The sequence below is a fragment of the Drosophila novamexicana genome, unplaced genomic scaffold (genome assembly GCF_003285875.2).
Source record: "Drosophila novamexicana strain 15010-1031.04,08,12 unplaced genomic scaffold, DnovRS2.1 tig00000858-arrow-arrow-pilon, whole genome shotgun sequence".
Taxonomy (NCBI): domain Eukaryota; kingdom Metazoa; phylum Arthropoda; class Insecta; order Diptera; family Drosophilidae; genus Drosophila; species Drosophila novamexicana.
This window is the reverse complement of record NW_020824829.1, coordinates 930,302-1,074,480: the sequence shown is the minus strand read 5'-3', so window position 1 is coordinate 1,074,480 and position 144,179 is coordinate 930,302. Positions and strand designations below refer to the sequence as shown.

Here is a 144,179-nt window from a genome sequence, read left to right as displayed (position 1 = left end):
TTCTCGGCTTCGAGCGCGTCTTAGCCCACTTACGGGCAAGTGCGTTTGCGGCTTAAGCCTTTTGATGTTGCGCCCGCTCGTACGCACCACCCCCCTCTGGCCCCTTCCCAAACCTACCCCTTGCCCTAAGGATGATCTGAGGGCTCAACGTATTGCATCTCATTTGAAAGTCGGGGCGCTCGACCTGGCCGGCTGGCTATATGTCATTGTAACATAAAAGTTCAATTTTAATTGCCGCGCTTGACGTGCTCAAGGTATTTGGCTTGGCATTTTTACGATCACTTTGGCAAATGTGCGCTTCAAAGCCATTTTCAGTCCAGCTTCAGCTCCAGCTGTGATCTGCAACTACAGTCACACAGATACACGGCAGATGCAGATACATTTGGGCTTTTGGGCTCCTCTGCTCAGCTCTTCGGCTGCAGCTTGGTTTTGGGCTGCGAGTGACTTTTGTCGGCCACTTTGTCCAGTCACTACTATTCCTGCGTCCTCCTCTCGCCTGCCCCGCCGCCTTTCTCCACCCCGTCCGCCCCGTGTTTACGTTGAGGCTCTGTGTCAAGTCGTTAAAAACGTCAGCGTTCCCGTCAGAGACTGTCTTTTGCTGCGTTTCGAGCATGGACTTTACATATGTTCATTTGTTTATATGACTGTCTGTGGGGCCGGGGCCGAGCCGGGGCCGGGAGCAGAGGGCGTGCCAGAGGGTCTCGTGTTGCAGATTGGCACTCAACTTAAGCGATTGCAAATCCGTAACTCATTCGCCTTCTTTTTAAATACTCGCAAACAAATTTTTATTTCTTTTTATTTTTGTTTTGTTTCTGTTTTTGGGTTTGGCTTTTTGTTTGTGTCCGAGACTGTGGCGTGGCTGTGGCTGTGGCTGTGACTGGGGATTTGTTGTGCAACCTTCACCGAAATTGTCGAATTGCATTGTCTGCCGTTGCATGCCCCGCATTTTCCCACACGCACACGCAACGATCGCAGCTGAGCTCGAGATGTTGCCACATTACACTTTCCAAAAAAATTGAAATTAAAAAGGATTGTATTGAAATAATATGATGTAAACTAAAAACTGAAAGACAACCAACAAAATTTAGTAAGAAATTGACGTGCATCTAGATTGGATAGTTCGATTAATGTAGAAAAAGAAAAAAAAACTGAGAAATTGAGTAAACCCAAATCGGAAATCAATTACTCATATTATTTTCCCATAAAATGGATAGAATATAAAATAATCCTTACGAAAAACAGAATCTATATTTATATATGGCTTTCACTTTCTCCGATTGGTTTGATCAATTAAAAAATTGGTCGAAATACTTACGCGCATGACTGTAGATACGAGCTGAGGCATCAATAATATTGAATTTATTTGAATTCTAAGCAATATATATTCAAGAATATATACGTCCAAAAGCTAGTCAATTGGCTACTATTGGCTGTAAAAAGTTTCGCACAGTGTCTGTCATGAATCTTCGCATCAATAACATAAATTAAAAACCCAGTAAAGGGGCAACTCCCAGCGGCATTGCTTTGTGCAAGCTGCTGACACATGGAACTCCCCCTCGCAGAAGAGCTCCCAGCTCCCAGCTCCTAACCGGCTGCGGCAGACTGTATGTCGTCTCCCACATGTGGAGGGGCTCTGCCGAGCAATTTGTTAGCCACGATGCGGAATTGCTAAACATTTCGGAGAGCTCCTCTCATTCGGTCTCTCTCTGTCTCTCTTTCTCCGAGTTGGAGGGCGTTCTTTATAATTTATTTAATGGCAACAAGCGCGCGGCCTGCTCGCCGCGGATTGCAGACTGGAGGCAGTGCATCATCAATATGTCTGAGTGTTGAGTAATTTGCTAAACATGCTCCCTAACCCCCCTCCCAACGCCTCCCCGCCCCGACTGACTATTGATGCGGCAGAGGGCAGTCGGACTGCCGATTGCAAGTTTTCGCAGATTTATGATGACGGTCGGCGTTTTTGTGTTTATCACTGGCATTGGTCATAAACATTTTTAAATGCAGCCGAATGCGTTTTTAAAGAGTGCATCCTAAATCAAAGATCTGTGGGCACCGACCCAACTGCCCAACTAGCCAAGAGGAGCGCAAGCCCAGCCAACTGTCAATTTCCGGCGAAAATTGCGTGCGGCTTTTGCAGATAACTAAATTAACGCAAATGCGAGTACAGAGGCGTTGACTTCGTCAGGAACAGGCCTTAATAGCAGGGGCAGTGTCAGAGGTCTCATAATTGCCGCGTATCGACATGCTGGCGGGGGCGTTGCGGGCTGCGGGCTGGAAATCGCGCGTTGCGCTCACCGGCAACAGGTGACAGCGCGTTTGCTGACAGGCCGGAGACAGGCCGACGACAGGAGACAAGGACATGCCGCGCACTAACAAACCATTAACACCCGAACCGCAAACGCAAACTGACAGATACGCAGCCTAAAGGCACAGGGAGAGGGTGGAGGGAGTGCTACCTGTTCGGGTAACGTCGCGGTTGGTCCTGTTTTATTCACAGCCGTGCTGCCAACTCAGCTGTTTTCTAGCTAAATGCGGGTATTCTCAGCAGCTGTCAGCCAGAAACAAGCTACTTTTATAACTCTGGGAAAGCAAGTTAATTCAGTTATTTTTATTTTTGCTGCAGTTCGTAACACTGACAGTTGCCTTGTCGCCCGATTAGAGGTAATTTCAGCTCACAAAGTAAATAAGCCTTTTTTGGCAATTTTCAACTTCGGATTTAACTTCTTTTTTGATGCGTAAGTTGGTAATCTGGGCAGCTTTCTTTTCGCTTGATTATATCACAATGAAAATTCAGCTATTTTTGGCTATTTGTAAAGTAAGATTCAGCTACCTTCTATCGGAAGTTGTCAACACTGTTCCACAGCAGAAGTTTTTTGTCGCATAATAGAGGCCATTAAAAATCGTGAGTGTTACGCTTTGACTCGGAACAGGATTCGAGCCTCGCAACTGCAACTGGACTCGAACCCCGAGCAGGTGGTGGTCTCAGTTAGCGGACGCTTTGTTTGTTTTATCCGGCAAATAGAGTTGTCAAACTGTGCCAATGATCGATTTGATACGGCAACTTAGTCAGCTCCTGCCAAGGATGCAACTGTAGCTGCAGTCCTGTCGCTGTGGTCCTCGCTCCGGCGTTGCCAATCGCTTTAGCAGCGCTTTTTAGGCTAAGCACACACAAACATAGACGCAGGGGCAGCCTCTTGGCCAGACAGCTGTTAGCTAAACTCTTGTAGGCGTTGCCAAAGTAGTCCCAAAAGGTGTTGCCAAATTATGCTAATTAAATTAGACACCTCAACGCCAAAGATTTGGCCGTGTCTTGTGCATCTCTCAGCTACAAATTTACATACCATAATCACAAATAATTATGCCGTCTGTCCGAGCTAATGTGTTAATTGGCCAAATGGCGCTTGGCTTCGGTTTATTGCGAATTGATTTTGAACGCCCACTAAAGACCACAAAATATTTCCATAAATTAAATATATAAATGTGAATATTAGCTTATAATTAATTAGTAAAGGCGGAAGATTTGAATATTTACAATAAAATATTGCATATTTAAATGGAAATCGATTTGTGCATACGAAACAGTTCGTCCTGTCTTAACTAGGCAACTGATATTAATGCACGAGCTTTCTTTTGGGGCAAAAGTGAGCGTAAAGCCTAGGTTTGGGAAAGCATAATCACAATGTGGGGAAAACGGGGTCGAGCTGCAGAAATTCGCTGCATCAAATCTGGTATCAACGTTTTATTTCATTTGTTGTATGGAATATAGATGCTATAATGTTTTTAATACAATTATATATGAACTAATTTCATGATCAGGCTCTGACTCTTTGCTTGTAGATTGTTCAATAGATGTTTCCAATTTAGCTTGAAACAATGATCAACATTTTAAGCTTGAAAGATATCATATCCACCAATCAATCAGTCAATCAGCTTACATATTGATATATTTCACTTACCGTTCCAAAATTAAATTGGTTGGATTGTTAGAATTCTGATTCCTGTGTAGTGCAAGATTAAAAAGATTTCACTCACCAAAAATAAAATGTTTTTGTTGGACACTCGTTGTTGGCTCTCGGCAACTTCAAAGCAATAGATGTAAGAACAATTACAGATTCTGAGAAAAATAAGCACAATTAAATGCAAAAATGGCGCAACAAATCAAAATCGAATTATATCAACTAAAGATAACATGCAGCTTAATTATTCACAGTCGAAAAAAATGAAGCACAGAAGAAAATAATAAAAAGTCGCTGTAATTTGTATTGGAAAAGTCGGCGGCACGAGTCTTTTAGGCCCTAAGCTTAACGGCAACCTGGCTTGATGCCACAATTATAGCTGAAATATGGGATCAATTGATGACTTAAGTCCAAGTCGGGCTTTGACATGTGCCGCCCGACGCACTGCACACTGGGCATAATTGAAAATCACGCTGGCCAATTGCCACTTGGGAAAAATCAACAAAAATGGAAATTGTGGCCAATCGATTGGCGAAGGGGGCCAGCCGCAGACGTGTCTGGAAATGCGTTTTTAATTAGAGAAGAACGAAAACACGAAGCGCGACTCCAAATGGCAGCCGTGTAACCTTTCGATAATTATTTATTTTCCCCATTTTCACATGGCATTTTCTGGCGATAATTTCGTGAACGGTGGCGGTGGAAATGCCTCTCAATGCAGAACTAAAATGCATTACGTAAATCCATTTACTATGGAAAATAAATCAAAACGGGAAAAGCGACAGAGATACAGTTCGCGGCGGAGGAGGAGGAAAATGAAAGAAAAGGCTTTGCGGTGAAAAACTGGCTCGCATGCGCGTATTTATTTTTATTATTTATGTATACTTCTGTATATGTATGTGGTTCCTCTATAGAGTAGTGCTCCCTGCTTTGCATCATCATCAACAGCCTCAGCATCGTGAGCATCAAAGGATTGATTGCGTTTCGTGATTATTTGGTTTTCTGGTGGTGAGTGGCCTTTGGGTCTTCGCTTCTTTTTTTTTTCTCTGGACATGCTAATATTTCAATGTCAAATTAGTTGTAATCAAAGTGTGATAAATATGTGAAACATGTGAGATATGTGGGGAATTTATGGATGTTGGCATGCATAATTGAGCATGTTATCGAAATGATTCACTGAGAATCCTCGAATTACATTCAAATGACTTATATGCATAAACTGATTACAAGACAAGAATATGCTACCTAAAAAAACATTCAAGTTTGTCTGGGTGAATTTAATTAGGAGTAGTTAGAAGCTGCTTTCAAAGCAATAAATGAAATTATGATTTCACCAAAAATAAATCAGATATCAATATAAATTTTTCCCTACAAAATAATGGTACGGGATTTGATCTAATTAGCATTATTATCCATCTATCTAATTAAATATAATAAGTATGATCTCAGGTCTAGGAATATAGACTCTTAATTCTTTGAAGCTACTCTCAAATCGAGCAAAGATTAAACAGAAAAGCAAAAATCGCATCATTTCTCATTCTGTTCATTTGGGCATTGATCCGTCAGTTGACTAGAAATTTAACTATGAAAAGTGTGAGCTCTGAGCTAAGAATAGAGTCTGTTGATTCTTTGAAGCTACTCTCAGATAGAAAAAAGATTAAATGGAAAAAATTTAATCACATACTTTCTCATTCTATTTCTTCTTTAAGCCTCACCATCAGTTTTCCGAAGATTTAACCCACTATGGTACTCAATATTTAATAATGAAATCAAACCCTTGATATAACACTTTTCGGATATTATCATAATATTAATTAAGCCTTGTCTGAATATCCTCTACGCTTCTCGCTGCTTCTCTTCTCTCTGGGCGTAACATGGTAGCCTCTATTAGAGCGCACTCGACAATCAATCTGAAGCAGATTGATTTGGTCTGGTGTCGGGCGGCAACCCTTTCATTAGGTAATACTAGCTGCAGGCGTTATAATTATAATCATTGACATCACACCTTGCACACACACAGATACACACGCAGGCACACAGAGAGCTCGAGCCGGCGCGGCGTCAGGTGCTAAACGAATTTTATGGCTTGACGCCACGAGTGAGAAACAAAGCCAAAGCAATTGGCGCATAACGCAAAGGAGTCGCCACGCCCACAGCTATCAGTGTGAGGTGCTAATCAAGGATCAGCGATGTCTATCATGGCCAGGAATTAGCAGGAATGCGTTAAACCCCAGCCCAAAGGCAATTAATGTGCATCATTTTCAAAAGAATCCGCCACATTTCAACGAGTGAATCTTCGTCTTTTATTTACGATCAGCTCGGTGCATGATCTGGCCAGGCCGTCGACGCGGGCCGTTAGAATTCACACTTCAACGGCAACGCCGCCACGACCGCCGCCGCCGGCGTTGGCAAACGGCGTGTGTGTCCTGTGTGCTCCGACAGTTTGCCGACAAAGCGCCGCAGCGCGGCAAAGAGCAAGAGGCAGAGCCAAAAGAAAAACCACAGATCATGCACATAATGGGCATCCTTTGTTTCGCCTCTGGCAGCGCCTCGCTGAAAGTCAAAAGTTGCTCCGCTTGTATCCTTGGGCCATGTTATCCTTTGCCGCGTCATGCGCGTGCCCGCCCGCATAACCGCACACACACACACACACACACCCATACACACACAAAGGCACACTCGATTGGCCAGTTTGAGCCTGCAATTAGTTAATTTCTACTTTTTGGCCAACTGGCTCTGGCTTTGTAGGCGTCTTCGGCTCACACGTTATTGATTCATTTTTAACCGTTCCGCAGGGGAGTGATATATTTGTACATATTACTCTTCTCACCTCGATCTGGGCAGCCAGCTGACCGGCAACTGTCCGGCTTGGCCTGGCCTGGCCTGGCAAGTAGCCGCCCCAATTAATCATCTTTCTCTCACACTCTCTGGGATTTCATCTCGGCTCGACGTCGCGGCTTTAACCGCGCCGCCCTTTTGTGGTAACATTTGCTGTGTAAACAGTTGCGGTTGAGTTTTAATTTAGTTTTCTTGTTTCAGACACTGTCTTTGGGCCCAACAGCTGTTGCCATGGCCTGCATTCCGGCCCAAAGGGGCTTTCGTTTAAGCTGACATATGGGCGTTAGTGGTAATTTTTCAGTGGAGTTTATTGGGAACATTTTGGGAATCATTAGTGCTGCATTTAGGGCATCTATATAGTTTTTAATGAGCCATTTTATATACCGAACGTTTTACCGACATATGACTTCTGGCAATTTATTTTACTTTATCCGTTCCTCCTTTGTGTGCTAGCAATCGCTTATCGTTCCATTAGTTTTTCATTCGTTTGCTTTACACTAGTTAAGCTTCGAGATCTATTCCAAATAGATCCTGAGATATTTATATATTTATAAATGTTCAATTATTAAATTCCATTAAAGTTATTTATTAACTTGAAACTGTAAGTCTTTAAACGCGCTTTGAAGCCAAACCCATTGCTATTCGTTACAGTTGTTAAATTTTAAAGTATGCCGCAACAAAAAATTAAATTCCAGAGTTTCTTGCGAGCCATCACTCAAGTCAATTCCTTCTTTTTTTGTGCCGCATGCTTCGTTTGCAAATGAATTTTCAACTTGAACTAGATACACTCGACAGCTAGGCAAATATTTCTTCTATCCTTCAGCCATCTGCCTTCTGTGTGGCAGCAGAAAAAAATTCATACAAAAAATGGCAATGATGGGCGGGAAAAAATGGAGAACGTTCGCAAAATATTTAACAAGTTAGATCCATGGCCTATACTACGCTTTATTTATTTCGAAAAATAATGTGAATTGAAAAGCGCGCACATGAGGCACAATCAATTCGAAAGGGAACAGGGGATAGGGGACAGGTCGGCAGGGAGGTGGGGTGCGCAATGAAAGTGTAAATATTAATAAGCGGCGGCCGACAAAGGCCGCGCAGACTTGAAGCCCCAGACAAAAGAGGCGACCGCACACTTGCCATTCGAAAGTTCAATAGCGAGATACAGATACAGATACCCAGCCACACAGTTGCAGATACAGATACATCAATGCCGCAGCCGCAGATACGAACAGTAGCAGTTTGAGTTGTCATAAGTTTTGAGCGATTGCCCCGCAGCGAAGCCACACACACAGCGTGGCGGAGGCCCAAACAATAGCAGCACAATTATTGCCAAATGGCACAGAGAGAGTGAGAGAGAGAGGGGGAGAGAGAGACGAACACCCACACTCAGGCGAATGTATCTCACAGATACATGCGACTGGCAAACACGTACGCTAAAGAAATATGCGCAACTTGACAACTTCTACGTTTGCACAGTGGCAACCACAATTTCAACTACAACTTTAACTTTTTGTTATTGCTGTTGTCATTGTTGTTGTTGTTGTTGTTGTTGTTGTTATGCTTTGGCCAAGGCCAACTGCGCTTTTGGCCAGCCGACAACACTGCGGCCGCATAATTTCCATGCGCGCACACGCGGCGTATGCGCAACATGGACAAAGTTCTTTGATTTCGACCGCCCCGACTGAGCCTCAAATTAACCAAAAGTCATGCACTAGGAAATTAACCAGGCTTTTCGCTCGTGCGAAAATCTTTTAGCCAGCTTCCCATCTGTACATTCACTCACACTTGAGGCCATCTTTTTCTCATGAATATTCATTATATTTTGTTGGTCTGCCTCTTGGCCTGTACCTAATTAACAGCTCAGCAACTACTCAGGCCAATTGTTGTGCATTTATTTCTGCTTTAGTAATTAAATGGACAACCATATGCCAAGTCTTGGAATAGTTAATAAGCAGCTGGCGCTGGAACTGGGTATATGGTATAAGAAAGTGTATATTAAATGGAGAGAAAAACAGATATGTCTAAGAAGGGTTTTTCACAAAAGGGGTTTTTCCTTGAATTTAACACAATTTTCATAGATAAACTCAAATGCTCTCCATTTTTTTTCAAAAACCCATTAGTCGTTTATCAGTACTTCCACATCAATTAAGCAAGTGTTTTCATTTGTGATTATCATCTTCACGCTTTCCATGCATGTCCTTTCAACGCAGCCAGTGTTGATGCAGGTCCTGCGTCACGCAGATGTCTGAGTGGCATAAGAGCTTGTGGTTGAAGGCCTTTGTTAAGGCGAACTTTTTTAATGTGCAATGCGAAAGAATGCAAAAAATGCAAGCTATCCCGCCCACGCCACAGTCTGGCCATAAGCAGGAGCCAACTGCACGTAGAACTTGATTGTTGACATTGGCCTTGTTGCCGTTCTCTGCGGAATGTGTTTATGTGTGTGTACAACACGGGCATTATTCGTAATATTTTCCATTGCTGCCACTGCATAATGTTCTTGGATTTCCGCTGGGAAAATTTATGAAAAACGGCAGGAGAAACCTTCAATTACACAGAGTTCTGCTTAGTGCTATGCAAAGTGAAAACTTTTACTTGCTTCTTCGCAGGTTGTCACCATAGATACACAACGCTTCTAAAATATGCATCAAAGTGATCTTAAAGAAGGACCTAAACAATTCAATGTGTATGATAATTTAAATGGTCCATAACAATACCTAGAATATAAAATAAAGACATTCTAATTATAATACCTTCTTGAGCTGTAGAGCTCTTTGCTAAGCAATTACATTTCTAAGGTACGAATATATTATCTTATGTATAGTTAAGATGTCTGTAACTCCTCTGAATGCTTGTTAAGAGTTGCTATTCAAAGTTACTCACGAAGCCAACAGGAAACATAAAATACCATCAAAAGTCCAGCATCAACAACAACAAACAGTTAAGTAAGTGCCTGGGAAAGTCTAGGAATGATATGTTGAATGAAAAAACTAGCTAGTCATGCAAAGTTCGCATAACTTCAAATCAAGCGCAAACACGGGTAATATAAATAATTATAATGGAGTCCAAAATCCACTTAGATCCACTTAGAAAACAGCTCTCTAAGCCAGGGATCAAATGGGGCGGCGCTACGTCCAATTGCAGCCATGCTAAGAGTACCCATTGGTTCTCTTTGGTGCAGCTGCTCTAACAAACGCACACATACGCACGCACATATACGCGGAGCGAGAGCAGAGAGCAGCGGCAAGAGCAAGTGTGGCACTGCTCGCACACGCAGCGGCTAACGATCGGCTGCGAGCGCTCTTGCTGTGAGCAGCTATGGCTGGCTCGCTCGCACCAGCCACCCTCGCAGCGTGGGCTAGCTGTATGTTGTTTTTATTCTTGAACGGAAAAAAACTTGTTTTTGTTTGTTGGTGGTGTTCTGCATGCATGAAGCAGCGCTGCCGTCGCCGTTGCCGTTGCTGTTGCCTGCGCGTCGTCTGAGAATCTCACAAATTCGTTTTAGTCTCGGCTGCTGACCGTTTCAAAATCAGTTTCGAGCTGTCAAGCAAACGAGCAGCATCAACAAACAGCAGCGTTGCGCATGCGCATGACACAAACAACAAGAGTAACCAAAACAAATACAAAACAAATTTGAGAAACTAAAGTGATATATAAGAAGAGACTTGTGCAAATTTAAAGTGTTGGTGAACGTGAAAAAGTAACAGAAAAACCAAACAGATATTTAACAAGCCAACTCGAACGGATTATATACATATACATATAGATAGATATGGCTGTATCGGCACTCAATATGACACCCTATTATGCTGGATATCCCTTTCAAGGTAAGCATACGACAGCGATCATCATTATGAACAACGCTCTATTACCAATTACCACAATTACGAGCACAAAACGTCGTAGAAAAATGTGCCCGATCATCATCATGATCATCATCGTGATCATATGGGGCAGCGCTTTCGCCGGCTCCAAACGAGAGATCATTACCCGCTCGTCGGCTCGTCCGCTGGTCCGCTCGTCCAACAATCATGATCAGCTTTTTGACTTATTGATTGTGATCACAACTTGCAGCCACAACCTTTTCCAGCCAGCCCGGCGACTCACTGTCCAGACTTTGCAGACTTTTTGGCGCGCTCAGCGTCTTGAATCTTGAGTCTTGACTCTTCCAGTCAACAGTCTCGAGTCTTGAGTCTGGAGTCTGGAGTCGGCGCCGCTGCTTTGATCTTGGCTCAGCGTCTGCTGTTGGGGCTCTTGTGTAGCACGTAGCAGCAACGTCAGCGCCCCAAAACAACAACAACAACAACAACAGTATTTAAGCTGGAGTCTTTGAGCATTTTGGGGCTGGCCTTTTATGCTCTGCAACGTACTGATATTAGCTGGCACAGCTGGACGTCTGTCTGTCTGTCTGTCTGACGATCTGTCTGTGTGTCTGTCGGGCTTATGGATTATTAGTTTGATTTGATTGCATGGGCCACAGCTGCACAGTGATCGGCATTTTCCATGCCTACTGCTCAGTTTTCTCTACCGAGTTGCAGCGTTTTTGGCCCACGCAAATTGGCAATTTGCGCTTCGTTATGTTTACATGCGATTGGCAACAAGACAAATGGCCAACGAATTGTCTTAGCCCTAGACAATAGATCGTGCGAACTGATCCTCGCACTGATCCTGCCGCGCACAATGCCCATGCTGCATAATTGGATTACTTACGTGCTCAATCGAGCACGCGAGAAGAAAAGTTAATTGAAGATCACTTGAGGATCACCTGAAGATCGTTCCAAATGCACTCAAACTGCCCACACGCAGCAAGATTTGTAGAACAATAAGCTTAGAGAAATTGGCAAAGAAGGATCAGGAGTCTACAGACTCGAGCTGAAAATTTATTTTGAACAACATTCGAAGATCACTTGAGCTAATCTCGTCATTTCTTTTTCTCGTTGCTCTTTACCAGGACAGGGACGCGTCAATCAGCTTGGCGGCGTCTTCATTAACGGTCGCCCTTTGCCCAATCACATACGCCGCCAAATTGTGGAAATGGCCGCCGCTGGCGTGCGTCCTTGCGTCATTTCGAGGCAGTTGCGCGTTTCACACGGATGCGTCTCCAAGATACTCAATCGCTTCCAGGAGACGGGCTCCATTCGCCCGGGCGTCATCGGCGGCAGCAAGCCGCGCGTGGCCACGCCTTACATTGAGGCCAGAATCGAGGAGCTGAAGCAGTCGCAGCCGGGCATCTTCAGCTGGGAAATACGCGCCAAGCTCATCGAAGCGGGCATCTGCGATAAACAGAATGCGCCCTCGGTCAGCTCCATTTCGCGTCTGTTGCGAGCCACTTCTGGCTCTGGATCGGGCCATGGCACTGGCTCCCACAGCATTGATGGTATTCTGGGTGGTGGCGCCTGCTCCGCGGGCAGCGAGGATGAGAGCGAGGACGACACCGAACCCAGCGTTCAGCTAAAGCGCAAGCAGCGCCGCTCGCGCACCACCTTCTCCAATGACCAGATCGATGCTCTGGAGCGCATCTTTGCGCGCACTCAGTATCCGGATGTGTACACCAGGGAGGAGCTGGCCCAGGGCACTGGTCTGACAGAGGCACGCGTCCAGGTCTGGTTCTCCAATCGGCGTGCGCGTCTGCGCAAGCAACTCAACACACAGCAGGTGCCCAGCTTTGGCAGCAGCTCCACAGCCGCCTCATATGGCTCGGCTCCTGCTTCCAACATGGGCATGGGTCTCTACAGCTCGCAGGCGTGGCCAGCAGCCAGTGGTGCTACTGCCTATGAAGCACATGCCGGTGGCTATGGTGGCTCCGTGGCATCCATGTCACCTGCCAGCACCAGCAGCGGCAGCAGCTCTGCCGCCCACAGCCCCGTGCAGAGCCAGCCCCAGGCGCAGACGCAAGCCCCCGTCGCCAGCAGCAGCTTCATGAACTCCGCCTATGGCATGGGCACAGCCAGCGCTGGTTACACCGCGTCGGCTAGTGCTTCCGCTGGCGCGTACTCCATGCCTACATCTGCCGCCAGCTCGGCTGAGCAGCTGCGCTCGCAGTTCGCCTCCGCTGCAGCCTCGGGCTCGCATCATCCCTCGTCCTGGGACAGCTACAACTTTGCCGGCTCCTTCTTTCCCAGCGCCAATGCCAACCACATGGGCGGCTATCATCAGTCGGTCGCTGCCGAGCCCAAGAACTCCATGATGCCAGCTGCTCCAGCCTATCCCTACTTTGGCTTCTAGGCCAGCCCAATGCCCAGCACTTGCTCCAGTTTCTCAGTTTTAAGCTTCACTTCTCTTCTAGCTGGTTCTATTCTTCAAACTGTGCCTGTTTTTTTTTCTAATCCTTAACTATCTGAAGAGTTTTTAGTTAAGAGCTTAAGACTGTTTAAGTTTAGAGGTTACGTTTAGATTTTTTAAAGGTATTTAAGTAATTCTTAAAATAAGTGCCAAAATGCTGAAATCAAAATAAATAAAATTATTAAAATGAGACTTATATTGTGTTTAATATGGGTTTGGCTTTCGATACGAATGGATTTCTAATATTTATAGCTCTCATAACGGGGAATATTTTTTTTACTGCTAATAGGAAAATAAATTTACATGAAATGTCATGTACTCTTCCGGAATGTCATAAATATTCGAAATCAAGCCTGAACCAGATCTGTTTAGAAAATACCCTAAGTGATCTAGAGGCCAAGTTGAAAAATGCCTCATTACTGTATTAATCATTTCTGAATTAATTAACTTGCATTTATTAATAATCCCTTGTTAGTGAGATATATCTTGCATATGATCCCAATCAATTTCCTTTATTTATTGTTTTAAGGATCAACTTTTATTATTATATTAACAATTTTCCCAATTTAGTTTGCTTAAGCAATAAAAGTATTACTTTAGTCTAGTTATTTATGTCTGGGAATTTTTTTCAACTTATGATAAACTACAAGAAATTACTCGGCGTTGTTTAAATCATGGCGGCATTACTGGAGTCTAGTTTTTTATGTTTGGAAACAACAACACTAAACTCCATTTTCTCAACTTATAATATAGTAGAAGAAATTATTATTATTATAATTTAAAAATGTATGTGACTAGCTCTAATTTCGAAATATTGTTATTTTATCGTACCCTAACCTTAGTCTCTCATCTCATTTAAGAGACTAAAGAGGACTAAGTGCCTGTCCCATGTACATTATGTCGGGAAATACAATAGATTCATACTCCATTAAACTAAGGACATTGCAAACGTCCCGAAAAGGACAAACGTGGACCACACAGAAATGTGGACATGTCCAAGGAGCCACAACAGGTTCAAGCCCACCCCAGCTAATCCCTCAAAATCGTACAGAAATTGTCCCCTAAACTGACAGGACAACAATAGAGCAGCTAGTTACGATCCAGCCAGAGCTGGAGATCTGTGTGTTCTCATGCCCCGACTGGATGAGAGCACAAAAAGCCAAACTCATGAGCTGACAATTAAACAATTAGAGACAACACGTTTTGCGACTCGATAATACGAAAATAATTTACGAAATTCCCGATTGTCTAAAGTGAGCCGACGTCTAGCGACAAAATAGAGCAATTGACAATGGGAGATGAGCAAAATATGAGCGACCACCAACGTCAGTGCGGGCCCCTTTCAAGATGCCGCCTTGTGGGCTCGCCAAAGATGAGAGGCCCGCGCCGATGTCAGGGCAGAGCGGGAGTGGACAAAGCCATTGACAAAATGCGGCCAGGAGGCAGTGAGGGTGTAGGCAGCTCGATGTTATAGCTAGCTGTAGTAGTCCTGGACCTGCTGGACCTAGTTACGACTTTCTTGGGTGGCTTAGGTAGCTCTACCGCCGTAGGACCCTCAATTATGTGTGCACAGCGGGCGTCGCACTTACCACCTAGAATGAATACATATATTCCACCAAGGGTAGATGCTCGCCCGAGTGCAGCGAGTATCTAAATGAAAACATCAATTAGTTCATATCGCTTGGGTCCTCAGTGTCTGCCTAGGGCAGGTCCTGCCCGTACCAAGACGACGACAGGTTCTCATTCTCTCTCACTCTCTTTTTTTCTCCCTCTCTCTCTTTCTCAGTCTCTAGATCTCTCTCCCCTTACAAGGGTGATAATGTGTGTCAACTGTGACAATCATAATGGATCGCTTCCTAGGGTCCTTAGACGCTCACAGGACCTGCTCGGTAGTGCGAGTGCCACTTTGTCATACAGTAGCCCTGCGGCTTCTTCTTGGCTTCTCTCTTATCCTGGGCCACCAAGTTGGATATTTTTATACAAATTAAATTTGTGTGGCAAGTTGAGACCAGGACCTGACAATAACTGAGCCTCTTCCTTTTGCGGCTCTTTGAACAAAACTGTTGAAAGCCACTTTCCGACCTCTGAGCGCTGTTGATTTATGCGTTTTTGATAGCTGCCCAAGCCAAGATCGACTGCCAGCCCAGACGGTAGCATGCGAATTTTTTTATTTGATTTGAGCCAACTTCCTGTGTGGCCCAAACTGAGTGCTGAATAGCGAACACTCGGTGTCCGGTAGCTGGCGGGCAATATGTAGACGCTTTGTCTCCCATTGCCGCATTTTGATTGATGATCCGTTTCTGCCGTGATGAACGATCCCAGTGCTTTTTGTGTCTGCGAAGGCGTTCATAATGCGAATTGTGATCGGGTTAAAATGGTGGTTAGAAACGCAACGTGAGAACTGGAAGCAAGATTTCTTTTTTTTAAATATGATTCTTTAAGTTTTCTCTATAAAGAGCCTTGCATTTTCTTAATCTGTCACGAGCTGTTCTTTAATTTTATTTCTCGTTAAAATACCATAAGCCACATTCCAAATTTACCACACTTTCAGGCCATTTGGCACCTGTGCCGCAATTTCGCGCCCAAATCGCATGTGTCCAATCGGAATCGCAACCGTTAATTGCCGCCGAGCGCCAGTAAATAAACATGTATGCCCAATATGACAGGCACAGACAATTTACAAGTGCTGATGATGAACTGATGAAATTTTCCGCTAATTTTTCACGTACCCCAGCGCTCAATTCGAGCGCACGCCAAAAACAAAACAACGCATACATAAACATATATAAATTTATCATATATTCATTAAAAATTATTTACGTTTATTAAATAGCGCAGCCAAACAAAAAAACACCAACAACTGAGGACTGAAAATAAAAGATATGCGTTCATGTGTTTTTATTTTGGGCGCGTTGCGAGCGTTGATAAAGCATCAAGACCAATCTGATAAGGAACGCTTTAAATTCCGTTACGTAACGCAAATTTAGAGCGTTACGATTCGCGTTGGCCGTGTGCGACAAGGACGGCAACAACAAACAGAGTTCACAACATGTTCGCATGACTGTTCCCATTTCTGTTTTCGGGGTTGCCTGTTTGCCGCTTCCTCTTTGGTCGGCCAAAACAACTTCGCCCAAAGGCGATTTACGCATGAATTTTGATCGATTCGCGTTGAAAATTTGATAAACCTGCTATTTGAGTTGGCCGTGTGAGCTTTTTGGTGCTGCCGAAAGGCATCTGCGAGACCTGTGTGAAACACCTTTTGCAGCAGGTGCTCGAAGCTGAAAGAATTGTCAAGATAATGCTTAGCAGTAGCTTATGTTCCGGCTAGAACATATTCTACACACAAACCTCTTTACAAGGATAAAGAGTCGAATGGGCATCTCTTATTCTACTTTAACTCTTAGCCTGAAATTAACAACGCGCTAAGCGTTGATAGACTGAGGGAGATCGAGACCCCTTGAAAACGTATGACAAAATATTTGTTATTAATTTATTAACACTAGAGGATGTAATTATATGTATATATACATTTTTAAGTAACACTGACGACTATAGTCTCCGGCTAAGACAATACTATAGTCCATACTTTGATTTGAAATCGTGAGCTTCGAGCCCGAATCCTGGTTGTGCTTAGTTGCTTTCAATGATTGCGTGCCTTGCACAGCTCTTTAGCCGAGGACTCCTACGAGTTTTATGAGATTATGCTTAGAACTTTAAATTCCTTAAACTTAATTTTCATAAAATAGGTTTCAAGCTTGTATCTTTCAAATATTTATGATTAAAGATTTGTTTAGTTAACGGAATATTCGCATTTAATCCGCCTATTCCATAATTGAGTTGGCTATTTATAGCCCGTCGACATGCTGATCATGAGTTTTGGCTGCTTGCCAATGTCTTTATATCGCCGGCCTTAACAAGCGGCTGGGCGCAAAGCCCGCGGCAAGCTGCGGCACCAACCAGTCTGGGCTGTGGCACCAATGACGTAGTTGCAACGAGCAACCAAATACTTGCTGCATTATAATTCAATAAGCGAACCCTAAGCCAAGAAACCACTCTACAAAGCTGCAGCTGTGCGCCGTTGCGACTGCACTTGGCTAGAAAGCGGCAGCCAACTTGTCTGCCACAGCAGATCGGCAACACAGTTGTTGTTGTTGTTGTCGTTGCTGTTGTTGTTGCTGTTGTTGCTGGTGTTGCTGTTGTTGTTGTGGCCAATTGCAGAAATCATCAAAGTGGCAACATGTAATTTGATCGCTGATGGTGGCACCACCGTCGGCGAACTGCTTTGAGCCTCGATCGGTGATCAGCGATTGTTGATCAGTGATCAGTGATCGGTGATCGGCAGTTTAAGCGAGCGTTAAATCTGCCAGAAAAGAAGGGCTACGATTTTGTTTTTGGTTTCTTTTCGTTTTTGGGGGGAGGAAAGAATGTGGCCACAATATTCTTTTATTGCAACAATGATCGTACTTTGATTATTTATTAAAGCCTGTTTTGGGGTAGAGATCGTTGGACGCGATCGGTTGATGAAATTGCTTGATCAGGTTGCACAAATTGAATGTTATTTTGCAAAATGCGCACACGTAGCTAGCCGTGCAATATGCGATCAGCCAGGCGAGCTGCAGATCGGGGTGAAACAGAGGATCTCCAGTGGGCAGACTCTAGACTGGATGACTGGCTGACTGACTGACTGGTAACAGCTCTGTGGATTGGCAGAGCGCGCGAAGATTCTTTGATCATTTTACGCTCATTTGGCGGCACACACTTACACACAAACACTCACACACACACACACACAAACACACATTGGCACTGACACTCGCTGATCTTTAGCATATTTTACGCTCAACTTGTGATCAAACCGTAACTTTGGTGTCGTACCTGCTCCACGTTTTTATTTTATATTTTACCAACTCAAGCCCCAGCTCCGACTATGACTCATGGCCCATTTGGCTGTACCATCCATCAGGGTAACTAGCCGCTATGATATATTTGCATATGGCTTGGGAAAGTCGCAGATGTTGTTCGGGCTGTTGTTGTTGTTGATGCTCTTTGCTTTTGCCATTTTCTGTACATTATTATTATTTTTTCTTTGGCTTATATTTTATTATTTTTATTTTTATTGTTATTGTTGCCAGTTAAATTTGTGTGATTTTTCTTTTCACTCGCTGCTCTCAGCTCAGCTTTTGTGGCGGCGCTTTGATCTTTTGCCGCCTCGCCATCTAACATTGTAATTGTAAGTATTGTACACCCAGTACTGGGCACCCAATACCGTCTACTGTGCACCGAATACAGAGTATTCAGTCCGGACTAGCTGTGCTTAAAGTTTACTTTTGCCTTTTGATTGCAGCACACGACGTTTGTTATTATTTCAATTGTTTGTAATTTCTTTCATTTGAATCAAACGTTTTTTGTAAACGCTCTTTCATTGAATGCACCATACAAAACCTCGATTCCAAAGTAAACCTCTTGCAAAAACATTTTACTGTAGACTCTTTTTCAAGATATACACACCTTTCGTTAAGACTGAGATGTCGTGCTAAAGCAACAATAACGAATAAATTATATTTTAAGTAAGCTTCTTAAATATCCCTTGACCTGTTCGACTTACTGATTAATTCGAAAATATTCTCAACTATGTAATCTATATTTGAATTATCTTGTAACTTAAATCTGCAATCTACCAACATTGGAGTTTCAAGAGGAAATTGAAATAAATTATGTATTGTATTAACTCGACAATGTTTTTGTCAGGGCTCTGTATTCCATATGGAAAATGGCATACATCATTTGCTCTAGTGTTCTCCCTCGCCATTAAATATCTCCAACACATTCACAATAGCATTTAAAATGGGAACATTTCTGGCCAAATGTAAAGAACGCTGTGAACGATAGGAAAAACGAGTTTCCACGCCGCGCGGGCCATTCACATAGAGGTCTAGTACAAACAACCCAATCATTTAAATGAATTATATTGCGCGCCATTGAAAGTGATTCCCAGGAACATTGAGGGAAGCGGAAGGATGCAGTGAGGGGCAGTCGCCAATTGCCAACTGAAATCTGGCTGAGCATACGCATTGACAGGGCAAGCCACCGGGAAGCCAGGAGCACACAGGACCACCACCACCAGCATCAGCACCACCATCGTGCATTGAACATGATGAGGGCATGGCTGGGCTGTGGATATAGTCGATGTCGATGTCGATGTCGAAGTCGATGTCGACGTTGATAGGCGCGAAAATTGGCGTGAAGCGTGCAGAAATCGTGGCTGCAAAAAGGTCCACAAACTGAGGACTCAGTCGGGGCTGGATCGCTGCTCCTTCTCCGTTCTGTGTTCCATTCGGTACTTTGCCATTATTTTTCAACATATCCAAAATGAAACATTTTTGACACTTTTTTTTTTTGACTTAGTGCAGCTGCCGCTGACCTGAATGGAAGCTGGCGCTGTTCCGGAGCTCGTCCTGGCCGTGTGTGCGTGTGTGAGTGTGTGCGTGTGTCGGGCCGAAGGGGGGGAATTGCAGCTTGCTTAGCGCGAAGATGGATTATTTTTACGCTTATTTTGATCTGCTCGGTGGATGTTTGCTTTGGGCACTTATAAACGCTTGGTGTGACCGAGGTTGCCCTGGCACAGGGGGTTGCATTTCGGCAGCCATCATGAATTGCCAGCCCCGACTTTATAAAAATATGCCAAAAATATATAGACTATGTGAATATGTGCAATGGCAGCCATTGCGACATTGATGAGACATAGCTAATGGGATTTATTTAATGAAATTTATGTTTTAATTCGAGATTTAACTTGACAATTGATTAAATCTGTTCAAATATGGAAATGTTAGCAATTTGAAAAATAAAAAAACCTCTTATTGTTAATTTAAATTAACAAAATTAAATTAATTTCATCAAATTTATAAAAGAGAAAATATTTTGTGTGCTATTTTTACATTTTGTATACAACTATATTTTCCATATCAAATATTTATATGTCATATCTTTAATATCTTTAACATTCTGTCATTTCGCATGCATTTCTTCGGCCATTCACAATTTGCCAAAACCAGTTCACAATAACTTGTCACAAGCTGATTGCAAAGTTAATCCATAATATGTCACAAAATCAGAAATCAACCAAAATATTATTTTGCCACAGTCTTAAGCGTTAACTGTAGCACCAACAAATTCAAAGGCAGATTTCAGTTGAAATCAATATCCGATTATATAGATCAAGCAGATCAACCAGGCCAGAAAACGGCATGTTGTCAAACGTTGTATTGGCTGAGCCGCAGGCCAAGCTTAGCTCCGAGTCGGTTTTAGCCAAGTATCGTGGCATCGGGGTGTCGGGGTATCGGGGTATCGGGGTATCGGGCTGTCGGGGCATAGTAGGCGTGGCTGCGTTTTGATTCAAATCAAACAGCAAAGCAGATTACAATTTATTTATTTGAGAAGAAAAGGACGCCCTCGTGAGTTGCGCGTGCAGCGGATTATCCTTGTTGTGTGTGTTGCACTTGTTCCTGTTACACATGACTCGGGCAGCGGCACAGGCACAGGCACAGGTACTCAAAGCCGGTCGGACAGGAGCTGCGTCAGCGTCTTTGTAAGCACATTTAAAAACGCTCAAGTTCAAGAGCGGGCGACTGAAGGTGCCCGCGATGAACTCATCAGGACCTGCTGCCGAGTGAGAGCAGACACTGATCCGATTGCGACTTCGGCTTCGACTTTGAGCCCTAAGCCGATTCAATTTGGCTTACACTCTGAAGCCGCTGCTAAGTCGAGTAAACGCCTACGCGGCCCAAAAGTCATGTCATGTTGTGCCAAAACCAGAAAAGGACACTGACACAATTTCTGGCACCTTTTTTTTCGATGTGTGTGAGGCATCAACCTGCTCGACTGATCCTGTGAGCCTTGCACGCACAAAGCGCTGAGCACGCTACAGTTTTGGCAATATTTATTGGCTTTATTGGATTTACAGCTTACCCATAGCCAGTTCCAGTTTCAGTCGCCGTCTGGCCGTACGCAATCTTAGATACGCATCTAACTGAATAAGTCTCTAGCACCCCCAGCGTCTAAATATCCTGCCATCCTGTCGCCTACACAGGCGCAGCGAATCTCTGCTTGGTCATGCCGCATTAGTTTTAGTCTCGATCTATTAACAACTACGCAGTCGCATTTGGCTCATTGTGATATTATCTATGTAATCAGCTGCATATTGCATTAGCCGGAAGAGCATTCCGTTAATCTAAACGAAATGACTGTTGCCAATTCTAATGACTTATTTCCTTGCCAAGGGATGAGCAATGACATTAGAAAAGCAACTTATTTAAATTGAATGAAGCTAGACATATAACTCTTTTGGGACAAGCTTTTTATGCAATGTTATTATAGCAAGGCAAAATTCATGTCAAATTTTGTCCAACTTCATGTCAATCATCCTGATAAGTACAGCGATTGTTAATATAACTTAACAATTGTTAAGGAAATTAATGAATAACAGATGGAAAATCGTGCACTTGTCCATCTGCAAAATATACAATTGCAGGATTTCGATCACATATGATGACACATAACAAATAAATATAACTGGTAGATTAATTACCAAGCAAACATTGAGTTGAGAATTCACATATACTTTTATATTCTACCAAAGTGCACTTCAGAATCTCTTTATGATAACCAAGAGGATCACAACATGATCAGTGAAGTTACTTTTATCCAAATTGAATGCACTCAAAGTTGAACAAAAGTTATAGAAGAACAGCGATAGAAAGAGTCAAACACAGAGTCAACACACTCAGCTAGCTGAATAGGGCCATTTGCAAGATCAAGATCTCAGTTGCATTCACGGTGATCGTGGATCGGTGATCAGCAATGCAACCAGCTGAAAGTTTTAGTATATTGCCGTTAGACTTTGCTTTGTAGTGGAGCCGACAAATGAGCCCGTTTTTATATTCATATCAGCAAGCAATCGACATGATCAACATCAGCAGACAACAACAGAAAATGACCCTAGGTGATCATCGGCGACCAACTGGCCTATGAATCACTTACATCAACGAGCCAGCCAAAGAGATCAAGAGCTAGCCATATCCACCAACCAACTCGTACACTTGGAGAAAAAACAGAAAATTAGAAATTACAATTTTATTAGGAACACAATATCTTAAACCATGTATTTTGAACTTAATCTATGTGGTTTCTCCTTCGTCATAACTCGAAGAACTTGCGGCTCATAGATGATACTTTTTTAAGTGGGGAATATTCAGCAAAACAATTGCGAAAGCTGTTTTCTCTCAGTGTACTCTACACAGATGAAGTCTTTTGGCTTTCGCATCTGATGTACTTGCCCCCTCGGGCGAACACAGGCAGCAGCTACCCATGCAAATCGGGGCGTTGAGCTGTCTGTCCGCAGCTCGTGCGACTGTGGACTATGCAGATGTCGGATTAGCGACGTTGATGCCCATTCCGATTGGGCGCTAGCTTCTCGGATGCAGCACATGCGGCACAACATGCCAAAATGCCGTAAATGAATTTGACCAGCTTTAAAGCGGGTGTCCCTATCGATTTTATGTCCTGCCCAAAAGTAAACAGAAACTTTTTGGGTGAAAACTGAAAAGCAGAAAAGTAAGAAAATTGAGTTGGAAATGCCAATTGCATTTCTAGCAAAATGGCAAAAGCGAAAAGCGAAAAGCATTGCGCCACATGATAACTGCTAACTATATATAGATGCATGGGCGTATCTGATGCTCGACTAAGTATTGTGGTGGGCGGGAGGGCGTTGCATGTGGGGCATTACACGAGCTCGGAAATGTAGACGCCATTGCTCTTAATTGATGATATATGGCTTTTGCTTTTGGGACTTGCATTTTCCATTACCGGCTTTATGAAAGGAAGCTGTCCTCCGCAAGGATACGAGCATATCAAGAGTGCCCCCGTGTTGGCAACTGAGCGTAGGCGATTTCCTATCTCTGAATGCTTTCGGTGTATGGGGGCAGGATGGGAGACATGTCGGCTTTTAATTTGTGACATGAGTAGTTCAGCAAAAGTTAATAGGTACAAATAAAATGACTTGGAAATTTGTTAAAACATAAAAGTTGTGACTGTCGTTCGACCCGTTCCACGAGCTCACCCTTGAGCAAAGATCAACCTTAAGGTATATAAATACTTTATAGTAATACTTCATTCTAGATTCTAGTTAGACCGGGCTAGAGCTCTCATCCAGCAATTTCTAGTAGATTACGAAAAGTCTACTTGGATCAATTGAAAAACACAAGAATTTGCTGGCTTCAAATAAGCATAAAACATTTTCGATTGAAGCAAAAAAATATATTGTAAAGATACTAAAGTCTATTATTTATGATTTGTGGGGCTCAAAAGATTTTTGAAAAAAGAAATTCGAGCTTCTGATCTAGTCTTGTATTTAGAAACATTTATAGTTGATAAGAGTAAATACTGTCTGACATTTTCATTTATCATTACTTGAAATTAATAATGGAAATGCTGCTCGGGTGATCTACAGACGGTGAATAGTATGCTTCTCTGTTTTCAAATAGTACGAGCCAAGCCCACGTGCGCAGAGTCAAGATCGCAGTGTGCGAGCGAGACAGCGCTAGAGCAGCCTTGGGAAAGAGATGGCTAGAGCGTTGGTGAACACGTTGACAATGGTGACAGGAACTCAGCCAAGCCGCAGTCAGCGAGATCGGCAAACATGACAAGCCGGCGCAACGAATCGCCATTTTGCGCTGTCCTTTGGTTGGTCCTTTGGCGATCATCCTGTCACGCGTGTGTCGGGGTTTCGTTTATTTTCTTCTTGTCGTTTATTTTTTTCAGGGTGTTTGCTATTTGGACGTTAAAATAAATTATAATAAATAAAATAAAAGACGAAAATCTCTCAAAAATGACACTAAAATGTTTAGTCTCTCTCTCTCGCTCTCGCTCTCTCTCTCGCTCTCTCTAAGAGTTCTCTTTTTCTCTCTAGCTCTTTTCAGCTCATTGATTGGATTTAACTTCACACATCGTCTGAACGTCTGCAGCAGCAGTTTATTCGAGGCTTACGACCTGGCACTGAGCACAATTTTATTGTTGGTGCAATTAGTTCCGATTGGCACTGCCAGGATCGAAGATCCTTGCCAGCCGCATATGTTCGCTCCTCAATAGCTGCAACGACTGCAGCATGTTGTCCATTTACAGCAGATTAGCGACGGCGTTCGCAATCTCATTGTAGCCCAGAGTTGGAGTCGGAGTCGGAGTCGCAGCTGCCGATCGTGCAATTTGTTGCGCCTCACCGTGAATGCCTCCTACTTGCCACATCGTCACATTGCCACATTGGCACGGCGCATTGTTTTTGTCGTGCGACTAATTATTTATGGGTTCCAGTGCTAACCAGACACAATTTGGGGTTGCACAGTCCTACGAATCGATAGGGATCAACTGAATCGCTTGGGGTTAAATCTATTTATAGCCAGCTCAAAGGGTTGCATGTAACTTTAATTAATATTAGCTAAAGGGAAGTAGGAAATAGAAATGTATTAGCCAATTACCACAGCTAACATTCAGATGGACATGCTATATAAGTGTAGGCCTACAGAGATATTGGGAAATGTATTAGAGCTGATTGCTTATAGAAATAATGTACCTTAACGTATCTTAAACTAAGTAAAACAGGTTAATCGACCCAGAGGCGAACGCAACTAGACAGCTATTTAAGTTACTTACGCATTATATTTAGTATCTAGAAATCAGTAGGTTGTCTCTTCAGACTACGCTCCGCAGCTGGATAGCTGTCCAATTTGCGAAATGATATATTTATGCGGCTCAATAGACATCAACACGTCTCAGCTGAGTTATATGTAGATTTGTGATTCTCCTTTGCTTTATTACCCACGAGGCAGCTCCAAGCCGGCCTGCACTTCCTACAATATAATCATTTTATCTTGAATGTGCCCTGCAACGCCCACCGCGGACACGCCCCAGCTGGGCCGCAAAAGACGAAGAGCAGGTCGAGGCAGCTGCAGGGAGGAGCAGGATGAGGTTGCAATCGAAAAATTTGTACGTGCTGTCATCGATCGCGATCGTGGGATACGCGGACAGAGGAGCAGACTCGAACTGGGGCCGAGGCAGCGCTACGTCAGGTGATAAAGCTGCAACAGTTGGCCCCAAAGTCCAGCCAGGCGGACTCCACTCGAGCAGCTCTCGCTGGCTACATGGCTAATGTGATTACAGACTTTAAGTTTATAAACATGGGCCAGGCCGCTGCCTACCGAGAGGCAGCTCAGCAGCCGCCGGTCCACATACACAGCCACAGTCACAGCCACAGCCACAAGCACAGCTACAGCTTCAGCTTCAGTTCCAGATCCAAGCGGCCCTCCTGTTGCGTTGCAATTACGGCGCGTGCAGGCGACCCTCGATCCCAGTGCCAGACCTTCTACCCGACAGACTCCCTCTGCCTCTCTGCAATGTATCCCGATCTGGCTGTGCCTGATGAATTCTTATTAGCTGCCTTTGGTATCGGCTGCGCAGTTATTAGCGGCAAACTTCAACCGTCGCTTCCTCATAACTTTTGCTCTATTTTTCTTGGTCTTCGCTTTCGCCCGACTCTCGGGATCTCCCTGGAGCTGTCGAAGTGTCTGGGCCCCAGCATTGCGGATTTGTCGGATAACGCTGCTGCCTCAATGTCTGCCGCCGCGGCAACACTAGCGCTGAGCGCTGAGCGCTGAGCTCTAAGCTCTGTCCAAGTCCATGTTGTCAGCGAGGCACGCGCAAATCCCTAATGGAATTCAGCCCAAGTTTCATATGTGGGCCAGAGAGGAGCGCTATGGTGTGCAGGGGGTATTGCATTTAGTTGCGCACAGCTCACGTTGCGCGCTGAGTGAATCATTAAAACTTAAAACCAAAGGGGATGAGGAAAAGATACTCAAAATTAGGTTAACAAATTATTGTTTTGAATTGGAATAATTCATTAATTGATGAATAATAATAAAGGCCAAGAATATAGTGATAATATTTTTTTTTTGTTGCATGAAAAGAACAATTTTAATTAAAATCTGCCATGCGTTGACAATTATTATATGTAACGTAAACTAACTTTAATTAAATTTAATATATATTTTATTTATTTTATTTTCTTATTGGTATTTATAATAAATGAATTATTTAGTCAAAAATATTGTTATTTTGTAGGTGATCCATCAAAATCCAACCAGCAACAGATGCTCATTTTTTGGCAGCACAAAAGTATGCAATACACATTCATGTCAATGGGCAGAATTATTTCTTTTACTGAAAGTAGGCAGTGGAATTCGTTTGTTATTGTTTCCATTTGCGCCCTAAAAGTATGCAATGAAATAATATGGTCAAAGCCAACAATACTAAGAAAACATATATCTAATCCATGTAGATCCTTCCTCTGTAGATCCTTATGCATCATGCCCTGCAAAACTCTTCAAGCGATTGTAGTTTTGAAGCCAAGTCATATCTTGGAAACTACAAGGACGAATAAGATGTCCTTGCGACAGTTGATAGCCCTGGTCCATATTTTCAAAATACCTTGTTCGTTAAGTTTGTAAGGACTACACCCAACGAACTGAATCAAAAGATTAGGGGTCATCTAAGGATCCAGCGACTTTGAAAATTTCGGTCGCGAAACGCAAGAAAACAGGTAAACATCACAAATTCTTCGATATTTCGGCAACCACAAGGACGATTCGGTTTGATTGCCACATGACTCGACAGGATACGCAAGGATATAGCCGAGTTAAACGCACTTTTGTGTTTCGAAAATCGGCATTTTTTTCAGTCGCTTGAAGGACTTTCGTCCTTTTTATTGCTAATTCGTAAGGGTAAGGAAATTGGCGAAATGGCGAAATTAGCCCGGATTTTTAGAGTTTTTGGCTAACCCCCTTGGAAAATATTTTGGTGACATTTTAGTCGAATGCTGGAAATCCTTGAATGCCAATCGATAGTCCTGCCTCCCACGAGCTCAAAAAGATATATCCTTCCGATATCTTTAAGGATTTGGCCAGTTATGGCCAAAAATAGAGTGTTCTTTTCACAAAAGTAGCCAAACCTGGGCCATATCCTTGCAGATTTTCATAGGACTTGGTGCGTTAAGATCGCAAGGACGATCTGCACAATACTGCATCAAAACATTGCAGGGTCATCTAAGAATCCAGGACTTGGAGGAGCTGTCCTTGATCCTTAGATGACCCCCGTAATTTTTGATGCAGTGTGGTGCAGTTCGTTCCTAACGCACCAAGTCTTTGGAAAATCCTCACGGATACAGCCGAATTATGGTCACTTTTATGTCAAGAGCAATATATTTTATTTATATCCATAACTCGACCAAATCTCAATGATCCGACCAAGGGTTGCAGCAAGCCTAAGCAACTTTTATTGATTCGTTCACAGTATTTTTATTTTCTGCTGTGATTAATATACAGGGAATGTAAATAGATATAGATATCAACAAGTTTACACACTAAACAGAATACTTTTTACAAATCTACATATGCGACATTCCTTTAAATATTACTCATTAAGATCTACGCCCTCTCCGTTAACCTGAATAGTAATGTAGTCGCTAGCTTCAGCGTTGTCATTCTCTCGCTGTGGATTAGCCAAATTTGGCGCTGGTGGAACCATGCCAGGAGGCAAGGGTGCGGCTCGCCTAGGCAGCGATTGCAAGGAAATCTCGTCGTCCTCCCGCCGCATGAAGCGGCGACGAGTGCGTGCAAAGTCGAAGGTTTCTCTTTGTCTCTGGCGCGACTGAGCATACGAAGCATCCGTGAGCTGCTGCAGCCCATGAGTGGAGCTAGTGCGTCGCACTGGATCCACCCTAGGTTGATGAACCGCTGGCGGCTGTCCCTGACTTATTGATGGCCGCTGTCCACCAAAGCAACCGGTTGCGTAGCTTCCATCCGCGGAGCGTGAGCGCCGTTGTCGTGTAGAATCTCGAGCACTCAGCAGTTGCTGTAAGAACAAGAGTGCTTAGGGAATCGTTCCTTGTAGTAAAAGTAACTCACCTGTTGCATTTCGTCCTTGCGAAAACGCCTCAGTCCTTGCTGCTCCTCCAGCTTGTTGCTCATCTGGGTCATCCAGTCGCGCGCTTGTCTCAGCGACAGCGAACTCTGGGAGCGCTCCGGCAGACGGGCGGGAAACAGCGTCTCCCGGGCACCCACCACGCTGCCGCTGTTCAGGACGAAGACACGCGGGAAATCTATTACAAAGTTACGGCTCTGTATGAGATCGACCAAAGCGCTGGATTGAGCTTGAGCCGGTGCTGGTTCCTGGGCTAAAACAACTGCTGGTGGGGGATTGGAGCTGCCGGCAGTTCGAGCCGGCTCATACTCCAATATGCTCTCTTCACTGCCCAAAAACTGAAACGAAAAGAAGTTATTGAAAGCGCAGATCCATGAATCAATGGAGCGAGCGAGGAGGTCCTCCGAAGTCGGTCCCTTGGCAAATCTACTGATGATTGGACAAGCGCTAGAAGCTCAACGGCATCTACATGGCAAACAAGCGAAGCGTTTTCAAATTCAATCAATTTATTTTGTTCTGTTTTGTAGGTTCTTAAATATGCTTGAGTCAACGTTTTGTTTAAGGTGTTAGCAAAAACTATATGGTATATATATTTATGGAGTACATATCTGGTAATTGTAATCGACAACTAATTAAGGCCCTACGTCTTCTTAACTCTGACTTGTTTTATGCTTAGCGGGCAGTTTTCTGGTTTTGTGGAGTATTCCTGGCGATAAATTGTTCGAAATGGGAAAAACTAAAAATAAATAAAATTAATATGCAATTGGTTTTTGGTATTTTTTTTTCTTTTTTGGCATTGGATCGCAGATATGTTTTCTTAGGTATAAAGCAATTTTCCGAAACCCTGGAACTCATTTCTAAGTACATATTTATATACACACATATACTCGTATTATTATTTGTGCTCTCGTATAGTTAAGGATCCGTTTTAAGGATCAAGCATTAACGCAGCTGTGCTAAGTGTTTAAGTAGCCTTCTCTTAAGCTCGTCCAAGTTGCCAGCTTGTCAAATGTTTTTGGTTAATAATGTTTGTCGAATTCAAATTCGTCCATTAAATGGACTGCGAAATCATAGAGAGAAAAACCGAGAAAAATTAAAATAAATAATATAACTATCGGTATATTTATTCAATTTGAACAACTAAAGCTAAAAGCAAATACTTTGGCACCTTCGACATTATGTTTAAGTGTGTGAATGAGTGTTACTTGAGTGTTTAATGCTTGTATGTGTATGTATAGTACGTGTTTGAGGCGAGGCTTTAGCCATTGCCATTATTGACTAGCAAAACAGGCGCTGATTTTGCTACAAATTATCTTGCATTAAATATTACAGCTACTACGGCTACGCGTTTTATGAATTATAATAATACATTTACATAGTTATACATAGTTTATAGTAATAGTAGTTATTGTAGTACTCGTAAATATTTCTGTTTGCGCTTCTTTCGTTATTTGTTTTTTGTTTATCGACAATTGGTACGCTTAAGTTTAGAACTTAAATATAAAACTTAGAAATCTGCGATATTTATGTTGTTTTCTTTTCTTTTTTTCAATGTGCGTGGGCATTCTTCTTCAGTTCTGTGTCTACAGACTACGCTGATTAGAGCTGTTAAACAATCCAATTGGAGATGTATCTTATAGTTTAATAATCTTCAAGATACATTTCCTTTTGAATGTTTTTCCACAGAGTTACCGTTAGTTTCGCTCGACTGCTGTTCAGCGTTTTAAGTACACGGCGTTCACTGCTTTGCACTGCTTTGCACTGCTTGTCGAAAGCAGTAGGGCGCACCGCTGCACGCATATTTACATGGTAAGTACGCAGCACGTAGAATGTAAAATTTAAATATATAAATGATTTTATACGTAAGCGTAACTATATAGATACGAGGATTACTAATAAATCAGTTACCGGGTGACTTATACGTCAGTCACCTGGCGACTGGCAGTGCAAATTATTTGCGGCATTGTCGCCGGTGCCGAGTTGCGTCTGCCGCGTTCGCGTTCAGCTGAGCCACCCTGTTGAGGCTGCTGCTGCTGTGACTGCTGTTGCTGCTGCAGCAGCGACTGTTGCTGGTGGTAACTACTGCTAGGACTACGCTGATGATAGTTGATAGCACTAGGATTTAAACTACTGATGTTGTGCTGCGGCAGGCCCACAACAATGACGGGCACCACCTCCTCGGAAGCGGATGGAGCGGCACCAGCAGCAGCAGCAGCAGCAGCTGCCGTTGTGGGTGGCAATGCGAGGGGCGCATTATGCTGTGGACTGGGTGTTTGATAGATTTGATCACCCACCACATAACCATAAAACTTGAGGACATCAAGCTTGCACATTGGGCAGGTGCGATGCTCGATCAGCCACGGATCAATGCAGTTCTTGTGGAACTCGTGCCTAAAACAGACTCATATCTTAGTCAACTTACTCAATATTCAATTCAATTCTTGACTCACTTGCAGGGCAAAATGCGGATTATGTCAGCGGGCTTGTAGGACTCAATGCAAATGGCACAGCAGTCGCTGTCCAAGTCCTTTTCGTCGGTCATCTTGCCCGTTTTGGTTGGTATTTTCATAATGGCCTTCTTTGTCACTGAGCAAAGATTGCGCTGAATTGTGACAGTTATATTAATATATATACGTAAGCAAATGATTTTGTATTTAAGAGTTGATATCTTACCGATTGCTGATCCTTTGCTTGCATATAACGGAATCTTTGTATGTAGTAAAAGATAAGCCATACCAGCGAAATAATCATGAGTACAATAAACGATATCGAGACAAACAGAACGGAGGTTCTGAAAAGAGCAAAAATGAACATTAATTACAGGTGTATATAAATATATGTATTCATATGAAGTTTAATCAAACTTTAAATCGATAAAGCTCTTAATTTGACTCCAATTCAAGAGTTCGCGCTGAACAGCAATTTTTGTCCCAAATAGGTTTCATGGGGACGTAGCTCAGTGGTAGAGCGCTCGCTTCGCATGTGAGAAGTCCCGGGTTCAAACCCCGGCGTCTCCATTTGTGCTCGAAGCAAGTGTAATGTTCTTTTTTTACCCTTTTGAAAAATTTATAATTGCTTACTTATGCAAAACAACGTATTAAATAATCAAGACTCGGAATCTGGGACCGGCTCGTTTTATTCTCCGATTAAGGCACACTTCTGGTTTTGCATGTAAGCAGTTTATTGATGGATTGCGATTTTTTATTGAAGAGTGAAGCAGTGCAATGATTATTTTCAATATAAATACAAGTACAGCAGTACTTACACCTTTTGCCAAAGGCTGTATGACACTTGGCGTAAGTGAAGCATTCTGCACTTATTCGTTATATGGGGACGTAGCTCAGTGGTAGAGCGCTCGCTTCGCATGTGAGAAGTCCCGGGTTCAAACCCCGGCGTCTCCATAGAGAATTGTCATTATTTTTTGTTTCATATCAATTTTTTACTTTCTGTTTAATACGACCCCAATTTTAATTTATCAAACACAATTCGCTTTTTAAAAATCATATTTCTATCCCTGATTACTGTCGATTGTATGAATAAAATATTTCACAAGCCAGCAAGCAGTATATTTGTTCTCCATTAAAAAAAAGCAGTGCCTCTATATTTGTATGGAGATTTGGTGCACTTGGCATAACTACGGCAATTTGCACAACCCGTTTTCAAGGGGACGTAGCTCAGTGGTAGAGCGCTCGCTTCGCATGTGAGAAGTCCCGGGTTCAAACCCCGGCGTCTCCACATTTAAGTCTCGATCCATTGGATATTTATTACCCTTTGTAATGCTTTTTTATAGTTTTTTAATGCACTTACCGATTTAAGCCGCTGATAGCTCGGATGCCACGACGTCCTTCGATAATGGAAATAGTTACATTGTGTCCCTTATCGACAGTGCTGGCCAGATCAAGTCCAATCGCTTGATAGGTTATCACGGCGGCAATATTACCTGGTAATCAAAACGAAGATGGTGGTGAGAATGCTGCAACTGTAGTGCGTTCAGCGGATGAAACTTACGATTCTTGTTCTTGATCTGCATCTTTTCCAGCTGCATGACCTGCTTGTCATTGTAGATGATAACCCCTGCGGCGTTATACTGATACACATGCTTCACCTTATCCTCGAACGTGCATCGGCCGCGTCGCACCAGCGCTATCCAGGAAACGCCCTTCTCGGGCAGCGGCATACCCAGGGTGCCACGTATATAGGGTGTGCAGGCAAAGTCATCGCTAATATCATCGGCGGTGCTAATATGAATAAGACGACCTGTGACATTGAGCACTCTGCCCTCGCCGTAGCGCGCCTTTTCGTCCGTAAATTCAATTTCACAGGGAATATTCTCGCTGTCCACGTACGACCAGTTGAGGAAGGCGAAATTATAGAAATCGGAGAGGCGCTCCTCGGCTAGGCTGCTAAACACGAGTGTCGCATTAGCTGGCCGAAAGTAACGCTCCAGATCCTGATTGGCAATGGTCATGGCCGCCACCAAAGTGGTCGTCGTTGTGGTGGATGTCAAATGTGGCTGGCCACCCAACAGCAGCACTAGGCACGCCAGCAGCAGCATCTCTTGGCAGTACATAACCTGGCCGGAGATCTCTTTACTGTTATTTACCACACAGCTCTTCCCGGTTAACAAGCACTTTTCGTCTCTAAGAACGCTGTAACATTTGTTTCTTCGAGTCCGACACTAACCACAGTCGTTTTAATACTGAAACGATAACAACCGAAACAGTTGTGGGCTAAGAGAGTATTTTCCATATGAGAATTCTAGCCATAAATACGAATTGTTGAAATCGATGGCCGCCTAGTTGGCAAAAAGTGTGGGGCCGCTCGTTTAGCTGGCGATAAGCGGCCATATTAATTGTCTCATATTTATTACTGTTTATTTTGAATACCTTCCGCACTGATAAGCGTCTTATCAGAAGTGTTTCAATTTCCTCTTTACCTACTGAAAAGTCTTTTCAAATTGCTGCATTGAACAGTAATAAGGCTTTCACTATCAAAAGCCCTAAATACAAATACTTATTTATATTGCGTGTTTAATTCTTGTTCGCGTTAAATTCTCTCTAAGCAAAATCTGTTGGAACTTAGAAGTATTTCACAACGATTAAGGATAAGGCAGGACAAAGAGAGGTAAGGATCTAGCAGAATATACAACATTTGTATAGTAATTTTATTGTCATATATCATCATATACCATTATTATGTTCATTTATTGTATCCCAACTAAGCAGCTAAATTTCAGTCTGACTTTCCACATACCGTTAACACTTTATGAATCTGTGAATAAACCAACACTTGCCATAAACTTTTTGGATCAGATACAAATCATATTTATTTTCAACTATAGACCGACCCGTTCAGTAATTTAAGTAAATGGCGATTTCCCTAGTTTCCTGCATTTTGGCCATTTCGTTGCGCACAAGCGCCATCTGAAGGCCAATGCCACTGGCAAAGGCGTTGCCATTAATAATATGCCTGATGCCCCAATTTCCCCTCCCCCTGTTTTTGCTAGATCCCTAGTTGTTGCCTGCTGTGTCAGGGAAATGCAATGCATTTAAATATTTTATATTGTGCTGCCAGGGCTAGTGCCATGGCAAATGGGTGGCCAAGAGGCCGCACGAAAGACTCGTGGGTGTGCGGCTGACACTGAAAAGTGGTTCAGCAAGCCACCAGCCACCAGCCGCCAGCATCAACAGCCACTGGCCACCACATAAAGAGGAGCAGGCAACCAGTTCCAGTTCTACTTACTACAAAAACAGACAAGCAGAATCAGCTTGGACACCTACTTGTTATACCTCTATTTCCCTCCCCGACGTCTGGCCATCATATTATTTAATTTTTATATGCACTCGGTTTTTAGCAGTCTACTCAACCAACCAAGTGAGCCAAAGACCCGGCGATTCCACCAATTGAATACAAAACTTTATTTTGACGCCTATTTATGGTCGCATAATTCATTGTGCGTGCACGTGTGTGTGTATGTGTGTGTGCGTATGGGTGACTTGGTTACTTAGCAGTTGGTTATTTGAGATTGCGCTACCTGACTTTGATCATATTGGTAAGTCAAACATCTCAGTTTAATTAAATTTCTTTACAACATAAAAGAATACTGTGTGAAGGTTGCGAGTTCGAATCCCAGTTAAAAGGTGCAAGGTATATTTTAACTACTAGCTATATACTACATTTGGAATGAGAATAAATAGTTGTGTATTCAATCATCACCTCTTAAATAATACTTTTTGCAGTAATTTGGCTTATAAGTTTCGCCCAGATCCCGGCTAGTGTAGCGCCCCTTTAAGTTCGCCTAGGTCTTGCCAAAATGTCTTTTCGATTGGCCCATTGCGCATTTTGCATGCATCGTTGCATTTTATTTCAGCATTCGCTGATGTTGTTGCTGCTGTTGCAGTTGCTCTTGGCATGTGGCTAACCAGCAGGACAAGGGCAGCGATCGATGCTTGCGAAGAAAGGAGTGCAGGGCATGCGGCCAAATGCGGACAGAGTCGGTGGGCAGCCGACTGGGCCAACAGCCGACTGCTAAACGAGCCAGGCAAAAGAAAAAAGCCAACAACCACATTGAGTGAGCACGCTGCCCGTTTAGGATAATGACCCTGACTGTTCGCTGTAGCTGTTGCCAAAAGTGTTAAGAGCGCATATGCAGTAAATATTTGTGTATGTGTCCCACTGTGCGTGTGAGTGTACGGATGCGTGTGCGAGTGAGCGAAAGAGAACGCTGAAAATAAAAGTGAAAAATGGCAAAAATTGAATTTGGTATTCAATTTTTGTATTGTTCATTTGTGGGTTTATTTGTTGTGCGTATTTGTGTGCGAGTGTGCGAGACGTGTGCATATCAAAGATAAAACTTATGTTGGGTGTGTCTGAGTCGCATTTCTTGGTAATATCTACAAATTGAGTTGCTCTTAAAATGCATTTAAAAAGTTTAATAAAAAAGGATTGGAGTTCGAGCCACAAACTTTGTGCACTTGCACAATATTATTATTGTGTAAGCTCTGCTGGCAGTGGAAATATTTATTTGTCAGCTATCAAACATTTAAAGAGAAATCTTTAATTTGTACGCCAAATTTGTCCATCTTATTCACTTCACCTTAATTACACGTATTAATTATTTATATTTTTCGATAAGAACTTGTTGTTGTTGTCACAATTGCGCTTGTCGCCGTATCTGTGGCACTTCTTCTTGTTTATTTATATAAAGCGATTGTTGTTGTTATAAAATTACGCTTCGTACAATTTGGCCAATCGCCAAACTGAGCAAAGTGTTTTCCCCATCTAAATAAATAAAGCGTCTTAATTGTTTTTTCTCCTTTCTGTTTTCCCCATTTAATTTATTCTTTTTATATAGGATTGCGTGCTATTTTTAGTTTATTTATTTTGCGTTTCATGCATTTTTGATAAGTTCTTTGTTTATTGTTTTAGTGGTTAAGCTTCTCATTCAGTCCGATCCACAGGTGCATCTATTTTTAGTTATTTTCCCAGACTTAGCACGACTTATGTTTGCGGGGCATGATAAAAGAACTAACTTAAGCTTCTTTAGCTGGCTTTCAATAAAAAGGCATTTCCATATTTAACTAAAGATATGTTATATCTGGGTTTTCGATTTCCCCTTGCTATTCATATCTTTTAAACAAATACTATCTGCAGAATGGCGCCATAAATCAACAGTTTCTGTTCGTAAATTGCAAAAATCGAAAAAGAATAAATAAAATTCAATTAAAGCAGCCTTCCATAAATTCCGTTAAATAAACACACTCTAAAACCGCGCAGATAAAGCAAAAAACTGCAAATAATTCAACATTTATTTGAGTATAAATTCAAACTCATAAGTGCACTCACATAAACATTCGTCTGTTTGTGTATCAAAACGTGATTTACAAAAAACGTGATACGAATGATAATAGATTTTGCAATACGAGTCTTTGATAGTTGTTTGTTGTTGTTATATTCGCTTTTATCTACAAACGAGTGTTTGCCGCTGCCTTATTCACTTGAATACAAACAACAAAAAATAAATAAAATAAAATATATAAATATTTAATTTATGTGCATTTGACATGCCTAATGGGCAGAGGAAGCACAAATTGCTTTAAACACACGCTAAAGTCGATTGGAGATTTATGAACTAAGAAATTATATAGGTACAAGCCAAACAGACGCCAAAGGATGCCCAGCCAAAGAGCTGAGGAGGAAGTCAAAGACAGTTGCCGGCAATTAAAATGTGATTAGCAATAATTCGACATTAAGGTTCAAGACATGTGCTACACACAACACACTTTATTCATGAGCAGAACATTATATAAGGAAGACTCATTCAAAAATGTATGCAAAGTGAACTGAAAATACTTTGCTGCTGCCAAGAGGAAGTCTTTTGTGGTTGAGTTTTATAATAAAAGTATTATTAAAAGGTTTACGAGAGATGTTAAATAGTAATTTCATGGAGTGTATTAGAAAATTGTCGGATAGAAAACTCAAAAGAAAACTGAACCCACAGTCAGGGTTCGAGTTTCAGGCTAGTGCAAGTCGTTGGTATCAGAGGATACCATGCAAACTAATGGATGAATTATCCAAATCTCATGTTGATAGGTCACAGCTCTATACTCATATACTCCTATAGTCATTATTGTAATAATAATAATAATAATAATTCTAATAATAATAATAAGTCTAATACTAATAATAATTCTAATAATAATAATAATTCGAATAACAATAATAATTCGAATAACAAAAATAATTCTCATAATCATAATAGTTCTAATAATAATATACATAAAATTCATAATATTACTTAAATAAAATTAATAAATTAAACAAAAACGAGAAAGAAGGGCTATCTTCGGCACGCCTAATACCCTTGCAGACCCAACCTTTTCATAATGCTTATAGTGCTTTGCCCGTATCTAAGAAGCACAGGGAAAATAGTTAATGCCGAGTTTGGGCAAGATATCTTGATAAACAAAATGTTTTTTCATACAACTTAATTTTCGACCGATTGTTCCTATGGCAGCTATATGATATAGTGGTCCGATCTAATAGGATTTTGCATATATATGAGGAGCATAGTAAAACTAATAAATGCCGAGTTTGGTCAAGATATCTTGAAAAACAAAATGTTTTTATATACAAAAACTTAATTTTCGACCGACCGTTCCTATGGCAGCTATATGATATAGTGGTCCGATCCAGCTGGTTTTCACATATGTGCTGCGTGCAACAGAAAGAGGGACTTCTGCAAAATTTCATTAAGGTAGCTTTAAAACTGAGAGACTAGTTCGCATAGAAACAGACAGACGGACAGACGGACATGGCTATATCGACTCGGCTGTTGATGCTGATCAAGAATATATATACTTTATGGGGTCGGAGATGTCTCCTTCTATGCGTTACACATTTCACGACAAAATTATAATACCCTCTGCAAGGGTATAATAAAAAATTGATAATAATAGTAATAATAATCTTTGCCTTAACACCAAATACTTTTTGCTGATACCAAATGCTTAAACTTTAATTTTTATAAAAAGTTTGCAGCTATATCTTATACTCATAATTGTAATAGTTATAATAATAATAACATTAATGATGATGATAATAAGAATACTAATAATTAAAATAGTGATAATAGCAATAAAAATATTTGCCAAAAATTTAATTCTCTTTGATACCAATGCGAAAATGTTTAATTTGATTTAAAAGTAACTTAATTCTATACTCTCAATTGTTATAATGTAATAACAAAAAAAATAATACTATTTGTCATATAATTAAATATTTATATAGCCATACCTAACTCTTTAAATCCCATATATCTGCCGCTCTTTATATGAAATAATAAATTTCAAATGCTTAAATTTAAAGTTAAGCAAATTGAATTGGCATTAAATTGTTTGCAAAAGTGCAGCGTTGGGCTGTTGTAGACCGCAATGGCATTTTTGCTGGCATTATTACCACCAATGGGGTTTTGTTTTCTGAAAAGTTTTCATTTAACATTTGAGTGGTTTTGATGCGTTTTAATGCGCTCCGTTGGCTTTAATGCATTTCGTTGAACTCTGCACAACAATCGCAACGACAACAAAGGCAATAGAAACACAACAAAAATGTACCAAGAGAAATGACAGAAAAAATTACAGGTGTAACAGGTAGCACGGACATGTGCACTGATTACGCGCTTAATTTATGCACTTGTTCAGAATTATGAGTGCCATGCTATTATAATAGCTTATAGTTTATAAAGTGCATAATTGTTGTTCAAAATTGTTGTTCTTGTTTTCTTTTTTTGTTGTTGTGCTGATTACGAAAAAAACATGGAAAAAATGGCCATAAGCAATTAGCGTGTTGTAAGCGCCGAAGAACTTCAAATGAACTCTCCCGTCTTTCAATTAGAATTGCGCCACTTGCTTGCCAATGGAGCCCATCGTCACCCCTCTTGCCCTTTCTGCTCCACTCCCTGCCGACCCCCTCTATGATTGCCTCATTGCAATACACGCATTTCAATTTGCTGAACGGCGCTCGTTTTCAAAGTGTTGCCAAGTACAGAGGGCGAAACTTTCGTATGTAGTTCAACTGTGTGTGCGAGTGCGTGTGTGTGTGTGTGTGTGGGTACTTGTAAATGTCGCCAAGCTGTGCTGTCAGTTGTTAAGAATCACTGACACTGGCAGGCAGCAAACGCACAGCTGCTAACTGCCCCCGTTGCTCTAAGCCCCTGCTACAACCCCTCGCCGACGCACTACTTTGGCAATTGGGGCCCTATTAGTAGATTTCGACTTGGATCTTGGCTCATGAGTCGGCTGTCAGCTGCAGGCTGCAGAGAACCATCGCAAGTCGAATGATTTTGTTGAGCCAAATTGGCAAAGGAACAAAACTTTCAAGGCTGTCATGTCGATTGCACTTGTGTCCAAGGGATTATATTGGTAATTAAATGCGAAAATGCGGAATGCGAACCACAAACACGACAGCCAAGTCGCATAAAACTTTACCCCAGTTTGCGTACGATTTGTGGTGCGAGAGATTGAGATTAACAAGTTTTCGCAAGAGGATTTCGACTTGACCCCAACTAAACAAATTCTCGCCCGTCTAAGCATTTGTATTTTCAATTCGGCTCTGTGCGTGTATTCCTTAACCGTTTAACGCCGGGTTTCTTTTGGAATTATAAAGAGCTCAGACCTTTCGAGAAGTCTAACCCCCCTGAGTGGCGCAAATGTGAGTCCCTCCAGCTTATTTGCAAAGCTCTACAAGGGAATGCAACGTCTCATAGAGCGATCGAACGGAAAACTGAGTGGAAATGAAAATGAAAAATACTTTGGCCGGGCAAAGTCATGTAACACTAGACTAGACTAGTAATATAAACATATTTGTTTGTTTCTGCTATGCATTACATTATAAGCACTCATTACACACTTTGAAGGGTGGTTTGCTTTTGGCTGTCGGCTGGTGTGTGATATTATCTTTCAATGCTGTAAGGCTTACTTGTCAGAGGCAGCTGACTTATGGTTTATTATCGGGCAGTGACAGTTACAAAAGCCGCAAGCAAGTGAAATTAAGTAATCAGTAGCAATAAGTTGTAAATCAAATTTCCTATTTCTTTTTTTTTTATACTACATGTATCAGAGACTCTTGTTTATTGTTTTTTAGTATTTGCGCAGCAAGAAATGTTTTATCAGCCGTTGTTTTTTTTGTTTTTATTTTCTTGCCTAGTAAAACTGTAGAGCATAAAGTACTTGTGAATCACTTTAGCATGCGGTGCGCGCTCTCTCTCCCTCTCTCTCTCTCTCTCTCTCTCTCTCTCTCCCATGCTCTCCCTTTCGGTATCTCATAAGTCAACTCTGGCAGAATGCTTGGCACCTTGTGTCTTGTGGCTGTTTGGCGACTGCTGTTCCGCTTGTTTGCATATTGCAACATCTGTGCAAGCGAAACCAATTTAAAACATACGACAGCACATGCTCACACACACACTTGCACACACACGCACACGCATGCAGTCACACCCACACTTTCGAGTTAGAGACCTTTTTCAAAACACACACTGGCACACACACTGCCTGCTAAAAATATCCAACCGCAACAGCAACATTTGTCGTCCGCCCGTTTCGACTCATTTCTTGTTTCATATAACTCAACTCTCATTTATTTTTTTTGCCTTGGAACTGCACTTCGCCTGAACTTTAATTCAGTTTTCATGCCAGATTTTATGTATTTCTTTTCGACTTGACGTGGGCGTTGCCTTTGAGTTTTGACTTGAAAATTGATGTCTGGGCCACTTGTAATTCATAATTGGTCACATATTTTGCATACTATTAACACTTTGATCTTTCGCATTCTCACCCCCAAGCCAAATGCTCAGTTAATTAGTTTGAGAGTTGTTTGACTTTGACAAGTGCTAAATCTCATACAGAACTTACAGAACCGTGAATTATATGTGCATTTATCGCATGTAAGCTACATAACTCTTTTAAGCTGCAAATATTCATTAACAGACTATAAATCAATTATTACGTGGAGCACATATCCATTAATTAATTATATTTTTCATTTTATGTTTATAATTAATTTATAGTTGATAAAATGCTTTCTGTTTGTGCACGCTCTATTAAATAGCAAAAAATAACTAATAAACTTTATTCTCATAAAATATTTAAATTTAATTTGGACATCAATTCCGAAACTAAGCAGGTTTTAAATACCTGTTGGGATATTATTTATTTCCGATTTAGTTCATTAAGCTGTATATTTAATTCTGATTTAGTTCTTGTTATAAGAGGATAGCACACAGTAAGTAATATGCTAGATACAAAGACAAAGCTACATTCAAACACATGCCTGGCATTCGAACCAGCAACCTTCTTGTCGAAATTACTCACTTATTTATCGAGGTCTCTCACTAGACCAAACTCTATGCAATTCATTTAAGTATCTCTAAGAATCTTACTGAATTTATTGACTCCCAACCCCTACGCTTATCACTTGTCTCATAGAACTAAGACAGCATTTCCGTGACCTACATACGATTAAAAATAAAAGAAAAAAGGAAAGAAAACTAAAAGAGAAAAATGCATCTGTAGAGTTCATCTAAATAATGCAGAGGCAGGCAGGAAACATGGTTGGGGGCAGAATCTCTTCAAGTTGTTTGTTTTATTTTGACACAAATTGAAGAACGCTTCGCGCTCGAGTCAAAGGCCAACTCAAAAGTTTAAATGAAGTTGTTGAAGCTTCCTCTTGAGTTTCTGCATTTGCGGAAATCGCGCACTAAAACCGAAAACTGTGCATGTTGTGGCTCATAAATCATTTCACAAAATTATAGACAAAATCAGAATTATGGCGAAACTTTCAGTTCAAAGCGAATAGAACACTTCATCGATAAGACGCGAGCATTGGAAACATTTGCATGAGCCAAAGCGATTCTCCTGTGAAATCTAAATAAAGCAGCTGGCCCTAAGAGAGGGTGGTAAATGGCTGGGGCGGAACATGGGCGGCGGGGCTGTTGCCAGAGTGAAGTGAGTTTCTAATTACCGCCGGCTGCTGTTAAGATTCAAATTACGTGATATCCATTAAAAAATACTCTCCGTACTTTTGCTTTCGTCAGAGCTCCAATTGTTTGACTGGGTTTCAGTTGTTGTTGTTGGGGTAGGGTTCGGGTACTTGGCGCTCAGCCAAAGCTGCCTCTCTTATTTATTTCGCAAATGCATTTTAATGTCACTTTACTGCAAATTGTCAGCGCAGCACATTCATCATGAGGACAGCCAACCCGCCCCTGCACATTTCTGTGCCATTGTTTAAGTAGCTGCCGTAAATGCCAGAATATGCTGTTGAGAATGGGTATAAAGAAAGAGATTCAGGCAGCAGCTGACTTATTGACAATAGCAAGGACATCAAATTTGGCTTAAGGACCAGGCTGGCCTGGCCTGGGCTGGTTTTCAAGGACGCACTCAGGTGCTAAGGACTTGACTAAACGGAAAGTATATGAATTTGAGAAGGTTTAAAACAAAAAATGTATTATACTAAACAATCATTAAAAATAACTCAAACTTATTGAATAATTTTTTAACAAGCATAAACGAATATCTGTCCGATAAAGTAATCACATTTTCTAGCTACAATCGCGTTACAAAGCTAGAGACTTAGAGGCGGAGTTCAAGCTGCGAGACATGTCTGAAAGCCATAACGTTTTTAGCTCTATAAACATTTTAGCTGATTTGTGAGTCGTCTGCCACATAAAAAAACCTCTATTGTCGGCTGGCTAATAAATGTCTTGGCTGTCTGGCTCTGTCTCTGGGCCACACCTACCAAGAATCGAATGCACTTGAACTGTGCCGCTTTGAGGTTTTTGGACTTGCAGCAGTCCAAAGCGAGCCACGAAAACTTGTAGAAATTGTCGCCATAATGCGGTATATAAATATTTATTGTACGTGTTTGGCTGACGTTTCCCCTTATGGCCTTGAGTTTATGAGCCCGAACTGGACTGTTTGTTATTGCCTTTTGTCTCTGGTCTTAAACTTAAACTAATAAAAGCGTCGCAGAGTTATAAAATGCAAACAGAGCGCGCACAACTTTCGAGAAAACTTCTTGAGAAATGCAAGCAAAACAAATAAAAGCGAATATTGATCAAAATGAATTTGATACGGCCAACATAGCCACCCGATGGCGGACGAGTCTATAAAAATATTAACACTCTGGCCACATGACAACCGGCCAAATGAAAATCACGTTCACAATAGTCACGTTTACGGCTGTGGCAATAACAACAAAACGCATCAAAAATATAAGTGCAACACAATACTTGACTTATGTCTGTGACCTGCTGCGCTTTGAATACCCTGTAAAATATGTGGGTTGCAGGGTCGTGTAACGCTTGCGAGCTTTAACCAAGCGTTGGTCTATTTTCTGAGTGACCAACTTAAACGAATGTTAAATTCTTTAGATTTTGGTAACATTCTTATAAGATTTTAGGATTGGCTAGCTCTGGGTCAGGGTTTAGCTGAGCTGAAATAAATCCAGCCTGGATTCGCTAAGCCCAATAAATTTTCAAATTCCTATAAGCTTATGCTACAATCAAAACAATATTATCATGGATTATAGCTAAAAATCGCTCAACAACAGCACAGGCTAAATACTGTCATAGTTGTTAAAGCTTTATATGCTTACAGGGTATACTCTAGCTGATTCTCTTAATTGCGTTCCTTCTTATTTTTGTAGCGACAGAGAGGCGCTGAAGAGGGTCAGCTTAAATGGCAGAACACGTGTTAGGCAACAGCGCCAGCAACGTCATAAATCTCCGCACACCTTCTGTGTCTTGTCCACCCATAGTGCGGGCACAACCCGTTGTCAGTCGGAAGCGCGGCAGCTGCGTCCGCCTCCGTTTGGCCCCATCGGCGGTTCGTTGCGTAGCTTTGAGTATCTTAATACCCCAACCTCAACCCCAACCCCAACCCCAAACCTAGTGCCCGTCCCTATAACCATTTCCCATTTCCAGGCCTTTGCCGCAGTCACCTTTATTGGCCACTCGAACGTCAGCATTTAAAAAAAACGTGATTTCCGCTATTTGCCTGCTGTAATTGTTTACACATAGAGAGGGCGACAGAAAGAGAGAGAGAGAGAGAGAGAGAGAGAGAGGCACGGTCGTGGGTTCGGTTAAGTCCCGCCAACTGTTTAGTCTTCAGTTTGGCTTCTGGCTAAAATAGACGCCAGCTGCCGCCACTCAAAAGTGCACAAAAATGCTTACACTGACGCCCCGACGTCAAATGTCATCCATACTTGCACCCAAAACATGACAGCGGTACAGCCAATGCGTCCACATGCCCCAAGACTTAGACTTAAAAGAAGAAAAAGAAGAAGGGGCAGCAGCGCAAGACACAAATGCAGACACAGGAGTACGAAAAGTAAGTATTGCTGACAGTTGCATTAACTGCGAAAATTCTGACACCTGAATGCAGCTGTTTTGAAAGGCTTTCAAAAGATTGCAGCTGTAGGCGAAAAACTTTGGAAAAGTGCACGAACTAATGGACCTGCAAGAGGGTGGGGGCACATATGTTGTGGCCGATGTGCGTAACAGAGCTCTGAATGTCAGTTAGCCCTGTTTCTAGGGAATATTATAAGGTTGCAAAAAATGATAACTGAGAGATAGAAACGAATGCAAGTATTCAAGTTTAAAGATGAAAGGAAAACTGAAGAATTTCACTTTCGTTTTGTGTATGTATTATTTTGTATATACCTATACAAGTTGTTGATGCATATTGACTGACTGATTGATTGATGTACATCACACAGGTCAAACCTTAAATAAAACAAGCTAAACTGTTCACAGTGGATAATTTTGTGACGTGGTTTTTGGAAAATTTCAAGCACAGATTAAAGAAGTTTAAAATTCCTAACTGTGTATTAAATATATATTTTAATGGTACCATTTAAATAACTTAGCAGACGTACTTAAATTCGCAGAGCCTGAGCGAATTATATTTCTATATTATATTGGTTATTCTTGCAATTTGGAGACAGTTTTGCTGCCTGTTTCGGCCGAAAATTACCTTTGCAGCAATTTGGCTTGCCAATTTTCTTTTGTGCCACTGTGCTTAACGAACCGTGGCTGGCACTAGGATTGCGAATGGGTCTGGAACAGGGGCTGGGTCTGGGTCTTGGTACTTGGAGCATGGCACATGCCATAAGGCTTCCTCCCTGTTTGGCGGGCAACATTGTCAGTTATTGATTTTTGAGCCAGCAACAATGGCAGCAATTTCTTAGAACTTGTAGATACTCTTTACCTATTGAGGTTGTTGCTGTTATCAAAGTCATCAAATGCCAGCAAATGTATAAAAGCAGAAATCAGCGCACTCAACTTGACTTTTTTTCATAGTGAAAACTGTTAATGGCTTTGGCATTTTCCACAGTATTTTCCAACAACAAACGTCAGAATTATCTCTCTATTAAGAGAGACAAGTGACCTCAATATGTTTATGAACCGAAACTAAAACGAAGTCTCCGACTCTGTCTCTGTCTATCTCTCTCCCTCTCTTTCTCGCTCTCGCTGTCTCATTTTCAGTTTCTGTTGCCATATGCAGTTTGGGTTAAGGTTACCGACCCACAGATCTCCTAGCCACAGTCACAGCCTCAGCTTCAGCTTTGGTGTGGCCTGGTCTGGCCAACTGGCCGCATTGAGATACAATTGTATCTGTATCTTGTGCAAATTGTAAATACTGTTGCTGTTGCTGCCGCTGCCGCTGCCTCTGCTGCTGCTGAAGTGGGGCAAACAATGAAGCATCATCGGATGCTTCTCTCTGTCTCTCCTCATCTATTTCACTCTCTCTCTCTCTCTCTCTCTCTCTCTCTCTCTATCTTCTACTATGTTTATTGCATTTTGATGATTTGTATTGTTGTGTATTTTGTGTTTTGAAATTGTGGCTGTTGTTGCTGGGAAGTTGCGTAATGCCAACCTGGTTAGAGCAGCGCTTAGCTGTAATTGTAGTTATAATTAAGTCATAATTGCAGCTAAAAAACCCAAGCAAAATGTTTTTAATTTCGGTTAGATAATGCAAAGAATACAATTGGGAAGTCTAAATTGGAGTAGGGTGTTTCATTGTTAGAATACAATTAAAAAAACTCAATCAAATGTTTCTTTAGCTATAAGCATTGTCAAGTTAAGCTTCGCTTGAATTCAATGTATTTAAAGTTTATTTTACTTTTGTGTACATTACGCCCCAACCTTATCAATTATTTGTATATATGTCATGTACTTTTTTGAGTATTTGCTTATAATTTATTATTTACTTGCTGTGGCCATTACCTGGCGTCTCTCATGAATATCCAAGCCCCACCCAACCACTCGGCCACCCACATGTCACACGCAAGAGACAACACACGTGGATGGCCACGCGCTTTGCTGGGTGCCCCCCCTCCGCTGACAAATACGCCGTATGCCAAACAGCAGACCTGTAAATACCCCCGCCAAAACCCCGATCGGAAGCAAGGTCTTATATTTTTTTTGTAGTCGTCATATGCCAGGTTTGGCCGCAGGCCTTAAAAATTGTAGGTTAAGTCTTTGGTTGAGTCTTAAACTTTATAACCACTAAACGTTTTTTCATAAAAATAACTCGTGTGTATCGTAAAAACTTGTGGTTTTAGTCAGAAAGTATTTATCTGATAACTAAAAATTTTTTAACAATTATTTGACAAGCGTTTTTTGGCTCAAGAGAGTTTATCTTTATATAGATAGCCACACGCGACTATTTTATTTAATTACTTTAATCTATCATCAAATTGTAAAAAGGCAAAATGATGGCATATTATTTTTAACGTGCCAGCTTTCTAATGGCTTCAGCTAACAATAATCTAATTAGGCGCCATTATTTATCATCAAAGTTGACCGCAATTTTTTCAGCTGCCTTCCAATTGATTCGAGCATTAAATTAGCCTCACGTCAGAAGTTTTTACAATAATTAATATGATATATGAACAATTTTCCGCTTTCCACAACAATAAATGCCAGCTCTGACACTTACCACAGTTTTCAATTTCCTTCCGCTGAGGTGGGCTGAAATAAATAAGGTAGAAAACGGCAAATTCAATTATTAAAATGGCAGTCAAATCAATTGAAATATATAAAATATTTAAATAAATAATGCTAACGATTGTTTTGCAGTAAACAAGAAATAACAGCAATTGGTTAAAAAAGAGTGCAATAAATATGTTAACGTGGCCACACGTATGTGTGAAATATGGCAAATTACGTATACGCAACGTTGAGCCCAATTGACCTTGACCTTTGGGCTTGTTGGGGCTTATTACAGCTAGTGCAAAATTGGCCTACAATTTAATTGACGCTTTTGATGCATTCAGTTACAGGTATACATATTTATTGGGAAATCCGAATTCGAAATTACCAAACGTAATTTTCTTTAGAGTTTACTCTACAGTAATTAAATAATTATATGCATTTTAGCTATTTGCTTGCTGTTATTAAATGTAAAAATTTAATTGCCTTCAACTTTAATTTAATAGCTTATTTAAAGCTCTTTTGAATTTATTAAAAACTTAAGAGTCTTTAAGAAACTATTCCCATCGGAGCTGCTCAAGTCTAACTTCTTATTAGCTGACAAATACTTTGCGCACAAGTAAACAATATTAGCAAGGCATACTTTCTAAGCAGCTTTAAATTACAGCCAATCGAGTCGGCTTTGCAGCTTTGCCAAATGCTGTGAATATTCCCGCCTGAATACTCATATAAAGTATGAATTGTTTGAGTATTTATGCTGTATTTACGTTGATTAATTAACACTTAACTGATTAATCGCAGAGATTTGCTTGCATTCGCCACACACACACACACACACACACATACACACACTCGCTTGACTTGTGGTCATGTGCTGCAAAAACGTGCCATCAGAAACAACAACCCAGACACACCCCCGCTTATATAGACAGACATTAATATAAATGTTGGTTCGAGAAAAGCGCGTCAAAATGTTTAGCGCTCGGTAATTAGTGAGCAGCGGCGCCCCTTTCGCTCAGACTGACCCCCCACCATCCCTCTTTCAACCATTTTAGAGGTTTGCCATGGCAACAATTTGCCATTCGTTTCGCTGTTTTTAATTTGCGTGCCATGATTCTTAAGCAATATTGATTTTCATAGCACGTAAAGGTGTTTAATCACCGACTGCAACAACCCAGCCTAACCCCTACAACCTACCCACACCCTACAAACCCTACACACACACACACACACACACACTAACACACAGCCTGCCTCATTACATTCTCGCAAACCGTATTTGGTATCCAATTAATAGGAAGCTTTGTTTTTATTTGTCCACATTTCTTTTCATCTATATATCGCTTACATATATGAAATTCCATGCACAATTCACGTATCGCAAATGCGCGTATGCAAAATCGATTCCTGATTCCGGGACTTGCAATTAACTTCATTATTAATTTACTATTTTTTTCTATAGACTTTCCTATGCGGAAAATGTCTGCCTGTCAATCTATAAAGAAATCAGCATTCGCTTTTGTTCTGATTGCATGCATATATGTATATATATATATATATATATATATATATGTATTTATTTATGAATGTATCTTATGTGCAAGGTTAATCAGTATATTTATTGTTTCTAACTATCTGCCCACAGTTCAGTTTTTTGCTGAACTGGTTCGTAGCTTCCTTATTCTCTTAGTTTATGCATCTGTATCTTTTTGTTTGTCATTCGCAAGCACGAATAAGTTGTTAAGAAAGTTAAAAACTTGTCAGAGTTGTTTTATTTATAACGTATACTTGTATTCAAACTTGCTTAAAATCTTGAAATAGTTATTATCAGTTATTATTGATATTTATATTTTAAGCACATTCCCGACTTTAGTTATTATCAGTTATTATTGATATTTATATTTTAAGCACATTCCCGACTTTATCACATTTTGTCCAATTAGTGTCACTTTTTGTTTATTTCGCTTTTCGTAATTATTCTTAATAAGTTCTAATAAGCTGTGCATTATACCCTCAACCCTTTCCCATCTCGCTCAACTACGTAACTGGCTGTCATATCCAATCTAATTTCCATTATCTATTATATTATAATCTGGGTCTGTCGTAACCAAAAGGCGATTGGGGTAGCTTGTGGCATTATCTTTTCATGGGACTTTCACTTTTGCAGTCGAATCGATAAACACAACAAATATCTGTCAAATCCAGGGCAATTGTTGTAAATTACGAGTAGCTAATGCAGTTTATATAGTGCGAGCAGCCGTATGTATGCCAAATAGTCAGTTTATGTTATGGACACGACATTTATTTATCGTGATTAGTCGTTGCTTTGGTTTCAAATGGCCAGCTGGACAGGCCAGTCATTTGACGTATATTACTATCCATTATTCTCGGCTGGAAACATATGTGCCTCTCTGCCATTTACGGTTTTGGTTGCTTGTGTCTAGATGTATTCGCGTGCCATCCAATTGCGTGAATTGTTTTAATTTAGACTCGTCTCGGTGATAATATGCGACATACGCCAAAGCAATGTGCAGTGCGTGATGGGAATGAGAGATTGAATTCGAATTCGGATTGTTCTCAATTAAACTTTAAAAGATTTTATCTGAAAATAATATACTGATTGCCCGGAGAACTAGGCATTGCTTTTTTATGCCAAATATATTAATACCTTTAATAAAGTTTTAAATAAGTTATCCAGAAGAATCTTCCATTGAGTAGTCTGCATAAAGTGTTTGTCCCTGTCCAGTTTTTAGCTACATCTAAGAAAAATATATCCAAAAATAATTATAAGCTGCATCTTTTCTTCGCTTCCTTGAATTCCATTTCAGCTTTACATATCAGACAACGCCTGCAATTAGCTAGTAATTTTCCAGTCGATATTTTTGAATATTTAATGCAATTTGTTTTCAAAAGAAACACAAGCAATCGAAGGTACACATTTCCAAATCCATTTATGTCTGAGTGCTCGCAATTGAATTGAGTGCCGTGTTTCTGGAAATTCTGTTAAAATGTTTGGATTTCATCTATGCAGCTCGAGTGGCAGCATTTGATGCGCTCGTGGGAATCTTCTAATGGGGAGGATGCGCTCACTTGCCAGCCACTTAAAGATGCTCTGGAATCGCATGGTTACGAATCGGTTGGGAGCGGTTATTAAACACTTGTTGTGGCGAGGGGCGCAACATTGTCCACAATAAATTTGTTCACACAATCAATACCAATTAACCTCCTTGGCGCGCACTTAATTATAACGCGCATCGAGCCAAAGAGCAAATAAAATAAATATTTTCTTAAGCTCGGCGAGACGGGAGATAAAAACATCCTGGCTGGAGGCTCCAATCAGACCCAGACCTAGCCCCACTCCCCCCAGTGCCTCTTCTCTCACTCTCTCCACGGGCGTCGCGCCTACGTATGCTGCTCATTTTCCACTCTAACACGCAGCTGCGTTGGAAAAACAATGAGAAAAATTAAAGAAAACACAACAGTTCAGGGGCCGCAACTATGTGCGGACTGCATTGGTTGGGGAGGTCCCTACCATGGTCGCAGCCCCAGCCTCGCTCCCTGCTCCAGTCTCTGCCCCACCTCTCCGTTCCGGCATTTGTCGCTTTAATTAACGCAGCGTCGCGGAGTTCGTCCGATTGCTATCGGGAGCTGACAACGAGAATGACTCACAATCCGCCAGCAAATGTTGTTGTTGTTGTTGTTGTTGTTGTTTTAGTTTTACATGCAAATGCGCCTCCTGCAGCGCTAGGAGCCCGAAATCCAAGTCCGTTGGTGGTTGCTCATTCAACGCCGTAGCCTGTGACGCACTCTGTGGGCGTTTTTATATCTTTTCCTTTGAGTTTCATTTTCGGAACGTGACTCATTTATCTAGGCGGACAGGCTAAACCCTGTCATTTTTATGCAATTTTCCACCAACAGCAAGGGTCAAAGGGCTTTAGCTGAGTTAACAGACTTGTAAAGTCGAAGCGAGCTCGTAGCTTACAAATTGACCTATCTGCTTTATGGTTTTGTTGAATACCTGATTTGGATACATATTAAACTTAGGCACATATACTTTAGAGTATACCAAACGACAACTATTTATGTTTGTAGTTTACAGATGACCATAAAAGTCAGACACTCTCTCTGTCTCTAATTCCCTACCCCTTTTGTCAATCGAATTTCCGATTTACTCAGTTTCACGCTTAAGGCTTCAATTAAATCATTTATTGAGCTGTAAGCAAATCACCTTTGACTGCGATCTAATAAAATATTCGAGAGCCTGGACGGACTTGTCCCAAGAGCTGTTCAAATATTTAATATTTGCATAGTTTTGTTTGATTTCAGCTTGGGGTATCACCTTGCAATAAATAATACAATTGACTCATAAAATTGATTGAGTTCATTTCTGATCTGTCTGACAGGCAGGCTGCCTGGCTGGCAGTCCTGGGTCTGTGTTTGGGTTTTCGTTTGGCCCTGGCTTCGGTTAACGTGTCACTGGCCAATTCCCAATGCCAAGAGCTTGGCCAGACAATATTTGCTATACTTTTATCAGACACTGTGTGTATTTGTGTGTGAAAAAGTAAATATGATGCTTATCAGAGGCTGCACAGACAACTGTTTGGCTAGCTAAATAATCTGACTGAATGACAACAACAACAACGACAACATAAACAACAGCCACAACGGCAACAACAAATACAAACATTAATCATTAATATGCGAAAATGCATTCAACAATTTATTTGATCTGCAGAACGCGCCATTCACGCTGTTTGCGTTTAATTAAAGCCATTAAATCGCTTTTTAATTGCATAAGCACTTTCCCAATTGATTAAGGATCAGCGTTAAGTTTAATTTAACATACTTATTGTAAAAACTGTAAAATTTTTACGAGGGCTTAAATTATATTAAGTTAGCAAAGCTACCAAGTCAGCAGACATTATGAATAAAATTTAGTATACATAGCTTATTGGATTATAACTTCAAATGGTTAAAAAGGTAAGTTAAATTGTTTAGTAGTTGGAATTAAAAATGAATGGAGTTCCCTTTGTTACCAAAGCTAGCTAGTCAGCAATCAACATGAACACAATTTAGAATATTAAACATATTTGGTTGCCATGCAATATGGTTAAGAAATTAAACTATTCGGCATTTGTTAAGTTCGATTTGCTAGCAGTCAGCTGCCATTTGAAATGCTCATGTTATGTGAATGCATCGCATAAAGCTTATTTAATATATTTATAATTAGTTAAGTATCAACTCTCTATCAACTTTTATAATTATACCACATGAAGCCTGGCGCTTCGTCACTTGTGAACCAAAAACAAAACGTTTCACATCAAAGTCAGTTCTTATGGCCTCTCAACTGACATCAAAAACAAACGCCAAGCAATTAAATCAGCCCACAAAAATCCCAGACGTAGAGCAACAACATTGCAAAATTTTTACGATTATTTCTTGAGCAGCGTTTTTAATGCCCTTACTGAAAGTCTGGGTGAGCCAGCGCGCGGGGGCGCAGCAGAGCAGTAAATATGGTATGAGAAACGACTGCTCTATATGGGGATAATATAGACATGAAATGAATGTCTCCATTTCTTATGGAATATTAAGCTGAAGTTCGTAAAATACAGCTAGATCTTAAAGAGTATACAGTTTTTGATAGAGTAAAGCAATCAATTTATATCTTTTTAATTTTCCAGCTAGACAAAGAGAGATTGATAGAGGGGCAGCATGAGGGGGGAGTCTGCAAGAATGATACCCAACGATTTTCGCATTGTCGCTTAAATTAATTAAAACCTCCAGCGGCAAGTGATAGCACTTCATCAGATACGCATGCTTGCACTTGGAGAAAATATCAAGAAGCTTTACAAAATCAAAATCAAAAGCTAAGGAAATCAAAATCTAGCCCGAAATAACTTAATTAAAAAAAGGCCTCAAGGCCTCATGTAAATTTACAATTATTTCACGGTTTGAACTAGAATAAGACTTTATAGCTGCGGTTTTCTTCGAGTGTTTAAACTTTGGGTATTTACTAATTGAAACCAAAGAAAACTTCATAGCAGCTGCGCTCAGGCAATTGGCAACTGGTTTCAGCCAACTTCTACTGAGTTCTTGGTGTGGGGGCAATGGACAAATAAGCTACCGAAAATGTGAGAAGCACATGCTGCTCCATTGTCATGGTCATGGGCACACGCACGCACTTGTAGATACTTTTCAAGGCAGATACAAGCTTACAGATACAATTCCGTTGACGAATTGCCTGACATGCGTTGCTAATTTGTCTGGCGCGAATGTCTCGCCGCATGTATCGTCTATATTCACAGTGGCTGTGAGTTTATATGTTCAGATATAAAGGAGGGTGGCTGGGGTGGATTCGCTTTATAGCCATGGCTGGCTGGGTTGTTAGCACGACGGAGACGAAGGCGTTTGAACTTTTTACGGTTTCGCATTTTCATTTCGTTGTTTGCGTCTAAAGTTCATTGTTAAATGACTCTTCCCAGTTTCGTGTGTGTGTGTTGTGCGAGTGTTGTGTGTTGCTACATTCATTTGCTTTGCTTGTTGTTGCATATGCCACTGGCTGCGGAAAGTGTTCGATTTGATCTCAGCACTTGTTAGTTTTTACGGTTGCACCCAGCACTCCTCCACACAAACTACTTAGTTAAGTTTTGCAAACAAAGCTGCATAAAAATCGATTTGTCATGCGATTTGGCATGCCTTCGGGGGCAGCTTGGAAGCACCACATATGACTGACATTTCACAATGTTAACATCAGATTGTCAATAACAAGTGGTGAATGTGGTTTTATTCACAATAGTCAATAGAATAGACATTAGATAAGTTTGCAGCTGGTTAAAGCAGATGTTAATTGATTTTGCTTAATTATGAATTGCAATCATTTATAATTTAACTTTGCTCAAGTCAAGAGTTTCTCCACAAATTAAATAATAATTTTTCCTGTGCAGGCGAAATTTTTACCTTACTGAAAACATTACCTTACCTTAAGGCTTTCCTTTGGTCACAAATGGGCCATATATAACCTTGTAGTTCCTCAAGGTCTTCAAAATATATCGTGCACACCGAATATAACACTTCTTGTTGTAATCTAATAAATATGCAACAAAGGTCCACCTCCGACATCAACCTTTGCAACCTTTGCATCATAAATCAAATGGAAATCATTAGAAGAATAGCTTTAAGAGCTACTTTTTGGACTAATCTGATGTCATGGGGGGCAACACAATGTGCATGGCCGGGGCCAGAGGAAACCAGTTTTCACAGTTCAGTGCGAGTTCCGAGTTCAAGCAAGGGCAACAATTAAAAACAAATTAGCGATTTCGAAAAAATGTAAAAAGCTGATTACAAATCATATTATAAAGATGTCTAGTCACACTCTGTGTTTAGACAGTTGAATAAACCCCAACGCCGTGTCAAAGAATTGAAATATAAAGTGTATATTTATTTGTTGTGCAACAAGTTGCCTACCCACTCGTTTACAAAGCTTTAAAACTTAATCAGCAACATATAGGTGAAGACGCTCGAATAGAAGATGCCCTATATTTGTCAACATTTGCTACGAGCTGCACATTGTGGAATTTTTATTCTATAATAACTTCTGTGTTTATTAAGCGATCATAATGAAATTGTTCAGACTTGAAGATCGTATTCGAATGTTATTCGACACTAGAGTTCTTTAAGTATCTGAGATCGACGCATGCGACGAAAATGTCTCCATCTGTCTGTTACACACATTTTCACTAGGCACATATACACCGTTTTCTTACTCATTTTCAATAGGTATGAAAATAATAAACGCTTGATGATTTAATGTATTAAACAATTAATATTCGTTAAGCAATTTTATTAGAATGAACCGGTCACGGCTTGATTTTTGTTTTGCTTTAGCAAAACTTGCACACCCGCCCACCCTCTAAGACCCCAACAAGACTCGTATGCCACGCGCTATACGATAATTATGCATAACAGTATCTACCCGTATTATTCAATAAACCAGAACCTGACGATGACGTCGGGGAAATATTTTTGATTGCCGGCTTGCCAGGCGATGCCACGAGGAAGTGCCTCGTAGCTCTCCTTCTCTTTCTATCTGCCTCCCTCTCTTTGCTAGCTGGTCAGCTGGCTTAAAGATGCCGGCTCTGGGTCCGGGTCGATCATGTGCAGCTTGTCTTACGCCTTTCACCGGCAACATCTTGACGTCAGCGACATGTGTTTGGCAAACACGAACCAAATCGAACTGGACAATCAGCTAAGGCAGCTAATGTAGTCAGATCTATTTTGTTTGTTTGAGAGTTAATGTACGTATGAAATGCAGCAGAAGGAAGTAAAAACAGTCAGTATGAAGTTGTAAATGAGATTAAGAATTAAAAACAGCACAATAAATCAATTGATCTATATACAGGAAATATATAGAGCATGATTTGTGCCCAACTAGTTGAAGTACTCCTGAAACGCTCAAGGTTTCGGACCACATTTGGAATTGTTTTTATATATACAGTAAACAATCGAATACGAATTTTTTTGTAATCTATCAAATGAAAGAATAAATTCCACAGAAAGTATGCCAAAAAGATAACATATGCGAATACTAGACATGTTGATCAACTTCTTTATTGGCAGCATTTAAACCCACTTTGAGACTAATGAACTGTGGATTTAAGCCTTCTAACTTCACACTTTCCAACTCATGCTATAATAATATTTACTCAGTTGTTGCTGCCTTTTATCTATTCGAGTATAGTATATTTTTTTATTCTATTGTTTTTATCATGTATGCCTGGAAATCAGCTTGACTTCATGACTTGATGCATAGCAATTGGAGAAAAAGTGCTGATTCGAAGTTATGATCGTACCTTCTGTTTACCGTTTCTATGTTTAGCCCCATAAAGATCTGTAAGATTTGGATTTCTTTTGGTTTTCGCTGCACGTCTTTGACCCGACAACATTTGTTGGCGATTTATATCTAAATATTATGCTATTACCAGGCCAGGTACTTAACTATCCAACTATCCAGCGAAATCGAATAGCAAATCACCAACGCGATTTCGCTGGTAATTCGCCTTGCCCCATCCTCCTCATCTCTTACACTCTCACTCTCTCTCCTTCTCTGTGAAGTAGGTTTCCAACTGTCACTGCCGAATGACACGAAACTGGGCAGTTGAGCAGCTCAAGCTTATGATGATATTAATGATGATGATGATGATGATGATGATGGCTCATAACGAGCTGGCCAGGTGGGCGGCTAGTATATCTATATCTATGGCAATGTGTGCCAGGTGAAACACTTATTGGCAGTTAACGGTTAAACAAATCGTTTGCCATTACAATTACATACACGAATCTCATTTAACGGTTCAGCGAAAAGCCCAAATTGGTGTCAAATGCAAATTTTCAGGTTTATTTTAAGGGCGACAAGAAAACAAATATAAACAAATACACATTGATGAAGATTTTGCAAATGACTCACTTTTCTTTGCAAAGACGCCCACTACAGACTACGTGTGTGCGCGCGTGTGTGTGTAAAGTGTAAATTATGTTAATTGGAAAGCAATTTATGGCATACATCGAGTAATTACGCAGCGGCAACGACTCATTAAGTAACAGTTAAATCCACACGCGGCAAATGAAAGTGAAATTGCGTCAAGTGGAGAAAAGAATCGAAACGAATCGCATCGAATCGAAATCGAATAGCATCGAGTAGCATCGAATCGATCAACTGCCGCAGAGGCGGGGAGTAGTGAAAGTGCCAGCCCACTTGTACAAATCAATTAAGTTAGCCAGAGTTTGAGCTCAGCATTTTAATTGAAATACACCTACGCCAACAAGAGCTCAGCGTGCAAATCAAATTCGAAATGATTTATATAAGTGAAGTGGGGACAAATCCCCCAAAATCAACCGCAATGTGCCGCCATTTTGTGTGCAGCAGCTCCTTCAAGTGGAAGTGGAAGTGGCTGTGGGAATGGAAATGCAAGTGGAAATGGAAATGGCAGCCAATTGCAGTGACCGAAAATGTCAAATCGATTGTTTATGGCTTTTTTAGTGTGCACATGTCATAAGCGTGGTATATAGAGGTGGCACTCCAGCCCTCCCAGACCAACACTTGCCCCCTTGAATCACGCCCCAGGCTGGCCTACAGTCCATAGTTCAGCACCACGTAGTAATCCCCCCGCTCAATTGCACGTGTTGTATTTGTTATTGACTCGATTTATGTGACTTTTTTTATATTTTCTATTTGAACGTTTCATTCACGATCTATCGTAAAACACGTAATGTTTGTTTGTTTATAGATATCGAGTTCTTATTAGATTTTCAGCAAATATTGGCAATGGGTAATTGGAAGCTAAGCAACTCGTGATGTTGACTGTTTGCACATTTAAAACTGAAAATGCGTTTTAATATTGGGAATTAGCCAATATAATACTGTCTAGCTAACTAAATGTTTGACTGATTGATGACTAACTACTTTCAAATCTGAGATTGCGTTTCAATATTGGAAAAAAGCCCGTTTAGTCTGATGACCAATTGATTTGAAATTAGTTTCAAGATTGGAAATTAAACCATGGAAATAAGTAATAATTGTAGATACATGCGTTTATCCTGACTGACTGATTGATGTCAGACTGATTGACGACTTTTTTTTCGACAATTACTTATATCGAACTGGAAATGCATTTCAAGACTGGAAACAGAGCCATAAAAACGAAATAAAATATATATATATGTTATTCTTAAGCCCGACTGACTGATTGATTGACTAGCTAACAGACTGACTGATTGATGACTTACACCTATTAAATCTGAGAATGTGTTTCAAGCTGGGAAAAAAACCATGAAACAAGTAATTTCGACATATTTAACCGTTTGACTGACAGCCTGATTGACTGATTGATTGATTCGCTGACTGACTGACTACTTCTAGTAAATCTAAGAAATTGTTTCAAGATTGGAAATTAAACTTGCTTGTGGGTATTACATATTCTTACGAGTTATTTGTGCAACTGTTTTAATAATTCAAAAGTTTAAAATTCATTGAAGCTTATAGCTCCTGACCCCACTGACGTCAGTTTAGGCGAGTACTGATCTAACCCAATCGTTTTGGGCCCGACTCGAGCATATAAAACGCAGTTTTTATATTATATGCATGTGTAAACATTCGTCATTTGACATGGAAATGCATTTATCCGACAAGTCTCGACCTAGGGCCAGGCACACGCACATGAAAAGCCAAGCGACAGGGCGATTAATGTAATTGAGTATATATACTCGGTTAAATGTGTGTGTGATGTAATGCGAATTGCTGCAGGCACGAAACTGCAAACCAAGCTCTGACTGCACAACAGATTTACACCCAGATACACCCACCCACACACGCACACGCACACGCACACACACAACAAGAGTGTGAAAGTATACGTAACTTGGCATATAAAGCCAGTTTCCAGGCAAGACATGGCCCATGCGATAACACAAACATTTCAGGCGATTAAAAATTTAAAGCAGATTTGCCTGACAGACATGTACACGGAGATGCACACAGATGGAGAATCGGAAAGCCGGAGAGCTGCTTTTGAGCTTCTCCAGCTTAGCGACTTGGCATCGCATGCTCAGCGAAGATAATGTAGGGGTTCAGACAAAGAGCCAGAGCTACAAACTAATTGACTTTTGAGGGTGTAGCTACTGTGGGAACGAACGAGCTCTGACTATTGAGAGCAGAGACACATTATATAGAAAACTATTCCTCTTCAATAACTGAGTGCCTATATGACTGATTGATTAATTGGGCATATAATCCTTATGAGAGGAAAGTCACGCTAAAGTGAACTCTTTGGGAATTCCACTCGCTGGACAATTGGGGGAAAATTATTTTAGAATACTTTTTGTTTAGAAAATTTTCAAATATCTTTGTTTTTATTTATTTTCCTTAGTGGAAAGTTGTCAATGGTATCTATATCTCAGCTCAGTTTTCTTCCTGTTTATATACAAGAAATCTTATGTAAATTTCTTAAAGTTTTTTTTTGCCTAAAATTTCTGATTAGTTTTAATACTTAATTAAAATACAAGCCCGAAAGCTGCGTATTAATAAATTATAATATTAATATTAAATATTTTGAAAATTAAAGTATACAAAAAAAAAATATCCATAATTATTTTCAAATTTTAACTCACATCAAATGCTATGTGACCCACTGTACAATGACTAACTGGCTGTGTAACAGACTCGGACGCCAACTGCTGCCGTGCTAGAAACATTATGTTGCACAGACTAAACATCAGGTATAATATACATGCAACTATAACCCTCTCTCTCTCTCCCTCTCCCTCTCTCTCTCTCGTTCTCTCTCTCTCTCTCTTTGTATCACTCTGCCCCCTTTCTCTCTAGCTGCTGTGAAAAACTGTTAAATGTTTTTAAATGTGAGAAAATAAAAGTGGAAAACTTGCTGCACTGGCTACCAGCTACTGCATGTTCATAGTTGGACCCGCCGGCACAATTATCACCTATCCGTCCTGCCCAACCCCCTCTCTCCCAGTCTCTGTCTCAGTTTGGTTGGGTTTTGGGTCTAGTTTTAAGTTTTGCCGAGTAACATGGGAGTGATTAAACAGTCGCACACACTGCGCTCGTAATACCCAGGATGATAGCATTGCATTGCCAGCTGCAGTTCAATGCACTTGCCGTGCAGCACAATGTCGGGCGATAAATATTGAAAATATAGATATATTCCATGCAAACATATACGCATGTAATCTTATTGTATATGCGAGCTTGTATACTTCGCAAACAGAATGACATATTGGCAATGGGTTTATTGAGACAAAAGCCGTGTAAAATTACAGATTAATTGTTATTATCGAGGCATATGCTGAAAAGGAGAGTCAGAGAGAGAGCGTGAGAGAGAGAGAGAGAGAGAGTAAGAGAGAGAGAGTGAGAGAGAGAGAGAGAGAGAGAGAGAAGGAAGGAAAGACAATGGAAAACAATGCGGAAGCTTTTCTTTAGCCACAGGCCATTGCATTGCATTTTCACTTTCCTGCTTTATGGCCAACCAGGTTGTTTCTGCTTTTTATTCCCACACGCTTTTCTCACTGCAATCTCAATTTCTTCTCCCCTCTTCCCTCCCCTGCTGTCCATGTGCATTTGTTGATTTTCACCCATGGCTCATGGTCTTTTGGTCTTTTGTGGGCTTTTTTGCTGCTTGCCGTTGGATTGAAGAGCTGTTTGCCAAGTCCATGAGCAACGCCTCACTCTATGATAAACACATCCGCTCTAGATACAAGCCAGGAATATTATTCCAATGTGACCCACTTGAGTAGCGAGAGAGCAACCATTTCAGATATGATACCAAGCTCTAACAGCCACTTGTTAGTCCGCTGAGAATGCACTCAATACTTGTGTTTTATAAATAGTATTTCTCAATCGGGTTAGATTTGACTTCATTTATACTCGAAATGACCCAATAAACTGGGTTGTGGTTGTCTGATAAATAGTTCTATCTAGTGCAGGAAATGCATAGGCAATTAGACAGGCATTTACATTTGATTAAAAACGAAAACCAATAAGTTACACAACAAATTAGATATACTCCGCAAAATATATGAATAATGAGCAAGAGATTCACATAATATTCCTACAGCATATAGCATTCGACATTGCCTAAATAGAGCCCACTCAGATTTAGAGTCTTTATATTATCTAAGTTTATAAAAGCAAAATAGCAAACTGTCGTTCATTCAATTCGAGCTACTTATTTACTGTTTAAAAATGCATCATAAAGTGAACAATTTGAATTGACTTTAAATGAATGGAAGCAGATTAATATGCTAATGAATGGCATACATTGAGACACCTGGCAAATAGCCATATAAAACTATAGAAACTAGAGCTGCAAAGTGAAACGTCAATACATACAAACATCGCAATCATTAAAATCGCCCTCTTAATCTACATTCTGCGATAGCAAATAAAAATAACAACATTTGAGTTCCCGACTTTTTCCCCCAACTGAAAAACTTTCACTTTTTGCCAAAAAAAAAAAAAAAAACAAAAGAGAGGAGAAACAGAAGTGGCTCAATGCTAAAAGTTTAACTGTCAATAGCAATTAAACGGGGCGCATGCCACGCCCCCCACACCTCCCCCGAAAAGACCAGAGCTCCAATATGTGTACATTTATGTATATGCAGATTGATGCCATTGCCAGGCTAAAGCTGAATGCAAGCTGCAGATGTTATTTTGGTTGAATGAAAAACTCGTTTTTCATGTCCATTTTCATTTCGCTTTTAGTCGCTGTCTGCTAAAGCCCTCCCCTAGCCTCCCTCCCCCCCTCCTTCAACCCCTAAAAAAAAGGAAGACCTACCAAAATTGCAATTGCAACTGCTATTACTTAGTAGGGGCATGCAGAGGGGGTGGCTGGGGGCAATCCTAAAGATACATACGAACGACACAATTCGCTTGCCAAAAAATCAGGACAACAATTACAATGGAAGCAGGAACCAAGCTGCTGCAGCCATGGCAAAGGGGGGGAGGGGGGCGTGTGTGGGCTGTGGGGCGGGGCTGGGTTGCAGGCACTGTCAACTTGATGTTCTTTGGAGAGCAAATAAAATGTTGCGAGAAGCAAATCTGCAGTGCGCCTGCGCCAGGGTTTCTGCTCTCGGGACTCGTGAGTTCCTGAGAGGCAAGCGCCAAAAATAACGTTGGGCAGAATATGATACCCTTTCCGAGGGTAGTTTAGCTCTGTCAATATACTAAATGAAACGGATTGAAGGAAATAATAATAGTAATAATCTAAATCATTACAAACAGCCTTTCATCCAATTTTCAGATTGCAAGTTATCCTAAGGAGGAGACAACTGCACATCTCTATCGCACCTGTCCAGCTCTATGCAAAGCTAGACTGCGTTGCCTAGAAACCTATTTTCTTTTAGAACTTGATAGTTGCCAGTTGCCAGCAATTGCAAGCACCTATCAGCAATAGCTTAACTACATCGGACTACTATATCATATGCATACCTGCTGTGGGAATAATGTTGTGTGTCGACATTCTGTTTATATGGCTGCAAGGGTATTTAATCTTCGGCTGCCCAAAGCTGTCCACAAATGCTCCGTTTTGTTTTTGCCCTTTGTTGCTGCTAACTGAATTTTGCTTTTCGCTGATGGCAATGACTCCTCAATGCAGTCAACTGGGTGCCAAGGGGTTACTCTAGCTGGGGAGTCTACGGGCTGGGCGGTTGGGGCCTTTGGCGCCGGCTTGCATTAACTGCACTTGATAAACGCGATTTGTGTGAGGAGGCGCGCGTTAATTTGTCTTCAGTTTTTGTTTTGTGATTCGCTTAATTAAAAGCCGAATCCCAATTTGGCGCCTGCTGCTGCTGCATCCTTCAGGAGCAGGACTCACTCGACTGGAGTGGAGCACAGCTGAGGAACGTTTGGTGGCAAGTGGCAAGTGGCAAGTGGCGCGGGCAGCAGAGGCAACAAGGGTCGCTCGCTTGCCGTTGGTCGCGTGCGTTTTTATTGATTTTTCCCGCAATGCGATGAGAAACGGCCTATTCTTGTTGTTGTTATTCTTGTTGTTTTATTAAACTTAAGTGTGCATGTTGTGTATTCATAAAGTTCCTGTTCCTATTACTGTTCCAGCCAGAGCCACAGAGGCAGACCGCGAGAGAGGTGTGGAGACCCTCCAAGTTGCGAACTTAGTTAGTTATGTGGGTTAGCCGCAGACCCGTAAACTGCACAAATTACTCAATGGCAGGAACTGGATTTCGAATTCCTTTGTTATTCACGCTTAATAGCTCGAATACCCCTATGCTTGAAGCGCGGCTGAGGAAGAGCCGAGGGCACAGCCTTAAACAGGACAAAGGAATAGTTTTTATGGGGTATATCAAGTGAAAGTGAACCACGTAAGGGCTGCGCACAGTCGCAATGACACTGGCTAAAGAAATACAAATATTTGATTGAACGATAAGAAGAAATCCATATAAACAAACTGTAAGATATGTACGAGCTGCAAACAAAGTTCTATATATATAATCAATATCTATGCATTAGCACGGTTATGTGAACTCCAAGTTGATCGAGTTGAAGCACAAGTGAGACGAGAGAGATCTCTGAAAATTATCAAATAAATGATAATAACCTTAAGGGAAATAAGTCTAATCTTCGGAAAGTGTCAAACATAGTGGCAATTATTTTGTACACTTATATCTTAAAATGAGTTTGAGGCAAAGCGAATGAAAGCATAAGAAAATACATATTTCAGCTGAAGAAATTATCTCACTCTTTCACGACTCACTCTACCAAAGATAGCTGCTGTGCTGTGCGCTTATCGTCAATCAGTCAATCGTACAGTCAATCATGACGGACTGTTTTTATATTTATAAATTAGTTACATATCATATAAAGTTATATTACTTTTCGCTGGAAAACACTTAATCTAATCTATTATCAAGGTTTTACTCTCTCACTCTCACACTCTTGCTGTCTCTGTCTATCTCTCTCTCTTTCACTCTCTCCCTTCAACTCTCTCTCAGTTCTTCAGGTTGAGTCTTATCAACAAGATTCCCTCCAAATACAACCTGCGCCTTATTTATCAACTTGCATATTTACGTATATATATTTTGCACCATATCAACCGGCTTTCATGTTCATGTGGACCACAAGCTCTGGAGTAACTGTAATTATGAAGGTCAGTTTTGGCTTACCTTAAAAAAGCGGCCGCTCGTGGGCATAAAATTTAATTTGAAAAAAATTAAATTTATATGCAATTTAATTGTTGTTTTCGTTTTGGCGTCTGCACTCAAGATGTCGTCGTCGTAGTAATAGTTGTTGTTGTTATTGTTGTTGCACCAACAGCTGTTTTGTGCCACACACACACACACACGCACACACACAGAGACACACACAAACTCAAATGCACACACAGCAGGTCGATTTCAGAGATACACACAGACACACAAGCGTTTGGCCGAGCACAAAACATAAATAAACAACAAATATTTGTTTGGTCGCGTATTTTCTTGAGTATTTTATTATTATTTTTATTTGACTTTTGCTTTATTTTATTTTCATTTATTTTGTAAAGCTGTTTTTTAATTTTCTTGGCGCATTTTTGTATATTTATGTAGTTGTTTTTGTTATTGTGCACACGCGCTTGGAATTTTTTTATGATATTTGGGCTTGAAAGTGCGCTACGAGTATCTGCGAGATACTTTGTTGACTATTCAGAGGCGACCTAGGCAGTTGGTTTTAGTTGTTCAGCTAAGGAAAACTCAATGCAACTGCTGTGCTGTGCTGTGGCTGTATTTCGTATGCATTAACTGACATTAACTAACTATTTACTCGGCAATCGTTGAAATATTTCTAACTAAATATCAAAGATACACAGTCCAAGACAGATACGCAGCGTGGAAGCGGCAGCAGCGCCAACCGAATTGCTATCCAACTCGTTGCAGATACGAAAACCAACTGAATCCACGGCGCACACAACACAAACTGAGAGCTGAGTCCGGCGACTCGACAAACGCCGAACCCCGAGCCCGTCGCTCCGAGCATGTTGCACGCCGAACGTCGCACGCCGAACGCAGGCGCCGCTCGTACACAGCGAGAGATTTACAGTCGTAACTCGCTTGATGCGAAACTGAAATGAACACCGATTTCTTTGAAGATTGTCAGTCAGCAATGCTTAAGAGATGTCGTTCGAGAAAGACATGTAATTAATAGAGCTCGTATTAGCCATCTAAAGAAATACAGAAAAACATAAACCAATAAATTAACCACTTTTTAATTTAAAGATCTAAGAGCAGACGGACAATGTTCTTAAAGAATCTTTAAAAGCACACAAAAATATAATCATAAGCTCCAATAATTTTTGAATACAGCTTAAAAAAACCTATGCCCATAATCGATATATATCGGTATTATGAAAATGGAAAAAGGTGGCGACAAACAAGTTCTCTAGCTTTTGCAGTTCCCGACGTGGTCAGATATGTTTAATAAAATATAGAGCAGGAAATATTGTCTGCTTTTATACAGGCTGCAAATTAGTATTACACTATGAAACATCAGAAAACTTTCTCGAGAGAGAAGCTTTTTTTTGAAAACCTCGATAACAAAGTGTTGCCAAGAACCAAGTCTTGAAAAACGCACACGTTTTCATAAATAACTTCGAAATGTAAGGGACAACATATATTTCAAGGCTCTAGTTTCGTAGTATTGTTTTATTCACATCTTATATATAATCAGGCTGCATTTGTATGGGAATTGCCATATCTAAAGCTACTAAATCATGAAGCTATACTAAGAACTAAAAAGAAACGTATGGATATGGAATGAAAATGGTTGCAAGCCCCATTTTTATGCACACGAGGTTTTACTGTAGGGACTTTGAGAGTGTGAGAAAGAGTGCGTGAGAGAGAAAAAGGGAGAGAGAGAAAAAAACATAGAGAGTGATTCGCTTAGTGGACTAATACGGCTTGTTTTAATTTCAGTTTCCATTTCTGTTTCCATTTCTGTTTCAATTTCTGTGTCTGTTTCGATTTCTGCTTGCCATCCTCACCACCAGCTGTGGCCGTGTGTCTGCACTTGGGGCTTAGGCTTTGTTATTTTTAGCGCCACTCGATTTGGTTTTACGAGGTGGGCACTGCCTGAGCCGTGCTGCGGGTTGGGCTGGTGCAATGCGTGTGGTGGCCGCATGTCACATGCCGGCGCGCATTGTCCACATTTTGTTGCTGTCGTCAAAGTCTTGCAATGTGACCGTCTCTCGGCAAATGCTGCTAATTGCAGGTGCCCTGCTCAACAGGCAGGTGGGTGGGTGGCTGTGTGGTCGTGTGGGTGTCGCCGTTGCAATTAGTGCAACTAATTAATAATATAGCATGCTAAGTAGATGCAGTTGCCAGTTCTGCCAGGCAGCTGCCACCACTTGTATCTGCCCATCGATCAATGCAAGATACTTGTGGGTGTGCTGTTGTGTACCTGTGCGTGTGTGTGTGTGTGTGTGTGCCACACTGATTGGATATTAATATATGGATACGTGAGCAAATTGTTTAGTATTGGGTCAGCTGCTTGAGTATCTATGGGCATTGACTGTGCAAAGGCCAATTTACATGCAGTTGCCAATCTCAGATGTGAATGCATTTCAAATAAGTTTATATTTAGAATAATGTATAATATAATTCCAAAGTCTGTGCATGCTATATAAATAACTCTGAATAGTAATTGAGTTGGCTTTAAGTTCACATTTATAGATTTGTTGCGAACTTTTAAAAAGTCAAAAGAGAGCTAAGATCGTGGAACTCGATTTTACTCAGATATTACCTTTCCACTAAGTACACGCCCGTGGAAAATTGAAATCTACCCATCTTGATCTTCCCTTCTATTTCAAGTGATGAATACATGCAAATCGTTTCACTTATGGCCAGGTTCTTAGTGCTTAAAAGTAAAAAGAATCAGATCTCTATTGTCTGATGCACCCATTTCGCATTTAGCTGGAAATCAAACTTTTGAGTCCCCCGCCTCTAGGCATGCCTATAAAAATAACTGCACACACACGGCAAACACACGCGTCACATGCCAATTTCTCTCTGGAAACATTTTGGAAATCTCAACGGAAGAAACCAACAACACGTGGCTCAGGTGTTTACAGCAGCTGCCCCGGGGGCAACAGCGAAAAGCGAGCATCATCAAACTTTGAGACTGCGCCGCGTGACGCAATTTCAAGACCGATTTCTCAAACCTACAAATCTGCCAAAAGAGCTGTCAAAACAGGTACAAATACAAATGCGAAAACAAATACAAGCGCGAGTGCAAAAATGCAGCTGATATGCGGCGGGCGCGCGTTTGAGTTAATGAGCCGTTGACTGACTGCGTCGCGGGTTCAATGGCCACAATTGAGTCACAATATGCATAGAATAGCGCCAGGCGGGAGGCAGAGCATCCCATAGCCAAACATTTGCATACAAATGTTCAGATGGCAAGAGAGTGCTACACGCAGTTGAGAGTGCTCGACTGGTAAATACCCTGGAATCACTTGCGCCAAGTTAACTCAGTCTTAATAATCAATTCTCACATGATTTTAAGCAAATCTCTGAAGTTATCGAAAAAGCAGAGACAAATGTATATTTGATGAGGTCAGAGTTGTCTTCTTCTGTCTGTTACAAACATTTGTAAGTGCAACATACCCATTTTACTCATTTCCAATGGGTATACAAATACAGGAATGAGCATTGACAGGCAGCAGACGACAACAAAGACAAACGGCAAAGGCAAAAGGCAAAAGGCCAGGCAACTGGCCATGACTGACACCCCGGCAAGAAGTAGCCGTTGATCCTGATGATGATGAGGCCAAAGGGACTCAGTCAGACCGACGCTTGCCCCTGTGCCCGTCTGTCCGTCTGGCTGTTTGTCTAACTAACTGAGGCATGAGAAATCGCATGCAATACAAATTAAGCAAATGTTTGATGAAATTTGACTGCGGGCAATTGGAATTGAAACTGGTGCTGGAATTGGAGTTGGATTTGCAGTTGGAGATGGAGATGGTGGCCTGCACCTGCGGCAACTGGCAGCCGTGCTATAGCCGCAAAATCCACAGCAACACGATAAACTCTTCTGATATGTTTGCCGCAGCTGTTGCCGCCAGCATGTATTTTGCTGTCATTTGGCCAAAGCAGATGCAGTTGAATGGAGAGAGCCAGATAGAAGTACATGTATGCAAATACAGATGCGGATACGTACCCCATATGGATAGCTCGGCTTTCAGAGCTATGCTGTTGTTCATTTTGCTCGTTTGATGCAGAGGTTGCTGTGGCACAGGTCGAATCCGTTTCATTGGCTGCCCATTGCCACTTTGCTGACAGCCCTTCGACAATTTGGGCAATGGCTCTGGCCGGGCGATGCATCATGAGTTATGAGTGCACTCACAAAAGACTATTTAGTCAGTCAAATGGCTGAAAAGCAAACAGAGATGTCAAGTTGATGAACTTTAAGGAACATTCGACTGGTTTTTACACTTTACATTTAAGTAATACACATCCTTAAACCCACCTATTTAATTAACCTCGATCTTTGCAAATAGAGCGGCTGTTTGATAACTATATTTCACTTTATATTAAATTTTGTATTAATCTAACTCCAAGTACTTTAAGGCCGCCAAAATCCACATAGCCATAAGCTAATTGCTACAACACTGCACAAGTCTCTTCATTAATTAACATAACGAATAACGCGCTTAACGAATTCTTGCAATTGCTATTGCTTGCTATACTGCAAGCGTAGCTATTTTATCTCACTCGAATATTAAACGATAGGCGTTAGTGTACCTGCTTAACGAAAAACGCGCTGACCGAATTTTACGAAATTTTCTCACTTAACGAACAGCTCACTTAACGAATTGCTCACTTAACGAACTGCTCACTTGACGACGCGCCACGCGCACTTAGCGGACACTGCAAATTCTCTTGCAGAAACAAAACATGCTCACTTCTCGTGCACATGGTGCAATATTGACTGCCGCCACTCACGCCACGAACTATACGCTACGGAGACATTACACAGTGCACAAATTTACAATTATTTCATTAAAATAACTCAGTTTTTTCAATTTTACACGTTTTGTCACACGCGTTGCGGTTTGTATGCCTCGGAACTACACTGCTCACTTAACGAATTGCTCACTTAACGAATGGCGGCGGCAGCTTTAGCGCAGATACATACCCGCGGCTGCAACATATTCGAGACACACACCTTCCTGTAGAGACAACTATCGCATGCCGCCACAACTTATCGAACTAAGCGATAACATAAAAGTTAGATATGTACATATTCAAATATATAATTTAACGTACCTTACATATCGCTCTGAAAACATAGATATTTTAGTTGGATTTTACTTTAAACCACCTGCAATCACTATTTAATGAATAATCTCATTTAACTTTTTATTTAATAACCTTTACTAATTATATGCATAACTTAGTCAATATTTTCTGTTTCTTGTGTTTAATTATAATTTAAAATATTTGTTGAGCTTATAAATTATTAAAACTATGCGCGGAAAAATGAGTCACTTGCCAAAACGAGAATCGTTTGGTTCATTTACAAATTCAAATACAAAAACTGATTAATTGAAGGGTATATCTCTGCCCCCAACATTATGTTTACCGTAATGTTTGCACTACACTTGCACATCGACCTCTATAAATATATATGTATACATATATATGGGTATGCATGATTTTATTCGAAATGATTCGTGAGTCAATCAACAACTACTCGTATGTAATTCATGAGTTTCGATTGAGTGCATTGAATTTGCCGGAATGCAATACGATCTATACAGTTACAAATTGCCTAGAGGAGTACGCTTAGACTACAACTAAATAATTGCCGCTGGTTCATAGAATAACATTAAAAATTTTGGTACAGTCATCGTTAATATATATATATATATATATATATATATCCATAGATCAATACTACTAATTTATGTTGTTGCGTTACAAATGATTTTTTTCGTTTTGTTCTTTTTTTTTTTTGTTTTTGTAATGTTTTTGCTAATTGTTTCCAGTTGCGGCGATGAATATCGGCATATCGTTTGGGCCAGCAACTGAACTGAATACCCCTAATGCTGATTGGTTTTGGTTATGTTTGCGTCGTATTTACAGATTTCACTTAATTATAGCTTGCCGTAAACTTGGTTTTGATTATATACTTGCTGAATTACACATACTTACATACATACATAATACAATCAATTAATAATTAATATAATTAATAATAATTAAATTAGGTTAAGTGCTCGGTTTTACGTTTAAAGATTTCTTGTATTGCCTCAAATGCTTTGTAAGCTTTGTCATATTCAGTTACTTAGCTTAAAATTAATAATAATTAAGCCCAAACTAAAAACACGAAATTATAATTGGGAATAGGAACTAAAAGCACCAGCAAAATATACAAAAACTAAAGAAACATAAACTATATATACTAAAGTGTTAATCATAAATCAAATATTGTCTTGAGTGCATGAACTAAATGATCATTCAATTATTCGCTTAATTACATTAATTAAATCATTTACAAACATATTGCAATCGGTTTTCACAGTCGGAAAATGCTTTCGCTTGGCCAGAGTTATGTGCGCAGCGGAGGCGGCAGCGCGGGGCGTGCCGAGGGCGGCTGCGACGCTGACCCCGCTCCCCCTGCCGCTGTTGTCGCACCCGGCGGATGGAGCTGCATGTGAACACGCTTGGCCCGGTAGCGCTTCAGCTTGCGGCGCGCCATGAACAGGCTCGGGTTGAAGTTAAAGTCGCGACAGCCGTGGTGCGGGGGCGGCGGCGGCGGGGGCGGGGGCGGGGACGAGTGCGAGTGCGAGTGCGCAGCTGCAGCCGCATCCAGCTCGTAGGGCGGGAAGAACATTGGGTTGGCAGCCCAATCCCGCCACATATTTCAATCCTGCGCCCCGCCATTCGCCTGCGCCAGCGTCGACCCATTGCTGGACAGCTCGCTGTGGCGGCGCTGCTCGAGGGCCAGCGGCAGGCCGGCGGCGAAGTCATCGTCCAGCGAGGAGGACTGCTTGGAGCCCACCGATTTGCAGTCCTCGTCCATGCTGACGCCCAGATGGTGCATGGCCACGGCCGCATGGTGGCGCTCCGCCGGCGGCAGCAGGTTCAGCATGCTGAGCGGCAGGCCCGGAAAGCCGCCGGCAAAGTCCGGATAGAAGCCTTGCGGATTGAAGGGATTGAACAGTGCATTGGGTCCGCCCAGCATATCTGGCTCGGAGCTGCCGCTGCGCGGACCAGCGGGCGGACCCAGCGGCAGGCCCAGCTCCAAGTCGAGCGGACCCAGTCCAGCTAAATCGCTGGGATGTGGCATGGCCGGCGGACCACCACCACCACCGCCACCGCCACCACCAGCACCACCATTGCCATTGCCGTTGCCACCGGAGGAGCCATTATTGGAGCCCGAATTGGCATTGGCATTCTTGTCCTTGTCCTTCTCCTTGCGCTCCTTCTTCTCGCTTTTGGAGCCGCCGCCGCCGCTGATGCCCATCTGCAGCATCTCGATAGGCGGCCCGCTGATGCAGTCCTTGCGCAGCTGCTCCAGCTTCAGACTTTTGCCATACTTGCCGCGCACGTACATGAGGAGCGAGTTGTAGGGTATGCCAAAGATGCGCGAGGCCTGCGACGTGGTCATCTTCTTGTTCCACACGTGTTGCAGTGCCTCCGTTAGCTCCGTGTTGGTCCACGAGCGCGGCGGACCGCCGCGTGGCGCCGAATGCTGTCCCTTGGGGCGTGGCACTGCAAGGAGAGAAAGAGAGAGATTGATTAGTGCTGTGGCAAAGGCACCTGAGCTACTTTTGGAGCTCCACTGTAGTCTTCATCGGGTTATCTGGCGGCGACCATCTGCTAATGTTTCAATCTACGTGGCCCATATGCGGCTTAGACAATTTCGCTGAAAGATTTGCCCATTGTCTGCAGTTGCCTACAGCTCATACACACCCTGTTGTGCCTGTCGCTATACCCTGTACGCATTTAGAGTGGCCAAAAGGAGTATAATGAAGACTGAAACACAGAAGGTACATTAAATCTCATTCTAAAACTCTCATGTCTGGCCATAGCCAATTCCTTCTCTGAGACTTTAGGATCGACAAGTCGAAACCGATAAATATCGATTACAATTTTAAAGTCTAGTCATATTCGATTCTTACTCACAGACTATAAGAGCTGGAATAGCTGCAATTGCGCGAAATCGACAAATTTCGAATACAGACTTCATTGCTTGAGTTCATCTCAGGGATTATAAGAGCTAGACACCAAATGTGGAATGTTCTTTTAGGAATATTTTACTCTTTTAAAACCTACGCTATTCTGCTCATAGACAAACATTTTTTAAAACATATATTCTTGATTTTTTGTATGCATATATGAAGTATTAAGTACCATTTTAGAGCCCCCATAGTTTTGATGTAATCGCACAATAAACATTTAAAGTTATTAAAAATACATTTTTTTATAGAGCTTAGGATATCTATTGGTCGGGCACACTTCGTAGAGCAATAGCTGGTTGTTGCTGCAGTTGTTGTTGTTCCATGTGGCACCTTAAAAAGCGAACGCTGCGGTGGTTCCCATACCCGAAGCCTGAGCTCGAGCCAGTGCCTCGCCCGACCTTCCATATGCAAATTACGAGCATGGAGCCTCGTCACATGCGCCGCTAAAACTCAATTTAGATCCAAAGATATCGACCTGCCCCACAACGAGAGAGTTGCTGCCACAGGTTCAGCTGGCCCGATCAGCCGATCGGCAACAAACAACAACAACAACTTTGGGTTGGAGACAACAACGAGCTGGATAAAGCTCTTGGGGGCGACCATGTCGAATCTCTGCTCTTGGCCCAGTGCGATAATTTACAGTTTATTGCACAGCTTTTCTTTTGCCTTTTGCCTGATAATATGAAATTTTCTTGCCGAATGTGGCCGATAGCAAGATTTTCTTTAAATGAAAATAAATGTGCCTCGAAATATATTTTAGACGGAAAGTATGAAGGCTGAGACTTACAAATAAGTTGATGTTGAAAAATATTGTAGATAGATGTTTCCGAGGAATGTTTCACATTGAAAAACTAAGCATAATTTAATTTAATATTAATAAGGTAGAGGATACTTTAATCTTAAATAAGGAACTCAACGTTAAACCCTGCATTAATAAAGGCTTAGAAATTATTTGTAATTTATTATTTACAATTCTCTGTTCGATTTAGAACTTCAATAAGTAAATGTATCTGAGAAGGATCCTTTTAATAAAATTAGTGAATAATAAAGTGAATAATGGAATGCCGAAAGCATTGATAAATCAAAGAAAACAAAACAAATGGTTTAGCTACAAAAACAACTTGAACCAAAGCTGACCGAGTTCCGACATATTCATCCTCAAAGGAATGGAAAAAAACGTTATAGAAATAAACTGGAATATTCTCTTCATATTCCAAAATTAAACTGTTTTCTATTTAAGTAAAAACTTGAATTGTGCCTGAAGTAGCTGGACCCTTGCGCATAGTAGAGCCAGCTTGTTGGTTCTAATCGCATTTAAGTACCATTTCTTATATAACACAATTGTTATTTGTTTTGTGCTTGTTGTTTCTGCCGTTGACACAATTTATATAAGCACAAGGGTCAAAACGTAGGTCCGACCTTTTATTCCGATGAAATGCAACAAGAACAAGAGGCACAATCCTAGTGCAAAAATGCAATTGTTGAGGCTCTCGAGCTGTTGTTGTTGTTGTTGTTGACGTTGTTATTGTTGGGTTCTAATAAGGCACCTCTGCAGTCTGCAGACAACCCGCTTGTGTCTAGACCCCGCCACGCCCCACCTCGCAACCGACAAAATGAAATTTGAATTTGTTACAAATCGCAAATCACGTTTTCAGACACAAACGACTGACTGCAGAGAGAGGCAGAGGCAGTGACTGCGACAGAGGTAGAGGGAGAGAGAGAGAGAGAGAGTTGAGAGAAGCGAAAGAAAAAAACAATCGAAAAATGAACAAATGAATGTGAACAAATCAGTTAATCACACCCACACGAATACCACGAATGCATAGGCCCTAGAAATGTGATAGCCCCCCTACCCCCTGCCTGAGGCATAGCCCATGCACCGTTGCCGGCTTGAGCCAAGTGCTTGATTCTTATCAAAGCTGGCCAAAAAATAAAAAAAGCTGAACAAAACCCGTTTGCCAGATTCGCAATAAAGAATATCGTGCTATACGCCAGATTTGCGCTTTTTAGCACAGTTTTATTTACTGTTTCACATTGTTGTAATTTAAACAGCGATTGTCATGGTCGGGATGAGTCGTAGGAGTCTCCGGGCTCCGAGATGAGCTGCCCGAAGATCGGCTCAGATACGAGCTCTGTTGTGGCATTTCGCTTTTGGCATGCCAAACATCTGATCACGACTCGCTGTAACTGCGGCTATTGATGAGAAAATTAAGCAATTAAATGTGATCGGGTTGAAAGTGTGTGCGAAATGAAGTGGAAAGATCAGCCAGATTTCAGCATGAACTACAGATCGCTATAAATGTAAGGCAAGTAGATCAAAACCAAAGCTCAAACTGGCCAAGAACCGAAGCGGCTCGAGCCTGAGATTTACATCAAGCCAGCGCATCAGCTCAAGCCTGACAAACTTTTTAGATTATTCAAAATTCATTCATATCTTCCAACTCCAAACATCTAAGCTCAAAGGTTCAAGCTCCCAAGCGAACCGGCAACAATTTTATTTCGAGTTTGTAATCCCACCAAATCTCTCTACATTTCACTTAGCCCTGCAGCCTGGCGCCTCCTGACTTTAAGAGTTCATTCCGGGGATCACTTGAGCTCGAAGCCAATCTTTCATTCATAAAAGCTCTGGCCAAGCACTTAACCCATCAACGCGAGGCCAACTGTCAAATAAGCTGTCAAAACGCGTTGCTCACATGGCTCAAACCGTAAGCTAACAATCATCGAGCAACTTCCCTCTTCTCCCACTCCCCTCGCGCTCTTTGTGCACTCATTGTCAATCACATGACAATCAAGGAAATAGATAATTGATTTCTGAACCACATTTTGTATATATTATAGATATACATTATTTCCCCACACACAGAAAAACTTCATTAACTTTCTGAGGTTTCACTTGCATTTGAAATAAAAAAAAAACGACTGCGTTTATGGAGCTGACTATTTGTCAATCAAGAGCTGTACAGGTTGAGAGCGTAAAAAAAAACGACGTTTACGATATGCATAGGTGCACATGTTGATCCATTGAAGAAACAAACAACGCTCCGAAGTGCCAGCCCAGTTGAGTTGCACAGGAAAACCACAAAAACAAATTTGCCGCCTCACATGATCGCACGAGTGATCGCGTCTCGACTGATCAAGAGTGCTGCTGAATGTGAAGGGCAGGGCTGCAAGGAGGGTAGAATGCTAAAAGGAAATGAGCACGCATTGCAATTCAGTGTGCTTTTTTTCGGCCTGTGTTGAAACCTGACAAAGAGGGAGATCAGCAATCAACGATCATTCGATTTTTGCTGGGAATATCAAGGTTTATCAACAGATCACTTACAGAAAGATCTTGTAAGCAAAAAAATCTGCTCTACGTTGATACAGATCTTCCATTGATATTTACTGATCTACGATTCGATCGAGTATTAATCGCGATTTTCAGCTGATCACAGCTGATCTTCTGAGCAGTCAAATTGCTCATCAATAATTATTTTATTTAACTTTAAGTTAAACTAAAAAATGTGCTGATCATCGATCGTAGGAGTATTTAGGTAATCTTGAAATAAGGATCGGATTAGTTTTAGAGATCACTTTAATCTATACAAGACCATAGCAATTGCAATTTGCAGCTAATATTCCATACCTCCATCACAACTGCATTAATAGCGATCCATAACTAATATACCCCAGCGATCACAATTGATCTTTCATCTAACCTTATGGCAACTGATATTTACCGATCGCCGATCTAAGGCTAAAGACCAGACACCTAGTAAAGTGTTTGTTGCTATTGCCCAAGCTTGGCGACGTGATCAAAAGTGCAGAAACTTTTGGCTGAACACAGTAAAAAGAAAAACCATCAGCGAGAGATCAATCAGTCAGGTGTGAAGTAAGGCACGAAACGGCATAAGGTATAAGGTATTGTATAAGGTTTTGAGGGAGACGCCGGCAACGGCGGCAGCGACTGCAAAGTGATCGACATGGCAATCATGTTGAATGGATTTTCAACCTTTCTCGTTGTATGATTTCATTTTTCTTCAGCTTCTGCTTTTGTTTTTGTTGGGTTCGAAGTTAGCGCTCAGAGGTTAATTAGCTGTTTGTTTTTCACGTACTACGCGAGATGTGGAGGGGCTTTTTTTATGGCTACTTACTTTTCTTTTTGAGAAACGGCGGCGGTCCGCCGGGCATATCGCGTGGATCGCTCATTTCCATTAGCGGATTGTAGAGTTTTCCAGGATCAATGCCGGGCGGAAATAGGCCAAGCGGCGAGTCCAGGCCAAACACTGTGGAGCAGAGAGAAAAGAAATGATGATAGGTTAGCAAATCGTTACTTAAATCAAGCTCAAGTCTTTGGCTCATCAGCTCTGATATCTGTTATAAGAAATATTTAACGAGCCAAACTTGCTTATTTATAAGTTGCCTACAATTTGCCTCTATATAAAACTTATTGCAATTGCAAATGTTTCCATAAGCGACTCATTTTCCAGCTCAGTGAATGCCCCACTAACAATGGGATAGACACGAACACGAGCACGTACTTCCGAGACGGGCAGACCCCAAGACTATGCCAATTGCGAGTGCATCTGGGCTCCAGAAGTGGATGTGGATGGTAAACAATGGAACGTCATTATTCTATTAATAATTTACGCTTCGAGTGCACTTCTTCACATGAGTGAAACAATTGAAGCGCTGATGAGGCGGCGACAACGGGGAAGACACTGAAAAGGATCTAAAGGATGTGCACAGAAAGCCAAAGAAGGTGGGTCTATTTATGTGTGTGTGTGTGTGTGTGTGTGTGTGTGTGTGTGTGGATGAGGGATAACGCATAACATTGACATTGTGCTGAATGATTTCATAAGTACGCGACTGCGAAGACGAAACACAGCCACACACACGCACATTGTAGTCGCATATGATTAAATGTGGGCGGGTAGGGGAAATATACATATTTGTATCTGTATCTAAAGACTGTGTATCTGCTGCATAATGACACAAATAACGAGCGCGCATTGTTTGCGACGCGCTCTGCTCGAGTATTCAAGACATTACAACACGCTGCGTATACGTAATATGCGTTTCTTTCGCGTTTTCTCCACCTCCTCTTCATGTCCTTCTCAGAATCAAAGCAAGTCTCTGCTTTGCCTGGTGAAATTAGTGCGGATTTCTTTTCACGTCTTTTCTCAAGGGTTCTAGAACAAGACAGCCATTGACTTGTACACACACACACATACCTTCACGTCACATGCTATTAGTTCAATGATTTTCACGCCGAAATACGACTCGCAAAAAATAAATCACATTCTTCATACGGCAAAACGTTGGTAAATCTTTTTCTGCGGCTGTCTGCAACGCTTCTGTTTGCCCACAGAGAGAGTGAGTGTAGGGTAAACAAAGAAGGGTATAAGGACTATGTGAAGGGTAATGTAAAATACTCATAAATTGAGAACTAGACGATTCACGAAACATTAATAATATACATTTGTTGAGTTGAGGCTTGTCAAAGTAAATACTACAAAAAGGGATTATTTGAGAGAGAATTTAGGAATCCAAAGAACAAACGGATTAAAAAGCTGTTCGCTGTACGTCTGTGATAATTTACAACTTCATAAAAGTAGGAAATAACTATATATATCTAAAAGATATTAGGAAAATTCTTCGATTTATCTATACTTTTCTCAAGTACTTGGGTTTGCTTCCCTTTCTCTATTCTTTAAAGCTTAAAATATATCGTTCTCATCATAAGACATTTCTTAGGTAAGAGCAAATTTTAGTCGACCTGCTTTCTGTGGAATACTTCCTTTTGCATTTCTTTGCCAAGTCGAGGCTTCTTGCTTGTATCCTTGGCTGGCTTTCATTGCCTGCAGCCTGTTTATGCAGTAGTTAGCGAGCTGGTCGTATGACCCCCCCTCGCTTGGGATGGTGCACACCCACCCCCTACCCCTAACTCAACCATCTTCCTCTCATAGCTTTGCATTGCCCTGATATGTTGGCTGAAATTTTTGTCGCATTAAAAGGTATTGCGCTTCCTGCGACTCGGTATTTTCGTACAATTTTTCATATTTTTGTATTTTTGTGCCTTAATTTATTTTATATCCTGTGTGCGCGTCGCGCCTGACAGAGACCGAGTTTGAGGTCTGCATTTGGAGCTGGGGCAAAAGGGGGGCTGGACTCCCCAAACGGATATTATTAATATGAATATCGCGCGACTTATATGCAAAGTTTTATACGAAAAGGGAAGCGACGACGAGAACGAGCAGAAGCATGACGAGGACTGCGAGGAATCAGGACTCAGGTCTCGACACACAGGACTCTGTATTTTTATTTATGCCGCCGCCGCCGACGCTGCCAAAGTTGTTTGCCAAAAGGTTTAAGTCGCTGCAGCACCGTGTGGCATACTTTAAACACAAACACAACGTGCAACACACACCCTGTCGAGGGGGAGGAGGCGTGGCAGTTGGCTGTGTGCTGTTTGGCAACTTAAAAGTCATTTCGCTAAACGTCTGCCGACAGTTTGAACTCGCAGCGACTGAGAGAATTGCAAGCACACACATAAACACACACATTGCTTCACATGTTGCCAAAGACACAACATAAATTTCTAGCGCTCTGCACGCAATGTACAGCCCCTTCTCAGCACTCCCCTTTTGCACCTCACTTTCTGCCTCGGGTGACATAAATATACAAAAAATCATATATAAACCGCAATTGAATTTATTTCGACTGCAACTCCAACTTGCAACTTTGCACCAACCGCAAATGCAGCGCCCAGGCTTGGCACAACGCCCCAACCACCGCCTTGTCGCTGGCAAACTTGCTGAGTTGGAGACAGGAGCGTAGGAAGGGGGCGGGGGGAAGGGTTGCAATAACTAAACTGTCAAATTATTAGAGGCGCACTTGCAGCTCAGTTTGTCACATTTCAGTTTTCAGTTCATTTCAATATATCTTATGAGCTGTCAACTAGCAAAAATTGTTTATGACTTAATTAGGAATGAAAAAGAATGGTGGATGGGGGAGAGGTAGCTTGAAAGGGGCTTGAGTGGGTAATAGCTTTAAGCCGCAGCGCATAACTTTGTGACTAAATGTGAATATATGAAGACATACTTTGAAATTGCAGGTATGTTGGGCACAACGAGTAAGAGAATCGGGGAGAGGGGTCGTATAAACATATATGTGGATTGAGGTAAAATAGACTAAAGAAAAAGGAGATAGGACATGAAAATATATGTAGACGTGAGAAAAAATAGACGTAATGAAAAAGGAGATAGAATTAATAAGAAGACTAAAGCTGAACAGCAAACGGGGTAATTACGATCGACTCTACAATTGATAAAAGCTAAGCTAGTGTGAGAATCGCAGAGAAAGGTCATTTGCAATTATATTTGCTAAAGAAAAGAAGGAAATCATTAGATTATATACAGCTGATATGGTTCAATATTTAAGGGAAGACTATCAATGCATTTTATGCAGAATGGAGAAGTTTTTCGTTTGAAGAAAACTGTTGAAATTGAGCTTATCTATTTATATTGGTCAACCCAATGTAATCCTATATATGCATTATACTGCATACCTTCTTTGGAACTTGTTGCTGCAGAATATTTTCCATAAATGTCCATAAAAGCGCAAAAAGTTGAAGACAGCGAAAAAATACGAATAAGGCAGTTGGAGAGTGTGAATACCCACTCGGGGGCGACCCTAATGCGTTTAAAGGCTTTGCGACAGCTTTGGCCATGGCAACGACTGCAGGAACTCAGCAAAAAGGATGCTTATGCAGTCGGTACCACTTTGATGTCGCCGGCAAAGCGACAGGAACGGAGAGAGGGCTAGGCAGGGTGGAAGGGACAGAGACGGAGACAACGACAGTGGCCACATGTTGCATGCCGAGTGGCTGGCACGCTGTGGGGCCAGGGACATGCGAGCTTATTAAAAGTGAAGTCGCTTGAGCGTACGTGCGCCAAAGAGTCACAGAGTCAAGGAGTCCAAATAGGGACGGAGGAGGAGGACCTGAGCAAACGGGAGCTGCCTGCAGGGACCCCGTTTATTAGGACTTCCGCTTGTTTTTATTTTTTGCAAGCTCTTTGGTGGAGCAAAATTTGTTTAGGACAGCAACAGGATGTGCAGGATGTGAAGCCTAACCCAGTGACCTCGCTAGGATAACGCGTTTTCTACTTACTGTGCGGCGGCGTTAGCGTTAACGCCGAGGACATGCCGGGAAAGGGCAGTGGCGACGGCGGATGCGGCTGTCCGTCCTGTGGATTATAGTGGCCAGGCAGGCTCATGGGCGAGGTGGGTGCGAACTCCTTGCAAAAGTCTTTGCCAAAGTCTTTGCCAAACTCCTTGCCAAACTCCTTGCTGAACTCTTTGCCAAACTCCTTGCTCAGCCGATTCATGCTCTCCTCGAGCCGCTCGTGCGGGGCCTGACCCGGACAGCCCGGACCCGGCGCTCCGTTGTGTCCTCCGAAGGGCGGCAGTCCCATGGGCCCCAGCAGATTACTGGCGAATGCATTGTGTTCCCGCTGCAGCGCCTGCTCCCGACTCTCTCGGAGATCGCGTGGCTCACGCTGGTGCATGGCTGCCGCTGCGGCGGCCGCGGCCAGCGACATTTCCATTTGGTGTTCCATGTGATGAAACGGATTCTCGCCGGCGCCTGCTGCGGCTACGGCGGCAGCGGCCGCGGCGTGCATTTGCGCTTCCAGCGCCTCCATGTGGCAGGGCGGGCTGTCGGGCAGGCCGGGCGGACGCATACCTGGCGGCGGGAAGGACATGAGCCCATTGTTGCCCGGCGCACAGCTGCTGTTCGGCGTGTGGCTGGGCGTCGATGTGGCGCTGGGCTTGGCGTTCAGCTGTCTGATGTCCTTCAGGGACAACATGATGCGTTGGTTGTTGTCCTGCAGCTTGCTGCTGTTATTGTTGTTGTTGTTGTTGTTGCTCTCGCCATCCGAGGAGTGCGCGTGGCTGGTATCCTGCTTGTCCTTTTTGGTGGTGCACAGATCCTCGGGCCCATCGCTGGGACAGGGCGACATGGCAGCCGCATTGGCGGCGGCCACTGCCGCCTGTCGCCGCAACTCGTTGGTCGTATGTATAAGCTCTTCAATGTCCTGCTCCTCGTCCTCGTCCTCATCTGGATCTTGATCATGTTCGTGAACTTGATCGTGTTCGTGTTCATGCTCATGCTCCTCCTGCTCGTGCTCGTGCTCGTGCTCCCGCTCCTGATCCTCGTCCTCTTCCTCATCGAGCTCCTGTTCTGCCTGCTGATTGCTGCTGCCGGGCGTGATAAGGGGTAACGCGCGCTCCTGCTGCGGCTCCCTGTGCCCGCCCGACTCTCGCTGCTCGACTTCATCTTCGGGCTCATTTGTTTGCTGGGACTGTTGCTCATCCTGCTCCATGGGGCTGGCCTCGTCCACTGTAGAACGCTTTTCGCTCTGCTCCTGTTCCGGCTCCTGCTCCTCCCGCAGCTCATGTTTGATCACAGTTTGCAGCGCCGCCGTCTCCGAAGTCTCCGGCTTGTTGAGCCCAAAGTCGTGTGGAACATCGCCCGAGCGTCGCCGTGGACGAGCCTGCTTGCGTCGCGGCATGGGTGAACTGCCGCCCAGCTCCTGATCGCTCTCCGGCTCCCGATCGCACTCTTGTTCCCGCTTGCGGCGCAGACTGAGCGCCGCCATGGCGCTAGCCGGATTGCCAAAGAGCCGGCTGGGCATGATCAGCTTGCCAGACGCTGGCCTGACCATCGAGGGCGACTCGTCCTCGTAGCTGGAGGACAGCAGCGACGAGGCGTCCAGCATGTTGAAGTCGTCGGGCGAGGCCGCCGGAGTGGGCGTGTGCTCCGGCACGGAGCTCTCGACAAGGCCGCGCACCTGCAGCGACTCGCCCGCTTGGATGAGCGTCTGGAGGCGCTGCTGGGGCACGCTGATCTCGCCGCGGTACATGAAGTCCACAATGGCCTGAACGACCCAGCCGCGAAAGTCCTTCAGCACGATCACCGGATGCTTGCAGGGCGTCTCGGCGAAGACGCGCTGGAAGAACGGCGAGCAGGCGGACAGAACCATTTTGTGCGCCCGTATTGAGGTCTCCGCGCAGACGAGGGTCACATCCACCAGGGTCTTGGTCTGCAACAGGGCGTCGAAGGCGCGCAATATGTGATTCTGATGGTTGTTCCAGCGCAGGCTATAATGATCCTGTGTGGCCGCTAGAGCGGCACTAATCGCTGTGGGCGTGGCAGGTGGACTGTGCGTTGTCGTGGCCGCCACCGCCGCCGCGGCCGCCGCTGCGGCTGCTGTTGTGGCCGTTGTGGTTGCCGTTGTGGTCGCCGCTTGGCTCATGTTCAGCGGCAGCGCTGGCGGCGTGGGCGGCGTTGTGGGCGGTGTTGTGTGCATTGATCCATGGGCGTGGCTGTGCGTCGAAGGCGCCGGCATTGGCAGCGGCAGTGGCATCGGCATTGCCATCTGATGATGCGTATGATGCTGATGATGATCCGCGCCCGCTCCGGTCGTGCCCGTGCCCGTGCCCATGCCCGGAGGCGTTGTGGGCGGCTTTGCTAGCAGCGGCAACGCAAGCGGCGCTGGCGCCACCTGGCGGCCGAACTCGTTCATATGCAGCGCCAACGGCAGCGACGTCAGTTTGCAGCGTTTTATCAGCTCCTCGGCGTCCTTTAACATGCCCCGCACACCTACAGCTGCGCTCAGCCCCAAAAGTCACGTGTCGCACCTCAAAGCTGCTGCAAGACGCTAGATAGCTGCAAAGAATAAGAAGAAAGATGTAGGTAAGAGGCGAATGTGCAAAAGATTAGTCATAATGCGTTGCATAATGTATTCGGATTTGCTACACTGAGCGAAACTTTGGGACAGAAGTTACTTAAAGTACACTTTTTGCTTAAATGAATTTAATGTTTGTGCTAAGAGAAGAAAAGCTGCATACTTAAATTGAACGTAAAACATTCCAACGAGCAAAATTTCTTTAATTGACGTATATTTTTCTCCGAGTGTACTCGGGTACTCGTGACATATGCCATGTCGTGTATGTGTTGTGATAATATGTTAATGAGTCGCGGCATATATCATCTTTTCTCCGCCCTATGCCTCACATTTTCGGTAAATCCCAAGCACAACAAAAGCCAAAACAATGCACAGCAAAAGCTAACAAGAACAACAACAAAATAAACAGATGAGAACAAGAAGAAGACGGGCAAACGCACATGAAGCAATCAGAGTCGGGTACGTGTCGTGTCGCATATCCTTGAGGATATCACATGCAGATGTGTGATGTGTGATAATGGCTCACTGCTCGCCTAACCCTGCCCCCTGCCCCCTGTCCCTGCCCCTGCCACCAGCCCCTCTCCACAGTCTGCCTGCTTGCAGCTTTGCCCGTCTGACTGGCTGTCTCACTGTCTATCGTTCTGCGCGCCTCTGTCGCCGACTGTGTTTTTGTTTATCTAAGCCGCACACACACAGACTCACGCACAGTGGAAATTATGATTAAAATATAGGGTAAAATTTAAAGAAATCTGATGATGAGTACTCAGATTTAAGGAATGTTGCATGAAAGAGCCCCAATATATTTTTATTTCTCATGTTGTCAATAAAAACAGATGCTTCGTTATTTGAATTTAAGGCTAAAAATACAATTAATCGATATACACATACAAATAAATCGCGACTATAACATATATATATGTATATATCTCCATATATATATCCATATATAATATATATTCCAATTTTAGACACACACTCTTCAGTTTTTGTTAATATATTTTTTTAAATAAAACGCTTTTTGAATTTCGAATATGTTCCCGTGGTGAATCATTAAATTTGACCATTAATATGCGGAGGACAACCACTGTGCGCTGCTGAGCTTTTTTTACGCATCTCGGTGCGTGGCATCTAATTAATTCAGCAACTGTCTGGCGTGGCGTGCCGTGCCGTGCTTCTAGCCGTGCCTCTTCCTCCGCCCCCTCTGGCGCTGCACGCTGCGTGTGTGAATTTAAAAAACAGTCGCCAGCTGCCTGACAACGCCTGAGACACACAGGAGCAGAGCCAGTCGAGATCCTAGCCAAATGCCAAATGCCGAAACCAATGCCTGGAACCAGCTTCATTGCCGGCGATGCAAAATTAAAAAACTTTACATTTGCCCGGCGTAAATAAACATTTTTATTTGCCGTTAGCTGCGGCTGCAACCGCTGCTGCTGCTGCTTCTGCTGCTGCGTCTTGATGCGGTTGCCAGTTGGCGCTGGGTACCTGGCGAAAACCGCATATTAACACATGCTGCTGCGCCAGGATGCGGCGCCAACTGGGCCAGGACACCCACGTCTGAATGCAACAATGTGCAATTAGCAGGCATGCGGCATGTGGCATGTGGCAAGCGCTATTCGGCATCTTTTTTCCTTGCATCTCATTTGCGGTGCGCAACTGACGCAACTAAAGTAACTGCGGCAAACATTTTTTATTTATTTACTCGCGTATTTTACTTTCGAGCGTTGCCAAAAGCGACACAGTTCAAAAAACATTTAATGCCACTTGCTACCTGTGGGTGCAGCAGAGTAGGAGGCACGCAGCAGCAGATGAAGACTTGCACGAGCTTTTAATTAATGTCGCAGTAAGTCAGTCAGATTTAGTAGTAAAGGACTCGGATTTGGGCTTAAGGCGGTCACTGGCTTTACCCAAGCCCAACAGGAGAAAGAAAAGAGTTGGCAATGCGGCATGCCACAAAGTTAAGGATTTAAGGAGATTAAAAAATAAAAATTTTTAAGGAAAAATTGTAATTGTAGGTAGACGTTTTGTCAATGAGGCAACTTAAGCAGGAGAAGGACGACGGCTCAAATTCGTATTTTTCAAAAGATAGTTTGTTGGGCTAGACCTTTAATTTTAATAAAAGTTATAATTGTGTATCCTTTTTCAAAGTTCTTCAGACTGTCTTATTGTTGTGAGCTATCGAACCTAAACTCCAAAACAGTTCAAGTTTGCAGAGGAATGAAAGAATAAATAATGCTTTGCGAATATTCAGGTGAGCTTCCACCCTTAAATTGTCAACGTCTCGACTTGAGATCGGTTCTATTATGAACAATTTCAATACTCCTTTGGGGTGGGCTATCAAATAACCCTACTTTGCATATTATCGAAAAATTAGCTTGTTTCTTAATCAGATTTTTGTGTATGAATATTTGTTACTGCAAAGGTTATTTATTGCAATATATTTTATTGCAAGGATAAATTCGGAAATGCATTATTTATATTAAAAATAATAATAAAATATTATGTAGGTATAAATGTTGATTTATTTAATGTCCCTTACGTACCATCCACGTATCTCTAATCTGAAGTTTTATGCTCAGCAGTATCCTTTCGAAATTCTTATGCTGTTTATATTTATTTACGCATATATTTGCATTTCATTCACTTGGCTCAGTTTATTATAATATTAGCACAGTTTTTATATGTCGATAACATTTCGCTTGCTTTTAACTGTGAACACAAATAAAGTAGTTGAAATTAGATATGCGTGTTTTACTATTGTATTTCACATGTGTTTTTTGTCTTCTAATATTATTATTATATTCGTTCTTCAGGTGTGCGAACAATAGACACACACAAGCGCGGAAGATCGCGCACACACATGTACACACACGCGTTCTACTTTCTGGGCTCTGGTTTCGCTGGGATCTGAAAATGTGAGCGTACGCGTCGAGGGTTTGCCACAAACTGATTCAAAGCAATGCAAATAAATGCGCAGCATGTTGGGAATACGCTTCACATGTGAATGTGGATATGGTTATGGATATGGCAAAGAGCTCGAGCCGCTCTCACCCTCACGCAACACACGGCCCGCACCCTCAAATGGCAACACACACACACTCGCATACACACACACACACACACACTGATATGTGTTTATGTGGGCAGGATCAGCAGCTCTCGCTCTCAGCTCGTCTCTCTCGCTGCGCACTCGTCACGGCGCAAAATTTCCACAGTTCTGCAGGTGATAATCAGGTGTGTGTGCGTATAAGAGTGTGTGTGTGTGAGTGTTGACACATGTACAACAGGCACAACAAACAGTGCAACACGCAAGTAAATAAACACTGGCCCGCACAGGTAACTGACAGCCTGAACATAAAGGTCCTGGCACAGGTATTCTGTCCAATTAAATGGCCGCTGACAGATCAATTTGTGAGCCCATTTACAGCGGCCATAAACCTGTGCATGTGTGTGTGTGTGTGTGTGTGTTTGCTTAAGTGTGTTTGCACTCGATCCCTCAATTTGTTTGGCAAATTTCACAGAACTTGTTTTGGGCTTCATTTGAAAAATCCGCGTTTTATGATAGGCGCGACAACCAAAACATAAATTGTCGGTTTAAAGCGGTTCACAATTTTGTTGATTTTTGCATTGTGTGGCTATTTACTAAGCAAACGGATTATATCAGTATTTTATTTAATTGTTTTCAACAATTTTTCTTTTCAATTAAGAGTTTGTGTTTTTATTGATAGAGAGGATTTCAATATTTTAAAATGACAAAAATTCGTTTATATCGGGTTTTCTTTCTTTTTTGTTTTTAAATTTTGCGCAAAAATATGTTTGTAATTTGGATAGAGCTAAAAATTTAAGAATCAAGTAAATAAGTTTTAAATTTTTGGAAAATAAAAAAGAGATGAAACAAATATCTTAAGTTTCCACCGATTAGGCAAATCAAATTTCTAGCGGCATGAATGTTACTCAAAAACTTAAACAAAAATATAGTTAAAACAGAATTTTACATCGTTTTATTATCATTCAATACTTTTTTAAGAACTTTAAATTTTATATATAAAAAGAATAAAGGAGTACATTTTCAATTTTTAATCTCCATCATCTATTTTGGTTCAAATATATTTGTGGTATAATTGAGTTTTATTCTTTTATCAGATCTAAGTATCTAAGAAATCTTTTGGATATTTTAAACCGTTGTCAATTTAAAGCTCAAGTTTTTTTTTTTTTATTTATTTTGAGTGTTTTGTTCTTTTTTCGAAGAAATTCACCGTTTTTAAAAACTTTTCATTACCATTTAATGTTATTAAATATGCTCGAAAGAATTTTTAAACTATTCAATTTGTTTTTCCGTAGATCCCGTTAAGTCCTTTTTCCTTATCAAAACACGTCCATCTTCGGACAGGACACACAGACAACTGTCTCAGGAATTGTCTTCAATCGAGTTTTTTACCATTCACATGTGAGCGCACGAATTTTATCACATACTTTTAAAAAAGAGTTAACGGTATTTTTTGGCGTCGGCACGAGCTCGTAACGGTTAACGGTAACGGTAACGCCACGCTCAGCCTGTGTGTGTGTGTGTGTATATGGGTGTGTGCGTGTGTTCTGTGGTCGCGTGTATGTTTCGAACCGTTCAAACGTCACGAAGCGACTAATTCAAATGATGTCGGCCCGAAAAAACAGATATGCGAGCCAAAGGCAGCGACGGCGACGTCGGCGTCGGCAGCAGCGTCACACACACGCGACCCCCACCAACGCCCCCGCCCCCGTAGCCGCTTCCGTTGACGGCGGTCCACCCTTGCCGCCCACGTGCGCGCACACGTATGAGCAGGCGAGGCACAAACAACAAACAGCATGCGAAACACATGAGGATGCTCGCAGCTCGCAGCACGAGGCGCGACGAGCTCGGCAGGACGAGGCGATGCACGAGTAACGGTAACGTTAACGGTAACGACAACAACGCTGGCAGCGACGCTGGCGTTTTTACTCCTTCGTCACATAAAATATATTTTTTGCCTTATCACAACAAAAACAACAACAGCAACATCTACACGAGCAGCAGCAGCAGCAGTCGAGGTCCTCGCACGTCACGTACACCGAAAAAAATTTATTATATTTGCGCGTGTGTGTGTGTGTATGTGCGTGTATACGAAATACATTTGCATACACATGCGTAGCGCAGCCGAAGCGCAGACAGCAGCCGAGTGGCCGCCCGCACGACACGAAGCGCGCCAACAACAACAGCAACAAATACAACAAAAAGAGCGACACGAAAGAGCGACGCACCCACACACACAGACACACACATACATATATACATACGTGGCATGTGGAGCTTTGAACGCTCGTAAAGAGTAATAGCCACCACCAACAGCAGCAGCAGCAGAAGCAGCAACAACAACAACACACGAGTCACCCACCCCCGTTAGACGTCGCCTCGTTGGCTCACATGGAGTTTACACACTCACACACACATATACACAGTTGTCACACGTTGGCAGCGACGTCGGCGCCAGCTGCGCGTGAGTGTAACATTTTTCATAAAAAGGGGCGCCGGCAGCGCAGCCAACGTCAGCGCCAGCGTCGACATATCCTTTTTGGGCAGCTTATGGAAAACGAAAACTGAAAGCAGCGAGTTGAGTTTTTGCTTTCCAGAGAGCGAGAGAGTGAGCATGCGACTCGATATGTGTGTGAGCGAGAGCAAGTGTATGTATGTAACGTACGTGGCGCTCTGTCTGTCTGCCTGTCTCTGTGTGTGAGTGTGGCGCTCACATGCGAAGCTCTTTGCTACACAACTCTTCTGCTCAACTGCTATCGACTACGACTGCGAAGCTGGCAGCGCTGCCTTGCACTCGCCTTGCTGCTGCTGCCGTTGTTGTTGTTGTTGTTGTTGTTGTTGTTGTTATTGTTATTGTTATGGCCAAAGCTTTTTGCTGCTGCTTCCAGCTGCTGTTGCTGTTGCTGTTGCTGTTGCTGTTGCTATTGCTATTGCTATCTCTGTCGCATGTGCTCGCCTTTTAGTATGTTATCTATTTCTCGTATTCCATGCATGCGAGCTGCGTTTTACTTTACATAAGCGCGGCGCAGCGCCACACGACGCTGGCGTTGGCGTTGGCGCAGCTCCACAAGCAGCAAAAGCAAAACAAGAAAAAAGCAAAATAAAATCATATACACAACATATTACACCCATATACACATATACATATGGATATGTGTGTCTCGTTCTGGCATGTGTGCGAAAGAGAAATGCGCAAAAAAAAAATAACGACGCGTTGCTCGGAAAAACCAACCCCTAACCTTGCTGATTTTTGTCAAAAAAAAGAGCGCAAGAAAAACTCGGTGGAAATTGACAAACATATGCACACATACACACAAGGGGAGGGTTAGCATGTGTGTGTGTGTCTGGTGTGTGGTGTGTATGTGTGGGACATATGAGCACTTTTTGCAACATTTCGATTTGTTGGCGCACTCTCTCACTCACACACACACACTCACACACACGCAAGTGAGTATATATGCGGTTACATACGCCCACATATGTGCTTGGGCGGATTACCAGAGGTTACCAGATTGGCTGAGCCCATAATGGTTGAGCACCTCGCAAGGGCGACGCACATGAGAGCTAAGCGGCGGTTATTTTTTTTTTTAAAGATAGAACACAATTGTGGAGAACCTATAGAGCATATGAGTTATAGATATATCTTAGCTATAGGTTGAGATATCTTACATATCGGTGATAAGGTTTCTATTATCATATGTATTTATTATTATCGTATTTTTTGTGCAGTTCATGTTTTTGTACTCTCCTATAGGGTTTTAAAAATTATTACGAATTTTATGCGTAAAAGAATGTTTTGTTCGGAATCATTAGTTAATCCGATATATCTATATCATCTACAAATGTGTCCAGTAACTTAATATTAAAAAGATCTTGGTAAAACCTTGCATATACATGTTCTCTTGCTGCAGGCACTAGCATCGGCCAGATTGGACTAATAAGTCATATAGTTCAATCATATAGATCAAATGATCAGCTGAAAGCTCAATTCTTGTAGATATACTGACAAAACTTAATAAAAATCGGAGTACTATTTCAAAGGAACGATCGAGTGTCCGAGTAACGATCGATTTAAAATTGTTTGTATATTGAAGTCAGTCGGTTGGATCCTCTATAGTTTCGTGATCGAAAACAAAGTTTGTATCTTTTTTACTTATCAGGATCAATCTCACTAATTGAGAAACGTTCCAAGCACATAAGCAGTCTCATAAAACCAAGCCATAACTATTTCTTTTGTATCCCATAGCAACAATCGACCTTAAATTGACAATCTTTGAGAATTCTTGTGGCTTGATCTAGAAATATATCGAAGAGGGGGTATTAACTTTTGATAGATAACTTTATTCTTTTTCTTTTTTAATATTATCTATTTCAGATCCATAGAAAATTCTTGCTGGCATTGGGAAAGGTATTTGTGTTCTAATTTCGTCGGCTTTTACCTCTTTTATGTTCACCTCCTTTAATTATATTCGCGTATACTCTCCATGATTGCTCTGTCTTGTTTTCTTTATCAGCTTTTCCTATTTCTGCGCTTTTCTAATTTTCACTTTGTCTCTGCTTTCCTGTGGTTCATTTGCATTTTATGATTTGTTTGCCTGCGCTTTGTTTTTCACGTTTTTCGCCATAAATTTTAATTGTTTTTCTTCGATTTTTATTTTACGTCATTCTTTCGGTGCCAGCTTGCTGCTGGGATCCAGGACAGAGGGGGAGGGGCGGGAGGGCGCCCATTATATTACACTGGCGCCCACTCTCGCCTAGGCGCCTAGGCAGGTCGCACCTTTTATTGTTGCCGTCTCGCCCCGTTTTTTTTTTCTACTTTTTTTGGACCCGAACCGAAACTGGAACTGAAACTGAACTTGGTCTTGTAGGCAAATAAAGCAAACTTTTGTTCTCGCACAGTTTTCTTTATTTTTCGTTTCTTTTGTTTTTCCTTTTTGGCAAACTTTTGCGGGATTTAATAACTTGGATTTATGTTTAAGTTGATTTTGGCCTTTTGCTAAATTGAAATAAATCGAATTTCTTTGCGCATTGCTGCAAGTCAAGGAAAAACGCAAATTGATAGAAACAATTGAAACTGCAATCAATTGTGTGGGAGATGGGCACAAAGGACTTCCAGGCGGACCCTACAGACTCCTCTTAGCCCAAAATGTTGTCATCCAAATTCGCGCATTTGCAAAAATTGAATGCCTTGCAATTTGGGAAATTAATATGTAAATTTAATTCTATTATAAAAAATCGGATTTAGTCCCTTTCAAATTCTTTAAATTTTAAGTCTCATTTACTATTTTCTTAAAAATCCTTAGATTTGCGCATTTGCAAAAATTGAATGGTTTGCAATTTGGCAAATTAATATGTAAATTTAATTATATTATAAAAAACTCTGATTTAATCCCTTTCAAATTCTCTAAATTTTAAGTCTCCTTTTTAATTTTCTTAAAATTTCTCAGAGAAAATTAGTTTGCGTTTGCCAAAATGAAACTCCAATTAAATGGAATACCAAATGAGGCATTGAAAATAAGCAAACTGTGCGAAATGTGTACATATTTCAGTTGGCCGCACTAAGCCGGGCAATTCAGCTGCTGCATATGGCACATGGTATTAGGCATCAGGACTCACTCGATGAGGATCAATCAGTATTTCCATACAGGGGGACAAACGGCACGCATGCGCGCGTCGATTATGCAAATGAGAGGCTCTGCCCTGCCCTGCCCTCCCCTCCCATGCCCTGCCCTGCCTTGCCCTGTCCCCCTACCCCTTTGCTAGACGAGTGTTGTGTTTCATATGCAAATCAGTCGAGACAAAGGTCTCTCCGAGGATAGGTTTACGCATACTTTTTTTACACCTTCAACAAAGCGATGCGGCGACAGTTGTTTGGGCTGAGAAGAAGAAGCGTATTGCCAGGGTGGCTGCATTTTCCGTCCAATGCGTGTGTGTGTGTGTGTGCAGCCTTTATGGCCAAATTATGCAAATTTGTTTAACCAATGCAACTGTTTTCGCTGCGAATTGCTGTTGTTGTTGTTGTTGATGGTGTCGCGCGTGGCAGCTAGCGCCGCGAATGTCTGCTCCCGACAGCGGCTGCTGCGTCTCTGTGTCTCGCGCGCGCCTGGAAAAATCGAATGGAAAATTTGACAAAACAGATTTTTCCCCTGCTCGCACACGTGCGCATGTCCCGTGCCCTGGACCAGAGACCGGGTCCTGGCGCATCGTTGCTCCATTTTTTTTTTGTTTTGTACATTTCCCTTTTTCGCTTTTCTCAATTTTCCACGCTCGCGAAAATGAGCGCGCGCTCAACAGTCGCCTGAGGGATTGGGTGAGCACTTGGCATGAGGGAAGTCCGCTCCGCTCTTTCGTCCACACTCTCTCTCTCTCTCTTTCTCCCTCTCTATCTCTCTCTCTCTCTCTCTCATACAGCGCCTTAACTATAGCATTTGATATGGTTATGGGGCTTCACTTGAACTGTCTGTTTGTCATAGGGGAGGGGATGTGGGTTGGTACTTTTGTAGGTGCGCTTGTCCATGATGAAGGGTTTCGGGTTCTTGACTTGCTGGAGATAATTATGAAATGTGCATGAAACGGCTCTATGTATGAGTTATATACGAATGGGGTCTGGGTGGCGAGGGTTTGTTTAGGCGGGGACTGGGACTGGGTTTGTATGGGGGGCCTGCACAGGCGCCGCCATAATGGCCAGCATTTACTAATTAAGAGCTCACAAGTTGCCCGGCTAAGCGTGCTGAAGAGCTACTATCCGCTCGTCTTTGGCCTGCATGAGGGCCACGCGGCATCTTGTTGCAGCGCTCTTGAGCATAATGTGATAGAGGATGGCTAAGGGGGCGAGGGGGGGGAGTGGGGTGCTCTGCTGTTTCGTTAGTAATGCATGCTAACGAGATATCAGGTGGCTATGTAAAGGATGTGGCTTTAAATTTCGCCCCAAGCGTGGCACGGGCAACCCTTTAAGATGATTAGCGTATACAAAAGTTAAGCTAAATCTTCAAAGGTCTACCTAGAAGCCAGAATATGAATATAATATTTAATTTTAAGTGTTTAAGCACAATTAATTGAAATATTTTAATTCCCATCATATTATGTTTAAGGAAACCTCTCTAAATTACTCTACCTATTCTAAATAGAGGCTCCTTGGATTTCCCTAAGCACAGCTTTCTTAACATTTGTCCAAGCCCACACGACATTTTGCAAGCTGTGGACATCTTTCGAAACTTTGCTTAAAGTCAAATAGTCGAAATTAAACCGCAACATTTTAAACAATTACAAAAGAGAAGAAAAAACTCTCGCAGTTGCTTAGACGTTACCCGCCCCTCCAGCGGCTCCCACGTTCCCCCTGCTCGCCCAGCACCTGCTGGCCAGAGCTAAAGTCTGGCCAGAGTTGACAAGGCGTAGACAACGCAAAAGCACAAAAAATGTCTATAAAAAACAAAAACAATGCTCATAAAATGCGGCTAAAAAAAAGCGCGCTGGCCAGCGTGAAAAAAAAAAAAACAAAGAAAAGCAACAAAAAATTGAGGCAAAAAACGTCTCAAAAGAAAAGCAAAAGAAAATCAATGCGCCACAAGTGTAAGTACAACTTGACCAGCAGACGAGGCGACTCGCGGCGACGCCACCAACGGCTGCTGCTGCTGTCGGCTCGAGCCGGGCCGCCAGAATGGCCGGCAACGTCCAGCCGAGGAACAGGCGCCCAGAAAGCAGCAGCAGGCTGCCAGAGCAGGCGACGCGGCGGCCAAGAAAAACACGCGGCCAAAGAAAAAATGGGAGAAAAAGCGCGAGCGCGAGAATGAAAAAGCTGAAAAAAATTAAATATGATTAAAAGAAAATAAAAAAGGAAAAAAAGCAGAGAGAAAACGCGAACAGCGAGGAAAATTTAAATAAGCAAAAAAAAACTTTTAGACCAAGGAATACGCCGGGGAGCGGCTGAGAGCCAGCAAGTCAAAAGCAACAAGCGCGCAATGGGGTGGCAGTTTGAGGGGGGTGGGAGACTGGGCTCGGAGGTGGGGCGTAGGCCCAGCAGCAGGGACAGGCACAGGCAGCGCGGAGCTGCAGCCGGGCGCGTGGATGATGCAACGCAGGCACGTAGAGGCAGCTACAGCAAGGCTGAAGAGCAAGTGCGCCTCCAAGGGAAGAGAGGCGGGTTTTGGCGGAAAAACTTTTGGCCTACGTTGGGCGCCAGGCGCCAAGCAGTGGTCGGGGCCGTGCTCCGTCCAAGTGGACACACGACTTTTTATGCCTTTTGTCTTAGATGAGACAGGCAGAGAGTCAGACGCAGAAAGTCGAGCGGCCCAAACGGAAGGTAACATCAACAGGGACATGCAGAACAAATAACAGCACCAGCAGGAAGAGAGTGAGAGAGAGAGAGAGAGGAAGGGAAGGAGGGAGGAGGAGAGAGTGTGGCAGTGGCCACTGTAACGGCGACAGCCATCAACGCCATTTTCATTTTGTAACTGTTGACAGGAGCCGCCTTACCCACGGAGGAGCCAAAGAGGTCTGAGTCGGCGAACCGAAGGCTAAAATGACAGAAACAGCAACAAGCGGCTAAGCAGGAGACGCTAATTGTATAAAATAGAGAAGGGTGTACAGAAGTGGGTGGGGTGAGTGCCAAAAACTATCGACATAAGTTAAAAGAGAGATGTGTAGCAAAGGGAGAGGTTGAAGATTCGAATCTAGTGTTACGTTGTAAGAGCTTTGTAAAAAATAAGAAATTGTACAAATAAGTATTGGATATAGTTATAATAACGTTAACTTAACCTTCAGCAGGGACCCAAGTCTGAAACCCTCACATCTGTGGATTTGAATCGGCAACTTTTTTTGGCACTAAAAAACATACACGTCGCCTAAGCAGGTGACGCCAATTGTAGGTGTAAATCGAGAAGGGTGTATACAAATGTATCGATATAAGTTTGAAGAGGGAAGTATTTCAAGGAAAGAGAGGTTAAAGGTTCGAACCCAGTGTTACATTGTAAAAAGGCTTGGATAAAGCTTTGTATCTTACAAGGACATAGTTAGAATAACTTTAACACAACTCTCAGCAATTAACCAAGCTCCAAGACCTCACGCATAAGCTAGCCTGGGAATTAGAGCCGGCAACCTTCTGTGGTAAAAAATCAACAACAAGAGAAACAAATAGAAAAGGATGTCAAAATAGTTGGAATGAGTGTATGAGGAGTGTATCAACGAAAGAGAGGTTGAAGGTTTGAGTCAAGTAATGCATTGCAAATTGGTTTTGTTGAATATATGGAATTATGAAAACAACTGTACGATACACTTCACATAACTCCAACTAAACTCTTTGCAATGATCCAAGCCAAGGAACAAAATATAAGCCATAACAGAATGTGGAACATGTACATTGCCTCAAAACTGATAATATATTAATAAACTTATGCTTTTAATTAAGACATTATTTGTGTTTAGACAGACAACCAGCCTTTTCCATTTGTATTTACTTCAACAAGACTCTCGGAAAATAATCGACCCTCAATAGGCCGCGCTTAACAGCTAGATCAAAGGAACTGCATCAATCGCAGCCTGCACAGCGGTGGCTGCCAGTTACAGGAGATTGACAAACGGAACGAAGTGAAATTGCAAGCGGAGGCAGCTCATTAATGAAGATGGACAGACATGTAGACAGACAATGGGGCAATAAAAAACGGGGCAACATGCCCAAAAAAAAAAAAAAAAAAAAAACAGAAGAAACTGTCTGAGAAAGCAGCTAATAAGACACAGCATAAAAGTGGAATGTCTCGAGCAAAAGGAATTAATTGAAAAGGCAAAAAGGAAAAGCCAAGGAAAGCGTCAAGTTTGGGGCACATTTGCTTAAGCTGCACAGCAACCACCGTCTAATGGAGCTTGTGAGTGGCAACGGCAGCCAAGCCAAAATGTCCACATATCTCTGCGAGGCAATAGCCAGGGATGTGCCCCACCCACAGAGCCAGCGGAATTATTTGTTTTTTGTTTTTATTTAAAAAACGCTGCTATTGTCTTTTGAGCTCAAATTTCAACTTAAGACAACAAGGAAACGGACATGACAGCCATCGGAGTTGGCCATGGCAACGGGGCTAGTTGGCGTCGTCCAGGGATAAGGCCAGGACACGACTGGCAACTGGGAGCCAAGTGGCATAGAAAAATGAATGAAAAATGCTTTGGCAACAATATTAATGAATAAACTGTAAGCAAAAAATAAAAGAGATTGTGGGAGGGGGGGGAGGGGGGCAGCATAGGATTCCCGGGTATGCCAACTGTCTGGCAAGCTGCTTGACTTGACATTCTCTACCATATAAGAGCACTCCAGCCCCAGCTCATGTAGCCCGTAATGAAAAGTAGACAGAGAGTAATTGCGATTCCTTGCATAAGGACATGGCAAACGAATTGTATAGCGCTGACTAGTTGATGTATATGGTAAAATATTGGGTAAGAGGGAGTGTTATGTATACTATTTAAAGGAAGGATATCAAATGAGGCGAGACAGCTGCTGAGATAGGAGCTGACGGTGTGACACATGCACAGACTGGGCAAAATTGAGAAAAAGAGCGAGGCAGAGCGAGAGAGAGAGTTGCGGATAATTTGAATAAGTTGGGCTTACGTGGAGATGTCAAAGCACAAGGAGCTGTTACCCTCCAGTTTTATCAACTCTTTTCTATCTAGTCTTTAAAATATTCATTTGGATCCCGCAGTTGCCCATCTTTCTTGAAGTCTAGTCCGTTCGTTCTGCTTTTCTTTCTATATGCCCCTACTTCTTTCCGACTGACCCCTTTCCCTTTTGTTCCCTTATCAGCAGCTTTTTCCTACACCATTGTCAGTCGCCTAATGGACTGCTGAGAAAATAAACTTCCTGTGCCGACCAAATAATGTGGCTTCAAGTCCAGCACCCACTGCCCACCACCCGACATCTCACTCCTCCCGCGCACAACTCATTATAATTCGACAAGCCACCCAAGTTGTTCCCTGGGCGAAAAGTGAAAGTCCTGAAAAGTGCCTACATCGAACAGACCCTAAAAATGCGCGCACGCTGCTTCAAGAGTTTTGTGTCTTCGCCAGCGAATTGGCTAACCCCTTCCCCCTCCCGCAGCCGATGATCCACCACACCCGCCCAGCAGCCTGGCCGCCAATACAATTGCCAGGCACCACAAGTGCTTTATATGGCTGGGGGTAGGAGGAGGGGTTTGCTCCTGTATGTGTGTGTGTGCGTGTGGGCACGTTACCAACTCTGCAACGCATTTTCCTACACATTTTTCCAACCATTTTCAGGGACTTCATTGCTGCGCACTCGCACACACACACACACCCGTTTACCCCCGCCCCCGTTTTCTGTGCTGTCGTGGTTCGTCGTCTTCGTTGTCGTCATCTATCTCGTTCGCGCGTGTGTGCAAAAGTTTTTCCACGAGTTGTTGTTGATTTTTCTTTATTTTTATTTTTTTTTCTCCTCTGCTTGTTTTTCCACCCACGCGAAAACTTTGTCGTTGCTGCTGCTGCTGTTGCTGTTGAGTTTTCCGAGCTTTATATATGTAAATATGTACGCTAGTATGTGTGCGTGTGTGTGTGTGTGTGCCGTTATATACCAGCCAACTCATATAAGAGTTATGCGCGCATTCATACGTTGCCAACGCGCCGCTCCCCAATGAGGGGGCGCCTCGCTTTAAGCCCTTCCCAGTCGCTTAAAACACTCCCCAGTCCCTACGCTGCAGACTCATTGCGTTTGGCATGTCATGCTCTATGTACACACTCACACACACACACACACATTTGTGCACGTAGCTAAGCGTTATGCCATTTAGAATGTTGTCGATGGGGCGTATACGCAATGTGGTTTGCAGAGCACTTCTGGAAAAGAATCCTTCAGGTTGGACCTGGGTGTGTGTGTGTGCTGCATTCAAATAATTTAAGGTGTCACCTTGGACTGGCTATCCCAGCGTAACAATGGAGATATCCTATTATATTGAACCAAGCGACAGGTCGCTGGTTGAAATTCAGAAGTCATTTAATTAAAGATCATCGAAAGAGTTATAAGTTTTTTCTTATTATTATAATTTGATTATTAGAAGAAAGATTTAGTTATGAATTAATTATTCAAGGAGAAAATGAATTGTTTAGGCATTGAACTTACTTAAAATGATTAAAATGAACGTCTAACGGCAAAGCGCTCTCCGTCTTATCAGACTGTTAAAAGAAAAAGATAATCCTACTGATCAACTGATCTATATGTACATGAGCTTCCGTACCTAGAGAATACGTGGATGTATGTAAATATTTTGCACTTTTGAGTCTTGGAGTTTGGCATTAAAAGTAAAAGCAACTTTTGTGATCTAACCCAGTTCTATAAAAATAATTTCTTTGACTCCAGCTCAAAAAAAACGTCAAGTATTTGGGTTTCACAAATATGAAAGCTCACAATTGCTTTCTACTGCTCAATATTAATATCTTAAGCGTAGTTCCGTCAGGTACTTAGCCGAGTAAAACTGGCGACTATTGTGCAACATATTCCAAGCTCCAGATACAAATTTGGTTCCCATTGGACATTCGCATAGCCCGCTTTAGATTACACACCCGATCATTACTTATACAGTTAGACCACATGAAACCGTAACTAGACTCACACACACGCCCAAAACTCCCACACTCGCACACTGCCGAACTGCTTCCAGCTGCTCAAATGTGAACACGTTCAGCAATTACATACAAAAGAAAAACTTTGTTCAGTTTTTCACACAATTGAATGCGTTTTTCACACGCTTAAATTATAATTTCAGTTATTTTTTATACTGTCTTTTTTTTTCGGTGGTGCTTAGTATGTGGACACACACACCCACACACACACCTGTCTATAGAGTGTGCGCCGATCACATGAGCATACGAAAGAGTTTGTCTTCAAGTTGGAAGGCTAATTTAAATTTGACTTTTTGTTTTGTTTTGTTTAGTTTTTGGTTTTTGGCTGTCTTAAGGCGCTTTAAGAAAGTTGACCGGGCCGTGACTTGTTTCCACTGCCTCATTAACTTTCGCACCCCCGCGCAGACGCCCCGCCCCACCGCAACCCCCCTCTGACTCCCTCTCTCGCGCTCTTCAAGCTAGATAAAAATCGATTCGCGCGGTCGTTGGCCAAGTGTCCAAGCGGTCAGACAGCTCGCTGGCCGGCAACAACAACAACAACAACAACAACTACTTTCCTAACTTAACCTTTATTGTCCGAAAGTTGTTCTTATTACGTTTTTTTTTTCTTTCTTTTCTTTTCTTTTCTCTAGCCTTGTGGCAGACACATAGAAAATTTTTCTTTTCTTTTTTTTTTCAGTGAAAAATTTACATTTTCCGTCACCTTTAAGCGCAGTTTGGATTTTCTTTCGTTCTCATTTTTTTATACTTCTTTTTTGCTGCTTTAAGCGATGCTTATCTATTGTCATAATATGCACTGGGAATCACCTTCTTCAGCTGATATTATCGCAGGCGCCTCGACTCGAGTTTCTTTCTCTTACGTCGAGGGGTTGCAAGCGGCCTACTGCATGGCATATCTACATTCCCCTCCTATGCCTACTGCTATACGATTATTGTCCACCTTGACGACTTCTGTTTCCCTTTTTTATGATATTTCGGTACTCTGTACATTTTTCACCTGCCCAGTCACAATGGTCAGCAATTGTTTGGCTTTCTTCTCTTGCTTCTTAAATATATTTGTTTGTCTTTATTCCCATTTTCATATAATTAAGATTTCGCATTCATTTGCCGATTGGGTTTAAGAAAATGTTTGCAATTTATCAGATTTGTTTGTTTGGCTTCATGTGACTGAGCATTATTTTGTTGAGATATCATATTCTGTTAGTTTTAATTCAATTTCCGTTCTTCTCAAATTCTTATGAATTTCAATGGAAAAGAACTAAAAATGTAGTTTCAAACGGATTCGTCAGGACACGTTTTAATGCTTTATGCGCCATGCCAAGTGTAAAGAGATTTTCTTAAGTAAATCAGAAGATTTACTAACTAAACTAACTAAATCTTATTAAAAATAACTTAGTTTTGGTTTTGAGAAAAAACAGTAAATATATTCTAAGCTTTATTTGGGCACTTAAAAGATTATATAAGAACTATAATATTGAAGCTCGTGGAGCACGCCTTGATATATTTCTCCTCGTCAAATATCCTTTGTATTAAACTAAAACTAAGTCAAGCGCTGCTTTCAGTAGCTGCTCAGCTAATTTGCAGATTGAGACAAACTTTTAATTGAGGTTTGTTTTTGCAATTGGAAAATGCAATTAAAATTGCTTTAGAACTTTGATAAGTTTTGTAGGTTTTCTATTTATTTTTTTTTTTTGCCAACTTTTAACAAGCTGGGCAAATTAAGAGAAGGCCTGGCATAAAGTTTAGGCTGGGTACAAAAAATTAAGCTACAATTTATTTTGTTCAATTGCCCCAAACGGTGTTTATATTAATATATTAAATACTATATTTATGTGTAACTGAAACTGAAACTAAAAAAAGAATTAAATGCCAAGCTGCCAATTTTGTGCTTATGGCCAAGGCGATTGTTTTTTGTTATTTTTTTTTATTATTTGTTTTCATGCCAAGGCTATGTCGAGGGGGCGCCACACCCAGCTGCAGCCACACATGTGAGCCACGCCACAAGAGCCAGGCCCAGCCGCCCAGTGCCAGCCCCCCCCTGGAAACAATGGGCCGACGTCTGGGGATTGAGCTGTAGAACCGGGCGGACAATCGATGCCACAGCAACAAAGAAGATCTATGCAAATCTTGTAAAACGTATGGAAAATATATGAAAAATAAATGAAAATAAATGAAAACAAATTCAAATAAATAATAATAATATTTATTTATAGAGAGCCCCCCATCCCAAATGGCTTTATTGTTTGCAATCATCGCAATGTTATTGATTTTGCCACACAGCTGCGATTGCAGCCGCAGCCTCAGCCTCAGCCGCAGGCGTCAGATTCTATTAGAGGCTACTGCGGCTGCACCACCGAACGAACCACTAAACCACACAGAGAACCCGCTAAAGTGGCGCCGCGGCGCAGTCAAACTCTTTGCCATTGTTTGGGAGCCATTGTTTGCTTAGATATATATATAGATGGGCGGCCTTTGCTGACCCAGAATTGATGGCCCAGGGATACGTGTGTGTGTGTGTGTTTCTTTGAGTGGCGCATCATTTGTCAAGGGTTCCATTGCATCATCATGATCACGAGCATGATCAAGGCAATGATCATCAAAATTGCATTTGGCACAAGACGCTTATCGCGATGCCCATTGTCTAGACTTGTGACTGAGCCGCGTCTAAATGAGGGATTATCCTAGCGCCAGGATTAGCAGGCCGGACTCCTTGTCGCGTCAGCCAGCCCAGACAAGAAGCGAAATCAAATGAACATTAGCAAAAACAAAAACAACAACAACAAAAAAACAAGCAAAATCCTTTGCTAGCCAAAAGTTAAGATTAACATCGTCTCGTCGCCGAGACAGAGCGCAAGAGAGGCTGGGTGGGAGCGAGGTAGCCTGCTATTAGTGACCACAGGGACAGGGTTGCCTAATCCGCTGCATAACACAAATTAGGTCAGTCCCTCGCTCTCAGTCTGTGTGTGTGTGTGTGTGTGTGTGTGTGCGTGGGCGTGGCAGGCGTGGCTCGTCAGCTCTGGTAAGGAAGTGCTTCTGTTTCGGAAGCGCCGGATAATCATCGAAATTAGTCGAGATCTCTCTGATCGGTGATTCGTGTCTGGTGCTCGTGATTGACTGGCTGCTTGTTTGTCCGTTTGTGTTTGGGCTTTGGGTTACGATTAGCAAATCTCAAATAGGCATCGACTGCGAATGCGACTGCAACTGTTTTTAATGAGGCGCAGAACAGGAGCAGATCCCACAGCTCAGACTCGGCGTGTCCATTTAAGATCGACAAGCGCTGTCTGCCGATTGGCTAGATTTTGCGCACACTGTAATTATTATGAAATGGTTTTGGATTTCATTTGGGACTGTTATAGATAGGCCTTCTGCACAGTCTCTGCCCGAGCCTCGAAACTGCGAATTCATTTTATACTTGGCAATCTCACTACAATTTTATACACAACATTTTTGTGCTCTTAAAAATGATCTAAATATGCTTTTTTTTTGGTATTTATTTAACTCTATTCCATTTAGTATCCACTTGCATTTCTCTTAACTAAATTACATTAATCAGTAAAATTATTATAGACTTCAATAACACTCTCATTTTTTTAAATTTAACTTTTTATCCCACACTTTAAACTATTTCGGATCTTTTCGAACTTTTGTGAACAATTATTTTGAAAAAATTAAATATATAATTCAATATATTTAAAGATCATTCAATGAAAACTTTTCACTTTATGCACTATTCAACACTGTAAAAAATTGTTAACTTCGTTTTTGAAATTTCTCAACACTAAAACTTTAAAATCTGAAATTGCACGTGAGAATTTAATTTGTTTAACTTATTGTACAGCTACTTAAATATTTTTTGAGTAGTATTAAAAATACAACTCTTAGTTTTCGGCACACTTTTCAACACTTTAAGCCCCCATGTAACAAAAGCGAATGTCAATCTTAATATTCGAGTGGCCGTACACTAAATTTATGCACACCCATTGAAACAACCTGCTAAACCCAACAGCAGCAGCAGCAGCCACAGCAGCAGCTCCAAATGTATCCGTATCTGTATCTGTATCTGGGAATGTATCTGCGTCTGGTTTGGGCCCATCTCGAGGGCGAATTGGCTACTGTTTTTGTGCGCTTCAATCTGGCATCTCTGCAAATTGTGGCACAAGTGGCAAGGCGGAGGAGAGCCCCAACCAAGCCCACTATCAACATGCTGTCATATCCTTTTGCATATCCTTGGGCGCGGAGACAGAGCGTCAGCCGGACGGACAGAGAGACCACAGAGAGCGTCGCTTGTGTTATTTTTTATTGCTTCATTTCGTTTGGCGATTTGTTTTTGATTTGTGCAGCTTGATAACCTTTTTGTATTGCTTCGGTTTTTAGCTGTTGCTGTTTTTTATTTATTTTGTGTTTTAGTAATTGTTGCATATTCCCTGCGGTTACAATTCAATGTTTTGTATCCATTTCTGGCTGCACTCGCAGTTTTCATTGTTCAACTTTGATTTCAGCTGCTCAGCAGCAGCTCCGCTGTACGTCCCCCCTTCCATCCACACCCTGTCTTTGGCGACCTTATTTCTGCATCTTGGACTTCGACATTTGCCGGCTATGTTGGAAAAACCTTCTCCCCGCCTAACCCGCCTTCAAACTGAACCGGTTTCGCTTTTCGGCAACGTTTTTCCTTCGCAGGCGCAACAAAAACTTGTGCAAATATCCATGAATATTTTTGTTCAAACATTTTTTGCGTAAAATTAATAGTTGAAAATGCACTTGACACTTGACAGAAGAGGATTCTCACACAAAAACTGTATTTGGGAAAGTGAAATAATATGCCTTAAGTTAAATAGTTATTGAGTTTTGTATTCTTGGGTTAACAATTCCTGAATTAGACTCCAGTACTATAATTTAAGTTTCAATTGCAGCGAAGCAGTTCATTTATAATGTTGTTTGTGTAAGGCATGAAAGGAGACCATCAAATATTTATATATATCATTCACCGCAGGCGAGTCAATATAGCCATGTCCTTTCTGTTCCTTTCTGTTTCCGTATAATAAGCATATTGCCTATAAGCTGTCGAATTGGATGGAACGACTCGTTATAATATATATGTAGCTATCTGAACAGAGAAGAGCTCTGCTTTGTTAAAACTACTTTTAGATTTAAAATATTTATTTGCAGCAAACTCAACTCTAATTCATAGGCATAGACAGGCACTTCCAAAGATTACACCCCGGCAACCCATCTACGAGGCGAATCATTCAAATAAATTGGAATCTTTGTCAACATCCCTCTGATTTAAAATTGAAAAAAATATTTCCCATATATTCAAAAACGAAAACAATTTTGTTTTAATATAATTCGTTTTACGATATATATCGGCGGCAGCCGAGCTTTACTGTCGTCAGGGCATGATTATTGCTTATATATTATTTTTTCCCAATAGAAGTAATCTGTTGGGAAATGAGATGAAAAATAGTATATAAGAGAGCTACGTTAATCTGCGAAAAAAAGTTTGTTACTGCTTGTGAATTATTGATCTGACATAAAGGCTTATAAAAGGAATAATATTCGAAAATTTGCCTTACAATATTTCTTGATTTAATTCAGAACATCTTTTTAACTAGCCTATCTAAGACCTACTGCTCTCAATGTATTGTGTTTGCCCTCTAAAGATGTTTACAAATAACAAAACCAGTTACCAAATTTAAAGACTTTCTTTAAGCAGAACTTGAAACCGAGCCTTGACATAGCCAATGGCATGGCGCATAGTTTTGGGTTTAAAAAGGTGAAATCAGTCGTTGCAGCGATTATTATATGGCCGAGTCCATGACAACTGTGCGCCGGATTGCGTGCTGTGCATATTTTAAAGAGAGCTGCTTCAAGTGCAATGCCAAAACAGCTGCAGCAGCAGGTGGAGTTGGCAGCCGAAGAAGCAGATGGAGAGGCCCACCCGCGACTTTTTCTTATAGACAGCTAATTGAACTTACCTTCAACTTAAAGTTGCATGGAATATTCAAGAGGTGGGCGGCTGGAGGCGTGTCTGTTGAACTTGTGCATTGAAACAGCGACACGGGAGACTTTTTTTTTGCAATTACAATTCAATTAAGAAATATTTAAAAATTAATTTAATTTGTGTGTTTGCTTTATATGCAAAATGCGCCATGTGAGAATTTATGTTAATGTGCAAAAAAATAAATAATTTTTTACTAGATTTTTTGTTCGTTTTTGAGCTGTTTGGGCATTGCATGCGCGACCATGACAAAGACACACAGGTTGTTTTTGTTTTTGTTGCTTTTTTTCAATTTAATTTCTAGGAATCTGTTTAATTACATTAAAAAATTATTAAATGATTCATGCAAAAAACAATGTGCCGTGCATTTGCATTTTTTGCGTATTCAATTTTTGATTTTGATTGAATTCAATTTTCGCGTGAGTTTTTTTTTTTCTAAATTAATTTATGTATATTTTTTTTTATTAGTGCACTTTTTTTTACGAGCTGCTAATCGCTTTCAGTTGCACTTGAACAATTTTTTTGTTATAATAATATTTTTTATATTTATTATGAGTATTTATTTAATAATTAGCCGTTTTGAATAATGTTTATTTAATCATTGCTTTTTACTCGGGCTTTTAACGACGGCGTTAACGTTTTTCGTTTTCCGTTTTCCGTTTTACGAGATTCGTTGGGATCTACGATATTCCAATTGGATCTCAGCGACTCGTGCGCCTGCGCGTCTGCTTTGCTACGCGTTCGCCCAGCGACTGAAGCTGAGTCTTGTTCGGGGCTCGGCTCAAGCCGAGCTTTGAGGTTTTTGAGCGCTTTTGCTGAACGCTGATTGGCCGCATGCCTTTTACAGCTGGTTTGGGCACATGTGAGAGTCGATGCTTTGAGTGCTCTTTGCGGCGTTTCTTCTTCTTTCTTTTCGGCTGTCGGCCTGACTAATTGGATGGCGTTCTTCCAGTTGGCGCTTGAGCAATTAGTTTACGTTCTAATTGGTCAGAAATTATTATAACCGACATTTGCCGCCGCCGATCGTCGCAGAATAGAAACAGGTTTTTTTCGGCTAGCGGTTCTTTCAGGCGTCTGATTGGAGCTTGGATGGCGTTGCCTTACAGCTAATGGGACAGTTATTAACGGGTTATATAATCTGATTTGATTAAGTTGCACACGAAAAAAAAACCGACAAAAAAACAGACGCCTCTGGAAGGTTCTATGCTAATTAGATTCGAGTTGCTGGGTGCAATCAGGTGGAAAGGTTGTGGAATATTCGTTTTTCATTCGCAAGGCAAGAATCAAGTTGGTATCCAGTTGGAATAAAGTTAATGTTTAGAGAATTAAGTTCAGATAATATGCAAATAAACAATTGTATTGGGTTTTAGTGTGTGACCCTTTAATATGGCTAGGTTTATATAAAACTGTAAAAATATATACAATTTCATGGTAATTATAGGATTTTTGAAGGCGTTTTATGTGTTTTTTATGCACCTAACGAACGAATAATTATTATTTTTTGTATAAAATGTGTAACAATTGAGCATTTGATGGGAAAAAATAACAATGGAGTAGATGTATATCGGATAAATACGATAAATGAAATATATTATTAAAAATATATATTGGAAATGATTTAAATGCATATAGGTGAAAGCTCAAATATCTTAATTGATCAAATATCGCGCTGGTCGGAAATTGAAGGCTTGACTGAACAATTTGGGAACTTTACTATGCGCCCAACTTATCCACATCGGTGTATTTTATCATATAGAACCTATGCGAATAATCGACTCGTTAACAACATGATGTGTTTGGATACAAAATATCTATATAAATTTCATTTAATCGAGACTTTTTAGAAAATATACGAATTTTCTTAAAATATTTATGTAAGTGTATTTAACTTTCGGTATCCTGAATATAACTGTTATATCTTGCTGGCATTTTATTTGAGCGCGATTTTAATAGTTAGGATTGGGACTTTATTGTGCTTATGCATATTAAAATAGGCTTTTGGGCTACCAAATGATATCAGCATGCCGAAATGCGATCAAAACAACAAAAGCAACAACAATAAAAAGGGCACATCAAGAGAATTTCAGGTAGACACAACAACAGCAACAACAACTGCAGCAGCAGCAGCAGCAGCAGCGGCAACGAGCAACAGTTGCAGTTGCTTCCGCAGCAGCAACACGCGGGGTATTTAGATACAAGCAACAACAGCAACAACAACAACAAGCCAGGCAAATAAATCGTGATCACATGGTCAAGAAGGCCACAGTTGCGAGTGTGGGGGGAGAGTGTGGAAGGGGGGTAGTTGTGTAGGTGGAGTTGAAGCTGCGACTAAACGCTCAACTCCTTTTTAACTCCTGCAGCAATAAATGTTGCGCTTGTCGAGCTGATAAAGCCACACAAAGCGAAGTGATCTACTAACAGGCACGCCAACAACAACAACAACAACAACAGCAACAACAACTGCAACTGCAACGAGATCATGTTTGTGTTTGTCGTGTCATACGAAAAGAAAAATGGTACAAAAGAGTCGAAAAGCCTTGCCTAGGACTGGAACTGGAACTGAAAACCAGGCAACCGCTGCAGCAAACCGATCGCATACACAACAACAACAACAACAACAACAGCTGCAACAACAACAACAACACGTTTCGCTTGGCCCAAGTCGCATCCTCATTGTAGTCGTCTTCGTCTACGTCTGCGCCTTCGTCGTGGTGGGGCATTCAAATTTGGCGCTTGAATTTGTTGCAAGTTCAGAGTTGAAGCTGCAGCTGCAGCAACGGGGCGTCGCCGGCAGCAACAACAACAGCAACAACAACAACAGCAACAGCAACTAGCAACAAGATGATTATAAGCCTGACTGGAAGGATACCCTGTACACTCGTTGAAATGCATTCTTAAATAACATCTGTTATAGAACTTTAAGAGCTTGAAGATAAGAATCAATCTAGCTTAGCTTGTTATCGGTATTTATTGATATCTGAAGCTATCGATCATTTCAGTAGGTCGACTTGTTAAAATGATCGAATATATATTTATACTTGACAAAGTTGAAGAAGTTTCCTTTTTGGCTGTTACCTGCAATATATATATATAGAAATATCCCCGCTTTTAGCCATCTTCAATAGCTAATGAGTATACAACAAGAACAACAACAAGAAGGCATGTCGTCGAAATCGAAATCAAGATCAGAACCAACTGCAGCCTGCCAGATCCAGATCCAAATCAGCAACGTCATCGGCCACGCTGCACGTAACAAATGTGGAAGGTGCAACTGGCATGTGAATGTGCCGCATCGTGACGCACAATGCATGTGGTCATGCGGCGCAGCGCAGTGCACCGAGCAATGCCTAATACCCAAACTCAGCACAATTCACCCCTCCCCCCTTCATATGCTAAACTCTTTACTCTTCACCAATTTGATTCTAATTGTCGGCGCTGGTGTTTGCCGCTGCTGCAAGTTGCTGTTGCTGTTGCATGTTGCTGCCGCCGATCATCATCAATGCCAGGCGACGTCTTGTGTCGGTTGCTCCCCACGGGGCTGCCCTTTGTCTGGAATTTGGCGCTTCGTTCGCCTTATCCGAAACGTTTTATCGTCTTATCAGAATTTGTTGTGCGATGAAATACGACAAATGACCAGAAGAGGGAGAAATAGAGACAACGGATATGTATAGTTGGAGGGAAAGGTGAGAGGGAAAGAGAGAGAGATACGGAGAGAGAGATAGAGAGAGATCAAAAGAGAGAGAGAGAGAGAGAGTGAGAAAGAGAGGGAGAGAGACAGAAATGGATATGAAGGAGTAAACATGAGATAGACACAGCGGCAGAGACAGAGACAGAAGGAGAGAAAGATAGATAGAGTGATAAATAGATAGACTTATAGGTGAAGGGGTAAACATGAAATAGAGTCAGAGAGAAGAGGTATAGAGAGAAAGAAAGAGATAGAGCGCGAGAGAAGTAGATATATAAACAGATAGACTGATAGATAGACTGATAGATAGAAAGATAGATGGAAAGATAGATATATAGATAGATAGATAGATAGATAGATAGATAGATAGAAAGATAGACAGATGAATAGAGACAGATAGAGAGAGAGAAAGAGAGAGAGAGAGAGAAAGGGGATATATCTCCGTATATCTCATAGTGTATAATGTAGATATTCAGAAAGATAGATTCAGGAACAAGCAATGGATATAAGAAGGTCAAAGTGTTAAGTACTAGACTCCCCCATGAATATCCATCCTTAAGTCCGCCCTATAAGCTTCCCAGTCTCTATGATTGTTTCTGGTCAAGAACTTAGCCAAATTCTCTCAACTCTTCAGTCTGAAGATAAACTTTATAAGCAACAGCTTTTCCGCACAATGCGCGCCCCCTTTCCGCCTTTATTTAACCACTTTACGATAATTATTTAAGGCTGACACACATTCCTCGCTATTTTGGCTAAACAAATCAAATTGAGCGTAATTCAAAGATCGAGGGCGAACCGTGAACTTTTGTATCTTTGCTTTAAGCGGCATGTTGCACGCGTGATTAGCGGCTCAAGAGGAACAACAGCAACAACAACAACAGCTTACATCAAACATATGCGCCTGATCAACGCTTAACAGATCACACAAACAGAGCGAGAGAGAGATTAAGATCGGGGCAGATCGACCATCCGGCAGGCAGGCAGGCAACAGCCCGCCTGTTGCACGAACCCATTTCTAAATGTATCTGTATCTGTATCTGGGTCTGGGTATCTTTGGGTATCTGTATCTTTTGCCAGTTGCCAAAAGGGTACGAGTTTGGGGCACAGCATGTGAGCGCGCTTTCAAATTGTTTCAAGTGTGAAGATCAATTTCATGGCACATTACCGGCTAACACGCCCCGTCCCCCTCCCCACTCCCCCTTCCACGACCCCTCAGGCTGCTGGCTCTAAACAAGCAGAAGAAGCCGCAGAGGGCAGCCGAAACTGAAGACGAGCTCGGCTCTTGTCCATTTGCATGAATTTGAATACTATTGACGAATTGTAGTTCAGTTATTTGTTCGTCTGTCTGATCTTTATAATGTTTCTATTATATTTTATGCGCCTTTGCCCCGCCGTTGCGATTGGGGGCAAGTGTTCTTCTTTGTTTTTGTGTGAGAAATTTAGTTGCTCTGTGTGTGAACAAAGCGTGAAAATGAATCGCCCGTTGTAATGCTCTGCCACTTTTTAGGAAGGGTATATTCCAACTGAGCTCTCGCATGTAGAAGGCAGAGAGTAGCCGCCTTCTTAAGCTTCAAGTATATAAATTCGTGATCAGCATTAATAGAGAAGTTCAAGTAGAGAAGTACAAGCTATCGTGTTCTAGATCTTGATATTTCCAATTATCGATTAAGATTTTTATTAATCGGACTTTCATTTAGTATATATAATCGATTATAAGACCCAAAGCTGAGTATGCAAGGCTTAATTTATTAAACATAAAAATTATTTAACTTTATTGAAAGCCTTCCTTCGCTTTCCTTTCCTTATATTGAATATAAGTAAAAAATTATCAGAACAAAAAAAGAATAGTTATTTATGAATGCAATTAGCTTAATTTGGCGCTGCGTGAGTGAAGCTGGGCCCAGGGTATCTCATAGGCAGGCAGGCTTTTAGCAAGCCACTCTTACTTACTTACATTTATTGTGGCAGAGATATTGGCTAGATCATGGCGTGTTTGCTATTGATCTATCAATTGAGGATCGCCTGAACTTTAGCCACAGTTGGAGCCAAGTAATTAGACGCCAAATGAAAATGTCAACAGAAAGTTCATTGGACCAAGCGAAACTTTGATACGGCGAGAGGGGTGCATTATAACTCATAATCTCTTGGCGATAATTTATTGTTACGTCACAAAGCGCTGCATTGAGTGGCCCGCACTAATCAGATTGACCCACTGAACTAGTTGGCAGAACTAACTAGGCACAGGCTCAGGTTTGGTTTGGTATTGTTTCAATTTTTTGAGCTCTGTTTCGGGCACTGGGTCCATGCAACCCGTCAACATTATTATTTGGCTTGTTAACTTGTCTGCACGAAATGACATTTTACAGCTAAATTTGCCGTCTGGACCAAGATTTCCCAAGACAAAAACAAGAGTAACAGCTACAACAGCGAGTCGAGTTTGTCTAACGAACTCGAAGATGTCCAACTGCTACATCGATTTCGCAAGCCCAAACCCGAACCCAAACCCAATTCCAATCTCTAGTCTCAAGTCCCGCTTCTGTCTGCACTCATTTATTCTCTCTACAGTTCGCTTCTCTGTGTCTTGGCCCTAACGAGTGCCGGCTAAGTAAATGTTTGCGGCCCAAACTGGCCAAATCAAATGCCTCGCCAAATAAATCATAGTCATCAAAAGGGTTTCTCCTCGCTCGATGAAGTTTTCCCTTATAGCACACGTATATATATATATATGTATATATGCCCCACGATCCAACTTCCAGCCAAATGCCAAACAAATCAGAGTCTCATTAGTAAATTAGCACTACCAAAGTAGAGCAGTTCGGAAAATTGGATATTATATGGACTTTGGAAAGCCCCTATAAACGAAAAAGTGGGCGTAAAAGTAGAAGTTGCTTAGTTAGTTTATGTAGCGATTATTTGTAGCTGGGTAAGAGCGAGGATAATAAAAGTTGTACAATAATGCCTTGAAAATAATAAAAGGACTTAAAGAATCAGAGAATTGATATTTATATTATATTTACATAGAGACATTAACACTGAATCATATCCACGAAATACTTAACTGCAAAAGTTTACAGAAAAAAATTAATTATTGCCCAAAAAGCGGGCAAATTTTATATAAAAAACATAATTATGGTAAAAAAAATATACTTGTGATAATATTTATGTTTCGGCAACATGTTTATAACATATCGAAGCTTCATATGTTGCAGGATCTTATATACCTTTTATGCATTTTTAACAACCTGGTAGATAAGTTGTCTAACCTCCGCAGTCCTGCAAACTAAAAAGGAGAGGTTGCTGGTTCTAACCGATAGGATAGTCTGTATGTGTATGTGGTGATCTTTCAGAAGTATTTCTGTTAAAGCATAAGCTACAGTTTGTAAGTTTTCAATTAGAAATATTTAAAAATACATTTCTGAGTATCCTTTCCGTATATGCATCGAAAAAGCAGAGGTTTGAACCGGTTACCTCATAATATTTCTGTTTAAACATATTTAGAGCTTTTGAAATGTTCTATGATATGTGAGCTTCTGGTTATATGACAACAAACTGTATAAACTGTTTTTAAATTCCATACTCTTTTTATTGTTAAAGTATAATAACTTTATATATTTCCACCTAAATTCAACAATTTCGCCTATAACCAACTTGTGTAGCGCCCCGAATGAATGGCACACAAAACATTTCAGCTAAATGCAATGGCAAAAATATCGCCAAAGTCATAAATTAAATATTTGGCCAGGCACCAAGCGTCAGAAAAAAAAGGGGGTGAAGGCAACAAATTGTGGCGCAGAGCATGGAAAAACACCTCAAAAGTACTCGTAGCCAATGCCTGGGAGCTACGAGCGAAGGCGAGAAATTGTAGTGGGTGCATAGAGTCTGGGAGAGGGTGGGGCAGGAGGGAGGGAATGAAACTCGAACTTCAAGACTGAAGTTGGCTTTTGCTAAATGATCAATCGACGCGATCGACGGCACGTTTATTGCTGTTGTTGTTGCCGTTGTTGTTGTTGTTGTTGCCGGAGATATTACTCATAGTTGTTGGTGGTGATATGGGCTATTATGTAAGTGAGCCGCTAAAGACAGCCATTTGATGGATATTAAGTGCGGCCTAAGAGCCCGGGGAAGAAGGGATAAGCAAGTGCCTGCTAAATAATAAGTAGTTTGATTGATTTGCGAAGGCATTACATAATCAGCCGAAATAGAAATGGAAGATTCATTACATTAATTAAGCACCCAAAATTGTATCCAATTAGCTGGGCCCATAACGAGACCACCTTCCCCTCCCCACACAGGTCTTCTAAATGCAAACTAAAGTCCAAAACTTTTAAGGGGCACTTTAATCATTTAATTGAATTTTGACTAACAATAAACGCAGCTGCCCCAAAGCCCACCCACAAAACTTGAAAAGTGCAGAAAACAACACCTACCTATAGATAAAGACGTAGAGCGGGAGGTGGGGTAGAATCAATGAGGAAACCTTTTCACTTTCAGCAAAGGCAGAGAAAAATGTGAGAAATTAATTTGCCCAAATGCCAAGCTGATTGATTCGCGTCGCACACAACTGACTTGGACATGGTTTGGGGAAAGGAAAACGGCAGCTGGTTCGATGGTTGGTAACATTATCAATTAGGCTCCGAGTCTGTCATTGATTCGTATAAGAAATCACAGTGAATCACTCAAAGGCTCAAAGAGGCGATAATCAGCAATGTGCTTGTGCCTCGCCTTGGGGCTGGGGGTTAAGTGCTCGCAGGTGCCCATCAAAATGGCGCTGAATACATTTGACGGCCGGGCAAAGGGTTCGCCAGCATAATGAGCTCTTTTTTGGGACTAAGCCCCCTCAGGGCCTAGCGTTAAAAATTAAGTAGCTTATAGATGTACCCCATGTCGAAATTCTAAGACAAAACTAACTTCAGTTCGGGGAAATATATTAAAATATATTTGCAGAGAGAATTTCAAATTCGTTAAGACTAACAACTTCAAGAGTTCTCGGAGGCATCTTTAAAGTTTTGTAAGCAGCTTTGCCCTTTTTTGTGGGCAGCTCTTAAAGAGCCTACGCTTTAAGGGAAACTATTCCTATGCCATCAGCCGCTTGGCCAGCCAAGTGAATTAATCAATAATTTATACGAGAAAAGTTCAAGTAAGTGTTAGGGAGAGGGATGGAACAGGGGGTGTGGTGGGGGGTTGGGGTGCAAAAAGATCACAGGTTTTTAACCCTTTCACTATATGTCTCCATGAATACATAAGAAAAGTGCGGATAGATAAAAAGAAAACCAGCTGGAGGCAACATCCAAAAAGAAAAGCGCTCAAATAAATCACTCATACGCTCCGTGAGCTGACGACTGCGCGCGCTCTCTCGGTCGCTCAAGCTCCCTCTCGCTCACTCTCTCTCTCTCTCTTTCTCTCTCTGACGACTGCGCCGTCTCTCACACATACCAGCGCACTGAGCGCTTTTTTGCCGCACAGACAGAACGTCGTCAGTTGGACGAGTTTTCCATTCATTTAACACTGGAAGGCGACGCTGTAGGGATCCGTGTTCGATTTGAGTTGCGGACGGGCCAGGACCGGGTCCGGGACCGAGTCCGGGTCGGGAGTCCGGCATGTTTCCGTCGGCTGGCATATTTTGTTTAGGATTTTACTTCCTTTTACAAATGCACAGATTTGCGTATTTCTTTTCTCTCTTTTTGCGCCTTAAGTCGCATGTTTTTTAATTTATTTTCATTCGGCTCTCCTTTCAAGTGAAGGACTCGCCATTGTCTTTGGCTCGGCTCCACGTTGGGAGTCGGAAACATTTCCGTTTTGTATTTGCGAAATTTGTTTTCTCAGCTCAGTAAGAAGCATTTGCTATGCTGAATTTTTAGTGGCAACTTAGTCGGATTTTTGTGCTTTAATTTATTTTATCCTTAGATAAGTGCTGATTTTTCTAGGGCATATCAAAAGGATTACCCTTTACTCCATTTTATAAATATGTCGTGTATAAATTATGCACCTTACTTTAAAAATATATCCCTAGTTTTAAGGTATTATAAACTCTTCTTATACATAAGTATTATTAATACTACAGAAAGCAATAGATAGATCAGATAACTCTTTAACAATTTATATATACAGGGTCATAAGATTAGATAACATAACATAAGATAATCTCAGATAACATAATACGAGAATGTAACAAAAAAAGGATAATGCCAAATTATATAAGATATTATAAGATAAAACTGTAGAACAAATAAACATATATTAAAATACAGTTAAACTCATTTTGCTTTATACAACTTAATAAATAAAAAATAATCGAGTAAGATCCTTTTGCTTTATATAAATGAATAAACAAAAGTGTATAGCAATATAATTAAATACATTTAAAGTCCTTTTGCTTTATATGATTTGTTTAATAAAAAATCGTTGATGCTTTCGCTTTCTAATTATGTTGCCGAGTCAACAGCTGCAGACGCTTCTTTATTTACTTGCCGCCATCCTTCTGGAAGGACTGTGCCTACTCCCCCCCACAGCATTTATCTTCCTGTTCCTTTAGTATTTTAGCAATTAACTCCGCGTTCCAAGCATACAAACATAAATTTAATTTCGAAATATGCGAGGATTTCGCCTCGTCCCAGCTTACGCCGGAACTACATCCGTATCCATATTCCTTATTCCCTAAGCACCCGCCTCCCCCCCACGCTACTCCCTTCAAAAATAATAAAAACACATGAACAATTTTCCAAGCCAAGACGAAGCGAATGCCAAAGAGCTGCTGCTCCAAGCAGTAGGAGCTGAGGACATATACATACATACATATGTACATGTATTTACATATATACACCCATGTATGTATGTATGCAGACGAATCAGGCGGCGGCGCCACCGCTATCCCCCTCACCGTTCACGTATGAATGTGCAATGCGTTTGCCAAGTGCTCGTCATACACGCGACGTCAGCGTCAACGGCGACGCCAGCAGCGACGTCAGCGCAGCATTTGCGCTCGTTTTTTCTACTTTTTTTTGTTTTGGTGCGCTCGCTCGCTTCAGCTGTGAGAGAGATGCGAGTGAGCTCCACTCACACACATACACACAATCGCAGCGCATGCGAGGACGCATGTGTGTGTGTGTGTAAGTGCTGTTGTTGTTGTTGTTGTTGTTGTTGCTTTGCTGCACACGAGTTGGCGTTGGCGCTTTTAATGTGTGCATGTATGTATGTGAATGTGTGTGTGTGTGTCTTACATGTTTTTTGTTTTTTATTTCCTTTTGCGTGTCTGTTGCCGTTGCCGTTGCTGCTGCTGTTGTTGTTGTTGTTATTTCGTGCTCCCCAGTTTTTAGACTCCGCCTTTTTTGTCGTCTGCGTGTCTTGCGCTGTCTGCCTCGCTGCCCGCACACCGCCCCCTGCCAACCACTCCACGCTCTCTCTAGACGTTTCTTCGTATTTTTACTGTTTGCTGCTGGTGCTGCTGCTGCTGCCTGTTGTGGGATTTTTAAGTGTGGGCGGGGTGGGGCATTTGCTGGTGAAAGAGTGAATGTATGTAGAGAGCAGATGACTGTGTGTACGAGTGGGTGAGCGAGTGTGAGTGTGAGTAGGAGTACGAGTGTGAGTGTGAGTGTGAATGTGAGCCTCGCTCGGTTCGTTCGCATTTCGTGTGATTTATTCATGCAGTGTGCGCTGTACTCGCTGCGTACTTATGCTTACTTGCAGTGTATATATGTATATGTGTGTGTGTTATGTATGTGTGTGGCTCATTTTAACTCTCATCCATTCGTTTTTTGGACTTAATGTGTTGCCGAGACCCATGAAACGACGAATGAGAAAACGCATGAGTTTGTTGTTGTGTTTTGCATCATGTTTAGGTTTATTTTAGCATGCTATTACACACACACACACACACACACACTCACATAAACTTTATATATACCCATTTAACATATACATACATAAACTCATTTTAAATGCGTATGACTGAAATGGGTTCATATTCGTTTTACGTCCGAGTCGCCTATGTTCAAACCGGCGCCTCCGTATGTTAGAATGCATACACATACACACACACACAAACACGCACACACGCACATGTATACATATGTACTTATACATGGTGCAGATTAGGGAGTGGCCCAATGCTTTTACATATAGCGCATAAACGAGCATATGACGTACGAGTTGTCGTACATTACGCATACGCCATGCGGTTCAAAGGGAAGCTCCATTACATAAGACTGAATCTCCAAAGTGTGATTTATTAAGATTATTAAAAAGGACTTTAAGGCTTACATTAGTTATTGCTTAATATCTTTGATAGATTAATATTAGTCAACAAAAAAATGAACTTGCATTAAGCTACACTCAATACTCCCAAGTATGATATTTAATAAATTTTCTTAATTGAAACAAGGGTAAACCGTTCTCTGTGATTGGGTCTTGTTGCTTGGAGATTTGGGCTTTTGGAAAATAGTTCCTAAAACAGGGCATTGGATGTTAGCCTTAGAGCTCGTAACTGCTGTAGATTGATTGTGATTGATTTGAGCCTTAATCTCCTAAATTTTGTTTACGCTAGATTTACCAATTTGCAATAATACAAATATTCATAATTATTTTCTAATATTATTTTATACAGTCGAGTAATTTATCTAAATGCCAAGTTTATAGAAAAGCCAAACCAAATAATGATTTTATTTACGTAAAGTATTTAGTTTTGAGCCAAAGGATACTCGGCAAGTGGTCGGTACTCTTTTGTCCCAACTATTTGGCAAAGAATTCACAAAGAGTTGGCCAAAAAACCCTTCAGTGAGCCACTCGGCAGCGCCCCAAAGCATTCACAAAGGTATTAAATTATTACAAAAAGACTTGAAAACTGTACTCAGCAGTCCACGGGGGGTGGAGCGAGGGGGCCACTTGCAGAAATATGACACTCAAAAGAGGGGCGCAAACAGAGCGTGAGAGAGGGATAGGAGGCGGGGGGTGTGGCACTCAGCATTTAATAAATGTTTGAATACAAAATGGAGGCTTTTTTTTGTAAAGAAAAAAGAAACTGCACAAAAAAAAAATGCCAACATTAAAGTGACAACTAGAGCGGTTGGTCAAGCAAGCTGTTAATTTAATTTAATTTAATTTCTTTTTTTTCGGCCAAGGCCAGCAGCAGCTGCCGGCAAAGGAAGCGCGAAGGAAAGAACCGGCAATTGGCCAAGAGAAGCAGGTCACTTAAAGGTCATTCACACGCGGCGTTGACCTCGCCGCCGCGACGGCTACTTTATTACTTTAAGATTTTGCCTTGACTTTGAACAACAGTTTGCCAGGCTGGACCGAGCTTTTCCTTTTGCTTGCCACGTTTTTTTTTTTTTTTGCCGCCTTCGTCGCCGCCGCACAATGAATTTTCAGTGTTAAACAGCGGAAAAGCGCAAGTTTTTCCAACGGTTTTTTCTTTACTTTATTTTGCACCCGTAATGGCCGAAAGCCACGTAAAGTCGGCCCAGACTTGAAGCCCAGCCACGTTGCACCTAATGACCAATTTCCTTTTGGCCGGAGACGCGCGTTTGGACCAAACTTTAAGCGGAAAATCTGCAGGGAGAGCTGTCAACTTGTTTCAAACAGAGTACAAATTTTCTAACGCTTGCTGATTATTTTCCAATTTTCAAATTTCACATTTTCACATACCAAACTATTTGGGAAAACTCTTTTGGACATTCTATACATTTTTAATAGTCACGTGTCAAGCGTTGCCAGACATTCAAAGAAAACGGGAAAAACTGAAGAGGGGGAGAGTTTGAAGAGATTTTGATTTGCATATTTACAGGCAAGCCCCTCACTTTCATTTTTGTTGTTATTTTATTCTTAAGTGAACCGCCGCCACGTGAAAATTGAGTCTGGGCTGGCATGGGGTGGGGCGTGGCACTCAAGCTGCGTCTTTGGCAACGTTTCAAATTTGATTTGATGGGCACGTGTGGCAGATTTCCACTTAAGTAAGTGCAGGCGTGGCACACAATCGAAAGTTATTGGTAAAATATAATAAATAAACAAATAAACTCTTAAATAAAAAAGGCGGAGATAACCTTATATGAAATGATACATTTTTTTAAATGAAACTGTGATTGATAAATCCAACTTATTTCTTTAGAGAGAAGAAAATCAGATAATCAGCTTGCAGAAGTTGCCAATTATATGAGTATTTGCATTTTTTCCCTTATAGTTTTTCCAGCGAGCACTCATCGGCTTTTAGGCGCATTCGGAATTCACATAAAATTATGTAAATCCCAAATCAACTGCCATTCGTAGTGCAAAACAAAAAACTCATTGCGCCTATGGCCCCCAAGCCCTTGACGAGTATATTGAAAATGTTAATGGTAATCGCGGGTCTTTGAAGCAGTTGGGGGCTGGCGCCATCTAGCGGCCGGCGGTCGCTGCTGTCAGTCAAACTTTAGCCGCGCGCAAATCCAATTGATTTCAACCAATTTCTCAAACTCCTCGCTATCAGAGGGCTACGTGCCCGGTCGGAAATAAGGAGAAGACGAAAAATAGCATAAAATCAATTGAAAAACTTTTTGCCCAAGCATATCTCACGCCCAATACACGCCGCCCCGCGCCCTTCTCTATATACACACTCGAGATATCGCATGAGTGACAAAGAAATGGGTGGACAAAAAAACAGAAAGAAAAAAAAACAAAAAGAAGGCAAAAATTGTGGGCTAAATCCCATCGGATGGCAGCTTGCAGGATTCCCATTGGCCAGGACCCAGCCGCATTGGAGCTGGGCGCCGAAATGTACATCCTCAACACATGGCCACATGGATTGTCAATGGAGTTGCGTAGCCAAATGCCAGTCGCTCTCTATCTCTCTCTCGCGCGCGCTCCCTTTCTCTCCCACTCTCGTTCAATATATAAGAAGAACGCTGGAGGAGGCTCTCTATGTACGTATCGAACGAAGGATTCTCTGCAACAATAAGCGCAAATGTAACAAATAAAATGCAAAAGATGCGAAATAAAAAATGACATTCGGATACAAATCGAATAGAGTCGACAGTTTGGATACGATACGATAGGATAGCCAAAGGAAACACGGGCCGAGAGAGGAGTAAGATGTGGAGAGGAAAAAAAACTCTGCCTTCGCTGGGAATTGAATTGAATATTTAATGGCAGCCAACTGCTGTTGGGCTCCCAGGCAGCTTTGTGGGTTGGCGGCAGGCAACGAGCAGTTGGCCTTCTTTGGTGGATGGGGTTACACCCTGTATATGTGTGTATGTGTGTGTGTGTGTGTGGTTAGATGCTACCAAATGTGCGCTCCATTTGAATGTCTGTCGCTTTGACAACTACGTTTAAGCTTACCGCCTGCCGCCCCCTCCTTAACTTCTGCTTGTAAATATATTTTTATTGTATTTCTATGCAGCTGATGAGCAGCTCCGGGTTGGACAGCAGCCAATACCATGTGGCTTATATGCGAAAAAATGTGTGCTCGATCGAATATACAATTGGCATTTAAATGAGCGAAAATACTCGTTGGGGCTTATTGATATTCGATGTAGGTGGGGTATTCCTTTTAGAGCTCCATAGGTTGTGATAGTTTTCATACGATATAAACTAGTCAGATATGGCATATAAAGTATATTATAATTGTTGTTGAAACTTCAAATTTGATTTTGGGTATTTGATCTTCAATTCAAACTTTGATAGTTCAGATAAAGTTTCTTGAATAAGATCCACGAATCGTGTTCTTGATTCTTTCTTAATCTTGTATTTAGATATAGAATAAAGGCTATACATTTACATTTACATTTTGTTATTTGAATTGCATTGAAAACCAATCAAAAGTTATCAAGAAACTTCTTCGGTCCCCAATTAAAATTTTGTACGTTTGGGAAGTAGATCCCTTACTTTTTATACCCTGAACCCATCAAAAATGGGTATTTGTGCAAAATCCAAATGTATTTAACAGGCAGAAGGAAGCTTCTCCGACCCCAGAAAGTATATATATTCTTGATCAGCATCAATAGCCGAGTCGATCTAGCCATGTCCGTCTGTCTGTCCGTCCGTATGTATGAACGCAAGGATCTCAGAACCTATAAGAGCTAGAGAAATTTTGAAATTTTAGATTCAAGTCCTCCTAGTGCCTGCGCAGATCGAGTTTGCTTCCGATAATCGATAACTTATTCCGTTTCCAAGCAATCGATAAAATATCATGTTTTTTGGGCAATTTTGGTAAATAATAAGAGCTAGAGTCACCAAACTTGACATATAGCTTCTAAAATAGAATATATACATATATGCATTTGATGTTGGAAGAAGGGGGTTCAGGGTATACCCTAGTCGGGAGCTCTCGACTAGAGCCTCTTACTTGTTTTTAATTGAACGTTGAAATAACTACTTAAATCTATAAATAACTATATACAAGTTATTTAAACCTTATTATTCTTAACATTTTTGATGTTCATATATTTGAAGACCAACATTAGAGGTACACATAACTATTTCATCTCATGGGACTCGAACTCAAACTTTTGTAGTTCCTTAGATGAAAAGTGCACTAGCCTTTAATACTGTGCAATCGATTCGATCCTAGGGGCTAGATTTTCTTAGGTCCCATATGGTAGGTAGTTTAAGAAGTTGGCTTGCTAGATTCTTTTTAAGTTGTTTACTCGAACCTCAGGCCAGAGTTTCTTTGGTCCTATATAGTAGGATGTTTAAGTGGCTTTCTAACAAGCCTATATAACTCGTTTACTAATAACAATAACTAAAAATGCATCTAAACTGCAGGCTCTTCGCACAGTCTCCGATTGTGTTCAATTATTAGTGACCAAGAGCCACCATTTAAGAGGCTAATAAAAAGCAGAGATTAGCTTTAATTTGCCAACATCCACTTTGATAGCAAAAACCAATCTGAATCTTAGACTCCCGCTCCCCACGGACATAATATGAAAAGTCACCTAATAACAATTACCTTTCGCCTGGCTGCAATTTGTGTGGCACTTAACTGACCTCAACAACTAATTGGGCCAAAATTTGCACTAAATGAGCAGCCAGCCCTTTCACCAACTGGCAGCTGGTCACACTCCAATCCTGCTGCTTCCTTCCCTTGTACCCTTCAATCACTTGTTGGCTATTCTAATGCAAATTTTCTTCTCTCTATTTAACTTTTTTGTGGCAATTCGAACGTTTATCAATATTTCCTGGTTGCCTTGGAACAACAATTGGGCGGCGTTTGTTGATGTTCGGGTTGCAACCCACAAATCCCATCACTAAATCAACAGCTACAACCACAACAGGAACCCACCCCTGACGAGCGCAGAGACAGTTGGAAAATTGGCAAACGTTGGAAAAATGTTGAGCCGAAAAATTTTTGCAAGCCGAAAATCAGATTGTGTAAAGTCGAGTTAAGTATCCTTTATGGGGTTCGTTGAGCCTGTGACAGGATATGGGCAACATGTTTGCCTAATACTTGTTATACCACACACACACAATCATACACACACACACAGACAGACACGCACACACACCCCCTCATTGTTGCTGATTATGTAATGGGCCGGCACTTGATGATTGTTCTGCGGCGGCATGAAATTGATGTTTTTGCCAATTTCGCAATTGAATTGCAATCAAAGCGATGACGTGAAATGGAACACCCCAAACCCTAAGGGTGGCTCCGGCCCGCCGGCCCGATGGCCCGCTGCTCACTTGGGGTGAAAGTCGCTGCCAAAAATTATGAAAGTGAAAGCCAAACTAAATTAGGGTAAAGCCGATTTTTCGCAAGCTTCCACATTTCTTTTTTTGGCACACGACAATGGCCGCAGAGCATCACAGGAGGGGGGTTGTAGTTGGGTGGTGGGGGTTGGCAGCTCGAGGGGGCTGTAGCGTTTAGTTTATTGGCTGCTTGCGCGCATGGGGTGACGTTTTGTTTGTCTGTTTGTTGTTGTGTTTAGCGGGTGTACAAGTTGCGTGTCATAAATATTCCCAGCATAAATTTGCAAGCCTGCGCCCAAAACTGGACCAGGCGGAGCGTGGGTGTAAGTGGGGGCAGCATGCGGTGCCTGTCAACGCAATTGGGCTCAATGCCAGGGTATATGGCCAGGTTATAAAGGGAATTGTGTGCTTGTATCTCAGAGGTATTATTATCTGATTGTCATACAATCTGGCTGCCTGCTTCAAGATGGGCGTGCTCAATGGAGGGGTAGAAGGTGGGCGGGTCGGCAGCTATTAGAAGTGTCATTTCTGCTGATGAGCAGCTACCTACCAGAGAGGTGCTTTGCTGGATTTTCGCTTAAGGAACTCTGACTTAAATTTAGCATAAGCTGAGCTTTGAATGACATTCCAGCATTATTACAAAATCTGAACTCATTTAAGGAACATGTTGTCAATAAGGAATTTGGGTTAGTTGGTGATTTGGAATCCCAGTGTGAGGCACTGCACATTAATCGAACTCACAAAAAGTAGGCTTATTCATTCACAGGCAGTTTGATTAGTAGAAGCCCTTTGTTATAGAAATGACAGGCTTTATGGAGGAAATCTAGCAATACGACTATTTGAAAAGGTTTTCTAACACCTATTAAACAGCTTCTTTATACTAGTTTGATAATTGGGCTAAGATCCTACGACCTACGCTCTTTAGTCGATATCTGCATAGCCATGCATATAAATACGCTAATATCCCACATATTTTATTCTAGCACACGCTTAGCTCTGTACTCACCCCTCGATTCAAGTGGAGCCACCGTCGCTCCACTCAAATTCATATTTGTACATATTTGTTTGGAAGATAAGCAAAAATATTACACGCTCCAGAACGTGACCAATGCAAATGCATATGAACTGAACTGAGCCAAAAGGAATGGGAAAGAAGTCAACTCAATTGAACTTTGTAACCCGACGTGTTGCTTCTGCAAGCGCCTGCCACAACGGCCCCATGCAGCACTTGCAGCTTGCAACATAGTCGCTGCTGCCTCATGTAGATCATCTGTGGCCGCAACAACAACTGCAACAATAATAAGTGCAGACAATGCCCAGGACTAAACATCGCGTGTGTATCGCATTCTGTGCATCAGCTGCCCGGCGCTCAGCTCAACCCGTTCCTCCCGACCACTCGTCCCCTAACCCACAAGCTTATCGGTCACGTAGTAAAACAAACATTTTTATAAGAATACGACTACACACAGCCAAACTGTATGGACAGCAGCTGCCTCGGCCTCTGTCCAGGCACTACAGGGGGAAAAACAGCTCATAATGGATGATAATCGTTTATTTCGCGAGCGCCAGCCTAGGTGCTTGGATCCACAGAACGAGTGGAAGAACCTGGAAATTGACTGACTGACTTTTTGGCAATGCTCGGCTACATGATGAGGGATCCGTTGTAGCGCCACATGATCACCTTGTTGCTATTGCTGTGGCTGTGGCTGCGATTCCGCCTCGATGGGTCTCGCCTGATCGTGTTGTGGGTTTCACGGGCGTGTGGGAAGCGCGTCAACAACATCTTCCAATTGCCAGCCGCCACCTACCGTTCTTCCATCTTCCACTTGGCACCACAATTGCCTGCAATTGCACTCCTGCCGTGCGCTGTGCCCAGTTCCTTTTGGGAAAAACTCAACTGAAATTTGATTTGTTTTTTATTGCCAACGCGGATGAACATGTAGCGCTTCCCCCACCTCGACAGCTGCGTGCTCGTGTATGCAAGTAATTCAATATGTAAATTGCAAAATAATCAAAAATTAGACACGCTGTTGTATGGGGCTAAGGAAAGGGTATATCAAAGAAATGGCAAGACGCTGCATTGAGTAATTGTTACTGAAGTAATGTGTATTTACGTAAGAGGAGTAAGACTCCGCGGGAGTGAAAGATCCAGCGAATTGAGTCCCAGTATCCAGATGCGGAGCTAACTTATGCTGAACATTGAAGCAAACCATGAGTTGGAACAGCTAGGACAATTGAGCTAGGAATTCCAGCGGACTCCGAGGAATTCCCAATGACTTGGTCAAAGGATCTAATACATATTCGTCTCAGTTTTGGCCAGCATTTGACCCTTATATCACACCCAATGCATGTCTTGAAGAGCCTTCAAACTGAACTTTATCAGAGCTCTAAGTAGCCCCATTTGCTGCAGCCAGCGAGTGTTTAACAAGTCGTGCAACAAAAAAAGGCAGCAGCTACTCTAATTACCACACTTTTCTGGGGCAGCCCGGCTCTCCGAGCACCCCTCGCCTATTCTTCTTTATATTATTAGGTGCTGCTTTGCCCGCCGACCCGTAGCCAATCTTCAAAATCAAATGCCAAAAATAATGCAATAAAAATATCTTGCAAAATATTTTGTACCACTTATGCAGAAGACAACGCAATTTTTATTGCCGGCCAACCCCTCGAGAAGGACTTTGCGTTTCCTTTGCTTTGCCATTTTTTTCTACTTCATCTTTTCATTTTTTGTTGTTGTTGTGCTTTTTCTTTAAAGTAAGCATTTCCGTTGTTATTTTTTGTGTTGTGTTCAAAAGGCAATTGGCTCGCTGAGCTGCCGTCTTTCCGGCTGCTTAATTTAATGGCCCTGCTGATATCTTAACCCCCCCAGCTCCGGGTCTCTATGCTGCTGCCTGACCTGGGTCAACCTGTTAATAAGCCAACGAACCGAGCCGGTCTGCAACTGCTTTAATTGATTTGCAGCCGCTGCCAGAAACAAAATGAAAACAACAATAAATTCGAGTAGCCTTTGGCCGGCCCGCTAACCCTTTGCTCAAGCCCTTTTTTGCTGAGAGGGGGTTCTATTCGACACCCTTGTACACAGTTGTTATGTATTTACCCATTATGTTTGCCCAGCGATTGTTGTTCTTGTTGTTGTCGCTGAAACCGAAACTGACTTTTGCCGCCGAACCACCCGTTGCCCATTCATTTGTTCGTGCGGTCAGTCGGGCAGCGGATGGTGGTCGACGGTCGCAGGTTCGTGGTTGTCGCCCTCGTCAGACGCAGTCGTCTGTCTCATTCTCATTCCCATTTGCAGTCGTCATGGACATTGAGTGACCTTTGCTTGTCACCCGTTACCCCGCAACCAGCTCTCTCCGCCTCTCCCAATCCTTTCAGTCGTTGCCTATTTTCAGTTTTACTTTAATCGCATTCGTGTTGTGGGTCAATTCCTGATTAAGTTGTAATTTGTAGCGGTAATTATTTCATAACTTCTTAATGGGTGCAAAGTGTTAAGGGCACGAGCGAGTTCCTTTAAGAGCGTTTGGGTAGGTTATCCTTGAGGGAATCCCCTTAAAAATATCAGACCCCTAGCTTTAAGTAAGTCCATTTGCCGCAAAAGACAGCAACACAAGCGAGTTACTTTAAAAGTGGTTGAATGGAATCTCCTTTACCTAAAAGTCTATTTGGGAAACACGCTGGGTGCCCACCACGCTTACGCACATTCCAGAATAATTCTAGACGCGATCTTCAACCGATGCGCCCCATTTACAATCTTACAAGGTCAATTTTTGTAGCATTGCGAATAAAATGTAGCGCAAAGCGTGGCCCCAAAGCATGCATGCAAAAATGCATCATTTAAATGCAAAGTGATTGAAGGGAGGGAGGGGGTGGGATGTGAAGATGGGTAGCGGGGTTAACGGGTGACGCTGCCTCAGTCGCATGTCTGCCGCATGCAGCTACAATTTGCACGAAACGTGCAGCGGCCGTCTGCAAAGCGATTACAGCGCATAATGTTGCTTGATCTAAATACCTCGACCTCAAGACAAAGAGAGAAAGAGAGGAAGCGAGAGAGAGAGAGACAATTGCAGAGTCTTTTGTTTCTGACGCCAACTGGCAACACATGCCAGACAACTGGCAACAGGCCAGATCAACGGGTTCAGGGTGCGAGTCTCAGCTAAATGTGTGCCATATGCCTGTGTGCAGCTGCATCTGTATCTGTGTCTTCATTTGTATCTGCATCTTTATTTGTATCTGCATCTGTGGCTGTGGCACTCGCTGCAGCTTCAGCGCAATTGCACTTGATTATGCTGATGAACAGGGGTTTAATGGCTCTGCTCGCAAATTTTTAATAACTCGTGAAAACACACGAAACGTGACAAAAGTGGAATTCAGTGCAAGCTGCCAGAACGGAATATGCGTGGAATATAAAGAAATGAGAATGAAGCTGGAAGAAAATGTGCTTCAGCAAAAGTAACAAAGCTTAAGCACAACTATAGAGTACGGATAACAAAAGATACATATCTGATTGAGCCTGTTCCTTGCCATTAAAATCGGTGTACACATAAGTTAACATAGATTTTGATCCTTTGTCCGTCGCAACAACAAATTAGAAATAGCTTGGCTTTTCTCTGAGTGTAAATTCCCCACAGACATAACAAATCTCAGCTTAGACTCTAACATAATGTTGTACATGTTGCGAGTATCTTATTTACATGCTTTGCTGCAACGCACGTTCCACCTAAGCCCACTACACCCACAGTCACACCCACAGCCACACCCATCGCAGACCCACCCACAACGACAACAACAACAACAAGATAAATGACAGCAATTGACTTCATTAGCAGTAAATGTCAAATGTTCGATGCCTATGTGAACCTTGTGTTGTGTGTATTTATAACAACAAATAAAACACGGCCAAGAGTCCGTTTAAACAGCCCCCCGCAGCATCCCACCCCCTAGCTCAGCAACCCCTCGCAACATTGCCAAAAATGAGAAAGAAGAAAATCCGTATTGCGCGATTTCTGCTTGTGGGTTTTTCTTTTTGGTGGGGCAAACGAGGAAAATTTGCATACGCATTTTGCCTGCATCGTTTGGCAGTCTTTCGAGGAGGGGTGATTGGGTTGGGGGCGGGGGCTGCCAAAGTGGCCGCAGTGACTCCATTACACGACTGGGACACGCACACACACAATGAAACCATCAAAATCCAATGAAATAAAATAAAATTCCAATAAAAACATTTTGGCAAAAGGCGAAATGCGGGCGCGCTCAGATGGTTGAGGGCTGAGGGCGAGCGACGGTTGCGAACGTAGTTTTCTTCGGTGTTGTCACGCGGTGAAAGTGTGCGAAATTGTGTGTGTGTCTGTGTGTATGTGTGTATGTGTGTATGTGTGTGTGTGTGTGTGTGTTGGTGTGCAGCCAACCAAAAGCTGTGCACACACCCAGCGCCCAACAGTCCGCCCGCCCGGCGAACTGTCCCTTTTTGGGAGACGTGTGCGTGAGATTTGCACATTTTGTGCAATGTCGTAGAAAACCCACTGGAAAAACAGCTTTTCTTTGCGTTTGGTGTTTGCTTTGGACCTTGTTAGTGGTTTCTGCCAGGCGAATTGCTAAACTGCTAAACTGTCAAATGCGTGAAATGTCAACATGTCACTTGCTCAGCTAAAGAACTCAACAAAGCAGCCAGCTGGTGGCGGGGGTAGATGAGGGGAGCTGGGAAGGAGCTCGACTTTTGATTGGTGCATTGGCTGGAAGAAAAAGTAATTGATCTTGTTGGTGTGCATTGCTTAGATGTTGAGAAGAACTGATATGTTCGTGGGAATAAGTGCTTAGAATGGGATTGAAATAGTTTTTGAGTAGTTATATATTAAGATATATCTAATGAGGCGAGCTTTCTAGAACCATCTGCATCTTATTATCATGATACTGTGGATTGTGCTCTGAGCTTAATGGCATCTTCTTCATTGAAGGCCAAAGCTCTCACTTTTTACTATACCAAGAGTCTACACGTTCCACAGTTTAATTATAGACAGTTTAATTAATCAAGGAAATTGGGTTAACGAACTGAACTTGAAAGTGAGCTGTCAGCAAGAAGGAAACTTGAGGAACAACGCATATGAAATAGAATTAATCCATTTGCTACGCCTGCCCGTGACAATTAACTGGCAACATGTAGCATGTACTGTGGTGAAGCTACTCTAGCAATACATATCGGGTAGCAACGGTGACGGCGGTTGGCAGCCAATCTTCACAAAATAATTCGGGAAGTAGTCACCGAGGCCCCTCGTGGTTGAGTTAGCATGGCAGGGCGGGATCCTCTTGTTCCCTAGCTCTTTCGGGTGGGGGGGTTCTTTTTGCCATGTCTCGACCTGCATACACAATTTTATTTTAGGATCCCTACAGAATCTAAATTGGAGACCGATACTCCGCAGAAACAAAATCTCAAACAGGCATAACTTAACGAGCACTTAAAGTGCCAATACAATGGTGATAGCTTTCATTAGGGCATATATATTCCGAAGAGGCGAAGTCTTGGATGTAAGCTGACTCTCGCGTTCGATACCCTCCCAACCATGATCTTCAGCGTTTAAGGTTTTGAAGATCCCAAAAAAAACATTCTTCTACTACATTATATCACCATGTCACCAGGAAAGAAAACTTAGCAATTCATAATCAAAATCCGTAATTAATATTTATTATAAACAAAAGCATTATTCAATGAAACTGAATCCTTCCGTTAGATAATCTGCATCTTATTACAAGTGGCATTAATGATTCAACAATAATTCAGTAACTAAAACTAGTCCGTTAATATTTTTACAATGTCTCAAAGATTCTTCAAAAATAATTCATTTTATAAACTATTCAGTTAATATTTTTTTTTCTTATTGATCAAAAAGAAACTCTCCAAATTTCGCTAAAGTGCATTTTAATAATTATAGAATATAGCTAGGTAAGAAAAAAATGACATTCGTAAATTGAACTAAAGTGTATTCGGCAAAAGCAAAAAAAAAGTTATTATAATAGAGTCAATACAATTGTAGTTGATGGTTAATTGTATGGTCGAAAAAAATATGGGCAACAGAAGGTTAAGCTCAAAGCGCATGGGCAAATCGGAGCGCAGCGCAACCAGCTGATCGGTGAATACGATGATACATCTTTGTGTACATATATTTGATTCTGTTAAAAATCTTTTCTTTTAGGTTGCTTCTGTTTCAGCTAGTAATTGAGCGGGGTGTAGGTAGAATCAAAGATGATAAGCATTCACCAGACTGACACGGTCATAAACATATTGATCGGAGCTAAAGCGTAATGTGAAACAGAAAGTAAAAAAAACTCAGCAGGTGCGCATGTCAGTTTGGCTGTGCTTATCTGTGCCAAAATAAGAAAATATACTCAAAACAAAAGGTTAAAAACTTACATGTATTCCTCGATGAAAGGCCTTCCAGCGGAGAGTTTGCAGCAAATTTTATTTAATTTTTTTTTCATTTGTTTTCTTTTGTCTTCTGTGGGGCTTTAAATTGTTTTGATTATATTATTATGGCACAGGAGGGTTTTTAAATTGTGAGTACTAAGAAGATACTCTCCGAAAATAAGTGGGAAAAAAAATATAAAAAAATTCTGAAATGACTTTGGACTCTACAAGAAGGGGGATAGATTTATACTAGTATTCCTTTCTATATATATAAAGCTATGTATATAGATGTCAATTTTTCTTTTTCACTGCACTTGCACGCGGTTTTTTGAGGGCCTAATAAATGCACTTTTCACAAACTTTTGGAAGTCTCTCACAAGATTTAGTTAACAATTTTTTTACTAAAAACATTTAACAGCAATTTTCATGCATCTGCACGCTCCGGCCAACTTAATTGGCGATGTCATCTGGGCTTCTGATCAGCGGCGCGTCAATGGGGCCCAGAAGGCTACTGCCTCTTCCGGATTCCAAACTGTGGAAACGGCGCCTGCCCTTGCTGGCATGAGCAAGGGTATGGCAGCTGATCCGCCGTTGAGGCTGACGTCTATTTAATGGGGGCAGAAATGTCATTGCCGTCCCAAGAAATTACAGTGCCGTCCAATTGGCACACGTGGCGGCTGCCTCAAAATAAGTGGGTTTTTCTGTCAGAGACGGCGGCGGCAAGATTTATTCCTCCAAAAATTACTTTCGGCAGGCAAGCAAGAACTGGTTAAAACTGTGACCAGATCTTGGCACAAAGAAATATATGCCGGTGAGGTGCTGGTGGCCGGGTGGCGGAGCGAAAGGTTATCATCAAATGAACAAAAAAATTTATTTCGCCAATCGGTTACTTTTAGGGTTTTTCTTTTTATTTTTTTGTTGTTTTTGGTTCAATTTAGTTGGAATTTAAATTAAACGAATTAAACGACTGATGCCCGAACTTGTTGCTTTTAGATTAATATTTTGGTGGGGCTATGTCCGCACCGCCGTAGCCAGACCTTCGATGGTAAAGTAACTTTTGAAAAAAAAAAGGGTTATATCCGGGACCTGCAGGCTTATATAGGGTCTCAGAGCTTTTTTCTTTCCCGGATTAGATGGAAGATAGCTGCGCTGCCAACGTGCACGCAGGCGGTTTATAGCAGCGGCTGACTCATTCGCAGCTGACCATGACAGACAAAAGCTGATCGCTATAGCGTCGTTACACAAACGCAAGCTGTTAGGATCGCTTACGCGGTTTAATTTAAATAGGAAAACTGCGACCATTACACCACCCGATAATATCCTACCGTTAGACGGGTATATTAGCGGGAATTAGACTCTAATGTCCTTGGCATGAAAAGTACCAATTTCTTTTCCTTGCTGATTTTCAAGGGAATAAAAACAATTTCCGAGTTTCTTTTTGACACGGCATTTAATAAACTGGGGAGCCAGTTTAGCATTAAAATTGTGTGAGAATTTACTAAGCGCAAAATTTCGACAGAACACCTCCTGTCCTTCACGAAAAGAAACAGGCTTGCTGCGTAAATTATATTGAGCCGCATTGCGCTCATAGGCTTTCCTGATGTTTTTCTGAATATCTGTCCTTAGCAATGCCAAATGGTCAGACCGCAACAGGGGGGCCTGCGGTTCTTCCAATAAGGACAACTCCTTCAATAATTTGTAATCGGTACCATGAGTGATCATATCCACCCCGAATAGGGCACGGTATGGAGAACACCCAATCGATTGGTGCAGAGCAGACCTTAAGGAGCATGAAATCCCTGTAATATGTTCATCCCAATGGGTCTGATCCTGTTTTAAATACGAGCGAATGGCGGCGAGTATTGAGCGGTTAACTCGTTCTGCAGCATTGCTCTGCGGTGAATATAGAGCTGTATACAGATGTTTAATGCCAAGTTCGGCTAAGAAGGCATTGAACTCACGAGCTTTGAACTGGGTGCCGTTGTCACTTATTATAGTTTGTGGCACACCAAAACAATGGAAAATTTGTTCAAGAAGAAATTTTTGTATCACAGCTGAGGTGAATTTCTTCAGGGGCTGCAACCAATGATACTTGCTAAAGTGATCTAAGACTATTAACAATCCCACATGACCGCTTTTGCTTCTAGGGTATGGCCCAAGCAGGTCAATATAAAGCCTTTGAAATGGTCTGCAAGTTGGGATGTGAGCACCCATAGGTGGCCGAAGGGTATAATTTGGAGCCTTAGTTTCTTTACATATCTCGCAATTTCGTATGTATTCACGTACATCTTTAACTAATCCTGGCCAGAACAAATGTCTGCGGATTCTCTCAATGGTTTTTTGCATGCCGGCGTGAGACGACGTTATGCTGTCATGGGCTTGTTTGAGCACATCGACTTTAAGTCGATCAGGCACCCATAGTTTCCACGAAGGACTTTCTTGTGACGAGTCTCCCCTCGAATGTTCGGTGCGTACATACAAAAACTTATCAACTATTTTTATGTCCGGAAACTGAGTAAAATTTTGGGAAAATTTGTCTTTAATTTGTACATAGCTGGCGTCCATAAATGTATCGGACTCAAGATCTATTACAGGACCCATGTCTAATTGAGCGATTTCCTTCTCAGGCAACCGAGACAAAGCGTCGGGAACAATGTGGTCTTTGCCTTTCCGATGGGAGACGGAAAATTTAAATTGTTGCAGTCTAAAAACCCATCGTGCCAGTCTACCCGATATATTTTGCTGGCGCATAAGCCATAGCAAACTAGAATGGTCGGTAACCACTTCAAATTCCTGGAGTTCCAAATAACATCGGAACTTTTCGATGGCTAATATGACTGCTAGGCATTCACGCTCGGTAACACTATAGTTTCGCTGCGCACGGTTTAATTTTTTTGACATGAAAGCTATCGGTTGTTCTTCATTATCTTCAGACATCTGTACTAAAACGGCGCCAATGCCAAAATCACTAGCGTCACAATGTAAGAAAAATTTCTTCTTAAAGTCAGCATTTTTTAAAACCGGCGAGGATGTTAGCACTGTTTTTAAGTTGTCCATTGCGGTCTGTGCTTCAGGGGTCCACTCAAACTTTTTCTTTGTCGATAATACGTCCGTTATGGGGCAAGTGAGATCGGAAAAGTTGCATATAAACCGACGATACCAACCGCAAACTCCTAGAAATCCTCGAACTTGCTTCAAGTTTTTTGGCGGCGGCCAATTTACAATACAAGCTACTTTTTCCGGATCTGTGCAAATACCTCCGCTACCAATCACGTAACCAAGATAATTGATACTTGTTACACAGAATTGACTTTTCGAAATATTTAAAGTCAAGTTGGCTTTTCTAAACTGCTCAGCGATGCGAACCAATACCGCCAGATGTGAACTGAAATCTTCGGACACAATACACAGATCATCTAAATATCCAAACACGCAATAGCGCAGGTCAGAAGGAATTATCTCGTCCATTAACCGACACATGGTAGAAGGCGCGTTACAAAGGCCAAAGGGCATGACCTTAAACTGATATAGCGGTCTTCCGGGGACCGTAAAAGCAGTGAGAGGCTTTGAATCCTCGGAAAGTTCTATTTGCCAATAGGCGTCTTTCAAATCTAGTTTGGAAATTATATTCGCCTTAGGTAGCCGCGAAAAAATGCCATCGATGCTCGGCAAAGGATAAGCATCTTTTTTTGTGGCGTCATTCAGTCTTCGAGCATCCAGACAAAGGCGAACCTTGTTGGGCTTAAGGACGAGTCGCATAGGCGAGCTCCAGGCGCTTACCGACGGCTCAATAACTCCAAGCTGCAACATGCGATCAATTTCTGCATATAACAACTTTTCTACGGCCGGACTTACAGGATAGAATCTTTGTTTCACTGGACGTGCGTCTCCTATATCTATACGGTGTTGGATCAATGTTGTGCGGCCTAATCTATCAACAGCGTTGGGGAACAACTGCTTTACTACGTGCAGCTGTTGCGTTTGCTGGCTATCTAAAGGGTATGCAATCGACTCTGTTTCCTGCTCTTTTTCCATTGATTTTAGTTCTACAGAATTTATAATGCTTGGTGCGAGCTCAAAGGCTCTCCAAAAATCATGACCCAAAATTAGATTTTGGTTTATAGAAGGAATCACATACAGTTTCAAGGACTTGGTAGCCGATTTATACTGCATTTTAACTTCAAGCACTCCGATGACTTTCTGACTATGGCCATCTGCTGTTCTGACATGCGATTTAATAGGCTTAAATTCCGGCATTACGGTAAAATCTTGTTGCGCAAGCGTAGAACCTATGCAGCTAATATTCGCGCCTGTATCCAATAGACCAAGCTCGGTAAAGGTTAGAAACGACACTTCGGCATAGCTGCGCATATCGGTGGGATTGCAAAAAACGGTCGAAACTAAAAGCTTGCTATGTTGCTTGATTTTTGAATAATAATTTTTCAAGCGCTGCGTACGCTGAGAAACACGGGGTTTTTCTTCATAAAAAATCTTATTTCGGACATGCAAATAATTAGCTAACCGTTCATGATACGGTAAAAATCGTAATTTAATAGTTTTAGCTATTTCTAAATTGTTGGAATGTGACTTTAAAGTCGGTGTAGGGACCAAGCTTTTGCTTCGGTCCACAGTTACAAAGTTCGTATGGGAATTAATTAGATTTTTGGGGGCATCCGACTGCTGCTGGATGCACCCTTCTGTTGGTTTTCCGAAGCTTTACGGATACAGTTTTGGCACTGGGGCTTATAAATGTTGGGTGCCCCGCATCCGTAACAAAATATACGGCGGTCAGCAAGGCAATTTTCCCACAGATGCCCTTGCTCTTCGCAGTTCCAACATTTAAAGTTGGTATGACATCTACGAATTGCTGCGATGTCAAAGTTTGTATCTTCTGAATTTTCTACCTCCGGTTCATTAAAAGACTCTTCTAGTCCATATACTTGGCGACGGCCAATAGTTCTGGATTTATTCATACCATCAGTGCGACAACTGAGCTCATGAACTAAATTCTCGTTCATTTGGACCAATCTACGTAGATGGCCAACTGAACTTATTGGCTGGTATAGCAGTTTATGTCGGGTTTCGGGTAATAAATTATTTTTTAAAATTTCGATTAACTCCTCCTCGTCAATTTTAATTGCAAATTTATCGATCAGTGACGCTACAGCGTCATGGAACGACACAAATGATTCCCCAGGGTTTTGCTTTCTAGCTCTTACCAGTTCTTTGCTCATAAAATCGGACCGATAATCTTTGTACTGATGGCGAAGTGCAGTACAAAATTCAGTCCAGACTATGTGGTCTACCTGCTTGTGGTACCGCCAGTACCAGTCACGGGCTTTGCCTAAAAATAGCACATGTAAGTGCTTACAGAGACCCATAAAGTCGCTGTCCAAAGTTTCATCAGTCAATGTTTTGACTCTATACAGAAATTCTTCTACCCCTAATCCTTCGGTAGACCCATCAAAATGAAGATTCCATTTTTGCATGGTGTCAGCAATTTTCCCATTTCGGAATGACGAACTACTAGGCGACACCTGGATCGGGGTTGGCAACACTCTTGGAAAGGGTGGTGCTTGTATTTGCAGTGATGACATAACGCGAGTAATTGATTGTTCGATCATCTCCTGAATTATCCTATAGTCCACTCCCAGATTTTGGCGGGTATAATTGGACTGAGTGGGTCTTCCTCTTCTTCTTACACCAGGAGCTGGTCGTGCAGGAGCGATTTCAGGTGGATTCGTGCTATTGCTAGCGTCGAGTCCTGATTGTGGTACATCACTAACATCTAATAACCTTGCTGTTGGATTCTCGCCACTCTGGGTCGGACCAGGATTAAGAGATTTTGCTAGACTGCGCGTTACCGTTCTCCCTATGTTAGTAGGTGGAGGTGGGGCAGATTGTTTTCCTCTCGGCGAGCAATCTCCAACAACTAATTTAATTGAGGCTGGATCAATCACAGCACTACAACTGGGACATTTAGCATGGTTTACCAACCAACCTTCCAAGCAAAGTTTGTGGAAAACATGCCTACAAGGGGTGCAATAGCAAGACTGTGTATTGTCCATTACTAACTGGCATAGAACACAGTGGTTATCAGCGGTCTCTGACGACGGCTGTACATTTTGTGGGCTGCGTAAAGGCAACATGCTTCATTCATATTTTCCTGATTCGTGACATTGGTTTGGTAATATAATAAAGTAGAAGTTATTTGTTTTTTTTTTTTTTTTTTTTTTTTTTTTTTTTTTTAATTACGAAATATAATCGCCTCAATGAAAGTAGGTAATTTATCTGGTTTATTGAAACTACTATAGAAAGCGGTTTGTAATATTCAACATTTTAATCTAATCAGAAATGTTCGGCAAGGATATGCAAAGCAGCATATGGCCAAGTTCCGGGCAACATTCTAACTATCTTTGATAGTATCGTTAATACAAAACCATTCAATCTAACTTTATAACTTTTGGCTCCACGAAGACTGAGATTTACTTAACCATCAACAAGCTATCAAGTAGCAATCAGTACTGATATCTTAGCAAAATATGCAGTATTCTAAAATTGCATTTGAAAGTATTTCTACCTAAGCAAACCTAATCTGTTGTTTCTCCAAAATTATAAGAAAGAAAACGAGCAAATGTATGGGACCGATTGTATAGCTGGTGTTAATAACTATAGTCGTGTTTATATATAGGCACTCAACAATATAGTAAGGTCAGATTCTCGGCATAATTCAAGCTCTGAATTGTAAGCATCGTAGTCCTAATTACTATCTTGTATACTACCAGTATCTGCGCATGCGGAAGATAGACTAAACCAGTCACATCGACGTCAGCGTGCGTGGACAATAATATAAAGACTCATTTTTTTTTTTTTTTTTTTTTTTTTTTTTTTTTTTTTTTTTTATAGACAACCTCGGGCCCCATGATTGGGCGCCAAAAATTTATGTAGCATGTACTGTGGTGAAGCTACTCTAGCAATACATATCGGGTAGCAACGGTGACGGCGGTTGGCAGCCAATCTTCACAAAATAATTCGGGAAGTAGTCACCGAGGCCCCTCGTGGTTGAGTTAGCATGGCAGGGCGGGATCCTCTTGTTCCCTAGCTCTTTCGGGTGGGGGGGTTCTTTTTGCCATGTCTCGACCTGCATACACAATTTTATTTTAGGATCCCTACAGAATCTAAATTGGAGACCGATACTCCGCAGAAACAAAATCTCAAACAGGCATAACTTAACGAGCACTTAAAGTGCCAATACAATGGTGATAGCTTTCATTAGGGCATATATATTCCGAAGAGGCGAAGTCTTGGATGTAAGCTGACTCTCGCGTTCGATACCCTCCCAACCATGATCTTCAGCGTTTAAGGTTTTGAAGATCCCAAAAAAAACATTCTTCTACTACATTATATCACCATGTCACCAGGAAAGAAAACTTAGCAATTCATAATCAAAATCCGTAATTAATATTTATTATAAACAAAAGCATTATTCAATGAAACTGAATCCTTCCGTTAGATAATCTGCATCTTATTACAAGTGGCATTAATGATTCAACAATAATTCAGTAACTAAAACTAGTCCGTTAATATTTTTACAATGTCTCAAAGATTCTTCAAAAATAATTCATTTTATAAACTATTCAGTTAATATTTTTTTTTCTTATTGATCAAAAAGAAACTCTCCAAATTTCGCTAAAGTGCATTTTAATAATTATAGAATATAGCTAGGTAAGAAAAAAATGACATTCGTAAATTGAACTAAAGTGTATTCGGCAAAAGCAAAAAAAAAGTTATTATAATAGAGTCAATACAATTGTAGTTGATGGTTAATTGTATGGTCGAAAAAAATATGGGCAACAGAAGGTTAAGCTCAAAGCGCATGGGCAAATCGGAGCGCAGCGCAACCAGCTGATCGGTGAATACGATGATACATCTTTGTGTACATATATTTGATTCTGTTAAAAATCTTTTCTTTTAGGTTGCTTCTGTTTCAGCTAGTAATTGAGCGGGGTGTAGGTAGAATCAAAGATGATAAGCATTCACCAGACTGACACGGTCATAAACATATTGATCGGAGCTAAAGCGTAATGTGAAACAGAAAGTAAAAAAAACTCAGCAGGTGCGCATGTCAGTTTGGCTGTGCTTATCTGTGCCAAAATAAGAAAATATACTCAAAACAAAAGGTTAAAAACTTACATGTATTCCTCGATGAAAGGCCTTCCAGCGGAGAGTTTGCAGCAAATTTTATTTAATTTTTTTTTCATTTGTTTTCTTTTGTCTTCTGTGGGGCTTTAAATTGTTTTGATTATATTATTATGGCACAGGAGGGTTTTTAAATTGTGAGTACTAAGAAGATACTCTCCGAAAATAAGTGGGAAAAAAAATATAAAAAAATTCTGAAATGACTTTGGACTCTACAAGAAGGGGGATAGATTTATACTAGTATTCCTTTCTATATATATAAAGCTATGTATATAGATGTCAATTTTTCTTTTTCACTGCACTTGCACGCGGTTTTTTGAGGGCCTAATAAATGCACTTTTCACAAACTTTTGGAAGTCTCTCACAAGATTTAGTTAACAATTTTTTTACTAAAAACATTTAACAGCAATTTTCATGCATCTGCACGCTCCGGCCAACTTAATTGGCGATGTCATCTGGGCTTCTGATCAGCGGCGCGTCAATGGGGCCCAGAAGGCTACTGCCTCTTCCGGATTCCAAACTGTGGAAACGGCGCCTGCCCTTGCTGGCATGAGCAAGGGTATGGCAGCTGATCCGCCGTTGAGGCTGACGTCTATTTAATGGGGGCAGAAATGTCATTGCCGTCCCAAGAAATTACAGTGCCGTCCAATTGGCACACGTGGCGGCTGCCTCAAAATAAGTGGGTTTTTCTGTCAGAGACGGCGGCGGCAAGATTTATTCCTCCAAAAATTACTTTCGGCAGGCAAGCAAGAACTGGTTAAAACTGTGACCAGATCTTGGCACAAAGAAATATATGCCGGTGAGGTGCTGGTGGCCGGGTGGCGGAGCGAAAGGTTATCATCAAATGAACAAAAAAATTTATTTCGCCAATCGGTTACTTTTAGGGTTTTTCTTTTTATTTTTTTTGTTGTTTTTGGTTCAATTTAGTTGGAATTTAAATTAAACGAATTAAACGACTGATGCCCGAACTTGTTGCTTTTAGATTAATATTTTGGTGGGGCTATGTCCGCACCGCCGTAGCCAGACCTTCGATGGTAAAGTAACTTTTGAAAAAAAAAAGGGTTATATCCGGGACCTGCAGGCTTATATAGGGTCTCAGAGCTTTTTTCTTTCCCGGATTAGATGGAAGATAGCTGCGCTGCCAACGTGCACGCAGGCGGTTTATAGCAGCGGCTGACTCATTCGCAGCTGACCATGACAGACAAAAGCTGATCGCTATAGCGTCGTTACACAAACGCAAGCTGTTAGGATCGCTTACGCGGTTTAATTTAAATAGGAAAACTGCGACCATTACAAACAATTAACAAGAGCCGAAGATCGCGTCAAGTGCTGTGTGACAGCATCCGCCTCGCTTGAATGGAAATAAAATCCATTGCGTTCATATTGTGTTCTAGTTTGGCATTCCCTAAGCCGTAAACTCGTTTCTGTAAGCCGCAACGCACCTACGCATTTGCTGGCCTGGCCTATAAAAGCGTCCAGTTGATTGGCTAAAGGCATCAGTCGCTGACAAACCAACAGACCATAACAATCAACATGCAAGTAAGTTGACTCAAGGCAATTGCTTCAGTGTTTTTCCTTTAATTTGACTCTTCTTTTGCTGCAGTTCTTCATCTGCTTGGCTCTCTGCGTGGCTGTCGCTCAGGCAGGCTACCTGGCTGCTCCAGTTGCCACCTACGCTGCCGCTCCAGTGACTACATATGCTGCAGCAGCTCCCTTGGCCACCTATGCCCGGACCGCCTATTCCGCTGCCGCTGTGCCCGCCGCCTACTCCACCTATGGAGCTCAGGCATATGCCGCACAATATGCAGCCCCATATGCTGCCGCTACCTACGCTGCCTCCCCGTACGCTGCCACCACCTATGCTGCCTCCCCGTATGCTGCCACCACTTATGCTGCCTCCCCCTATGGCGCACCCATCTCTACCTATGCTGCTCCAGCTGTCATCAGCCCCTTCCTGAAGAAGAAGTAAATGGGCAACTCGCTAAACGATTCTCAATTCACTGTTTCCATTTTGCATAATTGATCATTTAATAAACTTTTTTTACTACAATTAATAGAAATATTGTTTTTCTAAATTCAATTTGAGTAAACTTGACCAATATAGTATATAAAAAATTAATTTCTCATGGCAAATACCTGACTTTTCTTTAAAAACTCATAAACTTTTCGAACATAATATACAGTGAAAGCCCCATAAACTAACTACATACTTAATTCAAGCAAACTTCTAACAAAACAACAAACTCGCACCGCGGTTGTCCGCTCGAGAGAGCTTTTACTGTGCACAGTCTTCGGTCTTGGGGTTCCACAGCGCGTGGGCGTCAAATGGCCAATCACACGGATTAATTGCCTGGCGATAAGAAATGTTTTGGAAACTAACAGCAGCAGCACCCAGCTCCCAGCTCTGGAGTGTGGCCTCCTCTGCGAGCTGGCGAACGCGCGTGCTCAAATAAATCATTTTCAAGACACGGCGCAGGCAGCCAGAGGGTGGACTCGCTTGGCCCAATCCATGGCGATCGCATTTCAAGTGCAAAAGTGCCGCAAGTGGCAAAAACAAAAGGTGACTGCCACAACAATTGTGGGTGTAACAAATTCGCCGTCAAATCGCGAACAAATCTCAAAATAAAAAGCGAATACACAGCACCAGAGCGAGAGCCAGAACCCGACCAGAATCCCAGCTCAGTGATCGTATGTGGTGTGCGGGGCAAATGGGTGTCTAAGATGTGCCAAAGTGAAAGCCACAACACTTGAAGCATAGCGGGCGGGCAAGGGTTGCCACGGTTTACAATTTAGACACCGGAAAACAATGAAATTGACAGCGCTTGAGCTTTGGGCGATCATCTGCTCAGCCATTTAGTGGATATTTGTTGGGAATTCTTTGCGGCGCTGTCTTATTATCAATCTTGAAGTGGGCAGTGTTAGGGCCACAGGGTTGCCAGGGTGTTCAAGGATATCAATGCTTGAAAGAAGTAGAATTTAAGGGTAAGATAGCCAGGAGGTATCAAAGAATATGGTTTGTTCAACCGTTTATCACGCATTTTTCACCTGCTCGAGTGGAATTTATCAAGAATAAGTCTATTTAAGTATCATACCTCACAGAAGGGTATAGAGATCTTCCCCTACTCTAGGGGATTAGTTGGGATGTGCATTGTTTGTCAATCAGTCAGTCCGTAAATATCTTTAACGAATCGTTGTTTAACTTTTATAACCAACTACTCAACAAAAAATCTTAAATCTTATCGCATATTTGCTATAGCTAAATACTCATCCATTTGGCCAATCTGGCAACCCTGCTCGGCTCAGTCAACATATTCAAGAAGCATAGCTAACCGAGAGCAGGCACAAGAATCACTTGCAAAGTGTTGCCCAAAAATGCCGCGCGAACACCGTTCAATTGCATTTAAGAAGCCAAATGACCTACGGCGAACCCCTCCCGCCCTCTCCCGTCTTACCGCATACTGAGTGGAAAGGGGAGCCACTTATTCACAACTCAATGCCTGTTTAGCACAGACAGACAGTTGGGGCCAAGTCCGAACGCATGGCCTCTAACAAGTCTAACAAGCCTTTCCGCAACTGCTGCCAACAATACTTGCATCCGCTGCTCCTCCCTCTCGCCATGCGCTTATAACGCATACAAATATTATATTTAAGCCCAGACGAGAGTCTCATTTCGTGCCAGGCATCGAATCCTGCAGTTCGATACCATCGCAGCGCCGAATGCCGAACGGCGAACGGCAACCGCGCACGCGCAGCGCCTGCACTTGAGAGCTCTGGATGTGGCTGGGCATTGGGATTGGGATGTGGAATTACTTGGTACTTGGCTTAAATTACAGCTTTTGAATTTTCGTAGCTACAGCTGCGTAGTTATGACCATGTTTGTCTATTGTCTGCTTAACGTTTGGGCTTTTTTTGTTTTTGCTTTTTTTGGTAACTATTTTCTTTGTAAGTGTTTTGGCAAATTCGTTAAATTGCACGTGAGATCCTTTGATAAGTGGCATTGGCTGCATGTGATCTAATGTTGACGGCTGAATCGGCAAAATTATTTACACGATTTTTTTAATAGAGTTGAAGGAGGACCGGAACGAATAGTAAACCTCTCTAATGAATAAATAAATAAATAATACATTTAGCTTAGATATATCTTGTTTAATTAAAGACAGCTGTTTTTCAGAATTGCTAAAGCACTTATGCATGTTTTTAAGTCCAGCCAAGAACATTATTAATTCCTACTTATTGACACTACAAGAAACTTACTTAAAAGACAACCCATTCTCACACTCCCAAAGTAAACATGTCCACCCGTTTATATGCCCCATACCCATTTATCCAGCTGCCTTTCTCTTGCAATATTTACATGCAATAAAAAATTAACATTAAGAGAGCCTGTAAATGGAAAAAAGTGCGTGGCGTAGATGAAGATGAATAGCCGACAGAAGCACAGTGGGACAAGCACATAGTTCGAGCAGTCAAAACCTTATTTACCCCCAGCTGATGGTTGGAGTAATAAGAAGGTGAAAACGAAGAAAAATCCGGCAGAGGTAGACATAAAGGTATAAGTAAAAAAAGGAATTGAAAAATCCTTCACCTTCGTTAATACAAATGACGCCCCGAGAGACCAGAGACCAGGATCAAGGGAGAGAAACAACTAAACAACAGTCTGCACACGCACAGGCACACGCACACAACAACAATGGATAAGAAACGTCCCGGATATGTTCCAGCGGAAGCTGAGAAAGTAGCAAGAAAAAGACGGCTGAAAAAAAAAGAAATCATTTACATGTGAGTGGGGAACAATGCGTGGAGGGATGATTATTAAATGGGTGGCATGTTTAACTATAAAACGCACAAGACGCGGATGAGGGGAGCTGCGGACAAGGGTGGGTGCCAATGAAGGACAGCGCACAGGATTTGCATGAAACCCCGCGTCTGGGGCATGGGCTGCCAGACAGGGGGCCAACTGAATGGACCCAAAGTAGGGCTGGGCACGTGGTTGCTTTTTGGACAGACTATTGGTGTGACAAGCAGCTCTGCTGAGGACTGGAGCGGAGCAGGGGAACAACTTCTACGTAAGTGCGGTACTTGAAACCGCCTTAAAGCGTGCTCTGTGGATGGCCAGCAGCAGGGCAGGACAGGGCAGGGCTGCGCGGGGAAGAAGCAGCAGGCACTGAATTATGCAAAAGATTTACGCGCTCTGAAAAACTTTTTTTTTTCTTTTCTATGGGCGTTTGTAGTCGTCTTGGCCATAGCCGTCACATTGTATAAACTTTCGAGCCGGACGCCAAACGCATCTGACAGTCATACACTGAAGTTATCCACAGAAAGGGAGAGAGATGGTGTGTGTGTGTGTAATATTTAGCTCACTGTGCGACAGTTGGCATAGGCTAAGGCTGAGCTGTTGTCAGAAACAAAACAAGCAAAATTTGTTGCAGAAGCCAACAAAGCTCACAGGATTACACAGAAAAGTGCTCAGCAGGCCCACTGGACAATTGTGCCGGGACATTCGCGGCAATTTATTTGAGTAAAAGAGAGGCAGTTTATCATTTTTTCCTTAGAAGCTCTTCGAGAATATTTTCAAAAACTTTATAACAAGAATTTTCTTTGTTTCACTGCAAAAGCACTGACAGTTGTAAATAGTCGAAATATGGAAGAGTTAAAAGCTGCTCAGTTCCCGGCAAGCTTAACTTAGCCCAGCATAAAAGCTGTCAATGTTAACTCTGGTATCTTTACCTCTTTTTTTAAAGCTCGCATTAAAGCTCTGTTAAAGTATGATTTTAGATGAAAGATTTATTCAAGCTTGAAGCTTGTATAAAAGCACATTGAACAATTAGGCTCTACGTTCTTCAAAAACCTCAGAGCGATTAATCTAAAAGTAAATGCAAATGCTTCAGAATGTTTAAGCTTAACTTAAAGCTCCACAAGAAAGCTTTTTCAAGCAATCTTAAAACTTCAAATATTCTTAGGACGCTGGCATAGCGTTCTCCCACATCCTCTGGCAAAGTTCTTCACGAAATGCTGTAATTTACAAAAACAAATTGTTGTCCAGTTTTTACTAAAAGCTATTTAGCCAACGTTTTCCCATATCAATAATCGCTCAGTTTGCGGGATCATCAGAAGAGGAAGAAGCAGCGCCATAATCACTCAATTGAAAGGCAATATGGCGCCTAGCGGTCAAATGGCAATAAAAATCAATATTGAATCCGATGAGAGAAACTCCGATCCCAGATTCGTGAACTCAAATACGTAGCAAATAAATCGCATGCGATAGAAATAAGCATTGAATTCTATTAAAAGGCTGCTGCCAGGGCCAAGTGAATATGCAAAGAGTAAAAATGGAAAAGAAACCGCTTTGATCCAAGCCGCAGCAGTTGAAGAGTCCCTGGAACCTGGAAGACGGACACAGGACAGGACAGGACGGCAGGTAGAAACCGCAGGCAACTGAACCATCGGTAGGGGCAAAAATCGTTGAAATATTTCAATTAACTTAAAGTGCGCCGCCGCGCAGAAGGACGTGAATGAGCCAAAGATGGGAGTTCGAAGTTGGAGTTGAAGTTGGGAATCTGCAGGCTGGCGACTTGCAGCCAGTTGGCGAGTTGGCGACTTGCCGGCTCCGGCGTCGGACAATAAACAATGTTTTGACAAATCGCTGAAAATTGAGTGCGCAAAATTATTATTTTCAATTTAAAAATCAAAAGCAGAGAACAGATAGCCATAACCAGAACCCGAACCTCGGTCGTGTGTACGATATATGGGTATTAAATTTGCCGCCTTGGTGCCGTCCCTCACGGGTTGCTAATGATTGCAAATTAAGAATTTAATATCGCGGATACATTGTGTGTATGAGTATGTGAGTGTGTGTGCGCATGTGTGAGTGGAACGTACGTCCAACATGTGGTTATAAATTCACTGGGAAATTGCACAAGTTGGCCATTATAGTAAATCAGCTGAAACGATTCGAAGCGCAGACTATTCCAGATAGTTGTTGTCCATTAACAAGTGCGCGAGTTTCGGATACGATGTCCTGACCTTTGGAATAGTTTCACGCCTAGCCGCCGCTGGGGTCTCTGCGCCGCCCACTTCAATCAAATTTTTTGATTGGATTGTTTCGGAAGCAAGTCGTCATTAAATCAAATATCATAATTATATAAACAGCTAACGTGCGGGAGAAAGGTCTTTCGATTCGGGTTACAACAAGCCAGCCGAAAACTTTTGATTAAAATCTGTTCCACTAGCATCGCCCGAGGGGCCGATTCGGAAGACCAGCAAAAACATGTACAAGTGCTCCACATTCCAACTAGGAGATACCCTGAGCCGAACGCGAAGCTGCCGTTACAAACATTCTAGCTTCCTTATACTGTACAGGCATGCACAAATACGGCTGACCATCTTCTTCTTCTCTTAGTCCCACACTATGCGAAACGTGATCTTTACTAACTTCGGTACTTATAGTCCGATCTTTATGAAATTTTCAGAGCACAAATATTGCAGACAGCTGTGTGTCTATTCCAAAGCTCAAGGCTCTACCTTTGGGGACGTGTCATTTCTAATTTTGGG

At 41.9% G+C, this 144,179-nt stretch overlaps 4 protein-coding genes and 3 non-coding genes across 10 annotated transcripts; 5 read left to right on the top strand and 2 right to left on the bottom strand.

Moving 5' to 3' along the window:
* Positions 1-10,326: 10,326 nt before the first annotated feature.
* On the top strand, positions 10,327-13,249 carry LOC115764558 (protein gooseberry). Its single transcript, XM_030707679.1, has 2 exons — positions 10,327-10,618; positions 11,743-13,249. Exons 1-2 carry the CDS (start codon positions 10,564-10,566, stop codon positions 13,014-13,016), a joined length of 1,329 nt encoding a protein of 442 aa, XP_030563539.1. The 5' UTR covers positions 10,327-10,563; the 3' UTR covers positions 13,017-13,249.
* Positions 13,250-27,474: 14,225 nt separating this feature from the next.
* On the bottom strand, positions 27,475-67,602 carry LOC115764497 (protein goliath). 4 transcript variants are annotated; one of them, XM_030707585.1, is made up of 9 exons: positions 67,295-67,602; positions 46,592-46,623; positions 32,106-32,796; positions 31,905-32,037; positions 30,771-30,888; positions 30,548-30,699; positions 30,392-30,488; positions 28,082-28,435; positions 27,475-28,028 (listed from the first exon to the last, which is right to left on the bottom strand). In XM_030707585.1, exons 3-9 carry the CDS (start codon positions 32,665-32,667, stop codon positions 27,588-27,590), a joined length of 1,857 nt encoding a protein of 618 aa, XP_030563445.1. In that variant the 5' UTR covers positions 32,668-32,796; positions 46,592-46,623; positions 67,295-67,602; the 3' UTR covers positions 27,475-27,587. The 4 variants fall into 4 exon arrangements, 2 of the variants coding, with proteins under 2 accessions (XP_030563445.1, XP_030563444.1); XM_030707584.1 differs by lacking the exon at positions 67,295-67,602 and adding an exon at positions 63,268-63,556; XR_004018031.1 differs by lacking the exons at positions 27,475-28,028; positions 67,295-67,602 and adding an exon at positions 63,268-63,562 and having other exon boundaries at positions 28,359-28,435; positions 28,979-30,488.
* Positions 31,043-31,114, top strand: Trnaa-cgc. Its single transcript has one exon. It is a non-coding gene; the product is annotated as a tRNA-Ala (tRNA).
* On the top strand, positions 31,427-31,498 carry Trnaa-cgc. Its single transcript has one exon. It is a non-coding gene; the product is annotated as a tRNA-Ala (tRNA).
* On the top strand, positions 31,761-31,832 carry Trnaa-cgc. Its single transcript has one exon. It is a non-coding gene; the product is annotated as a tRNA-Ala (tRNA).
* A 2,019-nt stretch (positions 67,603-69,621) lies between the features above and the next one.
* Positions 69,622-81,676, bottom strand: LOC115764523 (protein jim lovell). The gene is given in 4 exon segments (XM_030707621.1): positions 69,622-70,854; positions 75,458-75,589; positions 79,477-80,625; positions 80,716-81,676. Coding segments are annotated over 4 exon segments (3,408 nt in total). The 3' UTR covers positions 69,622-69,688.
* Positions 81,677-81,809: 133 nt separating this feature from the next.
* LOC115764449 (cuticle protein 16.5-like) lies at positions 81,810-138,597 on the top strand. The gene is made up of 4 exons (XM_030707458.1): positions 81,810-81,914; positions 138,101-138,160; positions 138,220-138,427; positions 138,506-138,597. The coding sequence occupies exons 1-4, from the start codon at positions 81,810-81,812 to the stop codon at positions 138,595-138,597; spliced, it is 465 nt and encodes a 154-aa protein (XP_030563318.1).
* Positions 138,598-144,179: the final 5,582 nt, after the last annotated feature.

Coding starts and splice junctions, on each gene's coding strand:
- LOC115764558 (XM_030707679.1), top strand. CDS start 10,564: ATGGCTGTATCGGCACTCAATATGACACCCTATTATGCTGGATATCCC. Junction 10,619..11,742: donor TGCTGGATATCCCTTTCAAG/GTAAGCATACGA, acceptor GCTCTTTACCAG/GACAGGGACGCGTCAATCAG.
- LOC115764497 (XM_030707585.1), bottom strand. CDS start 32,667: ATGTACTGCCAAGAGATGCTGCTGCTGGCGTGCCTAGTGCTGCTGTTG. Junction 30,889..31,904: donor GCTATCAGCGGCTTAAATCG/GTAAGTGCATTA, acceptor TGCTCTTTTCAG/AACCTCCGTTCTGTTTGTCT. Junction 30,700..30,770: donor AAGCAAAGGATCAGCAATCG/GTAAGATATCAA, acceptor GTCACAATTCAG/CGCAATCTTTGCTCAGTGAC.
- LOC115764449 (XM_030707458.1), top strand. CDS start 81,810: ATGCCCGGAGGCGTTGTGGGCGGCTTTGCTAGCAGCGGCAACGCAAGC. Junction 138,161..138,219: donor CAACAGACCATAACAATCAA/CATGCAAGTAAG, acceptor AATTTGACTCTT/CTTTTGCTGCAGTTCTTCAT. Junction 138,428..138,505: donor AGCTCAGGCATATGCCGCAC/AATATGCAGCCC, acceptor CCTCCCCGTATG/CTGCCACCACTTATGCTGCC.